The sequence below is a fragment of the Martes martes genome (assembly GCF_963455335.1).
Source record: "Martes martes genome assembly, chromosome: X".
Classification (NCBI taxonomy): Eukaryota; Metazoa; Chordata; class Mammalia; order Carnivora; family Mustelidae; genus Martes; species Martes martes.
Genome location: NC_137897.1, coordinates 82,122,384 through 82,266,562, shown reverse-complemented (window position 1 = coordinate 82,266,562; position 144,179 = coordinate 82,122,384). Strand labels below are relative to the sequence as shown.

The following is a 144,179-nucleotide window of genomic DNA, read 5'->3' as shown; positions in this document are numbered from 1 at the left end:
CTTGTGATTGAGTTCTAGCTTCAGAGCATTGTGGTCTGAAAATATGCAGGGAATGATCCCAATCTTTTGATACCAGTTGAGACCTGATTTATGACCCAGGATGTGATCTATTCCAGGGAACATTCCATGTGCACTAGAGAAGAATGTGTATTCTGTTGCTTTGGGATGAAATTTTCTGAATATATCTGTGATGCCCATCTGGTCCAGTGTGTCATCTAAGGCCTTTATTTCCTTGTTGATCTTTTGCTTGGATGATCTGTCCATTTCAGTGAGGGGAGTGTTAAAGTCCCCTACTATTATTGTATTATTGTCGATGTGTTTCTTTGATTTTGTTATTAATTGGTTTATAGAGTTGGCTGCTCCCATGTTAGAGGCATAGATATTTAAAATTGTTAGATCTTCTCGTTGGACAGACCCTTTGAGTATGATATAGTGTCCTTCCTCATCTCTTATTATAGTCTTTGGCTTAAAATCTAATTGATCTGATATAAGGATCGCCACCCCAGCTTTCTTCTGCTGTCCATTAGCATGGTAAATTGTTTTCCACCCCGTCACTTTAAATCTGGAGGTGTCTTCGGGTCTAAAATGAGTTTCTTGTAGGCAGCATATTGATGGGTTTTGTTTTTTTAATCCATTCTGATACCCTGTGTCTTTTGATTGGGGCATTTAGCCCATTAACATTCAGGGTAACTATTGAGAGATATGAGTTAGTGCCACTGTATTGCCTGTAAGGTGACTGTTACTGTATATTGTCTCCGTTCCTTTCTGATCTACTACTTTTAGGGTCTCTCTTTGCTTAGAGGACCCCTTTCAGTATTTCCTGTAGAGCTGGTTTGGTGTTTGCAAATTCTTTCAGTTTTTGTTTGTCCTGGAAGCTTTTTATCTCTCCTTCTATTTTCAATGATAGCCTAGCTGGATATAGTATTCTTGGCTGCATGTTTTTCTCGTTTAGTGCTCTGGATATATCATACCAGTTTTTTCTGGCCTGCCAGGTCTCTGTGGATAAGTTCGCTGCCAATCTAATGTTTTTACCCTTGTATGTTACAGACTTCTTGTCCCGGGCTGCTTTCAGGATTTTCTCTTTGTCGCTAAGACTTGTAAATTTTACTATCAGGTGACGGGGTGTGGACCTATTTTTATTGATTTTGAGGGGTATTCTTAGCATCTCCTGGATTTTGATGTTTGTTCCCTTTGCCATATTAGGGAAATTCTCTCCAATAATTCTCTCCAATATACCTTGGAGTATATTGCTCCCCTCTCTCTTTCTTCTTCTTCTGGAATCCCAATTATTCTAATGTTGTGTCGTCTTATGGTGTCACTTATCTCTCAAATTATCTCCTTGTGGTCCAGTATTTGTTTGTCTCTCTTTTGCTCAGCTTCTTTATTCTCTGTCATTTGGTCTTCTATGTCACTAATTCTTTCTTCTGCCTCATTTATCCTGGCAGTAAGAGCTTCCATTTTTGATTGCACCTCATTAATAGCTTTTTTGATTTCAACTTGGTTAGATTTTAGTTCTTTTATTTCTCCAGAAAGGGCTTTTATCTCTCCGGAGAGGGTTTCTCTAATATCTTCTATGCATTTTTCGAGCCTGGCTAGAACCTTGAGAATCATCATTCTGAACTCTAGATCTGTCATATTACCAATGTCTGTATTGATTAGGTCCCCAGCCTTTGGTACTGCCTCTTGTTCTTTTTTTTGTGGTGAGTTTTCCCGCCTTGTCATTTTGTCCAGATAAGTATATATGAAGGAGCAAATAAAATACTAAAAGAGTGGCAAAGACCCCAGGAAAATGCACTTTAACCAAATCAGAAGAGACCCCCAAATCATGGGGTCGGGGAGAAAGGGGATACAAAGAAGTTCAGAAAAAAAATTAAAAAAAGAAAACGAATAAAGAAAAAATATAAAAAAGAAAAAATATAGGGGCGCCTGGGTGGCTCAGTGGGTTAAAGCCTCTGCCTTCGGCTCAGGTCATGATCCCAGGGTTCTGGGATTGAGCCCCACATCGGGCTCTCTTGCTCAGCAGGGAGCCTGCTTCCTCCTCTCTCTCTCTGCCTGCCTCTCTGCCTACTTGTGATCTCTGTCTGTCAAATAAATAAAGAAAATATTTAGAAAAAAAGAAAAAGAAAAAAAATATATATATATATTAGACTGGTGACTAGAACAGGGTCACTCACTTAATTTTGGGAGTATTTTGGTCTCTTAGAAGAAACTACCTCCCAAAATTTTAAAGAATGAAAAACATATATAAGGATAAACACAATGAAGGGATGGAATATGCCTATAAAGATGAAAAAAAATTTTTTTTAAATTTCTAAAAAATGAGTTGATAACGTAAGTTGGTTGGGAGAATAAAGAAAAAGAAAGTGGAGAGTATTTGCTCAGGTTGGAGACTAGAACAAGCCCAGAGCTAGATTTAGGGTATATTTTGATCTATTAGAAGAAGTTGTACCCCAAATTTTTTAGAAGAAAAAACCCTATGTGTATACACAAAATAAAGTTAGATACAATGAAGGATAAAATATGACTTTAATAATGAAGTTTGAAAAAAGATTATTATTTTTTTATGAAAGGTATTGTTAAGATAAACTAGTTTAAAATGTTAAAAAAGGAAAGGGTAAAAGTTAAAAAAAAATTTAGCAGAAGAAAAAAAAATAAAATTAAAAAAAATTAAATTAACTGTGAGACTAAAGAATCATGGGGAGAAAGCCATGGGTTCCATGCTTTGCTTTCTCCTCCTCTGGAATTCCGCTGTTCTCCTTGGTAAGTGAACTTGGTCTTTGCTGGATTTCTTGTTGATCTTCTGGGGGAGGGGCCTATTGTAGTGATTCTCAAGTGTCTTTGCCCGAGGCGGAATTGCACTGCCCTTACCAGGGGCCGGGCTAAGTAATCCGCTCGGTTTCGCTTTTGGGAGCTTTTGTTCCCTGAACACTTTCCGTAGAGTTCCGGAGGACAGGAATGAAAATGGCGGCCTCCAAATCTCCGGCCTGGAGGAGCTGAGAGCTCGGGGCCCCACTCCTCAGTGCGCCCTCAGAGAAAAGCGCCCAACCGCCCCCGCCTCCCTGGCCTCTGGTTTCGCCTGGAGGAAAGCGCTCAATTGCTTGCACTTGGAGAAAAGTGCCCAGTCGCTTCCATCTCCGTGTCCTCCGGCCGCGCTCCAAGGCCACCCAGCCTGCGACTGGCTCAAGGTAACCCCGAGCTGAGAGCTCACTCCTCGGCTTTGTCATTGTAGCCGGCTTCCCCGCTCTAATACCTGTGAGCTCAGCGACACTCAGACACCCCCGGTCCTTCTGTCACCCGGCAGGACCTGGGGTTATGCTGACCCCGTGTGGGCTTCCCCCCGGTTTAGCCTCTGGAGCGATGTCCCTCCGTGGAGCAGACTTTTAAAAGTCCTGATTTTGTGCTCTGTTTTTTCACGGCTTGCTGGGAGCCGGCCCCTCCCCCCACGGTCTATTTTCTCGTCGCTTTGGATTCACTTCTCCGCCGGTCCTACCTTTCAGAAAGTGGTCGATTTTCTGTTTCTAGAATTGCTGTTCTTCTTCTCTTCGATCTCCTGTTGGATTAGTACGTGTTCACAATGGTTTGATAAGCTATCTAGCTGATCTCCTGCTACCTGATGTCGTCTCAGCCTGCTACTTCTCCACCATCTTGACTTCCTTATTTTCTCCTTTTTATATTTTCTATCATTTTATTAATGTTTTCATATTGTTCATACATTGTTTCCTGATTTGTTGTTGTTGTTGTTGTTTTCCACAGCTTCTCTTACCTCTTTGAGAATATTTGAGACAATTGATTTAAAATCTGTCCAGTAAGTCCAATGTCTAGGCTTTCTCAGGAACTGTTTCTATTTTTCCTTTGAATGAACCATAATATCCTATTTCTTTATAAGTTTTGTAACTTTTTTATTGCAAACTGGACATTTGAATATTATATGATAACTCTGGAGACTAAATTCTTCCCCTTTCTCAGGGTTTGTTGTTCTTCACTGTTGAAGATTTAGGAGAAATAGTTAGTATTCCCACCAGCCAGACTGGAAAACTCCACAATCCCAAGGTATCAGGTTCAGTACCCACAAAGGTATTACCTCAGTAATGAGGACAGACTAGCTCCAGACTAGAAGCTGCTCTCGTTCCACATAACAAAGTTTATTTCTTGTAAAGATTTTATTCATTTATTTCACAGAGAGAGAGAGATCACAGGTAGGCAGAGAGGCAGGCAGAGAGGGAAGGGGAAGCAGGCTCCCTACTGGGCAGAAAGCCTGATTCAGGGCTCAATCCCAGGACATTGAAACCATGACCTGAGCCAAAGGCAGAGGCTTAACCCACTGAGCCACCCAGGCACCCCCCACATAACAAAGTTTAAAAGCAATCTTCAAAAGAATCAAATGATTTTCAAGTAACTTAACATCAGCCTACAGAAAGCTCAAAGAAGAAAATTTTAAAACTCTAGAACCCATTGATGAAATATTCACAATGGAAAACATCCAATAAAAAATTACTGGTCATGCAAAGAAGCATAAAAATACAACCCATAATGAGAATAAAAGTGAGTCAATAGCTAAACACATAAGAGAAACATATGATAGAATTATTAGACACAGACATGAAAACAGCTATTATAACTATATGCCATCTGTTCAAAAAGGTAGAAGGAAGCCTGAATATGTTAAGAGACATGGAAGACCCAAAGTAAACTTCAGAAAAATTGTCTGTGGTGAAAAATAGCCTAAATGGATGGGCGGAAGACACAAAGAGACATTTCTCCAAAGGAGACCAACAGACACATGAAAAGATGTTTATCATCACTTACATAAGGGAAATGTAAATCAAAACTACAATGAGATATTACCTCACATTGTGAGAATGACTAAAATCACAACATAAGAAGCAACAGGGGTTGGTAAGGATGTGGTGAGAGTCCCCAGGTAGGAATGCAAACTGGTGCAGCCACTCCAGAAAACAGTATGGAGGTTCCTCAAAAAGTTAAAAATAGAGCTACCTATGACCCAGCAATCACATTACTAGGTGGCTCAGTCTTTAAGCATCTGCCTTAAGCTCCAGTCATGATCCCAGGGTCCTGGATTGAGCCCTGCATCGAGTCCCGCATCATGTTCCCTGCTCAGCAGGAAGCCTGCTTCTCCCTCTCCCACTCCCCCTGCTTGTGTTCCCTCTCTCGCTGTGTCTCTCCCTATCAAATAAATAAATAAAATCTTTTAAAAAAAAGATGCAGTACAAAACAAGCAGTGTATTTCCACCAGCAATGTTATCCTTATGTATGAATTTCCATCCATTTGATGAAGTCATGTTAGAACTTGACTCCAATGTATTTCTCTCGTTTTATCCAGATATTAGAACAAATGCTACAGTGTCTAGGTGGTATCCAATTTTTGAAAAGTAAAGGCTAGATCTTTTGACAATTTCCTCAAATATATCTTGGTTGTAGTAGAGTACCTCAGTAAGATCCATTTTATTAAAACTGGCAACCAGTTGTTTCATATTGGGCAGTTCCGACAGGCTGAAGTGTGTATGTGTGTGTGTGTGTGTGTGTGTGTGTGTGTGTTTAAAATAAAACATTTCTGTTCTGAAACATCAAAGGAGATCACATAGAATTTGATGAGCTCAAATTTCCACTGAAAGATATTAGCAGTGCCACCACTTTCATGCTTAACCTTCAATTATCCAGGACCTTGGCTTGTTTTTCCCATTTCAGCTACCTTTCAGCAACCTTTATCAATTACACCAAAATTGTAAGCCATATGGCCAGTAGTGGTAGACTTGGCAAAGCCTGTATGTCAACAGCTTTTGATGTGTGGGGGTTTACTTTTTCCAATTTTGGCTTGAGTATAGTGGTGGTTTTCATAACTTTTTTCTGGCATTGTCCCATTGCCCCACCCCATGTTTCCATCCTGGAAGTGAATACTTCTTGGTCTCCTAAATTAAATCCAGAATTCTATTTTATTTGTTTGATTGTTTATTTATTTATTATTTAGTTTTTAGTTTTACTTGAATTCCAGTTAGTTAACATAAAATGTAATATTTTTGGGTGTATGATTTAGTGATTCAACACGTCCATACAATACCAGATGCTCATCACAGCAAGTGCATTCCTTAATCCCCATCACCTATTCTACCCATCCCCCTATCTACCCTCCCTCTGCTAACCATCAGAGTTAAGATTCTGTTAAGAGTCTTAACCATAGTTAAGAGTCTGTTTCTTAGTTTGCGCCTTTCTTTCCCCCCCTATGATCATTTGTTTTAAATTCCAGATATGAGTGAAATCATATAAATGGCAAGATTTCAATCTTTTTTATGGCTGAGTAATATTCCATTGTGTTTGTATGTGTGTATATATGTGGTATATATACACACATTACCATGTTTTCTTTATCCATTCATCGGTTGATGGATATTTGGGTTCTTTCCACAATTTGAAATCCAAAATTATAATTAGGAGGACCTAGTAACACCTAAGGAGTGAATGAGGAGATTGAGGAGGAAGTTCTAAGTATAGAATTTTCTCCCTCTGTGAATTGGATGGGGGCTGTGCTCAAGATTATAAGCATAAGATGGAGTTACAGGAATCTTTTCTCGTGTGAGAAACTATTTAGAGAGATTTAAAAGTAGATATTTAGAGAGCAGACTCAGCAATGAGGAAGAACCTGGTGCACTAGAAGTGTCCTAAACTCACCTTGGCCCATAGATACAACTAAATAACATCAATATCAGTGTAAATAACCCAGAGAATGACCCCAAAACTGGCAGAACAGACTCTCCTCAGCTAAAGTTAGAGAAGAGGCCACTTTAAAGTGAGTAGGAAGGGCAAAGAAACAATTGGGAGCTAAGAGGACCCACTGTACCAGTCACAGAAGGGAAGGATGAGGTAGACACAAAGAGGGGAGAGAAACAGACAACCACAACAGGCACCCCAGGCATAGGGGACCTGCATGAGGAAGACAAATCTCCATAACATTCGGCTTTGAAAACCAGAGGGACCTGGCTTCATGAGTTCTTACAAATAGTGTGGCTTAACACCTGGAACTTTAAAAGATCAGCAGACTTGACTCTGGGAGAGTCTGGAGGGTGGTAGAAAACTGAGTCCCATTCTTAAGGAGATAGAAAAACTAACAGTAAAGACACAGCATAGAAACAGCACTTTGGTGAAAAATGCCTAGGTATACAAGAAGGAGATTTATTTACTTATCTCAGAGCATGTGCTGGAGGGACAGGGATCTTTGGGAGAGTTCTCCAAGAACAAAAGAGCTGGTGGGTACCATTTCTGTCCCCCGATCCTGGCCTAAATACAGGAACACGTGCAGGTGCCAGCCCAGACCCAACGCTATCCACCTAGCTTACGAACAGTACACCCTGCCCCTGCCTGCTTCTGTGGCTCTACCCCCTCCAAACCAGCCCACGTTGGCAGAAGTTTCCCAGGTGGTTGTGCATCCCCTCCCACAGTGTACCAACATGGACTTTGCTGGCACCACACACCTAACCACCAGCTTCTCCTGCAGACCTGCCCCCTCCAGTACACCTATGGCTGGAGCCCATCCAAAGTGGTGCTGCGAGCCTAGCAGTGTGCAAGCAGCCCTGACAGAGGTCAGAACCACTCGAAAGTGACTTCTGCCCCAGAGATACGGGGAAATAACCACACATACCAATACAACTTTGGCTCCAGCAGTGGCCTGGGGATATACATTGAGTCTGACTGCAGGCCCTGCCCATAAATAAAAGTTTCTCAGAGGACAACACAGGGAGATTGTCCTGTATTTCAGTGGTACTGTATATTTGGAAAATGCTTGGTTTGATTCAACTCAAGCCCAAGGTAGCCCCAGAACAATACCCTAACAACATACATAATGCCCACAAGGACAAAGAAGGTCATTGTAGATGACTGGACTGAAGACAAAAGTTGCTCAGCCCCAACAGTAGGGTGCTTGCAACACACATAGGAGACATTTCTTTTCTTTTTTTTTTTTAAAGATTTTATTTATTTATTTGACAGGCAGAGATCACAAGTAGGTGGAGAGGCAGGCAGAGAGAGAGGAGGAAGCAGGCTCCCTGCTGAGCAGAGAGTCTGATGCAGGGCTCGATCCCAGAACCCTGGGATCATGACCTGAGCCGAAGGCAGAGGCTTTAACCCACTGAGCCACCCAGGCGCCCCCATAGGAGACATTTCTGAAGCACTAGGTTCTGGTGAACAGGGATCATTGCACTGAAGGGCAATACAGGACTTCTTCTTCATAAGGCCACTACTTTAAAGAGCAGGAGATGAAGCTGACTTTCCTAACACATAGAAACAGAGAGTTAGACAAAATGAAGAGACAGTAAAATATGTCCCAAATGAAAGAATAGGACAAAATCACAGCAAGAGACCTAAGTGAAATGGAAATAAGTAATATGACTAATAGAGAATTTAAAGTAATGGCCATAAAGATACTTGCTGGACTTTAGAAAAGAGTGGAGGATCTCCGTGGGGCCCTCAAAAAAAAGATAGAAAACAGGGGTGCCTGGGTGGCTTAGTGGGTTAAAGCCTCTGCCTTCAGCTCAGGTCATGGTCCCAGGTCCTGGGATTGAGCCCCGCATCAGGCTTTCTGCTCAGCGGGGAGCCTGCTTCCCCCTCTCTCTCTACCTGCCTCTCTGCCTACTTGTGATCTCAGTCTGTCAAATAAATAAATAAAAATCTTAAAAAAAAGATAGAAAACATAAAATGAACCAGAGATGAAGAACTCAATCACTGAATTAAAAATACACCATATGGAGTAAATAGTAGACTAGGGGAAGCAAAAGAACATATCAGTCACCTGGAGGACAGAATAATGGGAAGCAATTAAGCTGAACAGGAGAAAGGAAAATATAATAACAAAAATGAAAATAGACCAAGCGACACCATAAAGCATAATAACATATGCATTATAGGGATCCCAAAAGGAGAAGAGAGAGAAAAAGGGGTAGAAAATTTATTTGAAGAAATAATAGCTAAAAACTTATTAAATTGGGGGAGGAAAACAGAAATCCAGATTCTGGAGGCAAGAGATCCCTGACATAGCAATTAAAATGGCAAAAATGATAGAGATAAATAGATAAATAGAGATAAATAGAGAGGCTTAAAATAGGTTTAAAAGCATCAAGAGAAAAGAAAACAGTTACACACAAGGGGAACCCCATAAGGCTATCAGATGATTTTTCAGCAGAAACTCAGCAGGTCAGAAGAAATTGGCATGATATATTCAAAGTGCTGAGAGAAAAAAAACCTGCAATCAAGAATACTCTATCCAGCAAGGCTATCATTCAGAATAGAAGGAGAGATAAAGAATTTCCCAGACAAAAGTTAAAGGAATTCATCACCACTAAACCAGACCTACAAGAAATGTTAAAGGGGACTCTGAGTGAAAAGGAAAGTCCGTAAGTAAGAGTAAGAAAAATAGGAAACACAAAAGAAGAAAAATTAAGTTTATCTATAAAAAACCAGTCAAGGGATTCACAAAATAAAAGGATATAAAGTATGACACCATATACTTAAAACTTGAGGGGAGGGAAAGGGGTAAAGAATGGGTTCAAACTTAAAAGTGCAGACTCTGGGTCTGCATTCAAATCTCAGCTCTACCATTAACTAGTGTGTGAACTTGAGCTAGTTCATCAACCTTTCAGTACCGCAGTTTCCTTATCTAACAACTACCATATAGGGCTATAATGAGTTAATGTGTATTGGTCTGGGGGTGCAAGTATTACCAAACACCTGTGGATGAAGTAAGCAACAAAGAGAAACTTTTCCTCTGTCCTGTAGGATTTCACCAATCTGAAAGGATGCCCTAAATTTTCCTGGGAGAGAGGCTGCTGTGTTTCAGCAGTTGATGGGGGGTGGGGGGGAAATGCCTGGTAATTTGAACTACCTGGAGATGTTAATTTATTTAGAAGGCCTAATCATATTAGCCAAGAACTTGGAGAAACATTAATGAAGACTGTTTCTGGTACGAGACCAATTGGAAGATGCAAGCTTAAAAGTACCCATTGACAAAGGGCAGTTCTACCAGTCCTGGATCATGTAGAGTATATTGTGCCTGGAGGTTATCACAAATTCTAATAAGAGTTTTACTCTTATTAACTAGCCCTGTTCACAAATTATAGAAAATTAAGGATCTTCTTGGGTTTCATTGGGCACTGTAGACTTGTGAAACCCCTTCACAAACCAACTTAGAGTCGTCAGATAAAAATGGGAAAATTCACCTAGTTACCCCATCTTCCCACCTCTGTCCCCTCCAGCAACCCTCACTTTGATTCCTATGCTTAAGAGTCTCTTATGCTTTGACTGTCTCTCTGATTTAGTCTTGTTTTCTTGGGGTAACTGGGTGATGGACATTAAGGAGTTCATGTGGTGTAATGAGCACTGGATATTATATAAGACTGATTAATGACTGACCTCTACCTCTGAAACTAATAGTACATTATATGTTAATTGAATTGAAATAAAAATAAATTTTTAAAAAGAGGGAAAGTTAAATGATCAAACAGATGGTAAGCTAGTCATTTTACCCCTTTAGACATTGGTTGGAAAAGCCTACATATAGGTATTTCAGTCATTGATGACTGGCTTAAGCTCCTAATGTTTGTTGGCCTCACCAAACCCTGTATTTAACATCCTTTTAAAATAAATATTGTGGTTTGTCAGGAAAATTATGAAGATATTATATATAGTTATTGCTATGTAAGTGTAAGTCTGTCTAAAGCTGAGACTCAATATCTTGTTTGCAAAATAAAATTCTTGACTTTAAAATGGGGTCTTACAGAGAATATGTTTATGGTTTGCCTTTTCATTTTTTTGTTTCAAATTTTTATTTAAATCTAGTTAGTTAACATATAATGTAATATTTGTTTTAGGAGTAGAATTTAGTGGTTCATCACTTACATATAACACGTAGTGCTCATCATAATAATTGCCCCCCTTAATTATCATGTGCCTTTTCAGATGTACTGCTTACCAATACAAAGCTCAGTGCTATCAGCAGTAGTATTAATAAAATTTAATTTTATTATTCAATACAATATTTTCTATAAACCTGGGATCAAGATTAAGATATTGATGCCACCTCTCATAACACATACCAACAAGCTATTGAAACTATCCCTAGTTAAGGGTTCAGGGCTGCAGTTGCCAAAGAATAGGAAACTTGACTGAGTGAAATATAGCCAAAAGCTTGATGCTGCCTCCAGAAACTGGGTCTATGGTGCGGATCAACTCTGTGGTCATAGAAACTTGTTAAATATTCCAACTAGAAGTCAGACCTGGAGGAAAGGACAATGGGCAATGGGAACAACTGGTTAAACCTCAAGAATGCTATTACCATGGTTGTGAGAGTTTTATGTGGTGGCATTAGCTGTTTGGGGAAGGAAAGAACTATATACATAGACTCTAGTTTGGGGCTGAAGATGACAAAGGACACCAGAGTCAAATATGAAATTTCTAAATTTCATTTAATGAAAAAGGTTGCCAACATACAGCTTTCCTGGAAGCTGCTCAAAGCCAAATACTATGAGAGTTAGAGTGCATAGCCTCCTTACTGTGTCCTGAATACCCAAATGGAGCACAATAAAATGCATTCCCAAAGGGACAAACCCTACTCTCAGCCAATCAGCCACATGCTCAGAATCCATAAGAATGTGCAAGAGAGTGTTACCTTTGTGGGAGAACTGGAAGTAGCTTTTCCACACTTTGCAGCTCATCCTGCCTGCTTCCACTACAGGTATGTTGAGTCTTCATCTTGATTACTGGAACCACCCATGTAGTCACCTTTCTCTTAGGGAAATGGTCCCTCTTTGGAGTCATTATCTCTTTCCTCATTCCTTCACAGGCTTCTCTTGTTGTTAAACCTCTGTTACCCTCTTCTGAGCGCCTATATTTTACTTGTTTCAGTCTTTGACCAAGGTGAGTTGTCATTTGTTCCATCTAACTCTTTCATTAAAGATGGAAAGTTTTTTAAATCCATGTGCATGGAGGATGGGATGAAGGATAGCCACACCTGTCAGTCTGGCATTTGAACATAATTGCTATGAGATATTATGCTAAAAATTCTCAGTCTCTTTGGTCTATTTACAGTTGCATTTCAAATAGCCCCCTTCTATTATTCCAGTTTCTGTGTATTTGTACCCACAACCTCACAATAAACACACACACACCATTCTAAGAAAGGAACAATTAAATCAAGAGACTGAAAAGATTTTGCTATTGTGAAATTATAATGGGAATTTTATGTTGTCTGCAGATAGTGTAATGAGGTCCCTGTCTACCTTCCACCCTCTACATACCAGTATCCATTTTCTTCTATTCATAAACTGGGAGAGGTTTTTGTTTTTATTCTTGAGAGAGGAACTTAAAAAGATGAAAATAGAGAATGAAGATGATGATACAGAATGTGTCCCCAGCCATGGGAACTAAGTGACCCTTTGCAGTTAGAGAAAGGTGCGAGATGGGGCATTCAAGAAAGGCTCTGAAACTGTGGCCACAAGCAAGTTGGCTCTAGAACCCAGAAATACAGTCTAATACAGAGTAGAGAAGCCCTTTCTTTTGCTCTTCCACCGGACCCAATACAGGTCTGATATCCTAAGTACGGGCATTTTAGAATCATCTAAAGATAATATACTTGGGACTGTACATGGTGTCAGTAGTGATGCTTTTCTGAGTAGCTTTATGATAACAGATACAGACAAATGGGATCCAGAAAAGGAAGAAAGAACAGAATAGATGTTGAGTGGAAATCACAGCTGATAGATTAGTTTGTAGTCATATGTGAGGCATTTCTTTGCTACACTCTCCCAACAGACATTTGTATTACATACATATAAACATACACACATATTCTTTAAAAATGTTTTGACTGGGGATGCCTGGGTGGCTCAGTTGGTTGGGCGGCTGCCTTCGGCTCAGGTCATGATCCCAGCATCCTGGGATTGAGTCCCACATTGGGCTCCTTGCTCAGTGGGGAGCCTGCTTCTCCCTCTGCTTGCCACTCTGTCTGCCTGTGCTCACACACTCTCTCTCTCTCTGACAAATAAATAAAATCTTTAAAAAAAAGTTAAAAAAATGTTTTGATTGAATGAAAATTTATGTAGAAACACAAAAGAATCTATAGATAATTGTTATAATTCATAAGTGAATTTTGAATATTCATTGGGTGAAAAATCAGTATGGAAATATCAATCTTATTTCCATATACTATCAACAAACAATTGTAAATGCAGTTTTAAAAGATACATTTACAACAACATGAAATACCTAGGAATTAATCTAACAAGACCTCTACACAGAAAACTACAAAATATTACTGAAAAATGTTGAAGCAAATGTAAACAAAGGGAGGAATTTGCTAAGTTCATGGACAGGAGCACTCAATATTGTAAAGATGTCAGTTCTCTGCAAACTGAATTATAGATGTAATTCAACCAATCCAAATCTCTGCACATTCTGTGTGTGTGTGTGTGTGTGTGTGTGTGTGTGTGTGTGTGTGTGTGTGAAACTTTACAGGCTGACTCTAAAATTTATAAAGCAGTGCAAAGAGCCAAGAACAGCCAAGACAATCCTAAAGAAGAATGAAGTTGAAGGATTGACAATATCAGATTGCAAATCTCATAAAACTACTTTAATAAAGATAGTTTGTCTTTTCAAAAGGGTAGACATATACAATAATAGAATGAAATAGAGTCCAGAAATGAACCTGTAAGCCTACGTATGCATGGGCATTTGATTTATGACAAAGGTGACACTGTGAGGCATTGGAGAAAAGAATTCTTTTAAATTAATCATCTGAGTCAATGGAATAGCCATAAAGGAAGAAATGAATCTACACCTCAACCATGCACTTATATGAAAATAATTTCAAGGCTGGCATAAAAACAGACACATAGACCAGTGGAACAGAGTAGAGAGCCCAGATATGGACCCTCAACTCTATGGTCAAATAATCTTCGACAAAACAGGAAAAAATATCCAGTGGAAAAAAGACAGTCTCTTCAATAAATAGTGCTGGGAAAACTGGACAGCTATATGTAGAAGAATGAAACTCGACCATTCTCTTACACCATACACAAAGATAAACTCGAAATGGATAAAAGACCTCAACGTGAGACAGGAATCCATCAAAATCCTAGAGGAGAACATAGGCAGTAACCTCTTCAATATCAGCCACAGCAACTTCTTTCAAAATATGTCTCCAAAGGCGAAGGAAACAAAAGCGAAAATGAACTTTTGGGACTTCATCAAGATCAAAAGCTTCTGCACAGCAAAAGAAACAGTCAACAAAACAAAGAGGCAACCCACGGAATGGGAGAAGATATTTGCAAATGACAGTACAGACAAAAGGTTGATATCCAGGATCTATAAAGAACTCCTCAAACTCAACACACACAAAACAGACAATCATATTAAAAAATGGGCAGAAGATATGAACAGACACTTCTCCAATGAAGACATACAAATGGCTATCAGACACATGAAAAAATGTTCATCATCACTAGCTATCAGGGAGATTCAAATTAAAACCACATTGAGATACCACCTTACACCAGTTAGAATGGCCAAAATTAGCAAGACAGGAAACAATGTGTGTTGGAGAGGATGTAGAGAAAGGGGAACCCTCAAGGTGGATCTAAATGTGAAAGATCTAAATGTGAAAGTTAAAACTATAAAGCTCTTGGAACATAGCATAGTAGAATATATTCCTGACTTCATAATATCAAAGATTTCTTAAATGGAACACAAAAATTACACTAACCATTAAGTTAAAAGCTTAGCAAATTGGAATACATTAAAATTTAGAATGTCTATCAAATTACACCATGAAGAGAGTGAAAAAGCAAGTCAAAGAATAAGAGATGTTTTGCACAATATAAAACTGACAAAGGACTCATATACAAAATGCATAAAGAACTACTATAAATCATTAAGAAAGAGAGAAAAACCTATAGAAAAATGGGCAAAAGACTTGAGTAGGCACTTAATAAAAGAAGATATACAAATGATGAAAAATCATATTAAAAGGTATGCAACATCATTAGTGATCACAGAAGTTTAAATAAAATCCACAAAGATATATCACTACACATCCACCAGAATGTCAGATATTAAAGAGTGACAAAAGCAAATAATAAGGATATGAAGAAACAGAAACTCTCATATATTTCTGGTAAAAATGTAAATCAGTACAACTTTGGAAAACCATTTCTCATTGTGTACTAAATCTGAACATATGGATATTACAAGTGTATATAAAAGGACTAGCACTACAGTAACACTTCAATAAAATGATATATAAGGTAAATAAATGGGAGTAGCCTTTCCTGGATAAAGTATTTTGAAAAGCCAGTTGGGTTAGAGAAAGATTCTCATGGGGCATGGCTTCAGAGTAGATTGTTGCTTTTTTACCAACTGCCAGGATGTTTTTGTTTTAACCTAAGTGGAGTGCCAATATGAAGATAAGAGTTGGGTATCTATAGAAAATTGGTGTAATTTTGAGAAATAATTTCTGTGAAGGAGAAGGAAGGATTGCTAACAGATGAATTCTTCTTCACTGAAAGAGTGTTCCATAACTATCTTTATGAAGTTTCATAAAGATGCATGATATGAACTATTTCCCTGGTTCCCCAATGTGTTTGATAAAGAATCTATAGCCCTTTTTTTTGAAATAGCATTTGGGAAGGTATAAAGAAGGTCATCACTATAAATCAGATTTTACTGCTAGCCAATCACTCATGAACAGAGGATGAAATGAACCTTGCTTTATTTTTCCCTATCAAATCATCAGTCAATCTAAAATTTTCTTCTGATGTGCTTTTGGGAATCCCACCTTTTCCCTCCACCTCCTCTACTTCCAAGAGATCTCATTAAGTCTTGCTCTTAACCCCTACCTTTCACTTGTGAGTTCTTCACCGGTAATGACTTTATGTAGGTGCTTTAGATCCTTAGAGGTCTGTGAAGTAAACAGACTTTCAGTTGATTCTTCTGACAGTTTCCTGATATGCTAACATGCTACCTGTCCCAAGCTCCCACGAAGAGGAAAGAGAAGAGAGAAAGAAAACACATTCTTACCGAAATACAATTTTATTAATGCTGTGTGCACTTGCATTTATTTAGGATTTGCGCTGGTAGACTGTGTGTAAGGGCTGCCTATGGGGAATCTGTCACACATTGGTGGTTCTGTTATTATTCCCACCGTGTTTAACAAGTATTAAAACCTTATTATTATTGAAATAAATGAACCTACAGCTTGGAAGTGGCCCTCTCCCCGTAAGGGCCCTAGTCTTGAAGTTGTCCTGGAAGATGCCGCAGTATCTCTCCTTCCAGCTCCCAGCTGGTGGACCTGAAAAACATTTTTGAGGATCAAAGAAATTCAGAAATGATGCAAAACTTATAGATCAGAAGAATCACTTTCAAAGGATCAGAAAGAATGTGTTGTTCAGGGAGGTTTAGAAGTTATAAGTTCAATGAAGGAGGATTTTAATTGCAAGATCAACGATACAAACCAACTGGCATTAGTCACACGGCAAAGAAGGTTGAAAAAAGAAACAGACCATTTGATGACAGTGGTTCACTGTGTGCTTGGAAAGTAGCCAAGAGGAACTCAACCGGGAAAATTCTGGGTCCAAGGTTGTTGTAAAGTGGTACTATTGCATAGTGCAATGTAGAAATAGTAGAGGAAGTTTACAGAATAATATAGTGAAGTAGAGAAAGGGAGAGTACAAAGTCAAAACAGTAATGGTCATTGGGAAAAGAAAAAGGTAGTTTATAAATAGTATTATTGAGCTCCATTCTCCTCTCTGTAGGAAAAAGCAAAAACAACTCTGAAAATTGCTGATAAAGTATATAGTAACAACTATGAAATTATACACGCTATGAAGAAATTTAAGTGCCAACTTATTCCCAAGGAGAGCAAGGCTCATTAAGGCAAACAACTTTCAAGACCCAAATATGATCTGTGTCACTTAACTATCTGTTTAATTGTGCTTCCCATTTTAAAATAATCATTGTGCATGGATAGCAAGGTAAACATTGAATTAATACTATAAGTTGCATTTCTTATAATTCAGAAAAAAGAATATTTGTTTCATTTTTACGTTCTAGAATCCTCTAGCATTTAGAAAAATTGACTTTAAACTATTGAAGTTCCAGTTATTAAGAGAAAAACATACACATACCTATTCCAGGCCAGATATCCTAGTTTCTCTGGCTACTTATAGGTATATCATGGAAGGAAAGCCCCCCAAATTTATGTACAGCTAACGTAAAAAAAAAAAAGAATGGGTCATTACCTTTTCTCAATGGTAAAACTGGGAAATTGTTGGTATCACTCTGCAGAGTGTTCAGACTTTTCCAACCAGGGTTTAGTTTGAAAGAGATGAATGTAGGCTAACATTTGTGCTCAAAGAGAATAGTTCCTGTAGCACTTAAGTATTATGTGTGTCTTCCTGAAGAATATTCTTCACAAAGACCTAGATCAAGTACGACTAACCCCTAACATTTTCATTATGTGAGTTACTCCTGATCACTTCCTCTTACAAATATCTGAGAGTAAGAGATAGATTCCTGGCTCATACAACATTCAATAACTTCAGTTCAATGATAAACGCACATATATGTATGAAACCAGATACCGCCTCATGTACTAGTCATGATTTATTTTGATATTTTCTGCACATGTCTCTAGATGACATATTTAGATGTTTAATGAATCATAGACCAAGAAGTACTTTGAGATATCACTACCTGATTAGAATAATTTGTTTATAGGGTATTCATTATTTAGCAATTTGATCTTATCCACATATTTACAATGAGTAGCACATATGTTACCCAAATAAAATATTTATATAAGTTAATTGTATCATATTAGTTAATTACATTAGTTAATTATATTATATTAGTTAGTTAATTATATTAATTAGTTGATTATATTATATAAGTATAAGTTAATTATGATAGGTTTTTTTGGTAGGTTTGTGATAAGGTTCACATTGTAGAAATCAGCCCATTTACAGTGGGAGCCTATTTGACTAGTGAAAGTAAAACCTCTTCAAGTGAGCAGTTTTATCAGAGACTTAAAAGCAATAATTTCATTTCATTGAGTTTTAAGTTTAGAAGCAATTGTGTTCATGAAGAAATAGTTTTTTTAAAAAATAAATTGAATTTTCCATTACTTTTAAATTAGTGTTTTTCCACACAAAAGAAAAATTGAAAATATGTCTAATTAATTTTTCTCAAGAGAGAATAAAACCAATCTTGTCCTATTTAATCCCTGAATTTCAAATAAGTAGGGTAGGTCCCCACTAGCCAGTTTGCAAATGAGACATTTCTTTAAGGTGGGTCTAAATGTTCACAAACTTATGTTTTCTGTTGAGCAATTCCATGATATTCCTCACTGCAGTTGACTAGACTCCAAGTATTACGGTTGATCTATGCTTCCTCCTCTACCACAAGCAGTCCTTGAATTATCTGTTATCTCTCTGGGGGAATCTTAGGTTTACATCAGGATCAGGAGAAAACTATATGAGAGTCAAAGCAATGCACAGACGAAAGCCCTTTTCCTACATTATTTTAGGGAGGGGGTGCCATTCTTTTTTACCTGAAGGAAAGGGAAAATAGACCTGGCTGGAGCTTTCATGGTGATAAGGGAGGGACAATTCAGAGTCCTGTTCTGTACTAAAATAAACAGTTCCTCTGTTGCTATGGCTTTATAATTTACCCAACAAACATGTAGAAAGACAGCAGCATGTTCCAAAAAAGTTTAGAGATTTTTTTAAAAAGTTTTAAATTTATTCCTAAGGGAGATTCTGTTGCATTACATGGACCAATGTTTCACATTATCTTTATGTCTTCAGAGACTATGCTTGGAGTTAAAAAGACTTCAGCTTAAGTTCTAATATAAGTGTTTTCCTCTTCTCTGTAATTATGACTGGGGCCAGTGAAGAATGATGGATGCATGCATGTATATGTACACACACAAAATAAGGAGTCAAGGGAACATCATTCTCCATCTTAATAATACCAAGGAGTTCTGCCAACTCTGAGATTTTCTCACGTGGCTGTTAAGGAAGTTTTCCGGTCACCAGGGAATTCCTTTAAAGGCTTAGACAGTAACGTACATATAAACAGAAGGGGTCTATTAAATAAGGTAGTTGGAAAACTCTTTCTAAGCATAATTTCAGAGGGCATGTCATTTATACATTGATTCATTCAAAGGAACCAACGTTTATAAAACCTGACTCAGAGCTGGAGACATAATGATCAATAAAACAAGGTCCCTGGCCTCAAAAGTCACTCAGACTAGTTGGAAGAACAAAGTAAATACCCAATTTTAATGTAGTATCATAATTACTAAAAATAGTGGTGAAATGAATGGCACCAGGAATCCTCTCAGGCTAGCCTGGTGATGAGTTATATGGGCTCCCTCTCCCCTCAGTGATAGAAGCTGCACCTGACGTCAACTTCTCCCAAGGCCTCCAGATACTAAGAAGTTGGCATTACCAGCAACTCCCAGGAAAACTAACACCTAAGCTCAGATCATTTGTTGTCAAAACTCGAGTTCTTTTTGATTTTCTGGCAAAGCTGCTCTCTCAGTTGCTCTATAAAAAGGGAGAGCCACAGGGTCCTGGTTCCATCTCCTGTAGCACAGACTCAATGTGTTCAGCTGCATCTAACCCTTGCACAGCTTTCTCCAGGATTTCAGTAGGGCAGGGAACTGTGCATTTACTCCTGGTGTCCACCTGAGCACTGTGCATGACATTTGAGGATTCTGTGGGAGCACGTAGGAGAGGTTCTCATCCTGTCTGGATCATAGGTGCTTCTCGGAGGCAGTTAGGTCTACAATAAAGCCATCAGCCTAAGTAGCTAATTATGTGAGGAGGACGAAAAAAGCAAGGTAAGAATGCCCCAGGCAGAAAGAACATCAGACTTGCAAACTTGAAGATGAGCAACACTTAACGTGCTAGGGAAAGACTAGTTCTGCATAGCTGAACTATCCTGGGAGGAAAAAAATAAAGATGAAGCTGAGGAAGTTAGCAAATGATAAACATGAATGAAGCCATAGTGAAGACTTGGGATTATACCTTGAAAGCAATTGGGAAGTGCTTGTAAGATTTTTTACAACATATCCGGGACGCCTGGGTGGCTCAGTTGGTTAAGCTGCTGCCTTAGGCTCAGGTCTTGATCCTAGGGTCCTGGGATCGAGTCCCCTATCAGGCTCCTTGCTCAAGGGAGCCTGCTTCTCTCTCCGCCTCTACCTGCTTGATCTCTCTCTCTCTCTCTCTCTCTGACAAATAAATAAATAAATAATATTTTTTAAAAAAGATTTTTTACAACATATCCATGTTACTTCTACATATTTATTCACAGTTAAGGAAATAGTCACCACTCTGTAACCCCAGCTGCACAACCCAGAGTTATTATTTCTCTTTTTTATTTTGTCTGGTGTCTATTTTATAACTCTTAATTCCATATCTATTCAATTTTTTTTACCAATTTTATGTATTATGATACAATGATGTTATAATTATGATATCATTATGAGCTTACAAAGATGATTTAATTCACTAATCCCATTCTTAATTTTGATGTTTTATTATTTTTGTTCTTTGTAAAGTAAGTAATATACTTGACCTTCCTTATCTCATTTTTAAAAAGATTTTATTTATCTATTTGACACGGAGAGAGAGAGAGATAGGGAGAGAGGAAATACAAGCAGGGCAAGTGGGAGAGGGAGAAGCAGGCTTCCTGATGAACAAGGAACCGAATGCAGGGCTTGATCCCAGGACCCTGGGACCACGACCAGAGCCTAAGGCAGATGCTTAATGACTGAGCCACCCAGGTGCCCTATCTCATTTTTTTTTAACAATACCTATTACTCCCACTCTGTGAAATGAAAATATTGGCATTCAGGCTCTTACCTTGTTCTCACCTCTCTGCTACTACTCCTTCCCTAACCACCCCGTCCAACTGTCTTGGCAAAACTGATAATATTATATTCTATCTTATAACCAGATTAAATCTTACCTGCTTTGTATATAGGTAGATTCTAAATTTTAAAAACCCAAACCAGCATTACATTATGATGACTATGTAAATACTGAGCAGTGATAGGTCAAGTGGTTTGCTGGGTTATATTCTTGTCTCTGCAGATCCAATGTGAACCCCATGTCCAGTGCATCAGTTGCCCAAAATCATGAAATACTCTTGGACAGCTTTCTGGTTTTTCTTATGTTTTTAGTTGTTTAATTCACTTTCAAGGGAACTGCAGAAGAGCCAAAGAACTTTAGGGCCCTAATCCTTAAATTTGGCTCAGCATATTCCACAGAAATCCCCTCTATATTTTTAGTTTTATAAATTCTCAGTCAAATTCTAATCCCAAATAAATTCTGTGGAGACTATTGATATGAGTGTGGGTCCAAAATGTATACCTCATCATCCCCACAGAGTTGCTGTATGGCTTTGCATATCTGACTTGATGACATGTCCTCAGTTATTTGCTCGAAATCCACTTATTAATGGAGCCAACTTTATGACTCAGCAGTTTCCTAAGAGGCTCAAAGTCAGCCAGGTTGCAGCAGTAGTCTGTGCCCTGAAGAAAGTTGCTGGCCCTCCTCCTCCCTGGTCAAAGTTGAGCTTTGGGGCTTCTCAAGCTGGTCATATTTGTTATCCCTTTCCTAGTGCTTTATGCCAGCTGGATAAAGGCTGTTCTCTGTAGACTTGTACCAGTTGGATTTCTAGCACGAGATGAAGCTGAACTTATTACCAACCTCAACAGTGAAAAGGACTATGATACCTGGGGCATTTGCACTTTGAGAACAAAAGAACTTGATTTCTTGGTCTTGTCCAGTTACCAAATCTCCAGGTAGAACTGAACTGTTTTTATTTAACATTTGATGTGGCATAACACCAAAAAATGAAACTGGAATTTTGTACCTCCATAAAAACAATTATAAAGCTGGCAAAAGTATAAGAATCAACTTTTTGGTTAATCTCAAAACTAACCAAAGGCTTTCAGCAACATGGGGAGCACTTATTCAAGAAAAACAGCTGATTTTCAGTAAGAACAGCAAGTTTTGTGGTGCTTAAACTTACTCTAGGCCTATCCTTCATCGTCTAGGTCAGGGTAGCCTTGAAAATATCAGCCCACATTCCCAATATCAGGGGGAGCAAAATGGACTGTATTCACAAAGAATTAAACATTAAACATTATTATTCATAGCTAAAAAAGTGGAAGCAACCCAAAAGTCCAAACTGATGAATGGATAAGCAAAATGTGTTGTATTTGTACAATGAAATATTATTCAGCCATCAAGAGGAATGAAGTATTGATGCATGCTGCCATGTGAATTAACCTTAAAAATACTATGCTAAGTATGCATAAACAATGAATTATGGATCGCTGAAAAAAATTAAATTAAATTAAATCTAAATAAATAAAAAGTAAAAGGGGATAAAAAAATACTGTGCTAAATGAAAGAACCTAGATGCAAAAAAGCCCACATATTATATGATTCCATTTATATAAATTGTCCAGAATAGGCAAACCCATAAGGACAGAAAGTAGATTAGTGGTTTCTAGGGAATAAGGGTAGGAGGAATTGAGAGTGACTGCAAATAGGTAAAAATATTCTTTTTAGAGTGATGAAAATGTTCTGGAATTAAATAGTGGTGATGATTGCACAATTTTGTAAACATACTAAGAATTCTGTACACATTAAAATGATAAATTTTGTGTTGTTTGAATCTCAATTCTAAAATTGTTAACACACACATACAAGCTTGAGGAAATCCACGGCTATGCTATGTCCCTACTAACCATAGCTTTATTATTTGATCAACTTCAGAATTTCCAGTAAAGTTGTAGTAATTGGGGGCATTGTCTATAAAAGTAAAATGTTGGCATGTAGAAGAGGGTGCACCATTGATAGGAAAGCTGGTTTGGGTCACATACAAGCTACCATCACAGGCTGTTTTCATTGGGCTCAGGGTCAATTTTAGGACTTTTAAAGACCTTGGACAGTCTTCCAAAATGTATGGGAAAACCAGTCAGCTTCACACTTTGTTGAGAAACAGCTGACAGCCTCAATTCCATAAACCACAAAACTAAGACAAACAGTATGATGAGAAATGACCTATAATTAGGTACATAAGCATGACTGAATTCTAAGTAGATTCTAGGTACTGTATATGAAGTGGGAAGGATGAAGAAAAAGCTGGCAATCTCGATCTGAATGATGTCCTTCTTATTTTGTGGCCACTGTTGTGCATGAGTGTAAGTGATACGTCATAGTTCTGGGCAATTTTTATATGCCAGACACAGAGAACTGAGCTTTGCCTATTAGTACATATAGAAAATATAACTATTATTCATATTATACTTCTAGGTTGAATCTAAAAGCAGCAAAGAAGATCCACAATTAGAACACAGAGCCCATGTTCTCAAATTCTCTAAAACGCTTCTTGTGGATGCCTGTCTGCTAACCAACTCCATTAGCTTCTCAGGGATGTCTTAGACCAAATTGCCAGGGTTTTTTTTTTTTTTTTGGCATTTGGACACTGAATAGAGATAGTTATTCTGGAAATCTGGCTGCGTTCCCTTCAGAGGTGTGGCGCAGCTGCTCTGGTCTTTGGAGCAGTGCCAATTCCTCCGTCAAGGTCAGTTTCTTTTGTGAATAGAGGTAAGCCAAGACAGAGGTTCAAAAAAGTGTGGTGGGGTCAGATGGAACATAGACTCTTAAGAAAGAGACATAGTTTCAGACACAGTGGATGCTGGACTAAGAAGTAGATTTGAGAATGTTATGGGGAACTTAAGAGCAGAATTTCTAGGCTTTATACTCCAGGCCTCAACTGAAAAGGATGGGATTTGAACCCTGACTCTACAAGTATTCTTATAGCCAGCCACTTTCTTCCCACAACCGGCTTGATTGGACCTTGGTTCCTTGGTTCCGATTAAACGATCCTTACAGACAGCATGCTCCACATTGCAAGCGTTGAGCGTTCTTCTGATAGTACACCTTAAAGAGTCCATTTACCTCTTAGAAATCCTTTCTCCAAAGGCACTCATACTCTGGCAAATAACAGGCTAGTAAACAGGATTTAAATTTTGCTCCACCTGCCATGGGCCTCATCATTTCCTGTGGGCTCTCTCTCCAACACATTTATTTAAAATCAAACCTACATAAAGCTACAAGTTTGGGATGCCTGGGTGGCTCAGTTAGTTAAGCATCTGCCTTTGGTTCAAGTCATGATCCTAGGGTTCTGGGATCGAGTCCACATAGGGCTCCTTGCTCAGCAGGGAGTCTGCTTCTCCCTCTCCCTCTGCCTGCTGCTCTCCCTGCTTGTGCGCTCTCTCTCTCTGACAAATAGATAAAATCTTTTAAAAAATCTACAAGTTTAATATGGAAAATAAATAAATAAAGTGCCATCCACGTGAATTACCAGTTTTATAAATGAGATCTTCAAACTTACTTCTCTTTATCCTGAATCCACAGCCATAGCTGCATCATTGCTCATTCATCCTTCTTGGCTTCCTACAACAAACACTGAGATATCTTCCCTGTAATTCCTATATCAGATGAGCTGGAGCCCTGCATAACTATGTATTTTTAACCAAATAAAAATTTGACTACAAATTGTAATAATGCAGCCCTACAGTTACTCAACTCAGTGACTTTGGGCATCACTGACATACAGAAAAGAAAAAAAAAACAACTAAAATTAATGAACACGTCCTGTCTATTGATTCATGTGCTTTTAAATGAAAAACTGAAAGAGAAATCGAATGAAAAACTCACAAAACAATAAGCAGTCCATTTTGGTTAGCTAGGAATGAGACAAGATCTAGAAATGTGTCATAGCTGGCATTTGGACACGACAGTTAGGTCATGTCACTTTGGTATAAAGGCTACTAGACCATTAGGTTTTGAGATGAGTTGGTGGGGATTTGTGTCTCCCAATTGATCAACAGGATTTCGTTACAGTAGATGGCTAGAGAGGAATCCCCTTTCTTTATCAGGAGCTCTTTGTGTGCCTCCTAAAGCTGTATATTTTGTTGGAAACCATACTTTCTCAAAATAAAAAGAGTCATTCTATTCTAGAGGATCCCATGTAGACTTCCAGAACTGAGACCAAATATATTTACTACAGGGCGCCTGGGTGGCTCAGTAGGTTAAAGCCTCTGCTTTCAGCTCAGGTCATGATCCCAGGGTCCTGGAATCGAGCCCCGCATCGGGCTCTCTGCTCAGCAGGGAGCCTGTTTCCTCCTCTCTCTCTGCCTGCCTCTCTGCCTACTTGTGATCTCTGTCTGTCAAATAAATAAATAAAATCTTAAAAAAATATATATATATATTTACTACAATACCTGGCATGTTTGTGATACTCCCTGAATACATAATCACCCAATTGAATGGGTCTCTGCCATGCAAAGCAGAGATTATTGCATCATTAGTTACTGTACTCCTCGGTATGGGAACCCTTTGAACACACCAAGAGAGCAGTGAATTTAGTCATAATAAGGTAGAATGAAAATACCTCATATTAACAGATTTCAATCAAGAAGAAACTGGCACATTCACACTTGGGTAATTTTAGAGAAAAATATAAGACTGTCACAGGCTTATTTTAAATAAACAAGGCCTTTAATGTATGGGAGATAATACCCATGCTGGTTAAACATGAAGGATACCTGGAATTAGAAAACTTGAGTGGAATTCCTTCCTCCAATTCTTCCCATCTATGTGAACTTGAACATAACTTAGTTAACCTAAATCTTAATGTTTTCATCTGTAAAATGGAAGTTTTTCCTCTTGGATACTCCAATGGCATCTTGTACTGCCTTTATTTTAGTATTGATTGTACTATGTAATAACTGCCTGGCAACTATTTTGTATTCCTCACTTTTCCATAGCGGCATTCCCTGTCTATAATCTAGAAATTGTATTCACACATCTACAAATGTAAATACTGAGACTTAAAGAGTGTTTATCCCACGAAGTGTAATTGCTGAGCTTTAGAAATGCATATCAGGTGTTTCTGAATGGCTCTCTCAAGTGGTTAAATCAATTTACACTCTCAGAGTGTGTGAGTTCTTACCTCCCAACACTGGCCACCACACTTAATGTTATCAGTCATTTTTTTTTCAAAGATGGCTATAAAATGAACAATCATTTTAATATGCATTTATCTAATTAGTAGCAAGGTTGAATTTTTTTTACATGCTTCTTGTCCCATTGTGCATCTTCTATGAAATACTAAATTTCAACTTTGGCCTAATTTCCTATTGGTATGTTTGTTCTCTTTATTTGTTGTCTCTATCTAGTCTGTATAAATGTAACCTATGGCTTTAGAATTCTTCAGTTTGTGTCTTGTCTGTTCACTTTTTATAGTGTCTTCAATTTTCTATGTCAATTAGTATTTATAAATTGATATTCTGTTTATTTGAATATTGCTTCACAAACATTTGAAACAAATCATAAAGGTTTAAGTGCAGGTTTCAATTAATTAGATGTAGGTTTCAATTAACTAAAAGTTAGTAGCACTTGAGAATTCTTAACATTTTCTTCTTGAGAGTTGGGAGACTGAGAATAATCTCAGAGCAAAAATGCAATCTTCTTGAAAAGTTCCCTTGGCCTCCAAAACCTAGCTAAAAAAAGCTTTAAAAAATTAAAAGATAACACAAAATGCTGACAAGGATGTAGAACAACAAGAACTCTCATTTATAGCTGGTGGAAATGCAAAATGGTACAACTAATTTGGAAGATAGTTTGGTGGTTTTTTATGAAACTAAACATATTCTTCCCATATGATCAAGCAGTCACACTCCTTGGGATTTACCTAAATTAGTTGAAAACTTTAACCCAACAAAAACCTGCACCCAGATGTTTATGGCAGCTGTATTGATAATTGCCACAAACTGAAAGCCACCAAGATGTCTTTCAGTAGGTGAATGGATTAATAAACTGCGGCACATTTAGATAATGGAATATTACTCAGCACTAAAAAGGATAAGATTTTTTGCCATGAGAAGACATGGAGGAAACTTGAATGCATATTGATAAGTGAAAGAAGTCAAGAAGAAAATTCTGCCTAATGAATGATTCCAACTGTATAACATTCTGGAAAAGGTAGAACTATGAAAATACTAAAAAAGATCAGTGGTTGCCAGGAGTTGTGAGGAGGAAGGGATGAATAGGTGAAGCACAAAGGATTTTTAGGGCAGTGACAATGCTCTGTATGATAATATAATAATGGAAATATGTCATTACAGATTTGTCCAAATTCATAGGATGTACAATACCAAGAATGAATCACAATGTAAACTATGGACTTTAGGTTACGATATACCAGTGTAGGTTCCAAATATAACAAATGTATTGCTCTGGTGGGATAATGACAAAGAGAGAGGCTATGCATGTGGGGATCCAGGGAGTATATGAGAATTCCTTGTGCCTTCTTCTTACTTTTGCTGTGAACCAAAACCTGCTCCAAAGAAATAAAGTTTTCTGGGGTATCTGCATGGATCAGTTGGATAACTATCCAACTCTTGATTCCAACTCAGGTCATGATCCCAGAGTTGTGAGATTGAGTTTTACATCAGGTTCTGTGCTCAGTGGGGAGTCTGCTTGAGATTCTCTCCCTCTCTCTAATATAAATAAGTAAATCATTTAAAAAGGTGATGAAGTTTTTAAAAAAAAATAATAAAAAGTAGCCTTCCAATTCTTTTTTTCTAATTTAAAGTAGGTTAACATTTAGTAGAATATTGGTTTCAGGAGTACACTTTAGTCATTCATCACTTATACATAACACCCAGTATTCATCCCAGCAAGTGCCCTCCTTAATGCCCATCACCAATTTAGCCAAACCATACCCACTTCCCTCCAGCAACCCTCAGTTTTATCTCTATAGTTAAGAGTCTCTTATGGTTTGCCTCTCTGTTTTTACCTTATTTTATTTTTTCTTCCCTTCTCCATGTTCATCTGTTTCCTAAATTTCACATGAGTGAAATCATATGGTATTTGTCTTTCTCTGACTGACTTATTTTGATTAGCAAAATACACACTAGCTCCATCCATGTCATTGTAAATGACAAGATTTCATTCCTTTTATTAGTTGAGTAATATTCCATTACACACACACACACACCACATCTTCTATGTCCACTCATCAGTGGATAGACATTTGGGCTCTTCATAGTTTGGGTATTGTTGATAATGCTACTATAAACATTGGGGTGTCAGCACTTTTGTATCCTTTGGATAAATTCCTAGTAGGGCAATTGCTGGGTTGTAGGGTAGTTCTATTTTTAACTTTTTGAGGCACCTCCATACTGTTTTCTAGAGTGGCTGCACCAGCTTGCATTCCTCCCAACAGTGCAAAAGGGTTCTCCTTTCTCTGTATCCTCACCAAGACCTGTTGTTTGTTGTTTCTTGTGTTGTTAATTTTAGCCATTCTGACAGGTGTGAGGCAGTATCTCATCATGGTTTAAATTTGTATTTCCCTGATGATGAGGGATGTTGAGCATCTTTTCATGTGTCTTGTTAGCCATCTGGATGTCGTCTTTGGAAAAACGTCTGGTCATATCTTCTGCCTATTCTTGACTGGATTATTTGGTTTCTTGGGTGTTGAGTTTGATTTCTTTATAAATTTTAAATTCTTTTTTTTTAAAGAGCTTATTTATTTGACAGACAGAGTTAACAAGTAGGTAGAGAGGCAGGCAGAGAGACAGAGAAGGAAGCAGGCGCCCTGCTGAGCAGAGAGCCTAATGCAGGGCTCAGACCCAGGACCCTGGGATCATGACCTGAGCCGAAGGCAGAGGCTTTAACCCACTGAGCCACACAGGCGCCCTTAATTTTAAATTCTAACCCATTATTAAATATGTCATTTGCAAATATTTTCTCCCATTCCAAAGGTTGCCTTTTCGTTTTGTTGATTGTTTCCTTAGCTGTGCAGAAGCTTTTTATCTTGATGAAGTCCCTGAAGTCCATTTTTGGTTTTGTCTCCTTTGCCTTCAGAGATGTGTCTAGAAAGAAGTTGCTCTAGCTGAGGTCAAAGAGGTTGCTGCCTGTGGTTTCCTCTAGTATTTTGATGGTTTTCTCTCTCACATTTAGGTCTTTTATCCATTTTGGATTTATTTTTGTGTATGGTATAAGAAAGTAGTCCAGTTTCATTCTTTTGCAGGTCACTGTCCAGGTTTCTCAACACCATATTTTTGAAGATTTTATTTATTTGAAAGAGAGAGAGAGAGAGTGAGGGAGAGAGAGAGAGAGAGAGAGAACAAGCAGGGGGAGCAGCAGAGGGAAAGGGAGAAGCAGGCTCTCTGCTGAGGAGGGATACTGGTGTGGGGCTCAGTCCCAGGACCCTGGGATCATGACCTGAGCCAAAGGCAGACCCTTAACCAACAGAGCCACCCAGGTGCCCCCAAAACACCATTTGTTGAAGAGACTGCCTTTTTTTTTTCTATTGGATTTTCTTTCCTGCTTTGTCAAAGATTGGTTGACCATATAGTTGTGGGTCCATTTCTGGGTTTTCTATTCTGTTCTATTGATCTATGTGTCTGTTTTTCTGCCAGTACCATACTGTCTTGATGATTATAGCTTTGTAATAGAGCTTTAAGTACAGAATTGTGATGCTTCCAGCTAGTGTTTCTTTTTCAGGGTTGATTTGGCTATTCGGGCATCCTGTGGTTCCATACAAATTTTATCATTGTTTTTTCTAGCTCTGTGGAAAATGCTGGTGTTATTTTAACCAGTATTGCTTTGAATGCATAGATTGCTTTGAGTAGTACAGACATTTTAACAATGTTTGTTCTTCCAATATATAAGCATTGAATGTTTTTCCATTTCTTTGTGTCCTCCTCAATGTCTTAAGTGTTCTATAGTTTTCAGGATACTGATCATTTACCTCTTTGGTTAGGTTTATTCCTAGGTATCTTATGGGTTTTGGTGCAATTGTAAAGGGGATCTATTCCTTGATTTCTCTTTCTACTGCTTCACTATTGGTGTATGGAAATGCTGCAGATTTCTGTATGTTGATTTTATATCCTGTGACTTTGCTGAATTCATGTATCTGTTCTAGCAATATTTTTGGTGGTCTTTTGGGTTTTCTTCATAGAGTGTCATGTCATCTGTGAAGAGTGAATGTCTGCCTTCTTCCTTGCTGATTTGGATACTTTTTATTTCTTTTTGTTGTCTGATTGCTGAAGCTAGGACTTCCAGTACTATGTTTAACAACAGTGGTGAGAGTGGACATCCCTGCTGTGTTCCTGACCTTAAGGGAAAAGTTCTCATTTTTTCCACATTGAGGATGATATTTGCTGTCGGTCTTTCATATTTGGCCTTTATGATGTTAAGGTATGTTCCATCTGTAGTTACTTTGTTGAGGGATTTTTATCAAGAAAGGATGCTGTATTTTGTCAAATGTTTTTCCTGCATCTATTGAGAGGATCATGTGGTCCTTATGCTTTCTTTTATTAATGTGGTGTATCACGTTGATTGATTTGGGAATATTGAACAACCCCTGCACCCCATGAATAAATCCAGCTTGATCATGGTGAATAATTCTTTTAATGTACTTAATTTTATTTGTTAGTATCTTGTTGAGAATTTTAGCATCCATGTTCATCAGGAATAATGACCTGTAATTCTCCTTTTTAGTGGGGTCTTTGGTTTTGGAATCAAAGTAATGCTGGCCTCATAGAAGGAGTTTGGACATTTTCCTTCCATTTCTATTTTTCAGAACAACTTCAGAAGAATAGGTGTTAATTCTTCTCTAAATGTTTGGTAGAATTCCCCTGGGAAGCCATCAAGTCCTGTGCTCTTGTTTGTTGGTAGATTTTTTGATTACTGATTGAATTTCTTTGCTGGTTATGGGTCTGTTCAAATTTTCTATTTCTTCCTGTTTCAGCTTTGGTAGTTTGTATGTTTCTAGGAATTTATCCATTTCTTCCAGACTGCCTAATTTGGGGGCATATAATTGCTCATAATATTCTCTTATAATTGTTTGTGTTTCTGTGATGTTGGTTGTGATCTCTCCTTTTTCATTTGTGATTTTATTTATTTGGTTCCTTTCTCTTTTCTTTTTAATAAGTCTAGCTAGGGGTTTATCAATTTTGTTAGTTCTTTCAAGGAACCAGCTCCTAGTTTTGTTGATCTGTTTTGCTGTTCTTTTTATTTCTATATCATTGATTTCTGCTCTAATCTTAATTATTTCCCTTCTTCTGATGGTTTTAAACTTTATTTGATGTTCTTTTCCCAACTCCTTAGGTGTAAGTTTAGATTGTGTATTTAAGACTTTCCTTGCTTCTTGAGGAAGTCTTGTGTTGCAATATTCTTCCCTCGTAGGACTGCCTTTTCTGTGTCCCAAAGGTTTTGGAATGCCATGTTTTCATTTTCATTTGTGTTCATGTATTTTTTAAATTTCTTCTTTAATTTCCTGTTTAACCCATTCATTCTTTAGTAGGATATTCTTTAACTTCCCTGTGTTTGTGGTCTTTCCAAATTTTTTCCTGTGTTTGACTTCTAGTTTCATAGCATTGTGGTCTGAAAATATGCATGGTATGATCTCAAACTTTTTGTACTGGTTGAGGCCTGATTTGTGACCCAGTATGTGATCTATCCTGGAGAATGTTCCAAGTGCACTCGGAAAGAATGTGCATTCTGCTGCTGTAGGGTGAAATGCTCTGAATATATCTCTTAAGTCCAGGGTATCATTCAAAGCCATTGTTTCCTGGTTGATTTTCTGCTTAGATGAACTGTCCATTTCAGTGAGTGGGGTGTTAAAGTCCCCTACTATTATTGTATTATTAATAACGAGTTTCTTTATGTTTGTTATTAATTGATTCACATATTTGGGTGCTCCCATGTTGGGGGCATAAATATTTACAATTGTTTGATCTTCGTAATGGATAGACTCCATTATTATGATATAGTGCCCTTCTTCATCTCTTATTACAGTCTTTGTTTTAAAATCTAGTTTGTCTGATTTTTTTTTTGGACTCAGTGCTCCAATCAAAAGACATAAGGCATCAAAATGGATAAAAAAATAAAACCTGTGTATATGCTGTCTATGAGGTACTCATTTTAGATCCAAAGACACCTGCAGATTGAAAGGGAGGGGTGGAGAACCATCTATCATATTAATGGACAACAAAAGAAAGCTGGAGTAGTCACACTTATATCAGAAAAACTAGAAGTTTTGGTCTTTTAGTCCTCTGTTAAAACTTTTTTTCATGTTTTTGGAATATTGCCCTTTCACTATGATATGAATTTTGTAAATTATTTCTCCCAGATTCTCTTTTTAAAATTGTATTATCTTTTATTATTATGGAAGCAGTACGTTTGCATTGTAGAAAAATTAGAAAACATAATAGGGCAAAAATAAGAAAATTAAATTACATATTCTTACCATCCAGAGATTACTATAGTTAACATAAGTAGATTCCTTTGCGTTGATTATCTCAAATTTATTGTGTAAATCTTTCTGAGTCATGATATAATAGTTTTGAATACATTGCTGAATTGTTTTCATTAATAATCTCATTGAAAAAATTGTTCTATTGCCATGGTTCTTTCTTCTCAGGTGCAAGACTGAATTTATTATTGAATTTGGTTTTACAGTATTGAAAACACACTAAACTCACACAGATAAATATCTATAAAATTGTGGTTGTTTAAAACAATGTGTACAAATTACTTCACATTTTCCCATTGATAGGAAGGGTCTATGCTCCCTCTCCTTAAATCTATGCTTAGTAACTCACTCATTTAAAACTACTTACCCTGGGGGTACTTGGATGGCTCAGTCAGTAGAACATGAAACTCTTGATCTTGGGGTTGTGGCTTTGAACACCATGTTGGGTGTAGAGATTACTTAAAAATAAAATATTTAAATACTTAAAAATAAAATCTTTAAATAAATAAAACAGCTTACCCCCCAAATAGCCTTATATTCTTCATTTACGATGCTAGGAGAAGAAGCTTCATTCAAAGACCTTTCTAAAAATGAGCTAACCTGACAGAAGAATTTAACAAAAATCTGTGGTCTCTAATGCTTTGGGCGTACAATGCTATATCTTCATGACTTTTACTAAGCTTTTAAAATAAACTCTTAAAAAGTTAAGTCAAATGAAAGGTTATGAACTGATGCACCTTCACTATAGCCATAACAGCTCAGGCTGCCATAACAAAATACCACAGACTGGGGGGGGGGGGCTTTAATAACAGAAATTTATTTTCTCACAGTTCTGGAAGCTAGAAGTCCAAGATCAAGGTGCTGTCAGGGTTGGTTTCTGGTGAGAACCCTCTTCCTAATTTGTGATAGATGGCCTTTTTTCTGTATGCACTGAGAGAGAGAGAGAGAGAGAGAAGAGAGATAATGATCTCTTCTGTCTTTTCCTCTTCTTATATGGACACCAGTCCTTGGAACAAAGGCCTCACCTTTATTACCTCATTCAAACTTTATTAGACCTGTATAGGCCCCATCTCAACATGCAGTCACATTGGGGGTTAGGACTTCAACATATGGATTTTGTTGCCATAATTTAGTTGTAATAATGCCCTAAAGTTTCCTGAAACATGTTGGAGAAAGAAAAAAACTAATTTAATTCACTCAGCCTGCTTCCTTTACCTATGAAGAAGTAAGCCCAGAAAAGTACTGGGTCATTCTTGAATTAATATGGCTGGACTGTAACTCAGATCTCCCAACTATCTAGGCTTCTTCCTGCTACAACAAAAGAGATACTTCACTTTCCTTTGTTCTTATCCATTTTTTTCTGATAGCTTCCTCTCATTTCCCATAGGGCTCCTAGCCTAGAGGCCATTTTTAACTGAACTGTTTGAAAACATCTATTTTTCCCAAGAAGCTGGCAGACAACCAAGATCCAAACCCTAGCTCAGCCTGGACTCAACTGAACCCTGGCAATCTCCACTCCATAGCGCACAGCTAACTCTGGCAAGTTATTGTCTCCTGGGCCTGAGCCCCACTGGTAAAGAGGCTGACTATGCTTTACCTGCCAAATGGCTGGGCTGGTCCAGCAAAGTCAAAAGACCCTACAGCTCTAGGATTAACAGAGAACTGACTCCAATTGTGTGACAGGGGCTACTTCTTCTCCTTCCTTAATGGGACTCTATACCTTACTCTTTCATTATAGTAAGTAACAGAAACACATTTCAAAAAGTATCAACCCTGTCCTCAGCCAGAATCTTTTTCCATTCTGGGGATGGTGAAGGAGGTAGTGGTGAAATTGGCATTATACTGGCACAGTCAGTTGCAGGAAGGCTCTGGTCTCTAAGGCCCAGACTTCACTTATGGCATTCCAGGAAAACCTGCTCTTATCAACAGTATTGCCTGTGTAACTCTTATTATATTTTTTGAGATATAATTAATATGCCATCACCACAATTTTAGAAAAATTTTCTTTACCCCCAAAAGAAACCCCATACCAGTTGGCATTCCCCTCCTCATTCCCTTCTCCACATCCCAGCACTAACCAATCACTCATCTGTTTTTCATCTCTATAGATTTACCTATTATGTACATTTCATATAGGTGGAATCATATAATATGTGGTCTTTTGTTTTTGGCTTCTTTCACTTAGCATGTTATTTTCAAGGTTTATTATTGCATATATCAGAACTTCATTCCTTTTTAATAGCTGAAAAATATTCCACTGTACAAATATAACATATATTTTTAAAGATTTTATTTATTTGAGAGAAAGAGTGAGTGAGAGAGAGCACAAGCTGGGGAAGGCACGGGGGAGAGGGAGAAGCAGACTTCCCACTGACCAGGGAGCCCGATGTGGGACTCAATCCCAGGACCCCGGGATTATGACCCAAGCTGAAGGCAGATGCTTAACTGACTGAGCCACCTAGGTGCCCTGAATATAATGTATTTTGATTATTCATTCATTAATAGGTGTACATTTGTGTAGTTTCCACTTTTGCATATTATGAATAATGCTGCTATGAACATTTATTTGAAAGTTTTGAGTATGTATATCTAGGATTGGAATTGCTGGGTCATATGGCAAATCTATATTTAACCTTCTGAGAAACTGCAAAATCATTTTTACACAGTGACTGCACCCTGTTACATTCTGACCAGTAGTATATGAGCATTCCAATTTCTCCATATCTTTATTAACACTTGTTATCATCTTTGTCATTATAGCCATCCTGGTGGGCATGAAGTGGCATCTCACTGTGATTTTGATTTGCATTTCCCCAGTAATAATTAGGGATGAAAAATAATCGTAAAAATACGAGCTTCTTTTCATGCATTTATTAACCATTTGTATATCTTCTTTGGAGAAATGTATATTCATATCCTTTGGTCATTTTAAACTTGGGTTATTTATCATGTTTTTGTTGAGTTGCATATTCATATATTCTGGATATATAGTTCGCAAAAATGTTTCCCATTTGGTGTGTTGTCTTTTCATTTTCTGCATAGTGTCCCTTGCCCTGGGAATTAAAATTAATATCTTAATTTATAACAATCTTGTTTGAACTAATATCAATTTAATTTTAATAGTTTAGAAAAACTTTGCCTTTAATGTAACACCATTCTCTCTCCCTCCCCTTTGTACTATTGATTGTCATATAAGTTATACCTTTTTACATTGTATTCTCATCAATGTAGATTTATAATTAGTGGTTAATGCATATATCTTTTAAATTAGATAGGAGAAAAGGTTACAAGCAAAATTTATACTATCTTTTATGTTTATCTATGAAGTTACCATTATGTATGCTTTTTATTTCCTCATGTTGAATCAAGTTACTATGTCCTTTCATTTCAGCCTGACATATTTATTCATTTCATTTCAGCCTCTAGTATTTTTGGTAGGACAGATCAGCTAGCAAAAAATTCTCTCCTTTTTTGTTTATCTTACAATGTCTTAACTTCTTCATTTTTGAAGGATAGGTTTGCTGCATATAGAATTCTTCACTGATAATCTTTCTTCACTATTGCTTTGAATATGTCATCCCACCACCTTTTGCCTCCATGGTTTTGGATGAGCAATCAGCTGTTACTCTTATTGAAGTTCCCCTTGTATGTGTGAGTCACCTTTGTCTTTCTTGCTTCAAGATTCTCCCTTTGACTTTAATTTTTGACAATTTAGTTATGATGTACCTCTTTGAGTTTATCCTGCTTGGGAGTTTGCTGAGGTTTTTGGACATGCAGATTAAGATGTTGTTGGGTTGTTTGTTTGTTTGTTTGTTTTTATCACATTCAGGGGTTTTATTTTCTAATATATATATTCTGCCCTTTTTTCCTTCTCTTGGAATTCCACTATTTATATATTGGTATGCTTCATGGTTTTCCACATTTCTCTGAGGCTCTGTTTACTTTAATTTATTCTTTTTCTTGCTGATCCTCACATAGGATAATTTTAATTAATCTATTTTAAGTTGACCGAGTCTTCCTTCTACATGCTCAAATCTACATTGAGCCTTCTGAATTTTTTATTTCACTTATTATAACTTTCAACTCAATTTCTATTTGACTCTTATAATTTTTATCTCTTTATTGACATTCTTTACTTGATGAAGCATCATTCTCATATATTAGTTTAGACATAGTTCAGTTACTTGAATACATTTAAAATAGTTTAAAGTTTTCATCTATTAAATCCAATGCCTGTGCTTCCTGAAGGACAGCTCCTAATTAATACTTTTTACTCTATGAATAATAAAACCTTTTTTTGTATTCCTCATATTTTTGTTGAACAGTGGACATTTAAAATAATATAGTGTGACAGCTTTGGAAATTGGATCCCTCCCTCCACAGTATTTGCTGTTCTGTTTGTTTGTTTAGTGACTTTTCTGTACAAATTCTGTGAGGTCTGTATTCTTTGTTATTCATGGCATTGAAGTCTCTGCTTAGCTATTAGTGGTCAGGTACTGATTACAGAATGATTTCCTTAAATGCTTGGGACAAATAAACTTCCCAGTCTTTGCTATGGGGCTCTTCGTGCATGTTGGGGCACACTTTTGACACTCAGTCAGGCAACTGACAACCATGCCTTAGGCTTCACTTCCTACTTATAGAGCCTCAAGGACAGCCAGAGGTGAGAACTTACAGCCTTCTCATGTCTTCCCTGGGCAGGCACATGCCCTAAACATGTGCATGGCCTTTTAGATTCCCAAGAGTGTGTTGACATTCTTCAAGGATCCCTTGCATATCTCATTCTCTAGCTCTTTCTTTCAAATTTTTGGACAGTTTGTTGTTTGCCCCAACTATTGTCACTGCCTTAGGTAACTGCTATGTTGAACAATTGCCACTGATTATTTTCGACAGGGGAAAAGGCTTTTCACATTGAGTGAGCTCAGAGTCAGCTCAAAAAAAAAAAAAAAAAAAGAGAAGCCTTGTGGGTGTGTATAGGTGAGAGGGAATTTTCCACCTGGCATCTGGGATAGGAAAGGAAAGTGAGAACAATAGTGGAAAGAGGTGAAGGTGAGGTTGCTATGACCCTTTCTTTCCCTCTATCCTGACACACCTTTCATCATAGCACAGTCTTGATACCCTAAGGACCAAGATTAGACACCTTAAGGAATGGGAAGTATGATATATGCTGGTTAAGAGTGTGAGATATCTGGAGTTAGAAAACTTAATATGATTCCCTCCTCCAACTTTTTTCAGCTGTGCGTGTGACCTTGAGCACACTTAGTTAACCTAAGTCTCTGATTTCTCATCAGTAAAATGAGAATAACATTAATTATTTAAGGTGAGTTATTGGGGTTAGATAAGTTGGGACCTGTAATATGCTCTGCATTACCACTGCTCCTGGCTAATGTGCTGTTTTTACCTCTAACTTGGATTAAACAGAATACAATAAACTCACCAGAAAGTATTTTTGAAATCTTTAACTTTTAAGAACTTGACTTTGATTACTTTTAAAAGAAGAGATTGAAAGAAAAATAATTCTGTTTAGCTGATATCAACACAAATAGGACTAATGATTCCCCTTTTGGTCAGGGCTCATCTGGCTAGCTGTGGTAAAGTGGAGGGACTTGCACATATAGGTCATATCTTGTAGGAATCAGACTAATGTTCAGTTGGTTGAATATGGGTTCTTTGTACTATTATTTCTGTTACCAATCACTGTATAACAAACAACCCTAAGATGTAGTGACAAAATAATCACTTATTTTCTCACTATGTTAAAGCTCAGAAACTCAGGCAAGGCTCAGGAGGCTGCCTACATTCCACATGGTGTCGGCTGAGTCAGCTCAACTGAGGCTGGAAGACCCAAGTTGGCCCCATGCATATGTCTGGGATCTTGATTCTGATTTGTTCTCCATATAGCTTCTCTTTCCAGTAGGGTAGCTCTCCAAAAGGCAAAAACAGAAGCTACTAAGGCCTCCTCAGGCATAGTCTTAGATATTAAACAACATCACTTCTGTGATACTCTATTTGTCAAAGCCAGTCAGTAGGCCAGCCTAGATTCTAGCACAAGGAAAATAGACTCTTTTTCTTGATGGGAGGAGCAGCAAAGTCACATTGCAAATGGGCCTTCAGGATTGAAGGGATTGTCATAGTCATCTTTGAAAACAATGTACCATAGATAGATTGTGAGCTTTTGGACCCAGAACCCAATTATCTTTGCTAGAGCTTGATGTGACTATATTTTGATTTGCTAGTCCCTGGGTGATGAGGAAGCAGAACATTATCAAGTTTGTTTTGGGCAAGGATGTGTGGGAAAGATGAAAGAAACAACAAAAGAAACTGAGAAGATGCATCCCAGGAGAGAGAAAGAGAACCACAGGGGCTTGGGAGCCTGGAAGCTAAGTGAATACATGTTTTAAGGGGAGGAAGTGAACAACTATAAGACAAATGGTGCTAATAAGTTGAGCAAAATATTTCTTTTATGGAAAGAACTGTAAGAAACTGATAAAAAGTATTTTCAGGGAGACGTTCTGGTGGAGGGGAAAGGGAAGACTGCCACTTATCATAACCTACCGTCTTCTGTTTGAACTTCCTAGCCTTGCATATAAAGTACTCTTTTGTCCAATATGAATTATCTGAGATCACAGACATTTTTCCAAAAACTTTTTTTTTTCTAAAAGGGCCTCTTACTAACAACTTTTCTGGCCTTCCAACTGAAGTTACACAATAAGAAAATGCAAATATAAGATTGCTCAACTAATTTATTGTTCCTTGAGTTCTTTGCCACTTTTTCTCATGGGTGTCATGTATAATCTAAAAGAAGACATGGAGAAATCTCTGACTTGAAGGTCAAATAAGGTTTTCAGCTTTTAAAAATAAGGTTTTCAGGTCTCTGAAATAAAATGAACACAGTGAAATTATCCATATATGAACTTAGGGGAAAGGCCAATTAGGCTGTTTGAACGTGTAGTTCTCAGAACTACAGTTTTCCTCAGGCTGAATTTATTTTCAGAGAAGGTGACTTTGCACCTCTGCACAACATCCCCCTGAAGCGGAATGTGGTCTGAGCCTTCAGAGTGTCAAATCCAGTTTCATTAACATTAGGCTCCTGTTCCCAGGGTACTATTCTATGAGGGAACTCTGTGGAAATTGGGAATTGCTACAGATGTGATTCTTGACCCCTCTGCACCCTTGGCGCTCTAATGTTTCTCCCCCCTTGTACCCATGTTCTTCAGTAGAAGACCCCAAGGCAAGACCTGTTCCTACACACGAGACACTTACCAGCCTGTAATTTTACCTTCTATCACAGCTCCTGTTCTTCAGGAGCTGTGATAGAATGTCCTGTTCTTCATCCTTTACCTCACACTCAGCACTGCCAGAGCTAGGCTCACCTGCCATGCTGAGAATCCTCACATAGCCTCCATATCAATACCTTGCCACCTACCTCACAGCCCTGCTGACAGGCCTATAGCCTAGTCCAGCCTGGGACCTGGCAGAGCCTGTAGCTTCTGCTCACCCTTACACTCAGGTCAGCCAAAGTGACCAGCCCTGATCAACATATATATACATACCCACAAATACACATTGACATATGCAAACAAACACCATACCCACGTCTACACAAACACTAACACACCTGCTTATGTGTACATACACATACATGCATGTACATACACACATAACAAATATGCAAAGATAGAGACACATGCCCTTTATTTGGGGCAGTCCTTAGGCCCAACACACATATATGCCCACAAACATACATGGGTATACACAGACACACAGATAAACATATACACACACTCACATATGTATATATGAAGGAGTTGCTCTCAGGCCCAGTGAGGACACCAGCCAGCCATAGAGACTGTATGTGGGTCTGTTGTTACTTAAGCAAGATGGAGGATTCTGAATTGCTCTCCATAGTGTCAGAAGGGTCAAGGGGTCATTTTAAAGGACATCTGGTCCATTTTGTCAGCTCCCATAGAATCCCACCACCCTCAGCTGCATGAACCTTTTCACACACAAGAGAATAATCTTCCCTGTTTCCATTTCTGGAAAAGTTATTTGTCCCAGGTACCTTGCCAAGTGTTTTACATATATCACCTCATTTTACTCTCACAGTAACCCAATGATAGGAGCTATAAACACCATGCTATATGGTCTCCCGCTTTAACACAACACAGGTGGCCCTCCCTCCTTTTGGTTTCCAAAATCCTTTCATATGCACTACTTTAAGTTGATCTAAGTCTTGCAATAACACTGTGAAGTAGGAAAACTTGGCATTGTCTTTCCCATTTTGCAGCCGAGACTCACATAGGTTAAGGAACTTTCTTAAGACTGTAAGAGCTCATAAAAATAAGCCAGATCTTACCATTTCTAACAACGTGGATGGAACTAGAGGGTATTATGCTATGCAAAATAAGTCAGTCAGGGAAGATAATTATCATATGATTTCATTCATATGTGGAATTTAAGAAACCGAGGATCATAGGGGAAGGGAGTGAAAAATAAAATGAGATGAAATCAGAGAGGGAGATAAACCATAAGAGACTTTAAACTATAGGAAACAAACTGAGGGTTGCTGGAAGGGAGGGGATGGGAGGATGGGGTAACTGGGTGACCGGTATTAAGGAGGGTACTTGATGTAATGAGCACTGGGTGTTAATGCAACTGATGAATCGCTAAACTTTACTTCTGAAACTGATAATACACTATATGTTAATTAATTGAATTTAAATAAACAAACAAACAAAAAGCCAGATCTTAACCCTCCGTCCATATATTCTGGTTCCAGTAACTTTGCATATTTATTCTTTTGTTCATTTATCATACATTAATGCTCCCTATCCATTTCAAGAGATTGTACCAAGCACCATGAAAACAAACACTGAACAAGATACAGTCTTGACTTTGAAATTCTGACATTCTAGGGGAGAAGAAAAAACAGTAGAGAGATATATCATAATATATGCCGGATGCTGGACTTGAGACTTGGACAATAACTTGGAATAACTGGTTCTGGTGAGGGAACCAGAATGAAAAGGAGGCCATGTGTGACAGCCAACTCAAAGGCCATGCTTTGTCCATGCTGCTGCTTTGTGTGTACAGTAAATGATAGACTATTGGCCTCCGAAAAATTGTAGTCAGTCATGTTCATCTAACTTTTCCTTCTGCGAGGTATGAAAGGCCTTAGTAAATAACCAGAGTACATTTTTCTAAGCCAATGCAGTATCAGGTCATCAATCATATAGGGACCAATCGGATAGCTGTCACAAATAGCTAAATTATTATAGGTGAGAAACTACATGATAAAAGGTGCCCCCTAAACTGTTTTATGTAGTTTCTTAGCTTTTTTAGAAAGTGAGTTACAGGTGAGAATATTCTAGCCTGAATAAGATCAAATATTACCTTTTGCATGGACATCTTATGGCGTTTTGTTTTACTTTTGATTATTGGATACCTTTTAGTGTTTCTCTCTCTCTCTCTCGCTCTCTCTCAGAAAATTTTAAACATACCCAAAAAGAGGGAGAATAATATAATCCATACCCATCATCTAGTTTCAACAATTATCAACACTTTATTAATCCTCTTTCATCTATTTTTTTCACACAGCCATTCTTTTCTTTTTTTTTTTTCCTGGAGCATTTTAAAGCAACTACAGTCTTAGTTTTGAGAAAGAATTGAGGGGGTGTGAAATTAGAATGAGAAAATATATGTCCTTCCAAACCTCCTGGGTCTTTAGCCCTAATTAAATTGCCAGCATGATTTTTTAAAAAAACTATTCCAGCTTTAGCGAAGTCTCTTTTATGGCATTAGCTCAGCTAACACACAGCTCAACTGGACAAGGTGTCTTTTGGCCCTTCTCCCTTTAAAAGTGTTCTGCCAGAACAAACAGAATGGAAAAATTTTTTGACTGAACACTTCAGATAAGAACAAAGCACGACTCAGACATAGATACATAGGAGTTTCGGCTGAATATAGAGGATACCACTGTTGTTGTTTGGGAATTTCACTAGCTTTGTGTTTTAAGGTAACACGTTTGTCCTTTCTGTCATTGGAACTATGATTTCATTTATTTCCTTGTCTCCTGTTTTCAAGAGAGCCACCTCTTGGCTGGTGGGCTTAAGGGATCCTGCAATTCACTGTGATGATTACAAGGTGAAAAGTTATAATACCTTAATGGGATATAATTGTTAGGCTATACCATCATCAGCATTACAAATGGACAATGATTTCAAATTCAAATCAATTTTATCCTTAAAGATACAAGCTTCAATGTTACTTAGAACAGCAGAATAGAAACAACTATTGAATAAAAGGGGACTAGTAGAGTAAATTAGAGTACACCATATGAATGGAATCTTATAGAAACACAGTTTGTGGGAAATTGCTTGTTTTATCGCATTACATGATAAAAGTAGTATATAAAATTATACACCTAGGATGAACTCCCCTATGTAAAAAAAGTACATGGAAACAAAATTGGAAGGAAATATGCCAAAAGGTTAGCTGTGGTTGCCTCTGAGTGGTAGAGCTGTGAGTGAAATTTTTTCCATTTCATTTTATACTTTTTTGTCTTTTTCATATTTTCTACAGTGAACATGTAATCACTTGCATAATCAGAAAAACATTTTTTCTAAATAAAAGGGACAAGCAAGTCTCAAAAGCTCAGTGCCTCGAAGCAGACCAGCGATCTGTTTTGAATGTTTCCAAGGCAGTGAACCAGGCAAAAGTAAGAAGGATGATTTCAGAGCCCCCAGGGGAGACTTGTGTAGTTAGTTCCTAGGAAACCAGAAGTTTTAGCCACTCAAAACACATGTAAGTGTTTTTGGTGTGAATCAAAACCTTCCATTAGACATAATTGCAACAGCAGCTGTTACACAACCTGTATAAACTATTTTTGGTGTGAACCAAAATTTTAACAACATAGAAACTATTAACTATTTCATGGTCACATAGGTGTAAACCTCATCCACCACTGGCCAGTCTCGGCTGCTCTAACAGAGGGGGGATTCCTGATACAATGGTGGAGTTTGCGGGGAGGCTTAGCCAAGAATTAAGACAACTCTTCTGAAAGGGTCTTTTTCCTCTTTATCTTATTCTCTTAAAAGGACAAAAGGCAAGTTGAAAATGGCTTTAAAAATTTACTGGATTTCTTAAAATGTCATGAGTAATTCATGCCCATTATAATAAGAATAACAAAAGTGTATAAGGAAATAATCTCATTTTTTCTGATTTCATCAACTTGGAAAAACCAGTATTAATCTGATGTGTATCCTTACACACTTTTCTCTATGCTTATATAGTAATGTGCACACACACACACACACACACACATACACACACACCAAAAGACAGTTCCTCCTCCCTTTATGTTCTTTACAAAACTGGAGTGTTACTTTACATGCAAAGGAATCTGGTCACAGAATTGCCTTGAGTGTTTGTTTTTTAAAAATACAGATTCCTGGGCCTCACCTTAGGCTAATTAGTTAGTGAGTTCTATAATCGGAAGAGCTTGATAAACGTTGCTCTCTGTATTATTCTACAGCTTGCTTTTATCTCTTAACAATACAACAATACAACACGGTCATCCTTTTGGGTTAATGCCTATACATCGAAGTCACGATCTTTCAGTAGATGTAAAGAAAGATGAACAGATTTGATTATAAAAAGAAGTCAAATTTTTTGTTTTGCAAAAGACAATGTAGGCAATGTTAAATGATAAAAGACAGATTATGAAAAAAGAGATGCAGCACATATAACTGAGCATTAATATTCCTGATATACAAAGAGGTCTTACAAATCAAGAATTTTTTCTAAAGGGCACTGTTGTGGTAAGAAGTGGACTCAAAGATGGAGTGAGTAAGCAGGATGTTAATTAAGAAGTAAGCTTTGAGGGCCCCTGGGTGGCTCAGTGGGTTAAAGCCTCTGCCTTTGGCTCAGGTCATGATCTCAGGGTCCTGGGATTGAGCCCCACATTGGGCTCTCTGCTCAGTGGGGAGCCTGCTTCCTCCTCTCTCTCTCTCTGCCTGCCTCTTCACCTACTTGTGATCTCTGTCTGTCAAATAAATAAATAAAATCTTTAAAAAGAAAAAAAGAAGTCAGCTTTGGATCAATGGCTATGGAAGGGAGAGGAATGAAGCAGGAGTGGGCAGAGGGAGAAGTAGGGTTGTGATGCCGGCCCAAAGACAGTCTCAGCCCTGCAGAGTTACCCCTCATCACTTCCATTCAAGGCTATCATGAGTTGAGCTGTAGTGTGGCTGTCACTCACTTTTAGCTTATACCCATGCACCATGGCAATCCACCCATGAACAAAGCTCGAGCTTTTCCCTCCATTGTCATCTGATCTTAAAGGATGGTCCCATATACCATAAGCGTGAGCAGAGGAAGAGATGCTAGTGAGATAGTGGTGGAGAACACGATCTAGGCTACCCACTCATGTAGCTATTTGTGTCCTCTGGCCTACTTGTGCTGGCTTTATCACTTCCTTCTGAGAGCTTACTGTTAGGCCCAGTTGACCTTCGGATTTGGTGGGTCTAACAGAACCCAGTTCATGAGGAGTGGTTGTGGCCACATGCTCACTTGGTGCCCCATGACCAGCTTATTCCAATTCTACCAGTACCCAGTAGCCTGCTGGGAGTTGTTTGTCAAAGGCATTTAATTCTCTAGAAATGTCACAGCTCTGTTCTGAACCTGGCATTGTGAGTACCCCATGGACTTTGCCATGAACTCCACCTGGCATCTTTTCCCACCACTGCTGCCTTTGATACTATAGGGTACTCTGGTCATATGGCCGAAACAGTAAAGCTGTTTGCACTATGGTGTAGACCTGTTACAGAGCTCTTCCTGCCTTGAGTTCCACTCAAAGGTGTCAGTCTTCACATCATCTAATATATGGGTCAGAGCAGAATTTCCAAGGGAGGAATATACGGTCTGCATGGCCAGATGTTGTGCTACCAAACGTTGTGCTGCCCTTCCTTGTGCTGGGAGGTTCAAAGTGCGATCATGTGTCCTTCACCTCGGATAGGATTACTCATTGTGCCCATAACCGATGGACACCTAAGAAATTTATTGTTATGCCAAGCCCCTGAAACTTCATAGGGTTTATCTCCCATGTTGTGAGTGATTCTCTACCACCAAGGCCACCAAGATGCAAGACACTTTTTGCTCATCCAGGCTAATTAGCATTGTTTCTTTCACATAATGAATCATTGTGGTGTTCTGGAGGGTGTCAGAATCTCTTCAGATGGAAGGCAAGAGAGTTAATATAGACCTATAACAAAATTACAAATGTATGTTGTTGTTTTTTCCACATGACTTTGATCTTTTTTTCTGAATGGTATAGAAAAGAAGACATTCACCAAATTAATGGTAGTATACGATTTGCATGGGGCTATATTTACATGTTCTAGCAAATATTTCACATCTAACCCAGTGGCAGAGTTAGGATGCTACTTGGTTGAGTTTAGAATAGTCTGTCATTTTCTAAGATCTGTCCATTTTTTTCCCAAGGGTTAGATTACTGAATTAAACATAGATATGACAGGACCTAACAGCCACGCATGTGTAGATGTTACAAATGATATTAATTTCCATTCCTCCCTGCTAAATGCAATATTATTTTTCCCAATTTTCCATTATGGAAGAATTTTAAACTTACACAAAGTTGAAAGTACTATACAGCTAACACCCATGTAGACACTAACTAGATTCTAAATTTTACATTTTATTACATTTGGTTTATCCCCTATTTATCTATTTTTTTATCTTTCAATCTCTCAAATTTTTTATATGCATTTCAAAGTAAGTCACAGACATCAGGACACTTTCCTTGAAAAAATTCAGCATGTATATCAATGTTTGTTTACACTCCTTATTTTAGGTAAAATTTTCATATAATGAGAGGCACAAATCTTATGTACACCATTTGATGGCTTTTGACAAGTGCATATAACCCATGTATCATACCATTTACACACCTACCACCCCCCAAACATACACACATTTGGGGCCAGCCCCACCTGGGTGAGCTAGTAAGCTACTCAGCTAGTGCTTTGTGCATAAATTAGACAAGTGCCTTCTTCCCTCTGAACCCCTCATACCCAGGGACTGCATCGCCTTGACTCACAGCTGGAGACTGGCCTTGTGGCCTGCTAGCAGCAAGAGCACCCCCTCCGAGAGTCAGCCTGGGCTGAGCTAACAGCACACTCCTGCCTCATCTGGAGGGCACCCCCACCCCCACCAGGGGTGCTCCCATCCCATCCTTCCAGAGAGCTGAAGTTTCCCTCTCATTCCCCCTGAGGTCTCTGGGATTCTTGCCAGGTGGGAGCCTGGAGGCAGCTGGCCCGCATTTGTCAGGAGGGGAACACGGAAATCACAGAGCACACGTGCTCTCTGCTGACCAAGGTGCCTGGGGAAGGTCTGCTCAGACTCCCGGTAAGACCCCAGGAAGAGAAAGAAGGAGAAAGTCAACGAAGTCCAGAAGGGAGAGCGGCTTTCTGTAGGAAGGCCTTATGCCTGTCATGAGCTGGGGGAAAGCAGTCTTGTCCACTAACTGGGGAAAGGGACTGAGCCACATGGAGGCCTGGGAGCACTGGGAGGGAGGCAGAGGGCTCATTCCACACTTTGTCCTTGTCCTCTCTCTCTCACTGACAGGTACGCCAGGCGAGTGCTGACTCCTCTCTCAGTGAGCCTTTTTTTTTTAAATTTTTAAATTTTTTAATAAACGTATAATGTATTTTTATCCCCAGGGGTACAGGTCTGTGAATCGCCAGGTTTACACATTTCACAGCACTCACCATAGCACATACCCTCCCCAATGTCCATATCCCTACCCCCCTCTCTCGTCCCCCCTCCCCTCAGCAACCCTCAGTCTGTTTTTCGAGATTGAGTCTTTTATGGTTTGTCTCCCTCCCGATCCCATCTTCTTTCATTATTTCTTTTCCTACCCGCCAAACCCCCCACATTGCATCTCCACTTCCTCATATGAGGGAGATCATATGATAGTTGTCTTTCTCTGATTGACTTATTTCGCTAAGCATAATACCCTCTAGGTCCATCCACGTCATCGCAAATGGCAAGATTTCATTTCTTTTGATGGCTGCATAGTATTCCATTGTATATATATATACCACCTCTTCTTTATCCATCCATCTATTGATGGACATCTAGGTTCTTTCCATAGTTTGGCTATTGTAGACATTGCTGCTATAAACATTAGGGTGCACGTGCCCCTTTGGAGCACTGCGTTTGTATCTTTAGGGTAAATACCCAGTAGTGCAATTGCTGGGTCATAGGGTAGCTCTATTTTCACCTTTTTCAGGAACCTCCATGCTGTTTTCCAGAGTGGTTGCACCAGCTTGCATTCCCACCAACAGTGGAGGAGGGTTCCCCTTTCTCCGCATCCTCGCCAGCATCTGTCATTGCCTGACTTATTAATTTTAGCCATTCTGACTGGTGTGAGGTGGTACCTCATTGTGGTTTTGATTTGTATTTCCCTGATGCCGAGTGATGTAGAGCATTTTTTCATGTGTCTGTTGGCCATCTGGATGCCTTCTTTGCAGAAATGTCTGTTCATGCCCTCTGCCCATTTCTTGATTGGATTATTTGCTCTTTGGGTGTTGGGTTTGATAAGTTCTTTATAGATTTTGGACACTAGCCCTTTATCTGATATGTCGTTTGCAAATATCTCCTCCCATTCTGTCAGTTGTCTTTTGGTTTTGTTAACTGTTTCCTTTGCTGTGCAAAAGCTTTTGATCTTGATGAAATCCCAATAGTTCATTTTTGCCCTTGCTTCCCTTGCCTTTGGCGATGTTCCCAGGAAGAAGTTGCTGCAGTGGAGGTCAAAGAGGTTGCTGCCTGTGTTCTCCTCAAGGATTTTGATGGATTCCTTTCTCACATTGAGGTCCTTCATCTGTTTTGAGTCTATTTTTGTGTGTGGTGTAAGGAAATGGTCGAATTTCATTTTTCTGCATGTGGCTTCCCAGCACCATTTGTTGAAGAGGCTGTCTCTTTTCCATTGGACAGTCCTTCATGCTTTGTCGAAGATTACTTGACCATAGAGTTGAGGGTCTATTTCTGGGCTCTCTATTCTGTTCCATTGATCTACGTGTCTGTTTTTGTGCCATTACCATACTGTCTTGATGATGACAGCTTTGTAATAGAGCTTGAAGTCTGGAATTGTGATGCCACCAACTTTGGCTTTCTTTTTCAATATTCCTTTGGCTATTCAAGGTCTTTTCTGGTTCCATATAAATTTTAGGATTATTTGTTCTATTTCTTTGAAAAAAAAATGGATGGGATTTTGATAGGGATTGCATTAAATGTGTGGATTGCTTTAGGTAGCATAGACATTTTCACAACATTTATTCTTCCAATCCAGGAGCATGGAACATTTTTCCATTTCTTTGTGTCTTCCTCCATATCTTTCATGAGTACTTTATAGTTTTCTGAGTATAGATTCTTTGCCTCTTTGGTTAGGTTTATTCCTAGGTATCTTATGGTTTTGAGTGCCATTGTAAATGGGATTGACTCCTTAGTTTCTCTTTCTTCTGTTTTGTTTTTAGTGTAAAGAAATGCAACTGATTTCTGTGCGTTGACTTTATATCCTGACACTTTACTGAATTCCTGTACAAGTTCTAGCAGTTTTGGAGTGGAGCCTTTTGGGTTTTCCACATATAGTATCATATCATCTGCAAAGAGTGATAGTTTGACTTCTTCTTTGCCAATTTGGATGCCTTTAATTTCTTTTTGTTGTCTGATTGCTGAGGCTAGGACTTCTAGTACTATGTTGAATAGCAGTGGTGATAACGGACATCCCTGCCCTGTTCCTGACCTTAGCGGAAAAGCTTTCAGTTTTTCTCCATTGAGAATGATATTTGCAGTGGGTTTTTCATAGATGGCTTTGATAATATTGAGGTATGTGCCCTCTGTCCCTACACTTTGAAGAGTTTTGATCAGGAAGGGATGCTGCACATGTCAAATGCTTTTTCAGCATCTATTGAGAGTATCATATGGTTCTTGTTCTTTCTTTTATTAATGTATTGTATCACACTGATGGATTTGCAGATGTTGAACCAACCTTGCAGCCCTGGAATAAATCCCACTTGGTCGTGATGAATAATCCTTTTAATGTACTGGTGGATCCTATTGGCTAGTATTTTGGTGAGAATTTTCGCATCTGTGTTCATCAAGGATATTGGTCTGTAATTCTCTTTTTTGATGGGATCCTTGTCTGGTTTTGGGATCCAGGTGATGCTGGCCTTATAAAATGAGTTTGGAAGTTTTCCTTCCATTTTTATTTTTTGGAACAGTTTCAGGAGAATAGGAATTAATTCTTCTTTAAATGTTTGGTAGAATTCCCCCGGGAGGCCGTCTGGCTTTGGGCTTTTATTTGTTTGGAGATTTTTGATGACTGTTTCAATCTCCTTACTGGTTATGGGTTTGTTCAGGTTTTCTATTTCTTCCTGGTTCAGTTGTGGTAGTTTATATGTCTCCAGGAATGCATCCCTTTCTTCCACATTGTCAAATTTGTTGGCGTAGAGTTGCTCATTGTATGTTCTTATAATTGTTTGTATTTCTTTGGTGTTGGTTGTGATCTCTCCTCTTTCATTCATGATTTTATTTATTTGGGTCCTTTCTCTTTTCCTTTTGATAAGTCTGGCCAGGGGTTTATCAATCTTATTAATTCTTTCAAAGAACCAGCTCCTAGTTTCGTTATTTGTTCTATTGTTTGTTTGTTTGTTTTTTGTCCCTATTTCATTGATTTCTTCTCTGATCTTTATGATTTCTCTTCTCCTGCCAGGTTTAGGCTTTCTTTGTTGTTCTTTCTCCAGCTCCTTTAGGTGTAGGGTTAGGTTGTATATTTGAGACCTTTCTTGTTTCTTGAGAAAGGCTTGTATGGCTATATATTTTCCTCTCAGGACTGCCTTTGCTGTGTCCCACAGATCTTGAACCATTGTGTTTTCATTTTCATTTCTTTCCATGAATTTTTAAATTCTTCTTTAATTTCCTGGTTGACCCATTCATTTTTTAGAAGGATGCTGTTTAGTCTCCATGTATTTGGGTTCTTTCCAAATTTCCTCTTGTGATTGAGTTCTAGCTTCAGAGCATTGTGGTCTGAAAATATGCAGGGAATGATCCCAATCTTTTGATACCAGTTGAGACCTGATTTATGACCCAGGATGTGATCTATTCCAGGGAACATTCCATGTGCACTAGAGAAGAATGTGTATTCTGTTGCTTTGGGATGAAATTTTCTGAATATATCTGTGATGCCCATCTGGTCCAGTGTGTCATCTAAGGCCTTTATTTCCTTGTTGATCTTTTGCTTGGATGATCTGTCCATTTCAGTGAGGGGAGTGTTAAAGTCCCCTACTATTATTGTATTATTGTCGATGTGTTTCTTTGATTTTGTTATTAATTGGTTTATAGAGTTGGCTGCTCCCATGTTAGGGGCATAGATATTTAAAATTGTTAGATCTTCTCGTTGGACAGACCCTTTGAGTATGATATAGTGTCCTTCCTCATCTCTTATTATAGTCTTTGGCTTAAAATCTAATTGATCTGATATAAGGATCGCCACCCCAGCTTTCTTCTGCTGTCCATTAGCATGGTAAATTGTTTTCCACCCCGTCACTTTAAATCTGGAGGTGTCTTCGGGTCTAAAATGAGTTTCTTGTAGGCAGCATATTGATGGGTTTTGTTTTTTTAATCCATTCTGATACCCTGTGTCTTTTGATTGGGGCATTTAGCCCATTAACATTCAGGGTAACTATTGAGAGATATGAGTTAGTGCCACTGTATTGCCTGTAAGGTGACTGTTACTGTATATTGTCTCCGTTCCTTTCTGATCTACTACTTTTAGGGTCTCTCTTTGCTTAGAGGACCCCTTTCAGTATTTCCTGTAGAGCTGGTTTGGTGTTTGCAAATTCTTTCAGTTTTTGTTTGTCCTGGAAGCTTTTTATCTCTCCTTCTATTTTCAATGATAGCCTAGCTGGATATAGTATTCTTGGCTGCATGTTTTTCTCGTTTAGTGCTCTGGATATATCATACCAGTTTTTTCTGGCCTGCCAGGTCTCTGTGGATAAGTTCGCTGCCAATCTAATGTTTTTACCCTTGTATGTTACAGACTTCTTGTCCCGGGCTGCTTTCAGGATTTTCTCTTTGTCGCTAAGACTTGTAAATTTTACTATCAGGTGACGGGGTGTGGACCTATTTTTATTGATTTTGAGGGGTATTCTTAGCATCTCCTGGATTTTGATGTTTGTTCCCTTTGCCATATTAGGGAAATTCTCTCCAATAATTCTCTCCAATATACCTTCTGCTCCCCTCTCTCTTTCTTCTTCTTCTGGAATCCCAATTATCCTAATGTTGTGTCGTCTTATGGTGTCACTTATCTCTCAAATTATCTCCTTGTGGTCCAGTATTTGTTTGTCTCTCTTTTGCTCAGCTTCTTTATTCTCTGTCATTTGGTCTTCTATGTCACTAATTCTTTCTTCTGCCTCATTTATCCTGGCAGTAAGAGCTTCCATTTTTGATTGCACCTCATTAATAGCTTTTTTGATTTCAACTTGGTTAGATTTTAGTTCTTTTATTTCTCCAGAAAGGGCTTTTATCTCTCCGGAGAGGGTTTCTCTAATATCTTCCATACCTTTTTCAAGCCTGGCTAGAACCTTGAGAATTGTCATTCTGAACTCTAGATCTGTCATTACCAATGTCTGTATTGATTAGGTCCCCAGCCTTCGGTACTGCCTCTTGTTCTTTTTTTTGTGGTGAGTTTTCCCGCCTTGTCATTTTGTCCAGGTAAGATTTGCTTTTTCCTCCTCTGGAATTCCGCTGTTCTCCTTGGTGAGTGAAGTTGGTCTTGGCTGGGTTTCTTGTTGATCTTCTGGGGGAGGGGCCTGTTGTAGTGATTCTCAAGTGTCTTTGCCGGAGGCAGAATTGCCCCGCCCTTATCAGCGGCCATGCTAAGTAATCCGCTCGGGTTCGCTTTCGGGAGCTTTTGTTCCCTGAGCGCTTTCCATAGAGTTCTGGAGGATGGGAATGATAATGGCGGCCTCCCAGTCTCTGGCCTGGAGGAGCCGAGAGCTCGGGGTCCTGCTCCTCAGTGCGCCCTCAGAGAAAAGCGCCCAATCGCTCCTGTCTCCCTGGCCTCTGGTCGAGCTTGGAGAAAAGTGCTCAATCGATCGCGCTTGGAGAAAAGTGCTCGGTCGCTTCTGTCTCCCTGGCCTCTGGCCGCGCTCCGAGCTCACCCAGCCTGCGACTGGTTCAAGGTAACCCCGAGCTGAGAGCTCACTCCTCGGCTCTGTCTCTGTAGCTGGCTTCCCCTGTCTAATACCTCCGAGCTCTGCGTCACTCAGACACCCCCAGTCCTTCTGTGACCCCGCGGGACCTGGGGTTACGCTGACCCCGGGTGGGGTTCCCCCCAGTTTAGCTTCTGGAGCGATGTCCCTCAGTGGAGCAGACTTTTAAAATTCCTGATTTTGTGCTCCGTTGCTCTGCCGCTTGCCGGGAGCTGGCCCCTCCCCCCACGGTCTATCCTCCCGTTGCTTTGGATTCACTTCTCCACAGGTCCTACCTTTCAGAAAGTGATTGATTTTCTGTATCTAGAATTGTTGCTCTTCTTCTCTTCGATTTCCCGTTGGATTTGTAGGTGTTCGCCATGGTTAGATAAGCTATCTAGCTGATCTCCTGCTACCTGATGTCATCTCAGCCTGCTACTTCTCCGCCATCTTGACTCAATACCTCTCAGTGAGCCTTTTGTGGAGTCCTCTGCCTGGCTGGAGAGGGAAGTCCTTTGGTAATCCACACCCCTGGCCCTTAGGCCTGAGCCCCCGGCCCTGATTTGCCCTCTGGAATTCTCCCACAGAGCTCCCTCTGGCCCCTGGTCTGTCCTGTCCAGGCCCTCAGCCAGCCCTGCCTTGCCCCCAGCCCCCTCCTTCCCTGGTGAGGGCTCCACAGCTTAACTATTTCCTCTTGCTATAAAACTGTCTGGCTAATTTAGCCCTCTGGCCTTGATCTGCCAGGTGGGGAGTATATCTCTCCCCCTCCCCCTGCCCTTCATTTTCTTTCTTTTCTGGAATCTGTTTGCCTTCCCTGAGTCTTCACAACGGGAACTGAAATCAGAGCTGTAGAACACACCAAGCCAGTGGTGTAATGAAACTAAATCTCTTTGCAAAATGCTTATTCATGTTGTATTCCAAATGCCGTTTTGTGCACCGAAGCTTTTACCAGTAGCCACTGGAGAAACAAGTACTAAATGTAAATCAAGTTAGACCAGCCACAGGTCCCATTCGAAATGACTGGTCAGAAAGGGAAATCCAAACCGTAAAGTGGAAAGGGAGTTCCTTTTAACGAAGAAACTGGGCTTCACATATTCCCTCCATCAAAGTGGTTTTATCTTTCTTTTTATCTTCTGTGTGGCAAGGAAGAAGTAACCAGAGAATGGGAAGGTTGTAAAAGCAAACTAAGTTAGGCTAGATTGCAACATCTAGGTCGGTGATACTCAAACTTCTACTTTAATGAAAATCACCTATAGTGGACTGGGCTGGGCCTGTTGAACTTGCATCCTTAATGGATTCCCTGTTGGTACAGCTGCTGTTAATCTGAGGACCGCACTTTGAGAACCACTGCTTTAGGAGCTGTGCTGAGTAGGCTTGGAGGTCAAGAGTCTCTGGTCCTGGGGGGACCTGTCCAGAAGCAGGGACTGCGCCATGTGATCGGGAGGAGTTTTCTAGGAGTTTTCTGGTCAATGCAGCCAGGCCTTGGGCAGAGCTCAGCAACCTACTCCTGGACACCCTTGGTGGCTGAAGAGTATGAGTTATAGCTGGGACATCCTGTCAAAGGCTCTGTCTCTGCAGAAGTCCCCTAACACCTGCTGTCCTGCCTTTCTCTTCCTCAGCGGTGGAGGGAACTGAGGCACCAATAAATCCCAGGATATGTGGCCCATTACGAGCTGTGCTGTAGAGCAGGGGTGGCTCCCAAACTGAGCATGCATCGGAGTCACTGGGAGAGGAGGGTACTTGGTAAACCTTCACTGCTGCGCGACAGTCCCAGCACTTCTTATCAGTAGGTTTGGGATAGTGATGGCTGAGAATATGCATTTCCAGCAAGTCCTCAGGTGACACTGACTGACACCTCTTGGCCAAAGGGATAAAAAGGCTTCTGTGTTCTTGTGCTGGAGGCAGAGAGGCCTTGGCCATGGAGAGAGATGCAGACCAAGGATCAGCCTGAACAGAGACTGGGGATTTATTTGGGCTTCAGATTGAAAGTTCTGAGTGACTTGATTTTTTTTGAGTTAAGGATGAGTGAGAAAAATACGAAATTATTTACACCATTTGTACATTCTACTTATTTTTGGAGCTAATTATTGGATGATGTTGTTTAGGTGCAGCTATTTCACCAAAGGGAAGAGGGAAGAGAACGAACATTTATGAGTTATGTGAAGCTTTGCACTAGTCCTTTTTCCAGTGTTTCCTTATTTGCTTCTCGTAACAACCATATGAAAAGACGTCGATAAAAAGAAGACATTCCTGTTTTTCCAGAGGAGGAAACTGAGGCTCGTCTGAAGAGTTTGGGTGACCTGTCTAAGGTCACACAGCTTAAAGAGTTGGGCTCAGGTCCCAGCTCTGGCTGCGTAGCCTTTTCAGTGGCTCTGCTCATGAATGGATAAAGGACACATCCTTACTCAAAGACCAGAGGCAAGGAGGAGACAGTGTTTTCTGAGAAAACATGATAGAAACAAAGTGTTCTCCATGCAGAGTAAATAATGAGGAAGGGGACTGAGGGGATAGGTCAGGGCTAGATCGTGGTGGGCCTTGAATGTCACCTAAGGAATTTGTACTTTGCCATAGTCAACGAGGAGTCCCTGCAAAATTGTAAGAGGGGGTGGGATGTTAAACTGGGTGTAGCTTAAGAGAATGGGAGGTAGTGGTGAGAGCTGAGGGGGTGGGTTGGTGGAATCAGAGAACCCCAGAGCTGGAAGGCACCCTAGAGCTCATCCTTAGCACCCATGTGACAGATGAGAAAACTGGGGCCCAAGGAGCATGGCCTGTGACACTTCCCCACGGTCACAGCCCAGTTCAGTGGAGTCAGGACAGGAACCTGTCCTTCTGCCTCTCGACCCTTCTACCCCATCTTGCTGGTCTCCCACACTGATGCTTCTTAGGCTCCCTCTCCAGCACATCCTTCCAGGAACTTGGGACAAGTGACCTTAGGGACTGAGTCAAAGAGGCTAGGAGAAGCCTCTCCTCCCCCAGGAGCAACCTGCATGGTAACAAGTACATGTGTGTGTCATACAAATCGAGCTACCTGTTCCAGGTAAATGAGCCAGGAGGAAATGCAAGGTGTCTTTCTAGTCCCCCCAGGGATCCTTCATTTGCCTGCAACAATGGCTAGGGGAACTCGGCCTGGACTAGGCAGAAATAAAAAAGATCAAGGAGGGACGCCTGGGTGGCTCAGTCAGTGAAGCATCTGCCTTTGGCTCAGGTCATGATCCCAGGGCCCTGGGATCGAGTTAGGCTCCTTGCTCAGCGGGGAGCCTGCTTCTCCCTCTGCCTGCTGCTCCCCCCTGCTTGTGCTCGCTCGCTCTCTCTCTGAGAAATAAATAAATAAAATCTTGAAAAAAAAAAAAAAAAGAAAAGATCAAGTAGATGGCTCAGGGCTTTAGACCCTAGGCCCTGGATTAGGGCAAGGCTGGCCCTGGATCGGGGCGAGACAGACAGGGGCAGGCTGGAGGTTGTCAGAGGGCCCCAGCACACCCTGCTTGAGCATTTCCCTGCTCCTCATTTTGAGGCAAGACCCAGGGTTTCACAGCCGCCACCCATGCTCGGCCCCCTGACAGGGTCTGTTTGCTGGAGTGCTCCCTTACAGTGTGCCAGCTGCTGCTGCAGGCCTGTTGGGTGGCCAAGTATGTGGAACCTCGTGTTATGGCCTTTTTATTGCCCTGTGGAGCCACAGTGATGCGGTTTGTATGGATTCATTTGCTGCTTTTGTTTCTTGCTGTGCAGCGGCAGCAAGGCCCTGAGGGGGCCCAATCCCGAACTTCCAGAAGCTCCCTTGGCCGCTGAGGACCGTCCCTCTGTCTTACAGAGCTGGGGAGGAGCTGAGAGGCAGCCTCTGACCCCAGCTGCCAGTCAGGAGGCTAGACTCTTGGGAGGACACAAAGGTTTTGTTTAAACACCAAATCCCCCAAGTAGTAAACATACCAGTTCTTAGTGCAGCATTCCCAATGGCCATAGCAAATGGGAGACATGGACTGCACAGCTTAGAAGAAAGCAGTAAGGGGCGCCTGGGTGGCTCAGTCAATTAAATGTCTGCCTTTGGCTCAGGTCATGATCCCAGGGTCCTGGGAATCCCAGCTCAGCAGGAAGTCTGGTTCTCCCTCTGCCCCTCCCCCCTGGCTTGTGCTCTGGCTGGCTTGCTCACTCTCTTTCTCTCAAATAAAAAAAAGTTTTTAAAGGAAGAAAGCAGTAAATGGGCATTTTTAGTAGTTCCAAGTCTTGAATCAAATAAAAGTGAGGGGCAAATGAGGTTTTAAGAAACGGTAGTGGGTCACTTGGCACAGAAAATTCTGAATGCTCCTTCCAGGTATAAAGGTTCTGGTCCGATCCTCACCAGAATGACCTTTATTGTCTCTGTCCATCTGTTCTGCCCCCCATGCTATATTCTATTTCATAACTGCACTTCTGGCTCCTCCTCCAAGCCTGCTACTAATTACACTAACTGCAGCCACCTTACTTCTTCTTTTTTCTTTTTAAGATTTTATTTATTTGAGAGAGAGCAATAGTGAGAGAGATCACAGAGGGATAGAGAGAAGCAGGCTCCCTGTGGAGCAGAGAGCTCCATGCTGGGCTCAATCCCAGGACCCTGGGATCATGACCTGAGCCATTAACCAGCTGAGCCATCCAGGCGCCCACCCACCTGGCTTCTGATGGTTGCTCTCAGCCAAGGCTCTCCATCATGTCAGAGCTGCTCTGGAGAACCTGGCTCCATAGCAGACACTCCTACTTGCAAGCCTGACCTGCGGAAGAGAACCAGGACCGAATTTCTTAGAGCTGCTGGCGCCCCTCTTGCCAGCTCATTCCTCATCTTTGCTACATGGTGTATCCTGCAGCCTTCGGTTGAGTTTTTCAGGCCTGATTAGTATATCCACTCAAGGACGCTCGCCTCTGAATCCTTTTATCCCTTCTTCCACGATTGCCCCAGCAATGCTGACCTGCCAGCCTCACTTAGCATAGATCCTCACTCTTCCTGTACTTCTAGGAGCTACCCCAGCAGTGAGTTTGTACCATTTCTTGTGGTCCTTGTCAGGGTGTTAAATCCTATACTCCAGGAGAGTGTTCCCACATTGAGAAACTCACTTGTATCCAACATTATAATCTAGCTCCGTCGATCAGGCGCTCACAGAATCCAATTCCACGGGAATTTTTCCAGCTCCTGCCAATCCATGCTGGCTAGATTTTGCGGCTTCCTGGGGGCATAGTCACTTTCCTCCCTCATCAGGCCTTGTTAGGCACGCGCAGGCACTTCATTATAGGCCCAGTGGCCAGGAGGAAAAGTGAGTGCACACTTTGCCTTGTGGAGGACAAATTCTGCATCATCTCCAAGCAAGAGGTGGGGAGGTTATCGGTAGGGAAGTCAGATGAGTTCTGTAGGCAAATCTGGGGATTCAAGATTTTGGTGGCATCCATCTAGATAGCCCCAAACCATGTGTCAGGGTCCTGTTCTTTCCCAGGAAACATTCTGAATTTGGCATTAGCAAACCTGTCTCCAGGGGGAGTTTAAGCTTCTTGGGAGCTCAATAACCACTGCATCCTACTGGTCTTACAGCTACTATTTCCCCCCACCGCTCAAACAGTCGATATATATCACACCAGATCGTATGTTCCCTTCTACCGATATACCATTCCAGCTCACCACCTTGTGAAGATCTTAACAATAATAGGACTGCCACCTTGTGGCAGGGGACTATCTGTGATGTGGTCCTAATTGCCAACTGGGCTGTGAGTGACCCAGCTCCCAAGTCGCATCTATGCGCCAATTTCTTGGCTAAGTCTCCGTTTCAAGCATCATCATTTGAGTTCCCCAGGAAATGGACTGCAAGATAGATCGTAGCATGCAGGATGCTTCCTTACTAAGAGGTGTCGTTTGAGGGAAAAACAGGAAAGGAAAAGAGGTGTCTTTTGGATTAGCAGCTGTGGAAGGAAGCTGGTAAGGGCAGAGGGGGAGTGGAGGGGTGCTGCAGGCCCACCAGCAGCCTCAGGCAACCACACAGAGAGATCTAGAGTTAGAATGACCCTTCGGAATTGTCCCAAGTCTGACTGACATGGTCAAGGCTTTCCTACTCCTTTTTTGGTCCAACACTGTGACCGCCTCAGAAAACTTGGTGAGCTTGAGTGAAGCAAGTCGCTGTACCTGGGCAATCCCTGAAGGGACTAACAGCTCTTGTCAGCTTGCCAACAGTATTCTCAGCAGCTCAGCCCCAAAGTCCTTTATCGAAATGGGAGATGGGCCGGCGTATCACATCATCCACCATAGGCACCAGCTTCTTCATCCTAAAAATTGTCAATGAAAAGGAAAGAATTGGGCATTGATCCTCCTTCGTACAGGAATTATATTTCAGAGCAACCAACCAAACAGCCTAAGCTCCCAAGAACTTAGGGGATTAGACGATCGTGGTTTTGCAACCCCAATAAAAAAAAATTTTTTTTCAGACAACGAACATTGATGAGACCATAAAGTGTAAGGCTGATGGGAAACTTAATAGCAGAATATTGAGGCTGCCTCCACCTGAACCCACTGTTCAATGTGAATATCATTAAGTGTTGGATCGTATGTACTTCCTGATGTGATTCAATAGGAAGTCTATAGCACCGTCTACGAGCATTCCTGCTTTCAGAAAACCTTCGTAATAGAATCTAATGAAGGCTTTAGAGCCAACTCATGATTTCTAATTAAGTTACACTTATTGCTCTAACAAGAGGAGCAAGCTGAATGGTAACTATGAAGAAGCAAACAGACAAATGAGAACATAGGGCATTCAACACTACAAGGGACTGGGTTTCTTCAGCGACTCAAAAGCATGAAGTAAAAAAGGGGAGACTGTTTTAAATTAAAGTAAGTTCAAGACAAATACCCTGTGCAGTGTGTTCATCTTGTTTGGATCTAGGTTTAAATAAACCAAATGTAAAAAGGCATACCTTCGAGACAATTGAGGAGATTAGAATATGGACTGTACTGGAGGACATCAAAAAGCTGTTATGAATTTTGTTTAGGGTGAAAATGGCATCGTGGTTATGTTTTTTAGAAAAATGTCCATATTTTTAGAGGACACGGATGTATATAGGGTAAAATAATATGAGTTTGAGATTTGCTCTAAAATGCTTACAAAAATGAAAAAAAGAAGAAAAGAATATATAAAGCAGATCTGGCAAGGTCAATAATTTTTGAATCTGAGTAATAAGTATATGGGGATTTGTTATATCATTTTCTGTACTTTTGTGTATTTAAAAAATTTTTTTAGGATACCAAAAAAAGGGACAAATGCAAAGAACCCAATGGAAGGAAAATGATGCTCAAAAGATATAAGCAGGCACTTACAGAAAAGGAGATTCAAATGTACAACAAACATTTCAGCTTCACTGGTAGTTGGGGAAATGCAAATTAAAACAATAAGGAGATCCTATCTTTTATTCAGAAGATCCGCAAGAAGTTAAAAGAGCAGGACCAGATATCTAGCACTATGAGCATGGCAAAATAGCTGACTTGCTGAGGGCAAATTGCTTCCATCTTACACAATTTATTAAGAGTAAACCACGCATATGCTATTAGACAGCAATATTCTGTAGAAATTATAGTACCAGAAATTAATGATCTATACATGAGGATGCCTGAGGCAGCACTTTCTGTGTTGTCAAAAAAAAATTGAGAACAACCTGAGTTGTCATAGAAGGATGGTCAAATAAATTGTTTCATCCATACCAGGGAATGTCGTATTTTTTAAAATTAAACAATTTTTTTCTATAATCAAAGAGTGTAGGTATAATAGCACAAAAATTGGAAAATACAAATAAGGAAAATAAGAAACAAATGTATAGTTCCAGACCTGGAGATATCCTGGAATACATCGTGTCAAGTGTTTCTCATTGTGTGTGTGTATATGCATGCATATGTATTATGTATGTGTGAATATATATGCATATATAGAGACTTGTTTTTCCAATAAAAGAGATATCACATTACACATGTTGTAACTTGTTTAATTGCTTCATGAATATTTTCCACATCAATAAATATTCATCTACAAACATGGCCTTTAAGATCCACATAGTATTCCATTTCATGGATACTCCATAACTTAACCAATCCCGCATTAGGGGGCATGTAAGTGCATTCCAATGTTTTCTTTCATAAACAGCCTCCTTGTACACCCGCAAAGCTTTGAAGATGATTTCCCAATTGCCTTCCAGAAAGTTCTGGGTACTTCTGGACGCACTGGAGCCGGCATAGTCAGAATGCTTTCCCATCACGCAAGACTGCTATCTTCCCAGATAGCAAAACTGTAGTCTTTCGAACTTGTAAGACTTGTCTTATCCTGCCCGTTAGTCATGCAGCCGTACTGGGACTCCGTTCCAGAAATCCCTACACCCTCTCCCTCCTCTAGCCTCATTCCCTCCCCTCCCCACACAACCGCCCCCCTCCCCCCCGCGCTTTCCCGCTCGGCGGCCTGGCCTATAGCAAACACCAAGAATTAATTAGGGGCGGGGATCAAGGAGCGGCTGTCAGGAGGTCGCCATATTTCTGTACGGCCCTGAGGCCGCCCCGGCAGGCAGTCGGTGGGTCGGGAGAGGTGCTGACAGGGCGGGGCCGCCGCTCTGCTCTGCCGGCCTCACCCCTCCCGCCCGGGACAGGTGGCTGGAGCGCGCCCCGCCCCCGCCAGCTGCGGGTGGGAGCGAGGGAGGGCCAGCCCCGGACGGCCGCCGCCAGCTGCGAGGGAGAGCGAGCGAGGGCCAGTCCGGGACGGCCGGGCGAGGAGTCTGGCGGCAGCAAGCGAGTATCGTGGCGGCCAAAAAAATGCTCCTGTATCGAGGGGCCCCCGCTGGCCCTGGCGCGCCGGGCAGCGGGCTGGCTCGGCCCGGCGGCGGCCCACAGGCCTTTGGGATCCGCCTGAGCACTGTAGGTCGGGGGCCCGAGGGGGCGGACGCGCGCGCGGGCCCCGGGGCTGTGGGGGGCGCGCGGGGAAGGCCTGGCGGCCCGAGGCCTCACGCGGGACGGGACCTTCTCTCGCCCCCAGATGAGCCCCCGCTACCTCCAGAGCAACTCCAGCAGCCACACGCGACCCTTCAGTGCCATCGCGGAGCTGCTAGGTGAGTGGCGAGGGCGGGCTTGGCCGCGATCGCCCGAGGCAGTGGTGCCAACGTGGTGCCGCGGACGCGAGAGGAATGCGCCGAGCCGCGCCGGGCGGGCCGGGGCTGGGGTGGGGGCGTCGGGACCGGCCCCGGCTCCGCAGGTGGAGGAGGGGGACCGCTCTCCGGCCAAGGGGGATGAGGTCCCGCGGACAAAGCTGAGGAAACAAGGTGTGTCCGAAGAGTTAGGACGCCTGTGTGGTTTTTCTCTCTGGATCGTGATGTTCTGGGCACTTTAGGATAACTGAGTTAATAAAAGGAGATGCATAAAAATATCGGGGCCCGAGGCAGCTGGGCTCCGCAGGGACTGGCGACCGATGGAGGGAGCCAAGTTAGCAGAGGGGCACTGTGGAGGACCCGGAAGGGTCCTCAGGAAAGGTTTGGAAAACGGAGTTCTTAACTTTTGGGACCAGAGAGTCTGGGAATGATGGGACATCTTTTAAGAGATGACACGAGTGCATTTGGCTCTCTGCGACCGCGGAGGGCTGGGTCCGTGGTCCACGAGCGCCCTCACACCGCTGGAATGAATACTGAGCACTTAACCTCTCGCTCCACCGATGTTTGCTTTTAAAGCATTTTCAGTTGATCCCTTGAAGCCAAGTACACCAGCTTTTGCAGTAGTGTGCTAAATACTGTGTGGAAAGCAAAGAAGAAAGGCATTCCTGGACAAAATGCAACACAGAGAACACATTGTAAATGTTTCAGACATGGAAAGAAGGGAGAGACGGTTACAGGACGAGGTAGCAGCAAACAAAATCTTGAAGAGTGGTTTCCAAGCTCGCCAGATGAGCCCCAGCCCCGACTGAAGCAATTCAGTGTGAGTTGCCTTGAGCACGAAGTCAGCGGGCAGCAGGAGGGTCAGAAGAGGTATTGGGAAGGGTGACAGAGAACTTTGATTATTAGATTGACCAATCACAAGAATGCTTACATCGTGTATGACTGTTCTTTTGAAGGTGCAAGAAAGAAAAAAAGTGACTTCGACACACTTTGAGTCCTAGAGAACAAGGACTGTATCTTTAAGGGTTTGCACCATCCTTTGAGCGAAACTCTGCAGGGTGGAACCAGACCTCTGTGTGGGTAACTCACCAAAAAGAAAAAAGAGGGAAAAATAACAATTTACTTAGGGGGAAATGGGAGAAGTTGTTGTGTTACTCCCTCACAGCTGCACTGTGCATACTAAACTTTAGAGGTGACTTGAAGAGTGTGTTCTGTTTGTAATTTTGACTGTATTATTTTTGTCCCAAGCATTAAAGCCTTAAGCTGGGCCCAAGATGACGCCTATGAGTGCAAGTGTGTATGTATTATTTATGTAGACACACATGCCTGCACACATGCATAGAGAAACACAGATTTTAAAAACAAATCACAGCTATTTGTGGTAATATTAACAGTAGGAAGAAAAAGAGAGCAAAGGGTTAATGGTAACCCACAGTTTTCATTTTAGGTTTTCCCTCGATTTTTTTTCTCTTCTATTTACGCATTAATTTTGTAGTGAATCATTCATTCAGTGAATATTTATGGAGTGTTCACTGTGGGCAAGGCCACCATGGTAGGAACAAAAATGAAAACAACATAGACTCACTTTTCTAGTGGGGGGGGAGGAAGCTCGTACAGAAGTTTTGTGCTTTGTATAACAGCAAAATGGAAAGTGGTATATCAGCAAAGATCTACATATCAAGTGCTGTGGGAGTTCAGAGGAAGGAGGGATGACTTCCAGCTTACCAGGAAGAGGAGGGTTAGGAAAGGCTTTGTAGAGGAGGTGACATTTGAGCTGAGATTTGAAGGATTGGGACATGTGGATACGGGTGTGGGGAGGGGAGGGCATTCCAGGCAAAAGAAACAACTGCATGAACAAAGGCATGAAGAGTAGAGTCGCTGAGTTTCATTAGAGTGTGAAGTTTACAAAATAGTTACAACTGTAGGTCCTTAGAGGGTTTATAAAGTGCGATCACAAGTACATTTTTAACTTTACCCTTTGAGGTATTATTATATGGCATTATTATAATTAATATTATTATTGTCATTATTATTCTCATCCTACAGATCAAAATATGGAGGCTCAAGGAATTTAACTGACTTTTCCAAGATTACATGTTTAGTAAGTGGCAGGTCTAGGACTCAAGCGTGGGTCTTTTTAATCCCAAGTACCAAGTAGGTCTTGAGGTTAGAAAGGCAGCCTGGGGCCAGGATGTGACTAGGAGGCCCAGCTATTTGGTCTTTTAGTCTGAAGTTTTCTGAGCAGGGAAAAGTCCTGATCAGAGCTGGGCTTCAAGAGAGTTAATCTTGTAGCAGTGTAAAAGATGGATTGGAAAAGACAGACAGCCATGATTTTGAAAGACTGGTTTGGAGGTTAATGTGATAATCCAGATGAGAGGGAATAAGTTCTGTAAACTAAGAAGGTGACGGGGGAGTAGAAAAAGCTAGATGTGAGAGAGCTTAGGGATGCATAGGGTAAGAGAGAGTGAGGGATAAAAAATGATTTTTGAATTTCAAACTTGTGGTCATTTGAATGCTGGCGCTGTGGGGGAGGGGGCAGACAGGAGGAAAGATTGGCTTGTGTTGGAAGGTGATGACCGTAATTTTAGACAAAAATGCTTTTAGTTACCTGCAGGATGTCTGCGGGGCAGCAGCTTGGCCCTGGCAGCCTTGCAGGAATCCACACAGGCTGTCTTCCTGGAACAGGAAAGGATGGGGGGCTTGTAAAGTGCTACCTCAAAGCTACCTCCCACTTGCTGTCCTGTCTGTCCAGGGAGGCTGTCATGGGACAGTTTCTCATTGCGGCTCAGGTTCTGATGAGCTCTGAGGCTTCATTCAGTTAGAATGCTTTCTTAGAAGATCAGGGGTTAGGCGGGCCAGGCCAAGGGATAAGATAGATTCCCTGGGATCTGGTTTCTCATGTTCTTGCCTAAGTCAGTGGAGGGGGGGGCAGGGAGTAAGGGGAGGCAGAGAGAGGGTCTTCCCATTCCAGGTAGCGTGGGCTGATTTAGGAGAGAGAAGACTCCTTGGTAGGGGGCCTGGGTGGCTCAGTCATCAAGTGTCTGCCTTCGGCTCAGGTCATGATCGCGGTCCTGGAATCAAGGCCCGCATTGGGCTCCCTGCTCAGTGCAAAGCCTGCTTCTGCCTCTCCCATTTCCCCTGCTTGTGTTCCCTCTCTCACTGTATCTCTCTCTGTCAAATAAATAAAATCCTTTAAAAAAAAAAGACTCCTTGGGATCTGGTAGCACGTGAGATTGTGTAGGCCAGGTTAGGAGGATAAAGACATCCCAGGATGTGGTAGTGCAGCTCTGGCCTAAAAGGTGGGCAGGGGGAGAGGAGCAGGGGTTCTCCAGGGTTCTCTGCCTGTCCTACCTGTTTGTAGGCTGGGTGGGCTGGGATAGCATATGTTACATGTTGATACAATTTTGGAAGGTTAAGCAGCAATAGAGAGGATCAAAACCAGCCACCAGATTGGGGCCTTATTATTATACGTTCATCTGTGGAGGCTGACCTTGATATTATTATAATTTCATTTGTTGAGTCCAAGGGAAAGGCCACTTCAAACTGAAAATAAGTGTAAAGCTGGGCTTGCTGCTGCTGGCTGCTGTCTCATTCCATGCTGCTCCAGCTGACCCTGGCCACTGGGGTGCTCCCCTCCCCCCACTCCAGCAGCCTCTAGCGGAGGAGATAAAATGCCTAGCTGCTTCTTTGCAGCTACCTTGTAACTCTGGGAGTGCCTGTGTTAAAACACTCTGGTATGTTTCCGTTAAAAAAAAAAAAGTGCATCTAATAACATTTGGGCAAAATTTGCAGTAAACAGGAAATAATGAAAAGTGATTTTGTGAGAGGCGCGCGCTGATTGATTGACTGCACTGTTACATACACTTAGAATTGGGATGGACATGTGTGATGTTCTTGAGTTGTGAATGTTCATAAAATGTTAGAAGGACTTCCTCTTGTGTTCAAGTTTTCAAAACAGAAATGATGCCCTGGCCATTGACAAGGTAAAGGTATCAGTCTCAATGGCCCTAGCTTTCTGCCAGCAAGAGTGACTGATAAGTCCTTAAACAATTCAGGGCCTGCTTGCCAAGTGGTTTCTTGAAACAATGTAGGCAGCTTCACAGTGCTGAATCCTTCTGTCAGTTCGAGGAGAAAAAAAAAAAAACTGCCTCTCACACAAAGTAAAAGACTGTATTTGTGATAAAGCCTCTATTGCATGTCAAACTTATAATTCCTGCCAAAAAAGTTGGCCCACTTGATTTACCACGTGACACAGGGCTTTGGCCCCACCTAGTCCTTAAAGATCGACCCTCTCAGACCTCTTAACTCCCTTTTGGGTCTCTTGGTAACGGTTTACTGCTGTTAAGACTTGTTTGGCTTACAGTCGGTGAGGATTTTAACAATGGACACGGGCAACACCACTATGGCCCTTGAAGTCAATCCATGTCTTATTTTCATTGCTGGACATTCCACACATCCAAGTAGTTGTAACTGAAACTGCGGAATGTATTTTGAATATGAGTAATATTTCTCTTACTTGTAAGGGGTGTTCCCAGTGGAGAAATGCCATGATTTGAACAGTGGCGGCGGGACAAGTACACAGCCAGGGCCCCACCTCGTGCTCTCTCAGCCCAGCCATGTGGTATCAGTAAGGTAGTCTAGGATGCCAGAGGAAGGGAAAGTGGGTGGAAGGGAAGGTCTCTGTCTTGATTAAAGAGCTAGTAGGGACAGGAGTGCTCAGGGAACCCATCTGACATGTGGTTCAAACTGCCCTCTCACTCGGGCCAGCAAGTCCTGATGAGGCTGTTGCAGTCTGTGTGTCCGTGACTGACACTTGTGTGACCTCGAGTCTGGAGCACAAAGATACGGCTACTAGACATTGGCACCCCCGGACGGTTGTGAGCTTTGCCCGGATGTTAGAATGTGGTTCTATCTGGTGACTTCAGAGTGATGAAGCCCGTTATGAAGACGGAACTCAGGAGGAATCATTTAACTTTACGTACAGGTTTTTTTCTTTTTCTGCTTTGATTGCACCTTCTCTATTTAATGGGGGGGGGCAGTGTCACCTTTAAGACTGTGACAGTGTACTTAGGTAGAATCCCGCCCTCTCTGTAAGCATGCTTATTAGCATTCACTGGGACCCCACCACCACCACCAATGAAATGTTTCGGTTTGAACTGCTAACTCAGTGCCTCTTAGGCCACCAACAGGGATGGTGATAATATCTGTGTTCTTTAACAGAGGAGGTGCTGTAAAAAAAAAAAAAAAAAAAGAAAAGAAAATGTTTACAGATGCACTGTGATGTGTTCAGTATGCACCAAAATTGCAGATTTAACTCTTCTCCATAGCCCCCCTCTCCTGTATGTGTTTATGAGCAGTGAAATGGCTGAAAGACCAGAAAGAAGTAATAAGATGAAAATGGAGCAAAATGCTTTGTGTAGAGGAGTTATTTTTCTCACAGACCCTGAAATGTGAAGGGAGAAAAGCAGGTTGCAGCTCAGTCATTATATAAAATCTGGAAATCAGCTTTATAACCCCATCTGCTATCATTACCTATTGTTCCTAATAACCCAGTAAGTGCACTACCATCAAAGCTCCCCACCCACCATTGGGGACATCCACCTGAAGGGAATAAAGGCCAGTTTCTTTGTCTTGGGGCACTGAACTAGAGATTTTACTGAAATATAAGAAAAGGGGATCTAATATCACAGATTTCTACCTTTTGCAGATAATGCTGTAGATCCAGATGTATCTGCCAGGACGGTCTTTATAGATGTTGAGGAGGTCAAGAATAAATCTTGTTTGACCTTTACTGATGATGGATGTGGAATGACACCTCATAAACTACACCGAATGCTCAGGTAAAAATGTCTTTGTTCTTGTTCTCTTGTCTTGAGTTCACGAACTCTACCTAGGGCTTCATAATTTTCTTTAATATTTCCCTTTCCCTTTATTCATTCAGCAAATATTTATTGAGCATATATTATGTGTCAGGGCACTGGTGATGCAGTAGACACTCTTCTTGCCCTCATAGAACTTACAGTTTAGTTGGCAGGTCTGACAGTGAGCAGTAATCATAATAAAAAATGGTAGGCACACTGGAAAAGCATAGGTTGCAATGGGATAGACCAGCAGGGGAACCAAATCTGATCCAGGAAGTCAGTCAAAGCTTCTTAGAGGAAGTGATACTTAAACAGATATCTGAGGGTGAGTAGTAGAATTTAACGAGGTAAAGGAGCAAGGGGCAAGGGGTTGAGAATTCAGGCAGAGAATAGCAAGTGTAAAGACCTGAAGGCCTTCACTGGCCTGAGACCACCTCCAAATTTTATTAGCCTGAACTCATTCTTAAATCAGAAGTATTGCAGTCGGGATGATTTGTGCTTTAGGACCATGAATATGCCGGTTATAATCAAGGCCCATGAAAGATAAATAGAAGGCATTCATACACATAATCTTTGAAAGGTTTTGCAGTAGGATGGCAAAATTCAGGAATTTTCTCTTCTAACTGCTGAAGCTGGTGATAGAGATTTCTTTTGCCACTCTCAGTTCATTTAATTACTTTAAAAACGTTTGTAGTTGAGAATGTAAGTTTGTACTTGATTATCTTCACATATCACTCAGTAAAAGATGAGTGATTCCTCAAGTCCTTCTCTCTTCTTTTTTTAGCAGATGAGGTTAATTACTCTCCATGTGGCTTCCTGAACTAGTGTGTGAAGCATGAGTAACAATGGAAGAGGGGTTCTGTGGAGGAGGGAGAGGGCTCCAAACTATAAAAATGGAAAACATTAATTTGGTTATAGTTCTCTTTCAAGGTATTCTAATTCTACAACCCTGTTTATAGGGAAATCCATTTGATCCATCAAAGAAAATAAATGAAATTTGGGCATTAACCAATGAAATTGTTATGTTTTACCATTCAGCAGTCTGTGTACCTTGTTCTCAGACCCTCATAATTAGAAGAATGTTTGAGGAAATCTTCTAGAGGTGAGATAGAGATGTGGCCAGTATGTTGGTGAAGGTACGGAATTGGCCCTATCTTTTATTTTTTTTTATTTTTTTTAAAGATTTTATTTATTTATTTGACAGACAGAGATCACAAGTAGGCAGAGAGGCAGGGCAGAGAGAGAGGGAGAAGCAGACTCCCCGCTGAGCAGAGAGCCCGATGTGGGGCTCGATCCCAGGACCCCGGGATCACGACCTGAGCCGAAAGCAGAGGCTTTAACCCACTGAGCCACCCAGGCGCCCCGGCCCTATCTTTTAATTTATAGCATTATTTTTAGCTCTTCGAGTTGGTGTTTTATATTAAAAAATAAAATTTTAGATGGAACCAAAATATTGGTATGTCTAATTAGGTATATATTTATTTTTCCCCTAAAATCATTTATTTCTTCAGTAAATCCTTCCCACCACACTTTATCCCAGTGACATGGGTGTCTGATAGTGGGCCCAGCCAATCTTAGTGCCTTCCATTTGTTCTGTGGAACTACGTCCTTGAAAGTTGCTGCTTATAGTTAATAACAAGGCGAGAGAAAGAAGGAGGATGGTTTCAAAATAATCCCAACAGTTTTTGTTCGAGATTCATTCAAGAAATTTTTACTGAGCACCTATGTGACAGTCACTGGAGATAAAGTGTTAAACCAGATAGAGATCCCTGCTCAAGGGGCTGACAGTTTAATGAGAAGGACAGAATAGAATTGACTAGTAATACAACTGAATATGTTATCTCACTTAGTGGTAAGTGCTATGAAGGAAGACAGTTTCTATGAGAGTATATAGTGGAGGGATCTAACCTAGTCTAGGGAGTCAAAAAAAGATCCCCTGAAGATGGGGCATTTGAATTGAAATACAAAGGGTGAGTATTATCTGTTTATAATTTTGTTCCCTCCCCAAAGAACAAAATAGCCAAACCAGGCAGAAACTTACTTAGCTGTAGCGTTTTTTGGCATTATCATACCAAGTATCCTTCCCACTAATTTGAGCTGGCCAATTGTTCTTCATACTGCAAAATTAATTTTAGAGAATTTTTAATGAGTCCTGGATTAATGTATAGTATATATACCAGACTTTATTTATGGTCATATCTTAAAACAAATTTGAATGAGCTAGAAGGTCCCATTTATTTGAAAGTTCATTTAGTCCAATCCTAACTCCTGACCATGGATTCCAGTTACCATAATTTCATTATAAATAATTGAACTTTAGTGGTAGCCTTGAAAATTAAGTGTGTTCATTTTTATGGATTTGGTTAGGGAAGTATTACTTTTATATAATTATAGAGGTAATTATGCAAAATGACTAAGCCCACTGAAATTCTACTTCACCAAAAACATTTGTAATAACCCTATCCACATTTTCCAACCTTTCATGCTACTCTTCCTATTTCCAGGCTAGTAAAATAGTTCTCTAACTGTAGCAAGTTTCTCCCATAAATACAGAATCCCAATGAAAATCAAATTAAGAAGGAAAAGCCTATCATTAAATTCCTTTAAAGTCCACAATGAATTCTCTTTAGCTTTTGGGGATAGTGTGAGGCTGCTAGTCTAAATGTCCAGCTACCTTTTTCCACAAGGTAGAAAACCTCTTTAAAGGTCTGGGATTAAAAAGAGCCACAGATCCTTGGATTAAAGGTATTTGCCAGCTCTGCTCAGAAGTGCATTTCCTAGTAGGTCTGTTCTTCTAAAACAACAGCCAGAGAATAACTGTGTTTAGCAGTGTTCCACTGTTTTATGTTCCATATTACATCACCAGTATATCTAGGAAACAGCACTGCCTGCCCTCCTGTGTCCACGGGTTCACTGAGGTGTGTTTCATTGGTCAGAGTCCCAATTTAAATTGATCTCCTTTGATTCTAGAATCTTGACATTTTAAGGACCTCGGGAGCAAGCTGCTGTCTCCCCACATTCCACTCAGAGAGTTGGTATTCAGCCCTCCTCCCCCTGGTGTGTAAAGACTGCCATCTCTTACATGAAAGGATAGAACAGGATTTAACTTAGGGAAGCCACCTGTCTAAGCCAAGAGATCTCTGGAAGATTAGTGAGCTACACAAAACTATATAAAACGCATCCATACAATTCTGTTCTTCATTGTGAGGGCTTTTATACTCAGTAGTTGTTTGACTGGGATCTGGCATCCATTCCACAGTTTTGAGTTAAATGGAATACCTAACATGGGAATGTAGATGGAATAAAAGAACACATGGATGTGATAGGTTAACTGGAACATAACAACAACAACAACAAAATCCAGAGCTTCCGGATCCTCCCTTCTTATTTTTCTTATCCTTTTTCATTTCTGGTTCTGACCCTGAGCTATTACTTGTCTTCTCAGCCTAATATAGTCATCACGTCTCTCCAAACTAAGTAACACCAGGAGGATTTATACTTCTTATAAAGGGAAAAAGAGAGGTTAGATGGCAGGAGAGTCAGGAATGGCTAGGAACTTAAGGGGATTGAATAGATTCTCCCTATTTTCACCACTTTCCCTTAAGCACCAAATTGAAGCTTGTGTGGCACTAGAGATGGTTTAAGTCCACATAACCATATAGATTTATTTCTTGTGGAGAAAGGCAGCTGGACATTTAGACTAGCTGCCTCACACTATCCCCAAAAGCTAAAGAAAATTCATTGTGGACTTTAAAGGAATTTAATGATAGGCTTTTCCTTCTTAATTTTGTTTTCATTGGATTTCTGTATTTATGGGATTACTGTTTATGAGGAGCCCTGAGTTTTAGATACAGCATTTGATCTGAAGTAGAGGGAAAGGAAATCCCAGGATAGTTCTCAGAATGACTTCTAGAGTTAGTTTAAAATTAAGGTTTAAATGCTACTTTATAATTTAAAATATACTGTTCAGATAGCATATAATTTAATCCTCCTAATGACTTCATCTTTTTTAGGCACTTCTTACACAAGAGGATTAGGAATGCCTGAATTTCACCAGCTTCCATAAGTTTATTTCCTGGGTTACTGAGGCCCGTAGATGGCAGAAACTCGATGATTTTTGGTATTTTCCAAGGAACTGCTGCCCTAGAAATTACCTTTTACTGTGGTTAGACTTATTTAGGATATACAAAGCTCCTAGGAAGTGTCTAGAAGGACATAATGGTTTTATTGTATAACACTTTCAATGGAAAATTTTTAAAGGTGGTCCCTTTTTCTTAGGGAGTAAGCATAAGCCACAGCCTTCAGGAAGTAGAAACCAGGCATCTCAGACCTTCTCCAAAGAGCCGAGGCCAAGCCACTCAGCTGTGCCAGATAGACTTTCTGTTTTATTGATATTGGAGAAGCATCTAATCTGTAATACATGAAATTCTCCCTTAGATTGTAAACCATGAAGGCAAGAATCACATCTTTTCTGTTGTTATTAACAGTTGTGTCTCCAGTGCTGAGTACAATGCGCAGCACATAGTAGAGACTCAGTAAATATTTATTGAACAAGTGATAGTGTATGACACTGTACACTTTGTCTGGAGAGAAGCAGTCCTTAAAATTAGTTTTATTTGTGTTGAGAGAAGACCGTGAGGAAGTCAATCATCATTTTCTGGATTTTGTATTGTTCATTTTTTTTTTTTTGGTTCTGTTATTCTGTTGTGTGTTTGAATGGAGTCTCTAAACAAGGGAAAGGATCTGGCTGCAGACATTGTTGAGGTGACGTAGTGTAAGTCCCTAATAAAACGAGAGAGACCTCATTCTGCAGCTGCCTGCTGATACTCAGTGGCGGACCTACCTATTTTTATCCCTTGGCCACATTCCAATGAACTGTCCCAGCAGATGGAGCAGAGGTTAAGAATTGGAAGGGTTATCCTTTGGGTGGAGGGTTGAAATTGTTAAGATATATAGCCTCTGGCTTTTCAGATTTCTAGAGGGTGATCTAGATCTCATACTTCTGACCAGTACTGCTATCGGTTCCTTTTGTGACCCGCACTTGGGCACACTCTGAGCTAACCACCCTTTTCACCCTACCCTAACTTTGCTATTAGCAGTCAGAACCATTGTATCTAGATAAGAAAGACAGCTGCCCACCGCCTCCTCCAGTTCTCCCTGTTAGACAGGGAGAAGAGGCCATCTTGACGTTTGTCAAGTATGACTGTGTGTACACACACCAGCTACACAGGAGAAACCGGGCCATTACATCATAGTAATTTCCTACAGTTTTCACTTAATAGTTTTGCCCAGAGGTACCAAAAGGAAAAAAGAAGGAGTGACTTTTTATAAGTGTGTTTTATTCATAAGCCATTGCTTTTTACCTTTCTGGTTTCTTTTTTTTTTTCTGATTTCTTTTTTCTTGTTTAATTACAGCTTTGGCTTTACAGATAAAGTAATAAAGAAGAGCCAGTGTCCCATCGGGGTCTTTGGTAATGGTTTCAAGTCAGGCTCCATGCGGCTAGGAAAGGATGCTCTCGTCTTCACCAAGAATGGGGGTACTCTCACTGTTGGACTCCTGTCACAGACCTATCTGGAATGTGTCCAGGCCCAGGCAGTTATTGTACCAATTGTTCCATTCAACCAGCAAAACAATATCCTTTCTGGAAATGGTGAATGTTGGTAAATGGGCCTGATATGACTATTATGATAGAAAGCTCTTGTCTTCAGCTCAAATCCAGCTATCAAAAGTTTTCATATTTAAAGAGTTATTCAAGGGTCTTAAATTTACCTGGAATTTCACCATATGAAATACTTTTAAAAAATAAATTTACCATTGACAGAAACTTAGATGTGTTTTTTTTTTTAATTTTTTTTTTTATTTATTTATTTGGTGCAGAGAGAGACAGAGACCACAAGTAGTCAGAGAGACAGGCAGAGAGAGGGGGGAAGCAGGCTCCCCGCCGAGCAGAGAGCCCGATGTGGGGCTCGATCCCAGGACCCCGAGATCATGACCTGAGCCGAAGGCAGAGGCTTTAACCCACTGAGCCACTCAGGCGCCCCAGATGTGTTTTTTATTGTATTGAAATGTCCATTGTTTTGAGATACATACTATTCACCAGCTTATCTGATGGAAGAATGGCTTGTTTCCCTACCCCTAAGACAAGCTGTTGTTTCTTTTAGACCACAGGTTGTCTTGACCAAAGCAGCACAGCAGCCAAGTTTGAATTCATTGCTTCCAAAGAGGCTAAAAATTCAGCCTTTGATCTGTTTCTTAAATAGACTTTGTTTACACTGTATCTTTGAAGCTGTAGTCTACAGGGGTAACTGATTTTGGTGTTTTGTCTCTGCAACCTTTCTCCATTTTCCCCCTTTCCTTCTGTAGCAATAATGCCGGTGCTTCTGACTGTGTGTCTATATTTTGTCTAAACATGCAACCCAAAAGACAGATCTTACTAACTGATAGCATCCTTTTAAGATATTAATTTTTCTTTGACTGCATTTGGTTTTACAAAAAATGATTATTACTGAGGATTCCTTGCCCAGCCTAGAAGCCATCTTGAACTATTCAATTTTCAACAGTGAAAATGACCTGCTTTCCCAGTTTGATGCCATCCCAGGCAAAAAAGGCACTCGTGTTCTCATTTGGAACATCCGCAGGTATAGTATCTCAAGGATGATAGATTCAAGTAAGCAAAAGTAGTGTGATGAAGGACATTTTCAGAAATCTCTTAAGAAAAGCAGAGTGGATAAATTTGATATGTATTTGTGTCTCATTTCATAGCTTTCTTTAACTTCCTTGGAACCACAGCTCCCATTTGAGAAAGTGGTTCTTACTGGTAAAATGTGGAGCTTGAAGAAATAGAGACATGCGTATCCTGAGGCTGTTGCCACAAATAATCAAGACAGTTTGACATTATTCTAAGATCTTCAGAATCCGTTATGAATATCTTATATTCATGGAGATAAGATAATGATAGTTATTTTATGTATTTGACAATGGAGATGAAGTATGAGAAAGACAAATTAGAATAACAAAGCACAACATGATCTTTAAAATAAGGACTTCTTAGTTGTGCTTTCAGAGTAGCTAGATTAGAAGTGTGAAAATCTTTGAAGCACATAAATTTGAACTATAATGAGGCTGGCTTCACATCATGCATTTAGAACTAATAAAACCATCTAGAAGTACTCTAGGATATGTCATCATTTGTTTAATCTTGTGTCAAGTGGAATACATTTAACAGTATCCACAAAAATCTAGAGACCTTTTATATAAAAGAGGAGATAACAGTATCTTTAGTAGAACAGGGTATCGGATATATTCATTCTTTTTCTCCTTAGGTGAAGTATTTTGCCTCATTTCTTAGCTGGGTAAAACTATATAAAAACTTTAACTTTGAGTTAAAAAGAAGAACATAAGGAGGTTTTTTTGTTTGTTTTTTGTTTTACACATTGGTAATTTAGATCCTTCTGTGTCCTACTGGGAAAAATCTCAAGTAATGTAATTTATATTATAGTATATGTGCTGCCGAAGCGAGCACTGTAATTTATTATTATAAAGGATCATTTTCCTGTGGTGTTTCCAGTGACTCAAACATATTAGGCAGAATTTTTTCTTTGTACATTATTTTTAAGTTATATGGTATTTGGTGTTATGTGAATAAAAGTTTTCATGGTCAAATAACAGAGGAAAGCTGGCTTAAACAAAATTTACCATGTTGCTTTATTGCAGGACTTCTCAGAGGCTTTCATATGCTAATGTTATTTCAATCTCCATTGAAAATGTTTAAGAGAGCAATATAGAATGTGGTATTTCCCAGTTTAAAAAAAAAATAGTTTCTCCAGACCCCTTTTCCTTGAATGGTGAATGGTGAGGAACAGGGAGGACAGGAAACCTCCTCAGAGTATGTGTGAGAGTGGAGTGAGGTAGCAAGAATCAGGAATATCCTGGAAATTTCAGAATATACTATTATAGTGAGGTGGGCTTCATATAGACCATAACGGCTCTGGTCCAGCCCTGAAGAAGGAGTTACATTTTCAACACCACAGCTCTGAGCCTTTGGAGCCTGGACTGTGGGCGGGGGGGTGGGGGAGGGGGTATCAGTAGAGCTTGAAGTGGCCCTGAGGGCCAGGAATTGTTTCTCAGTTTTATTCAGTCATACAAACCTTATTACTTATTTCTTATTTAAGAGTATATGGGGGAACTATGATTCCATGGAACAAACTTGGGGAACTGATATATATGTTTTCTCTATAGCCCATCATTTGTTTTGCGTTTTTCCCAGGAACAAAGATGGGTCTTGCCTTCTTACCCTGGCAGTTGTTAGTGATCTAATGCAGGGTCTTGGAGTGGATCAAAGCTAAGTGGCCCAAAAAGATTATGAGAAGAAGAAAGACCCTTCTGAAAGGAATATGAGTACTTTTATAGTTAAATGATAATACCATAAATGATATTCCAGAGGACTAGCAGATATATGCTATTTCTATAGCAACCTTTTTTCCCCTCAAAGAAATAGGATTAGATCTGGGGAATCTTGATATTTCATTAGTCCTTATACCACTGCTGGAATCAGAAGAAGTTTTGATTCATTCCTCTATTTATTCAGTTAGAGAAGATGCTGCTGAATGACCTACCCAGCAATACCCAGAAAGTTGGGACCTATTTTAAGATCCCACCATGAGGGTAGCTGACATCCATTTATCGGATCAGATATTTCCACCTTCCCCTTTTTTTCTCCTTTTCTTCTGTACCTGGCATCACTACTTCTATGAAACATAGTCAATTTGTTTAGACTGGGAATACCTCTAAATATTGTGTGATCTTCAAACCAAGTAGTTTATTGTTCCTTTGCACTGATAGTCAGGGAAAGAAATAGGTGTCTGAGTTTTGGCTCATATTGTTTCTTTTCTCTTGGGTTCCTAGTGCATTTTTGTCCTTTGGAGCCAGTATTTGTTAGATTGGTACTTGTCTCTTTTACCCAGAAATAAAGATGGAAAGTCTGAGTTGGACTTTGATACAGATCAATATGACATCCTGGTATCAGACTTTGGCACAGAAGAAAAAGAGACTGGTGGTGTTACCTGTGAGCTGTCAGAAACAGAGTATTCTTTACGGGTGAGTAAGAGTGATTTTTCTTCAACAATGAGAGGTAAGATGCCTTGTACCATGAAAATATTGTAGAACAAGGTCTCACTTTAGTTAGATAAAGATGACAAACTTTTAGCCCTGTGCTAGGATTCCTTTTCACTGTCTCCACTAGAGCTGATGTAGTCACTAGCACTTTCATGCAGTAGTTGACATAACAAGGTATAGTAACTAAGCCAGATCTTTGCCTGGAATAGATCTCAGTCACTAGTAGTGTTTTATGAGGATGTCAATAGAACTGACAATGTCATATAATAATTTTCCCTTCACTGTTCCATAGGCATTTTGTGGCATTCTGTATATGAAGCCACGGATGAAAATTTTTCTACGTCAAAAGAAGGTGACCACCCAGATGATTGCCAAGAGCCTGGCCAATGTAGGATATGATTTATATAAACCTACCTTCACAGTATCCTTACAACTACATGAAGCTGACCTCTTCATTCCAGGATTAGATTTCTAAGTTGGCATAGGGAAACAAAAAACTTTCTTTTTCCAATTGAAAAATGTGTGTTATAATACAAACCCTATTACAGTATGTTTTATTTTTTTTTAGAGAGAGAGAGAGAGCGATCAGGGAGGAGGGGCAGAGGGAGAGGGAAAGAGAGAACCTTAAGCAGGCTCCACATGGAACCCAACATGGGGCTCCATCTCACGATCCTGAGATCATGATCTGAAGCGAAATCAAGAGCTGAATGCTTAACTGACTAAGCCACCCAGGCATCCCTACAGTATATTCTTTGAGAAGGTATTTCTTTTTTGTTGTTGTTGAAAATATTTCTCAAAGCCAGTCGATGTATCAGTTTCATCAGAAATCACTTGGAAATTGTTAAAATCATACAGCATCCTGAAATTTTGGAGCTTCTGTTTCAGTAGATTCTGAAATCTCTTTTTTTAATAGGAAATATTTATTTTTAAATTATCATCTAATTCTAATGAGTAGCCAAGTTTGAGAACCTCTACAATAAGGAGTGATCCACGCTGTTTGGTTTGTACTGGAATTTTGTTACATATTACATTGATTGAAATAAGCAAATATGGACTAGAACTTGTTAATCTTTTGGGCATGGTATGATTGTTGTTGTAACAAGTCCAGACTTACATTGATGAAAGTTAGGAGAGTGGAAATCAAAGGTTGATTTTCTAAGGTGAGGTAAACCTTCAGCAGGTTTGACATGGATTTCCTGGTACTTGTCATAATGACAGCCACTCAAAGGAGTAATTACTGATTTTCACTTCTACCCCCATTGCAGTGAGAATGGATTTCAGATGCTTGAGAAAAATCTTAAGTTGTACTATGGAAGTGAGGTCCCTCTCTGTTGATGGCTTTTGGGGCAAAATAAAGTCTTTGAAAGGGTGGGATCTCCTAAGTGATTGTGAAGAGTTGCTTTTATACTTTATTTGCTAGTAATTAAGCACAGCTCCTGGCCCAAGAAACATGTTCACACTCGATTTGCTTTATCAAAGGCATTATCTAGTTTGCTTTGTCCTTCTTCCCCGACCAAAAATTAGAAATTGTTGTTCCCTTTTTAAAAAGCTGTGTAAGTCCTTACTCCTAGGTCAATTGATTTTCTCCTGTTTTGGGAACACATAAATTCTCTACTACAAAAGTCCATGTTAACAAATCCAGAGCTAGCTTTGTTACATGTGTAGGTAAATTAGTTGTAATATCACTGTATGTAGGCTAGGATCTGAGTGTCCTAGGTTTCACAGAGCCAGTTTTAAAGAAGTGCTTTCTAACTGCTGTTTCAGGGGATACCACATTTCTGCCTCCAGCTTCTTTCTTTTGTGGGTTTCTATCAGAGCAACTCCTATGTATTCAAAAACAAAATTCTCCTGAGTAAATTTGAAGATCTAATTGGCTTTATTAAGTGATTAGTGATTAGGGCAGTATCCCATCTAGCAATTAAGAGATGTTCCCAGAAGCTGTACAAAATGAAAGGTATTTATAGGGTGGGGCAAAAAGTTGGTAGCAAAAGAAAAGAAAGGATTCTTTTAGGCCAAGCTGGCTTCTTTTTGTGGGAGAAGGAACAGCAGGGTTTTTATCACGTACATAGTGCTGATCAGGAAATTTCAGGTTGACTATTGAAAGGTCATATTCCTGGGATTGGTTGGAACCATAACTAAGTCTTGGTTTGTCTTGGGCTGGGGGTGGGGGGCGCCAGATGATTCCAATTTGGGGTTGTTTTTGTTTTCTTCTTCTTCTTTATTTTTTAAAGATTTATTTATTTGAGAGAGAGAGACGCACACATGGAGGGTAGGGGAGAGAAGGAGAGAGAGAATCTCAAGCAGACTCCCTGCTGAGCAGGAATTCCCCAAGCACGCTCAGTCTCATAACCCATGAGATCATGGCCTGGACTGAAATCACAAGTCAGAAGCTTAACGGACTGAGCCCCCCAAGCACCCCATTTTTTTTAACAGCAGTGCATTTGATACGTACTTCAACCCTCCTTCCTATTAGACTAGTTACCTTCCCCTACTAGAATTTGGGTTAAACGAATTCACTATAGGCATGAGTGAAATGAAACTCCTGATAAAATTTCCCCCAAGGTCACTGAGGGATGAGATCACTGATGTTGACTTACTTATTCCTCAGTTATCAAAGTCCTCTTTTGTCTTCTTATCCTTTTTCCTTATACTAATTTGGGGTAGGGAACCTCCTACCCCAATGTACTCCCACCATGATTTAGGATTTTAAAAGCCTGCAACAGAAGAATTTGTCATATCTCTAAAAATATTGATTTTATGGTATAGAGTTTTGGTTTGTCTGTTTTGGGGAGTTTGTTCTGCTTTTTCATTGGAATAGGGTCTTATCTGAGGTTTGATTGGAACTTCTGGAGCCCAGAACATATTTTCTGAGCCAAACATTACTGTGTTATGTACCCACTTGTATGATGCCTTTGTATCATACCTGATGCATTTGTTACATGGATTTGATGCAAGTAGCTTATTATGTAGAGGGGACAATGGAGATCATTTTTTGAGTCAGTAACAAATAATTTGGATTTGGATGTGAAGATTTCTTTATATTTGTTTCAATGAAATTTTCAGTTTCTCTATCTCCCCCTTTGGATGTGAAGATTTCTTTATATTTGTTTCAATGAAATTTTCAGTTTCTCTATCTCCCCCTTTGTCTTTCTCCCTCTCTTACCTTGCTTTTTAAATCAAATAGGACTTGCTAAAAACACATCATATTCATTTTTTACATATAATTCACTCTATTTCATCTATCTAAGCTTGTTCACTTCTTCTGATGAGACATATTGCAACAGGATGATTCATTGTCCTTTTAACTCTAAAACTGATTTTTGTTCTTGGTGCTTTTGCTTTCATTGTGTTTTGTATGATTAGCAGGGCTTACCTTATTGCTTATACAGTTGATTCTTGAACAGTGCGGGGGCAGGAGTGGTTAGGGGCACCTACCTCCTACACAGTCGAAATATGGTATAACTTTTGACTCCCCAAAAGCTTAACTACTGATAGCCTACTGGTGGTTGGAGGCCTTAACTGATACCATAGACAGTTGACATACATTTTGTATGATATTAAATGCTGCATTCTTAGAATAATAACTTTTTCTTATTTTATTTGGTAATTCTGGGCTACACAGTTTGTTTGTGAGTCTTTAAAAGTTGTCACAAATCTCTAAAAACTTTTCTGATGTGTGTATTGAAAAACATCCATGCGCAGGTAGATCTGTGCAGTTCAAACCCATGCTGTTCTAGCGTCAACTGGAATTGTGTGGATTTGTGTTGTACTAGTTATGACTCTTGTCTTATGCAACAGCAAACTGAGCAACTTAGCAAGGGTTAAGGAATGTTTTGTGATTGTTAATGAATTTTAAACCACTGATGGTATTTTGATGTATTTTCCTACACTCTTTTCTATGCATGTATTTATATATACATATTTTTAGATAATGCTCATTGTTATGTTCTGAACATTTCCTAATGGTCCCAAATATTTTTCAAGGACACAATTTTAAGAGGTACATAATAGACCATCTGACTATATCAACATTTTTTTAGTCATTCCCTCATTGTCAGACATTTGAATTATTTGTTTTTCTGTCATAACTAATTGATAAATCTCTAACTCATTAACCTTTATGGGCTTTCCTGACTGTTTCTCTAGGATAAATTCCTGGAAAGAGAATTACTTGGTCACAAATTAAGAATATTTTTAAAACTACTGCTACATATTTTTTTAATGTTCCCTAGAAAGGTCATACTGATTTCTGTCCCATGGTATTGGATGTTTTTTGCTATAGCATAGTACAGAATGTTGTCTGCTAAATGCCCTGGCATTTGTCTCCTTAATGATTTTCTTCTCAGAATAAGCAGGTGAAAATAACTTTTGGGTTCTCTTGCAAGAATAATAACCAGTTTGGAATGATGATGTATCATAACAACCGACTCATAAAGTCTTTTGAGAAGGTGGGATGCCAGGTGAAGGTGAGTGGTTAATGTTTCTTTGCCATAAAAGGCTGAAAAGAGGAGGAAGAGGATTTAAAATTTGCAAAGGGAATAGACTCATGAATGGCTTTTACTCCCATCTTAATGATAGTTGTTAAATCTGATCCTGGAACTCTGTGTTACCAGTGAGCTGTGTTTTGTTGAAAAGGTCTTTCTACTTCTCATTCTTCACAGATGTTGATCAATCCAGGAGCTTAACTCAATGCATTTTCTACATACACACCAGCAACTTTGCAGTGTGTATCAGTTTATTAGTGTTTAAAGTAGCTCTTTCTAATGATTGGGAGACTGTAAAGCATAGGAGAAGAAGCATAAAATTTAGTTGTTAATGACCAGGATTTGAGTTCTGACTTTTCCATGTAGAAGCTGTGTAACTTTCACTTCATTGTTTAATTTCTCTGAGGATCCCTTTCCTTCCCTGTAAAATAGAAACAACAGTAATAATTGTTCCTGCTTTGCCTATACTACAGCTTACAGGGTTGAGAGACTTAAATGGGATAAAGTATGTGAAAATACTTTATAAACTGAACTGTATAAATATCATCATCTTTAATGTTTTAATGGCAATTTAAAGTAGTAATATCCACAAGTATCCTATTCATTCCTGTTTTACAGGTAAGATTTCTTAAGCACGAAGAATGATAAAACACTTTGTATTACACAGTAGGACAAACTTATAGAAGACTCAGGACAGCTAGTTTACAGCCTGTGCTGCTTTTCCTTGTTCTATCATCTTTATATGTGCAATTCATATTTGTATGCCAGTCTAATTACACCCTGACTTTGTAAATCCAAAAATCTCTTCTATTAGCTTCCCATTAAAAACCACTGCAAGTAGGACTCCCTTTAGTAACTGTTTGGCAGCCTATGTATATAAAAATTACTTCTTTTAATAGAGTGTCATGTTCCCACAGCATCCTTAAAATCGTTTATCACATGAAGTTTGGTTTCCATTCCCTAGAACAGTAGTACGTGGCCTTGATTTTGTTTTGTTTTGCTTTGTTCTGTTTTTTAGCATTGTCATTCTTTGTTCAAAGGAAATCTTATGGCCATCACATAATATAACACAGATGAAGGTAGAAGTAGTGTGTATTAAGTAGAGATGCCAATTAATCCTTGGAAAATCCTAGAGATTCTATGGATCATAGTTTGAAAATCTTTGCCTTAGAATTGGTTGGAGGTGCCAGTTCAGTTTAATACTTGCAGTCTGTTGAAGTACATTCTGAGTATTTCTCTAGATGTTGCTGTACTTTCCTTGCCTTTGAATGTTATGTAACCTTTCTATTACTGCCTAAAATCAAAAGGAAATGTCTCCAGACCATCAACAGTAATGTAAGTGTTGAAATTAATATTTTTTTTGAAGCCAACTCATGGAGAAGGTGTGGGAGTAATTGGAGTCATCGAGTGCAATTTCTTAAAACCCGCCTACAACAAACAAGACTTTGAGTACACCAAAGAGTACAGGTGAGTCACTCCCAGCCTGACATGTTTCTGATAGTTTCTCCAGATACAATTCTCTTCTATTCTCTGAAACCTCTAAAATCATCTCTAAAAGCCAGCAAGATGAGTTAACTGAGAACTCCTTCAAATCTCTCTTCTAAGATTAGAGATAAAATGATTTGACTTTTCAATTAAAACTTACTGATACCTGACAGAGAGAGCCCACTAGAGATAAACCTTACCTTTAAAAAGTATGGAGAGACTATGGGAGTCATTTCCTAAAATACTTGTGGTGAAACAGAGAGTTGGGATTGATCTTAATGAAAAGGGATGAAAGGATCTGCAGGTATCGAATATGTTGGGGGGAAAAAAGCCGCAGTTTGAAATTTGTTCCAAAAGAATTTCTTGAAGCCAGTGAACAGATTGAGAGGAAAGCAGCGGGAAAGACGTGTGTTTTCATAGACGCATCTAGATTTCATAGGTGAGACGAGAAAAGAATCAAAAAGGAACTTGATGTTGAGGCTGAAGCAGCGGGGATATTTTTAGAAGACAAAAAAAAAAAAAAAGGAATCAATAAAGCCAGGATAAAATGGTTTGTTGTAAAACTTTTCAGGAGGGATGGGTCATTCATTCCTTTTTCACCAAGTATGAGATATCTCCTATGTGCTAGGTACTAGGGACAGAAGAATGAAAGGTAAGAATCCTTGATGTCTGTGAACAAATGGGATGAGATATATGCAAATAAGAAACTCACATACCTATAAAATAATTGCTTCAATGGAGGATACATGCAAAATGGGAAGAGCCTTTAAATACACCTAAAGGAGTCACTCAAGGCTTCACAAAGCAGATCCTATTTGAGCTTAAACTTGAGGGAGAAATTGGAGTTGGCTAGGTGGACAAATAGGGCAAGGACATTCTAAGGACCAGGAAGAATAGGCACAAAGGGGCAAGTGGTGTTCCGGGAATAAGGAGAGAGAAGGTATGAGGACATTTGGTGTTGCTCTCCTTGAAGCCTCAGTAGCAAATTTTAGAGTTGGGGGGAAAGTATTTCCCCAAATCTCTTTTGACATATACACAAAAAAATGTAATAAAATTAGTTAACTCTTCTGCCTCAATTTATCAGAAACCATAGGAATTTTAGGTTTAGTGCTTGAAAAAGAGACAGCTGTTTGGATGGCAACCCTAAATTAATTTCAGGGCAATTGGTTCTTGATCACTAGGGCTACTCAGTGGGTATGGTGACTACCTGCCCTCCATTCAAGTAAAATGGCCTTTTGAATGTGAGTCTGGTCCAGAACAGAGATCTTTGAGTAGAACTTGACTCTTGAGAGTGAAAGTTTAGAAATGACATCAGTTTGACAAGTCTCAGAGCTAAGTCATTCTATTTCTCTTGAGTGAAAGGAACAGTGAATTTCTAGTGATTAACCAAATAGTTAAGATTTGTGACATCCAAATATTAGATACTAAACATCACTTAACATTCTCTTATATCCTCTCTGTCACACACCCCCATCTACTTTTAAAATTTTAGAGATATTAGACCTTGGCTTGTGATGTTTCATTTCAGCACGATGAGCTTGAGGTGGTTGCAGGGGATTCAAATAGAGATAGTCTATAGACAGTAGGTTTATTTGGCTGTAAACACCTAGGACTTTTGCCTCAAGTAGTTTAATATCTGCTACACATTTTATTAAAAACAGGAAACTAGTATACTATCCTATATACAGTCTTTTGAGGGTAATACATTTGCATTACTTTTATTCCAGTTCTGGCATCATGATTCTTTTTTACTGTATTTTATATAAAAGAAAAGGTGTTTAGTTAAAAAAAATTAGAGGACTTTGAGAAGGGGATTAGAGAAAGCTGTCTGGTATCAGAAATTCATCCTAAGAGTATTATAGATATCAAAACTGCAAATGCATGACATTTTAGGATATTTGAATAGAGACTAGCTCTGTGATAATATTAAAGAATAATTATAAATAAAAAACCTGCAAATGCTAAAAGAGATACCAGCCATCACAGTGCTGGAATGTCTACAAATAAATCATCTGTAATATCACTCTTAATAGTTGTGGATATCAGATTTCAGTTGCAACTACCAGGGCTCAAACTGACAACATTTTTAGAATGAATTTCAGCTTAAGAAATAAATTAACACCACTGAGCACCTCCCCGGTGCATGGCACAGTGGCTGGGCTTTGTGGAATTTTCCAGAGAAATTCAAGACATGGTTGCTGTCTTTGAGGAGCTTACAGTTGATTTATAATGATGAATTGTCAGGGGTGGGAGGTTGGGTGAGCCTGGTGGTGGGTATTGTGAAGGGCACAAATTGCATGAAGCACTGGGTGTGGTGCATAAACAATAAGTTCTGGAACACTGAAAAGAAATTAAAAAATAAAAATTAAAAAAAAATGAATTGTCACATACATGAAACAATTTGGAGAGCAATAAAATGGCCATGTCATCAGCCAAAACCTAATATGGTATGGGGAAAAAATGCCCTGATAGAGCAGATAGGGAAGGTTTTAGGTGGAAGGTGTGACTTGAGATTTGTCTGAAAGGATATAGGACTTAGAAACAGGAGGGAAGGGAATTCCAGGATGGGGCTATAGCATGATCTAAAGTAGTGACAGGAACTTAGAATGGTGAGAGTATAGGGAGTGGGGCTAAGAGGAGACAGCTAGAGCGAAGGAAAATAGAGTTGACTAGATAGAGTAGAGCCGTCTTCCTAGAGCAGGAGTTGACATCCTTTTCCTGTGAAGGGCCAGGAAATAAGTATTTTAGGGTTTGCGGGCCATATGGTCTCTGTCACAACTGCTCAGTTCTGCTGTCCTATAAAAGCAGCCCTAGACAAGAAGTAAAGGAATGAACTGTGTCCAGTACAGTTTTTTTGTTTTGTTTTGTTTTTGTTTTTGTTTTTGTTTTTTTTACAAAAGCAGGCAATGGCCTGAATTTGGCCCACAGGCTGTATGCTGAGCCCTGTCCTAGAGCCACAGTTCCCAAACGACGTGTCAAGCTGCACCTAACGAACTCACAGAGGATTCATAGGATATTTGAAATTTTTGAGGGAAATACAGTGATACTTGACTTCTGCCTATAAATCCTAGAAGTTGTTTTCTCTTCCTGCTAGAACAAATCACTACTCACTTCGCCGCTTAAGACAATGCTTATTTATTGTCTTTGAGTTCTGTAGTTTAGAAGTCCGATGCAAATCTCACTAGGCTAAACTTAAGGTGTTAGCAGGGCTCCATTCCTTTCTGGGGGCTCAAGGGGAGAATCCATTCCCTTGCCGTTTCCAGCTTCGAGAGGGCTGGCATCCCTTGGCCTGTACGTGGCCCTCTTCCTGCATCTTCAGAGCCATCAGTGGTGGGTGGAGTCCTTCTCACATCACATCACTCCAATGACCTTGCTTCTGTCTGTCATCACATCTGCTCCTCTGCTTCTGACTCTTCCGCCTTCACTCTTCTCCTTTAAGGCCCCTTGTGATTACATTGGATAATTCAGGATAATCTCCCTCTTTTAAGGTCAGCTGGTAAGTAAGTAACCTTAATTCCATCTGCAACCTTAATTCCCCTTTGCCAGGTAACCTGATACAGTCACAGGTTCCAGGGACTAGGACATAGGTGTCTTTGGAGGACCATCATTCCACCTACCACAGCCTGCTCCCTGGCCTCCAAAGATCCACTTATACCTCACCTGCAGAATATATTTGCCCCATCCCAACATCCCCAAACTCTCAACTGTTACAACGACTCAAGTCTAAACCCTCATCTTAATGTCAGCAGCTCACAATCCCCAAATCTCATCATCTAAATCAGGTGTGGGTCTGATGCATCCTGGGGCAAAATTCCTCTACCTCTGCAGCTGTGTCCTTTATTTATTTATTTTTGTATTTCACTCTAAAATACAATGGTGATACAGGCATAGGATACCAGTTACAGATATTCCAGTTCAAACAGGGAGGAAGATGGAAGGAAAACAGGTCTCAAGCTACTTCAAAGTCCAGCCAAACTAATTCCATTGAATTTCAAGTCCTGCGACAAATCTAGGGCTGGCAGCTTCATCCTGCAGACCTCATGCTCTACCCTCTGGGCTCATGGCTGCACCCTCAGAGTCCTCTTACCTTTTTCAGGAAAGGGAGCATGTCTGTGCAGCTCAGGAGCCTCATCAGCCTGTTTCCTGACTCTAGAGTTTTGGAGGTCCACCAATCTTCTTTCAGTGTTATACTCTTTCCATCCCTTCAGTCCAGTGAGGCAGTGCGTGTGCCAGTATGCCTTGTGGGTCTCCCATGTATGTCATGAATATTCGTTCAGTCAGACAAGAAGCTCTTGACGGGTCTTTCCTAGATAATCCTATTTCTATTCTTGGCTTCTGCTGAGATGGCTGTGAAGATCTGAGTCACATGTTTAAGCTTTTCAAAGAGCTTTTTGTGTGACTGAATACACTGACCTTTTGATCTGAGATATTAGCAAAAGGTTTTCTAGACACAGCCTTGGCTTTTTCTCTAGAGCAGGCTTTCCTGACAGTGAATGTCTCAATTTTAGCATCATCTTCAATCTGGTTAAGCTGAGGATTTCCAAAATCATGAAGTTCTGGTTCCTTTTTGTCCAATAGTTCTCTCTCAATTTATTTGTTTCCTCCCCACCTTTTTATGTAAGCAGCAAGAAGACACTAGGCCACACTTTCAACACTTTGCTTGGAAATCTCCTCAGCTAAATGTCCAGTGTCATCATTTACAAGTTCTGCTTTCCACAGAACTGTAGGACACAGTTCTGCTGAGCTCTCTGCCACGATGTAGCAAGGATCACATTCCCTCAAATTTCCCAGTAGCATGTTCCTCATTTCCTCCTGGGCCTTCAGCAGCAGCACCTAACTTATCATCCGTGATTCTGCTAACAGTCCGTTCCTAGTGATGAAGGTCTTCTGAGGAAATTTGCATTTTCTCCACCATGCCCCTCACTTCCTTCTGAGCCCTTGCCAGGGGGCTGTTGAACATCCATATTTCTACTAACCATCTGCTCAATCTAGAATCTAGGTTACAGTCTCGGCCATTTCGGTCAGGGTCCTCAAGTTCTTCCAGCCTCTGCCTCAGATCTAAAGCTCAGATCTAAAGCTGCTTCCACATTTGTGGGTATTTGTTACAGCAGCACCCCATTGCCAGATAACAAAATCTGTTGCATTCCTTTTGATTACATCATATCTTTGCAAGTCTGGGTGTTTAGTGGTTGCTTTAATAAAAAGTAATACAGGAAAGTCAACATTGAAGAAGTGAGGGAAGCCGTGTCCAGTTTCATTCCAAGGTTTGAGTAGTGGTACACTGCCCAACAGGTATGCACACATATCCATCCCAGCAGTAATTGTGGCTGTTTAAGAATGAAATAAAAATTTCCTTTTCAATTTATATGTATTATTTTCTCAAATAGATATTAAATTTTAGTACACAAATACTGATTAAATTATTTGGACCTAACCGTTTAGTAACTGGAACTGGTACATATTGCTTTTGATCTGAGGGTGCCGTGAAAAACTTGAGACACAACGGGTGCCACGAACTGAGAAGGTTTGAGAACTTCTGTCTTACAGGAATGTTGGGTAGAGTAGTTGATACCTTAGACAGTGAGACTCCATTGTGTATTCTTGAATGGCGGAGTGACTCGAAACCCTTCTATCTTAAGGATATACTCTGTTATAACTATATACTGCTTTATGGTTTTTAAGGTGCTTTACATGAATTAGGTCAGCTCATAAATCAGGAAACAGGGCCCAGGATGGATTGAAGGAAGGATTAAAGGCTCTTGGGGTAACGTAGGTCTGAGATGAATGTCTGAAATAACAGTAGCTGTGAAGAAAAGTATAGGACAGATGTGAAGAAAAGTTCAAGTGATTTTGGTGACGTACTATATAAGACATATAAAGGAGAGGGCAGAGTCCAAGATCATTGCAAAGACTCAAACTGAGTACACTGAGACATTGGCAGGATCATTGATAGAGTAATGACTCTACTTTGGGAAAAGGAACAGTCTTGTGGAGTGGCAATGGTGGAAACTAGACCGTAGGGGGTTAAGACAGGAGAATGAAGAGGGGGTAGTGGGTGTAGGCCACATATACCAGGATTGGGGGAGTAAAAGGATGGGGATGAATAGAACCGTAGAGTCAAGCCAGGGCTTTTTGAGAAGAAATGGGATTTTAGAATACATGGTAACAGTATCTTGGTTGAGATGGCGGTTACGTGACTGTATACGTTTGTCAAAACTGTTAGAACTACACACTTAACAAGATTAATTTTACTCTGTGTAAATTTTACCTGAATACATGAGAACAGACTTTTATTTTTCTTTTTGGTAAAGGTATAATTCACATACTATAAATGTCACCGTTATTAAGTGAACACTATAGTGGTTTTAGTATATTCACAATCTGTGCAATCATCACCACCATTGAACTCCAGAACATTTCTACCACCCCAAAAAGTGACCTCTTGTCCATTATCAGTCACCCCAGTCCCTGGCAACCACATAATCTTTTCCCTTTTTTCTTCCAGTTTTTTTTTTATTGTGGTAAAATACATGTACCATTAAATTTACCATCCTAACCATTTTTAAGCATATTGTTAAGTGGCATTAAGAACATTCACACTGTTTTACAACCATCACCACCATCCAGCCCCAGAACTCTTGTCATCTTGCAAAATGGAAACTCTATACCTATTAAGTCCCATTCCACTTCCCTCAGCTCCAGGCAGCCCCCATTCTCCTTTCTGTCTCTATGATTTTGACTACTCTGACTACCTCATTTAAGTGAAATCATATAGTAATTTGTCTTTTTGAGACTGGCTTCCTTTAGCATAGTGTCCTCAAGCTTCATGCCCGTTGTAGCATGTGTCAGAATTTCCTCTTTTTAAGGACGTATAATGGCCTAGTGTATGTGTGTGTGTGTGTGTGTGTGTGTATCTATACGTATACACACACACACAAATGCACAATACATTTTGGTAATCCATTCATCCATTGGCAGACACTTGGGTTGCTTCCACATTCTAGCTCTTGTGACTTATAGTCTGTTTCGTCAGACATTAGTATAGCCACCATTTTCTCTTTTGGCTAGTATTTACATGGAACATCCTTTCCCATCCTTTCACTTTCAATCTATTTGTGTCTTTTTTAATCTAAAGTTCATCTCCTTTGGGCAGCATATATTTACATCATGTCTTTTTTTGTGTTTTTTTTTAACCCATTCCACCACTCTGTTTTTGATTGGAGAGTTTAAACCATTTACATTTAAAGCACTTAGGGATAAGGAGGGACTTCTTTCATTTTGCTCTGCCTTCTGTATGGCTTAGAAGATTTTCTTTTTGTCCTTCATTTCCTGTATTACTGTCTTATTTTGTGTTCAGTTGATTTTTTGTAGTGAAAATTTATTTCTCATTTCTTTTTGTGTATATTTTATAGCTGTTTTATTTGTGGCAACCATGGGATTACATGATCTGTGATCAGGAGCAGCAAACAGCTATCAGAGTCCAGATCCCCAATATTTGGAGGGCAGTCTGTTTTTGCCCATCCTAGATCCTGCAGGTTGCTCCTAAAATGTGTGCACAGCTGCCTGCCATGGGTCTGTGGATGGGAGATGGTAGCTACTCCTGTTCTAAGAGCTGAAATTTGCCCATGTACCATTCAAGCCTTCTCCCGAAAATTGCAAGCCATCAGTAGACTCTAGAGTTCCAAATAGTTCAGACAGTTCTGCTAGTGCAGTGGCTGTCTAGGTGGGGAGATAGATTCCTGGTGCTTCCTAATCCATCATCTTTCCAGAATCCCATCTAATCTTCTTTTAAAAATAGTTTTAAGGGGCACCTGGGTGGCTCAGTCAGTTAAGCATCTGCCTTCAGCTCAGGTCATGATCCCTGGGTCCTGGGATCAAGACCAGTGTCGGGCTCACTGTTCAGTGGGGAGCCTGCTTCTCCCTCTCCCTCTACTGCTTCTTCCTCTGCCTCCTGCTCCTTCTGCTTATGCATGTGTGCATTCTCTTTCTCTCTCTGACAAATAAAATCTTTTAAAAATAGTTTTAAAGTAGAATTGTAAGAGAAAACAAGGAATAATTCTTCATCTGTGACTTGAAGGAAAGATACAAACATAGAAGTGTGAATGTTAGTAGCTTGGAGGGGAGTAAGTGTTTATAGGGGAGCTCACGAATGATTACTCTTCTCTGTGTAGTCAGAATCTAATTTAATATTAGTAAGGTGGAGGTAAGGAAGAATACCTCTTAAGGAGAGAAGAGGTCTACAATACCTTTGGGAATGATGCATGGAGTCCAGAGATTTTTTAAAAATACTAAATTTGTAGTATTTCAGGTGTGTACAGCTCTACAGTAAGGTGTAACACTAGGTTATAGAATTAAATATAGAGCAGTCATTTGAAATTGGCAGTTTTTAAAAGTAAAATTCAGGTTTTGACTTATACACATAACATCATTTGACCCTAGGTTTACTGTTGTTCATTGGGGAGGAGGGATAAAGGAGAAAGAGCCAGATCCAGAGCTGGGGTCCAGCCTCCACTAACAAATGCACAGTGGAGGGTTGAAGGGGGCTTTGTTGTCCATTGGTCCCTAACTTCTGTGATCAACATTTGAGTGAAGAGCTATATAGACATTGTTAAGTTAGGATTGGATTGATCTGTAATAAGTAGGGTGCAGTATTTGATATGTGATCCTCTCTCTGACTTTGAACTGGGTCCTAAATTGTTTACCTGGAGTTATCTGACAGTTGGAGCAGCTCCGCATTAACTTATCAGTATGGCTCTGTCCTTGCTCTGCAATTTAGTCTTCCATCATTGTCAATAATATCAGCTCTCCCACCTCGTGATTCTCAAAACCCTGAATATTTGGAGAACACAGTACTTTTTAGGACTTGTGGCCATTTTACCTTTACAACCAATGTGACCACTCGACGTGATGACTGTCATTTTATACATGTAATTTGCAAAGGTCGTGGATTCACATCCTAGTTTCTGGAAGTGTAGTTGTTCAAACATAGACTGAATAATCTACATTGTCAGTTTCTCTTAAATGGGAGCATCTCAAAGATCGTGAAATTGTTTGACAGATCCTCAGCATTGATGTGCTTCTTCTTGCTTTTTCTTTCAGGTTGACAATAAATGCCCTTGCCCAGAAGCTCAATGCTTATTGGAAGGAAAAGACATCCCAAGAGAATTTTGAGACCTCAGCCATTACCAGGCCAATACCGTGAGTAGTAAATAAGAATATAAAAAGTATTAGGGGTGATGTCCATCGAGCAAGTGGAAGGGACAAGGGTTAAGATGGTGCTTTTCACATACGCAACTTTAATGAACTAATAGTAGGAAATCACGGGTACTAATTCCATCATTCTCTAGACCTCTTCATTCTGGTTGAACACATGTGTGGTTTGGCTCATTAATGTGAAGAGTTTAGGACTGTGAGTTTATCCTACAGGCAGTATGATGTAGTGGAAGATGAAGCCATTTAAATGAGACACTTGTGGGTTGAAAATCTGGATCTGGTTCTTAATGGTTTGGTGAGTTTGGGTAAGTAAGTCACTTCGCCTCTGTAAGAATATGAAATTAGGTAGCATAACATTTTTAGCATAGTACCTGGCATATAGTACGTGTTCAGAAGTGTTAGCAAACTTCCTTTCTCTTTAATCTTAGGGAACATTGTTGGGCCTGTACCAAGGAATTTGAGGGTAGAAGTAAAGAACCCAGCATACCAAGAAAAAGGTAGAATTTATTGAATCAAAGATAGGGAGTTACAGAACTGTGGATCAGTGTGACATGCCTCAGTGAGCCAGGATAGGAGCATAAAACAGAGGATAGAATGTGTAACCACACGTACGTAATCAGTTACACCACCATCATGACAAAGATTAGAGTGTTAGAAGTTCATTTTGGGGATTGTCACCTGTGGGGGGTTTTTTAAATGGAAGTTATCAGGTAAATGTATGATACAGAATTTCCTTTCAAAGGCAACATGATCGGCTGTTGTGTGAATCACTGTCTTATTCTGAAGATCTCTGCTCATGTCCAACCTCTGTGGTTTTCAAAGAAATGCCAACCTAGGCGAGATGGCTTTTTTTTTTTTTTTGCCTTTCAAATAAGTGGTGATTAATGCAATGAAGCAGATGTTCATATATTGCTGGAGTGTGTGTGTGTTACACAACCTTTCTGGAGGCAGAATTGTAATAATTACTATTATTTATTGAGTACTTATATACCAGGCCCTGGTCTAAGTTCTTTACATGTAGTTACATTTATTTGGTCATTACAACAACCCTATGAGGGAGACAGAATCGTATTTTTACCTGTTTACTAATGCAGACACTGGTATACTGAGAGCTTAAATAACTTGCTTAAGATGAAACAAGTAGAAAGTGGTAGATGCAAGGTTCAAATATAGGCAGTCAGCCCCCCAAACCCAAGTTTTTAGCCATGACACTCTTCTGGAAGGATGCAGTGAGGAAAATACGGTCTAACCCCTTTAACTACCTGTTTATTGCAAGCATGAGCTAAATGCCTCTCCTGTCTGCCTGGGTGGAAGGATCTACCATGGTTTGATATAACCTGAGGCAAGGAGTTGCTATCTCTAATGCTTGTCTCCAAGGCAGTAATATTGGCATGCTTCTGCAAGCAGCTGTTCTGTGCACCTCCATGTAAAACCAAAGCTAATAGGACCTTTCCTCTGCCCACCACTCCTGCTAGAAGTGCTTTTTGCAAAACAGTGGCTGTATGGAAATATATGGATACCAGAGGTCGGGCCTGAGCTTGGAGCTCAGAGGTTACAAGGCTGGAGCAGCCTGGAACCAGGAGATAGGAAGCTGTATATCCAGAAATGTGTATGAGTTCTCTTTGTTAAAACAGAGTTTTAAACAAGAAGAGGACATTGTCTTTGAGTGGTAGAAATATGAGTGTCTTTTCTTTTTTATATCTTCTGTATTTTCCAGTTTTTCTATCATTTTGTATTTTTGTAGCTAGAAAAAAAGCATCATTTAAAAAGATAAGGAAGGGGCATGGGTGGCTCATTCGGTTAAGCATCTGACTCTCGATTTCAGCCCAGGTCATGAGCTCAGGGTTGTGAGATCGAGCCCCACATCGGGCTCTGCGCTGGGCATGTAGCCTGCTTAAGATTCTCTCCCTCTGCCTCTGTGCCTTCCCCTCCCTACCACCTCCTGCTTGCACGTGTGCGTGCATGCTCTCTCTCTTTAAAAAAAAAAAAAGAAGGAGAACATTGAACTAAGACATAAAAGAACCATATCACTCTGTTGAAATGGCTATTAGAAGAACAGTATAAATGTAATATACACACATCTTGCTCTAGGCTAACTTACATGTTTCTCAAATCAGCCCTTGGTGCCCCTCTGCCCTCTTTCTGCTTCTTTTCTCCAGCCATCTCCCTCTAGTCTGCTTTACATTCCTTGGATGCTGACTGCTTCTATACACAGACCACCTCCTTTCACAGAGAAACACTTTCACGCTGCGATATAGCTCACTGGGTTACGCTTCCTGGCAGGGATGGGAGTGGCTTTGTGTATAATTCTGGAAGGATTTTACCTTAATTTAACCAGTTGTTGGACTGGAGCTACCATATCTAGTTAGGGAATTTAATCACATTTATAGGATGTTTTTAAGATGAATGTTGGGAATACCAATGTAATAAAGATTTGACTGAGGTATAAACAAAGACTTTTGAACAGAAAAAAGAGAGGACTAGGGAGTCTGTAGGGAAATGGGGGATATTTTGTGATGATGATGCTTCTGTGACTCCTGCAAATGCACTTTAAGCCTGTTGCACAGTTGGATAGAAGCAAATAAAATGATTTCTGTGGGTTTCGGTTCTTGGTAATATTGTTAAATATATATATTTATATATTGATGTGTATATAGATTTTTTCCTAATAATTTTAGAGTTAAAATTATCATCTTGTTTGTTTAAAACAAGTGATTCTGGATAAATATTATTTACTTCCATAAATAATGGTAGCTTACCTTCTTAATACTTGTTATAATTTTTCATCTCCATATCTGGTGTAGTTCTATTATTGTTTTATTTGTGAAGTTCAAGATGCATATTTTTTTTAATTTTATTTACTTAACAGAGAGAGAGAGAGATCACAAGCAGGCAGAGAGAGGGTGGGGAGCAGGCTTCCTGCTGAGCAGAGAGCCCGATGCGGGGCTTGATCCCAGGACCCTGAGATCATGACCTGAGCTGAAGGCAGAGGCTTAACCCTCTGAGCCTCCCAGGCGCCCCCAAGATGCATATTTTAGACACCTTGACCATAACATAACAGTTCTAACACATTTCCTATATAAAATTTTGTTCTTTCACTTTTGGGGTGTGACTTTCTAACGTAAGGGCACAGAGCTAGGATATACGCAGTCATACTTCTGTTTTCCTTCTTTCAGGAAGATTCCTGACCAGACATGGGTACAGTGTGATGAGTGTCTTAAATGGAGGAAGCTTCCTGGCAAGGTTGATCCATCTACATTACCTGCAAGATGGTTTTGTTACTATAATTCCCATCCAAAGTACAGGTAAGGTTGGGACTCAGTACTGTGTTAGGGAACATTCCTGATTTGTCTCTATATTCTAAAACACTTTTTTAAAAAGTTTTTTTGAGTATAGTTGACCTATAACGTTACATTGGTTTCAGATGTCTGACACAAGCATAGTAATTCAACAAGTCTGTCCATTCTGCTGTCACAAGTGTGGCTCCCATTTGTCTCCATACAGCACTATGACAGTATCAGTGACCATATTCCCCTTGCTGTAGGTTTCATTCCCAGGACTTACTCCATAACCGGAACCCCACTGCCTTACGTTCATTTTGCCCACTTAAAGCACTTTATCTCAAGTCTACACTCTGCAGCCTGGCATCCGAGCCCCTTGCTATCTGACCCCACCTTACCTATCCAGCCTTAGTTTTCACTATAGCTTAACACAAATCGTAAGCTCTCGCCAGGCCTGTGGCACCAGTGTTCCCTGCACGCGCCATACTTGTTCCCTCCTCCATAACTTGAGAGTGTCATTCTCCTTGCTTACAGTGTGTTTCTGCATTCCATCTGCCTGTCCAAATCGTATCCATCTGGGAAGCTGAAGTATTCTTGTGTGGTACTTCTGTTGATAATAGTTTACACTGATTTTATGCTGGCTTCCTGTGGTGTTTAATTCTTGACATTTGTTCACATACTGTTTTGTATTTTTTAGATAGTTTTCATATGTATATACTTTGGCTCTCCAAATGATTGTAAACTACTTGAGAACAAGGGCTTTACATTTCAGGTGGAGTTGATGATTTTCTTCATATGCTTCCCTTCCTCTGCCTAAATCTATCATGGTACCTGTTGTGCATTTAATGCCATCTGTGCACATGTCCCTTGCAGCATCTAACATCTGGATACTGCCTGGCATATCCGTGAGCATTCATTTCGGTTTAACAGATATTTCTGATTTGACTCAGTAGTCACACAGGTTTAAAATAATAATACAGTTTGCTTCACTTCAGCTCTGACTTTCTTAATATTTTTTTTCCCCTGTGGGATAAATGCTGATAGAAAAAAAGGTACTAAAACAGGGTATGCATTTTAGGAAAAATGTTTAAAATGGAGGAAATTAAGTAAGTGAGGTCTAGGTCTGTGATGAGTAAGCATTCCCCCATCATCTCCAGATGTACCTAAGCCCCTCTCCCTGGACAGTAACCGGGACTGTGGGACTAGAATGTGGGACTAAGTGCTCAGGAGTCTCATTTTTGAAGCCTGGATCTTCTGTCAGTTTACACTTTAGCTCAGGAGACATAGCCTTCTAGGAAATGCCTCCTTATAAAATGGGTATAACCTAGGGTTTCTGGTCATTACAAATTTCTGTTTATTTGTTCTAGGATTGCTTTAGATCACTGAATACATTTTCTAGTACTCCTTTTAGTGTTTACTCCTAAGATTCTCTTCTTGTGCTCTACATATAACAGATGTATTTCCATTTATAGAATCCTCTTTTCTCTCCTCTTTGCTCTAGTCTCCACTATTTTGCTTTTACAATGTAAGCTCCTAATCCCTTATTGCTTCCCTCTGTCATCGCCTCTGATTTTCTTCTTCAGGCATCATCACTTAGTTTAGGGATTCTCATGCTTCTAGACTGCACCTTGGGAATTACTTTCTTCATAAACATGAGGCATATGACCCAGGTTCTGGTCTCAGCAATCATCTCTGTGTGTGGAACCTCAGGCAGGTCTCTCTCATCCTTGAAATCCAGTGTGTAAAAATAGAGATTATGCTTCTTGCCATGCACCATCATAGGAATTTTATAGCTGTCAAGTACTTTGTATGTCTTGGGGGAAAGGTATATATGCACCAAAAATTAGATGATGGTATGCCTTGAAGTAAGAATTGCTACATGTTGGGGGCGCCTGGGTGGCTCAGTGGGTTAAGGCCACTGCCTTCGGCTCGGGTCATGATCCCTGCGTCCTGGGATCGAGCCCCGCATCGGGCTCTCTGCTCAGCAGGGAGCCTGCTTCCTCCCTTCTCTCTCTGCCTGCCTCTCTGCCTACTTGTGATCTCTCTCTGTCAAATAAATAAATAAAATCTTTAAAAAAAAAAAGAATTGCTACATGTTGGACATCTAGGTGCCCTCAGTCGGTAAAGCATCTGCATCTGGCTCAGGTCATGATCCCAGGGTCTTGGGATTGAGTCCAGCATCTGGCTTTCTGCTCAGCAGGGAGTCTGCTTCTCCCTCTGCCTGTGCCCCCCCTCCCCCGCTTGTGCTCGCGTTTATATGCACTCTCTCTCCCTCTCCCTCTCACTTTTTCTCAAATAAATAAAATCTTTAAAAACAACAACAGAAAAGAATTGTTGCATGGTAACATGGCGCACAGGTTTTGTAATGTGGGTGGAATCTGAACTCTGTAGTGCCAAAGGGTTGTTAACCTCTATGACCTGCCTCATTATAGTTGTAAGGAAAGCAAAGGGTAAAACCAAAGGGCACATTTTGTTTCCCAAAGATGATTTCTTCTCTGTACTGCAGGAGATGCTCTGTTCCAGAGGAACAAGAACTCATCGATGAAGACCTGTACTTGAACAAAGCTAAAAAACAGTTGAGTATACCTAAGGTTTTAGATCATACAGTAGAGGGGCCTTGACCCTTCCCAACAGGACAGGGGGAGTTTTAAGAAGAGAGATGACTTTTCTTTCTTTTTTGGCTTTGAATGATTTCCCTCTCACTTCTGTTCTCCAATTCTTTCTTCCTTCTAATCATCTCCTGAGTGTCTAACACATGATTGTCTTCTGTCTCTCACCTTCCCTTCCCCTTCTCTCTCTTGTGATGGGGCATTTGACCTCTCTCTTCAGTGGCAGAGTTTAGGAAGGCACCCTCAGTTACTCAACTTGGAAGGAACCTTATAACCTAAATCTACAATTGGTAATCCATTTCAGATGAAGAAATTTCTTGAGTGAACTAAATAACACTTTTATCTTCTCCTAGGGATCAAGTGGTTGAGAAGAAGAAGCTGCCGGTGGACAGTGAGAACCACCAGGTGAGAGACAGTCCACCATCTTTGTTTTCTCACACAAAATTTTCCCCAACAGAGGACATAGGTTGAAGAAAGCAGCAGTCTTGAAAGCTGCGTAGAAATAACAAACCATTTCTTCTGGTGGTCTTTTTTTCCATTGGATCTTTTGATTTTGCCTTGATCTGCTGTTACTGATGTTCAGATCACCAAAAATAGAAGAGCCAAATCTTTTATTTCCCAGATTTGGATTTCATACTGATTCTGGACAGTGTGAATGTCACGTTCAGTGTCCCAGAATATTCAAGGCTGTGTTCCATCCTCATACAGGCTGCTCCTATTGAGTGTCTGGTTTTTCCTCAGTCTCCTTTCTTCCAGGATTCAGGGGTGATTCCTTCCTCCTTCCTCTTGGGAAGAAGGGGTGGTTCTCTGTGCCCCTCCCCTATCCCTGCTTTCAGGCTGGCTGGCTTTATAAAGACTCTGCTGTTTTGAATTTTCAGGAGCACTGTCTCTCGGACATGGTTGCCCAGCTCCGGACGCTGAAGGGTGCAATAAGGTTGGCCGTCCTCTCAGGGACACTCCTTTCCTGACAGCCACCATAGCACCCATGTCTCTTCCCCACCCAACCTTGCCTTTCTGCATGATCTTCCTCTTGACCCTCTTTCCCAGAGATATCTGCTAGTAGCATGTTAGATTCTCCTTCTCCCCTCCCAATCAGGGTAGGTCAGACTGGTGAGGATAGAGGCAATTCGATACTAATTCTTCTGACATCCTACTGAGACCCAGGCATATGAATAACCAGGTTTCATACCCTAATGTCTTGGCTTAATCGTCTGATCTAGAGATTGCGAGATGTCCTGGGACCGCCCTGTCCTCATTCAGTTTACCTCCCCTTTATATTCCTCTACCTTCATCGTTTCTACTCTCTTCCTCAGCTGGCTCTCCCACGAGATCTTAGATGCATGTCTCTGTGTGTGTGCACTGGGAATATGCGTTCGTCTCTTGCATGCATTTCTCCAAAACCAGCCCTGACATTTGCTGCGATGCTTACTCCCTCCACCCCTGCCCGCATCACAGATCTCAGAGGAGTGACCTCCCAGCCCTCATCTGGGTCACAGGAGAGAATTAGATGGTGATTCGGGGGCCTGGGTGTGTGCTGTGGGTGGGGTGACTCTAGGAGCCAATAAGTGAGTTGGGGAGGTCTGCTGGTGTCCAGCCAATAAGGTTATAACTGAACTAGGTTCAGTGGTCTAGTGTACGTTACTGCGCGCTGTTTGTTTCGTGTAGGAAACCAGTTTCTTTTTATTTGGCTAAGTGTTTTCTCCTAGCATCAGAAGGATTTGACTCATCCTTTTGGTATTTTATTGAAATTGGGATTTTTATGAATCGCTTTTTTCTTTGCTAGGTATTTACCAATCCGCTGAAGATCCCTGCTAGTCGAGATATGGATGAATTGAACAATAAGACAATTGGATATGAGGGAATGGATAGTCCTAGCCGGCCTCCGTCTGTTGGAGAAGAAAGCAGGACACCTTCTCTTCAACTTAAGCCTCTGGATTCCAGTGTTTTTCAGTTTTCCAGGTGGGTAGACAATATAGTCTGCCTTCAGTAGTAAACCTCGGGGTCCATTTTCCTGTGAAGTAAGTCGGGATGGTTATTGTATTTATGCTTCTCCTAAGGCCTAGCATGGACTTCAGTTGGAGAAATACGATTCGGGGGTAACAGAATTGTGTGTTGCGTGTACTTACAATTTTTCAGCATTACAACTGCTCTGTCAAGTCTGTCTGTCTCTCTTTTGAGGCAGTCAACTGACAAATACTTTTACGTATTTTGTATATCCATTATGTTGGGAACTGTGTTAAGTGAAATAATGGATGTGAAAACTCTTTGAAAAGCGTAATGTGCAATCCGAATGTAAGGTAACGTGACATAGGTAAGTGTTACTTCTTTCCTTAACCTTAGGAATATTGAGGTCCCGTGGGGCCCCATAGGTCTAGCACATGTTGGCCACATACAAAGAACGACTATTAGAAGTTTGTGCCATTAGGCAAGCCTTCTCATCCATTGTCTCCTAGAGTCAATTGTGAGTATGAGTGTAGTTTTGGGCTTTACTTGTCCATCTCCTAGCACCTTGTTGGTATGATTTTGTTAGTTTTTCTGATAGGAAGGAGCATACCTTTTCTTTTTCTGAAATAGCAGGAGTATTTGAAGTGCTGAAAGATATGACTGCCCCTCCACTACCATGAGACTGGAACTCAGGACTCCTAATTAGGACTTGCCTTCTCCTATCACTATACTTCTCCCTTCTGGCAAGGCCAAACCATAAGGCAGGTACAGGGTTGCCTTTAAAAGTAGAAACGTCTGCAGTCATCAGTAATGTGACTGTTTTATCGTGGGTTGTGAACTTTTCATTGACCCTCTTCATTTGGGGTATCTTCTTAATATATTCTAGGATAGAAGCAATGGTATATACATAACAGGGTAAAAAAACAAACAAAAACGACTCTTGGGTTTTCCCCCTGATGGTACTGAGTCTTTTCCTTGTGTCTTGCTTCGTAGGTGGGTCTTTTCAGCTTCTCATCTCCATATGTGTCCAAGTCCCCTCTTCTGTGATTCCTGCACAATTAAGCCCTGTAGATATTGGAAGAACCCCATGACCCCCCTGAACATGAACAGAAGGTCTCGAGAGGAAGTAAGCTATTTTAGGAGTGACACTATTAAAACTCTAAAGGAATTAAATGAGAATCAGTAGGAGATCACCTAGAACAGTGCCTTGGGAGCTAGGAGGCCCTGAGTAACTAATGTGAAATCAGAGCCCTGTGAAAGGAGCCATTTCTAAGATTGAACTGTGCAGCAAAATAGAGTCCAGTCCGTCTCATGGCGTTGAGTCTCATTGGACTCTGTTCCCACCCATAGTTTTCCAACTCCCACTGTAGGAGAGGAGGGACATAGAGTAAAGCGCTGCATAATTTTTAAGCACATTGTTGCCTCTCTGCTTTGATCTCCTTGAGGTGACCACACATGCAAATTGCCATTGGCATTTCAAGGTGTTGTAGCTCTTGAAGGCTATCCTTTCCCTGCTGCAACCACTGCCTTTTCCTTTTTCTGCAGTGTTTCTTTTGTTAGCCTAGAGTGATTTCCGGTCCCTGGAAGGAAGTTACAGACGCTGATACATGTGTGTGTATTTAATGAGTGCAGTATGGCAATATGGCCATTGGGTGGCGCACTTCATCAGGCTTTAATGAGGTTGTTGTATGAATTATTTATAGAACAGCCATATCCAGGTTTGGGTTTTGGCTATAGAGGACAGGCAAAGTGCGTCATTCATGTGTAATTTTAATTTGAGAATACTATTCTTTCAAGGGAAAACGATAACGTGATCAGTGATGTTGCTAATGTCCTGTTTTATATAGGGTCAGTAAGCTGAGGATGTCATTATAAGCGACGTGGATAAGGGGATTCAGATTGAGTGCGAAGAGTCTGCCTTTTTATAGGGAGAAGTGAAGGTATGCAGGGTTTTGGTAAAATATACATGGCTTTCTTGGTAAAACAATGTTAATGAGATAATAGGTTTAGTCAGCAGTTACAAAGTTCTCCTTTGTTATTTATCAAAACCTGAAGCTAATAAGGGTCCTTGGGTCATGTAGTACAGCTTTCCAACACTAGATAAAATAAAGCCCATACTATCCAAGAGAATTTTTTTTAAAGTTTTAGCAGAATAAGTTATGTGACCTAGCAGGGGCCCCTGAGGGGTCATTGGAAATAGCTTTGTGAGTTTCACAAACTAGCCAAGGGGGTGGGAGGACACGCAGTAAGGAATAGGTTCAGCCAGGATGCAAGTGGGCATAATCACTTAGCTTATTTCTGTTAAAGGAAATAGTCCTTTTTCTTCATTTATTCTGAATATTATTTGAGTGCTTGCTGTATGAAAGGCAGTGTTCTAAGGCAGTGATGGACTCAAAATGAAGAATTTTATGGCGGTCAGAGTTCTCTATGTAAGTATCCCCAATACTTGCTAGGTTTCATATGTGCAGTTACAAACTTAAGGTCCAAAGTATCCATTAGCATATGGACCCAGGAGAGTAGTAGCTATAATTTATTTAGATGTTTAGAGAGCCCTTGAATAAACTGTATGTCAAAGGCTAATTATAAATAGTTCATGTTTTAAAAGGATAACAAAAAGAGACCATCCAAATTCCACTGTAATAGTTGAAGGAGAGGAAGACAGACATTCTGATATGTTTAAAGGAATATTTGAAACAACAAATACAAGGTAGAAAGAGAAGAACAATTTTATAAGTTAATAAGAAGGATTCAGCAGCCAGTATTAACATTTTAATGAGAGAGACTTCCAGAATGGAGAAATGAGGAGTGTGATAGACTCTTTCACCAACAAATAAGCTAATTAACTGGAAAATATTATTAAACAAAACAAAACAAGCATCTGAGGTTCCTGGAAATTGTCTTAGAGGCATACAGCAAATAAACATTCATTGAAGAAAATCTATGAAATCTCAGAGATGACTGCAAGAGTCTTCAGCCTTCAGCTTTGCTCCCATCCCCCTTCAAGCTGTATTTTACAAAAACTTCTCAGGGAGTTCTAATCCAAGTGGGTGTGGTCAAGAAGCTGGGGGCTCCTTCTTTCCCTAGCTCCCAGTGTAGAGCTGTGGTCTCACCTGGGTTGGACAGGCCTCCGACATTTCTCAAGTGCCCTAGTTCTGTCTTGCAAAAACTCTATTCCAGGCCAACCTGGAATACTAGGTCTCTCTTCTCCTACCCAGCCCCCACTCAGGGTGGAAGCCCTCTCCTCAGGACAGCGTGCTGACAGTACTGGACTCCTGCTGCTCCAGCCCCAGCTTACAGGGCAGAGGTTCATGCCTAAAGTAGCAAGCCCTCCAAAACATCCTGGCGTCCACATTCATAAAGAAAATTTTCTTTTATGCCACTTTTGGACAGTGGCACCGAGGTTCTGCTTAGGTCAAGGGGCCTGAAAGCTGAAGAACTCCTTCACTCTACCGGAAGGACCTGACTTTTATGCGGAACAGATCATGGAGAATTCCATTTGTAAAAGCACTGTCAAAAATACTGGAAATCTTGGTAAGCAGTAATTAAGAGGGCTCTCATAGCTCTGTGATACAGGTTACAACAAGCGAAATGGCTGAGCAGTCAGAAGTTTGGTAACAGAGAGAACCAAGGATAAAGATAGTCAAGAAAGACCTCTCCTGGCATCACAGTCAGCCCTGGGATTAGGAAGGCTGCACCTAGGCATGAGGCTCCATTTCCCCGGAAGCAGTCAGGCTAGGACAATAGGTGAATTTTAAGGCAGTCCTTGAGCCTCATGCAGACTAAGCAACAAAAGGACAGGGCCCTCAGTGGCACTAGGGACTTAAGCACAGCCTCTGACTAACCACTGGCCAATTAATAAGCTTTTCTGACCCAGGGGCAATTCCTAGGAAACCAGGCTTAGAAAGAAATCACACGTATCCTGGTAGACTGGAAGACTGTGCATGCCCAAAGTCGTGCCCTTCTCAGAGGTGATTCAAGAGGGAAAATCCAAGCTGCTACTACCAGGCCGGATGGGGGGCCAAAACAGATTCTTTGAACTGTGATAGCAGCCTCCACGCCACACATACACCCAGTGGGGGAGGGTAAAAAGCTAACTGGCTGAGGGGGCTTAAGCATAATATGTGACCAGTAACTGGCCTATGCTGACCCAGGGGTGACTCCTACATGGCCAGGTAAGAGAGAAAAACCAAGAAGAAATCAATTTGCTCTACAGTGAACAGCCTCTGATTCTTCTGCTCAGATTTCTTCTGCTCAGATTTCTTCAGCCAAGTCACTAAACAACCAAGCAGACAACATCATCAACCACTCAGGCATATGGGAGCAGTGTCCAGAGTTGCTATTCTGTGTTATTAAAAATACCCAATTCTCAGGGTGCCTGGCTGGCTCGATTGGTGGAGCGTGTGACTCTTGATCTCACGGTTGTCAGTTTAAGCCTTCCGTTGGCTGTAGAGATTACTTTAAAATTTAAAAAAAAATCTTTAAAAATGAAAATAGCCAGTTGTCAGGAAAAAATCATGAGGCATGCAAAGAAATAGGAAAGTGTGACCTGTACATAGGGGGAAAAAAAGAAGCAGATAATAGAAAGTGCTCTTGAAGAGACCCAGATGTTGGATTTAGTAGACACAGACCTCAAGGTAGCCATTTTAAGGAAGGCATACCTGGGTGATGGGCATGAAGGAGGGCACGTGATGGAATGAGCGCTGGGTGTGATACGCAATTGATGAATCACTAAACTCTACCTCGGAAACTACAACCAACCAACAAAAATAATGGAGACCACAGGGCAGTCAGATCACATATTCATGGTAGTAAAAGAAAAAAGAGTGTCAAGCAAGAATCTTAAATCCAGTCTTTAGAAAATGAAGGTGAAATAATACATTTCCCAGATAAACAAAAGCAGATAGAATTTGTTTCTAGTAAAAATCCCTTTCAAGAAATACTGAAGGAGGGGATGCCTGGGTGGCTCAGTCATTAATTGTCTGCCTTCGGCTCTGGTCATTATCCCAGGGTCCTGGGATCAAGCCCCGCATTGTTCTCCCTGCTCAGCGGGGAGCCTGTTTCTCCCTCTCCCACTCCCCCTGTTTGTGTTCCTTGTCTTGCTATCTCTCTCTCTGTCAAATAAATAAATAAAATCATGGGGCGCCTGGGTGGCTCAGTGGGTTAAAGCCGCTGCCTTCGGCTCAGGTCATGATCCCAGAGTCCTGGGATTGAGCCCCGCATTGGGCTCTCTGCTCAGCGGGGAGCCTGCTTCCTCCCTTCTCTATCTGCCTGCCTCTATGCCTACTTGTGATCTGTCTGTCAAATAAATAAATAAAATCTTTTAAAAAAAAAAGATTCCTTTAAAAAATAAATAAATAAATAAATAAAATCTTAAAAAAAAAGAAAGGCATACTGAAGGGAGTTCTTTGGGATGAAAGCAAGTGATACCAGATAGTAATTCAAATTCACATGAAAAATAAGAGAACTGGCAATGATAACTAATTCATTTTAAAAGACAATATAATGGCTTTTTTTTTCCTGTTTCTATGTGTTTATTCATTCATTCATTCATTCATTTAGTCATTCATGTATTCATTTATGTATTTGAGAGAGAAAGAGCCTGAGCAGGGGGAGGGGCAGAGGGAGAAACAGACTCCCCGCTGAGAAGGGAGCCCAACGTGGGGTCGATCCTAGGACCTCGGGATGATGACCTGAGCCAAAGGCAGGTGCTTAACTGACTGAGCCACCCAGGCACCCTTACTGTTTTATTCTTAACTAAGTTAATTTAAAGAATAATTTCATAAAATAAAGTGTACGTATGTATATAATTTTATATATGTGTATAACTTCATTGTTGGGCTCATCCACAGATGTGAAATGTTTGACAATAACAGCATAAAGGAGGTGAGTGGAAGCAAAGCAGTACTGGAGTAAAGAGATAACACCATAGTAAGAAATGAAGAAAATTTCAAATGGAAAAATAAGGTTGATTAGCAGACTCTATAAACATTATAAATATGCAGTTGCTCTGCTTTCTTCTCTCAGCTTCCTCAAAAGGCATAACATTACATAAAGTAATAATTATAGCAATGTGTTGTTAGATTTATAAGTGTTAAACTGGAAAATATCCATATAATGTGAAAAAGGAACAGTAGAAGAAGAAAGGAACAAAGAAGGCGTGGCACATATAGGACACAGCAAGCTAAATAACAGATATAAGTTCTGTCATTTCCATAATAATATTAAATATGACTAGTTCAAACTGTCCAATCAGAAAATATCAGATTGTATTTTTTAAAAAATATCCAAATATACAGGAGAAACACTTTAGATTCAGAGAGATAAATAGGTTGAAAATAAAAGAGTGGAAGCAGATATACCATGCAAAAGCAACCATAAGAGAGCTGGAGTGCTTATGCTAATATCAGACAAAGTAGACCTTAAACAAAAAGATGTTACTAGATATTAGGAGGGATATTTCATGACAGAGTTCATCAGGAAGATGTAGTAATTATACCTATATGTGGACGTAATAACAGAGCCCCCCCCAAATATATAAAGCAAAAGCAGACAGAATCGAAGGAAGAAATGGATATCAAATATACTTGAAAACGTCAATGGCCCACCCTCCATGATGGGTAGAAGATCAGCAAGGAAACAGAAGAGTTGAAGAATGCCATAAACCAACTGGACCTGACAGAAATGTGTAGAACACTTTATATTCTTCTGAAGTGTACATGGAGTATTATCCTGGATAGACCCTATGTTAGACCAGAAAACAAGCCTCAGTAAATTGAAAGGATTGATAACATGCAAAAAATGTAGTCCAATTCCAATGGAATTCAGGTAGAAATCAACAACAGAAGAAAATTTGGAAAATTCACAAATATGTGGAAATTAAATAACAGACTAAAAAGCTTTTGCATAGTGAAGGAGACCATTGACAAAAAAACAAAGTAACCCACTGAATGGGAGAAGATATTTGCCAATTTTATATCCAATAAGGGTTTAATATCCAAAATATATAAAGAACTTAACACAACATTAAAAAAACCCACAAAAAATTTGGCTAAAAAATGGGCAAAGGGCCTGAACAGACATTTCTCAAGAAGACATGCAAATGGCCAGCAGACACATGAAAAGATGTTCAAAATCACTCATATCAGGAAAAAAACAAATCAAAACCATAATGAGCTATCACCTCACACCTACCAGAACGGCTAAAGTCAACAACACAAGAAACAACAGGTGTTGGGGAGGATGTGGAGGAAGGGGAAACTCTTGTATTGTTGGTGGGAATGCAAACTGGTGCAGCCACTCTGGAAAACAGTATGGAGGTTCCTCAAAATGTTAGAAATAGAATGACCATTTGATCCAGTAATTCCACTGCTGGTATTTATCCAAAGGAAATGAAAACACTAATTTGAATAGGTCATAAGCAGCCCTGTGTTCATTGCAATGTTATTTACAATAGCCAAGACATGGAAGCAGCCCAAGTGTTTGTTGGTAGATGACTAGATAAAGAAGATGGGGTACACACACACACACACACACACACACACAGTGGAATATTACTCACATAAAAAATGAGATCTTGCCATTTGCAATAGGATAGGGTATAATGCTGAGTGAAATAAGTCAGATAAAAAAAGACAAATACTGTGTGATTTCACTCCTATGTGCAATTTAAGAAACAAAACAAACAAAAAACAAGCAGAGGGAAAAAAGAGTCAAGTGATAAAATGGACTCTTAAATACAAAGAACAAACTGGTGGTTGCCAGATGGGTGATGGGGGGGAATGGGTGAAATAGATAAAGGGGATTAAGAGCACACTTATCTGGAGGAGCACTGAGTACTGTATGGAATTGCTGCATCGCTATATTGTACACCTGAAACTAACAAAACACTGTATGTTAACTGTACTTCAAATGCATAAGTAGCCACTAAAATTTTTAAGAGAACAGTAAAGTGATTTCATTTACAGTAGCTTCAGAAATAGTCTCTAGGAATAAATTTAACAGAAGTGCAAATAAGCCTTGTAAACTGAGAACTACAAAATATTTTTGGATGAGGTTAAAGAAGACCTGAGTAAATGGAAAGACATGTCGTGTTTATGGATTAGAAGATTTACTGTTGTTAAGATGGCCATATTCCCCAAATTGAGCTACAGATTTGATGCAGTCCCTTATCAAAATATCAGCTGGCTCCTCTGCAGACAGACAGTTGAGGAGTACGACAAAAAAAGAGGAAGAAAATGAGAAGATGGGGCGCCTGGCTGGCTCATTTGGTTAAGCATCTGCCTTCAGCTCAGGTTGTGATCCTGGAGTTCTGGGATCAAGCCCTGCATCGGCATGGGGCTCCCTGCTCTGCAGGGAGCCTGCTTCTGTCTTTCCCACTGCAACTTCCCCTGCTGTGCTCTCTCTCTCGCTGTCTCTCTCTCAAATAAATAAATAAAATCTTAAGAAAAAGAAAAGAAAATGAGAAGAAACTAGCTATGTAGTTTGAAAAGAATTCCTGGTGTATAAACCCTCAATTAGTCCTTACTAAATGAGTGAATACAGGTCTGGAATAAGTATCAGTCTCTAAGGGGAAGATCAGACCTTAACTTACAGAACTGCTAAGTAGTTCTAGAACCACTAAGTAAAATCCACTTCTTTTTCTCTCACATAATAGTTTCATTTTTGTTTCCTCTTATGTGCCAAGTTTTGTCCCTTCCTTCCCATCTAGCACAGCTAGTTAAGCTCTCTTCTGTCAAGGAGCTTATACGTTAGTACTTTAGTAGGGAATTTACAAGACACGCACACACACACACACACACACACACACACATACACACGGTAAAAAAGAGAAAATATGTTATAATTGAGTGCTAAGGTGCTATAGGAATTCAGACGTAGTATTTGAGCCAGGCTTAGACGTGCAGTATTGGGTAGGAGAAGGGCATTCCAATCAAAAGAAGCAGCATGAGAAATCATGGGCATTTCTTTTGGCTGGTGTTTTTGAAGGGAAGTAATGAGAGAGAAAGCTGGAGCCAAGTGATGTCCCAGCCCTGCCCCTAACTAGCTACATGACCCTGACAAAGTTAACTTCTCTACATCTGAGCATCCTCTTTAACCAATGCAGATAAACATACCACTTACCTCAGGGTTGTTGGGAAAACTGAATGAGACCATGCACATTAAGCACTTATCATACTGTCTGGCACGGAGAAAGTGCTCAATAAAGGTTTCTTAGGTTTTGGAATGGAATACCAAACTAAGGCATTTGAGCTTTTATGTTGTGGGTAGCAATAAACAAAAGATTTCAAATAAGGGTGTAACATAAGCAGGGCAGCACCTTAGGAAGATTAGTAGCTTGGCAGCAGGTGGTCTGTCAGTGAGAGAAGGGGAGACTGGAGGAAGCCATTGCAGTAGCTCAGGACAGGGAATGTGAGCTAGAACCTGAGTATTGATAGTAGTAGAACTATATAAAATTACTGAGAGTTTGCTGGTGTCATAACACAAATCAGACAGAGGAGAGGGAACGGGTTTGACCTTGACAACAGAAGGCCAGTTTTCTACATCCTGAGACACCGGTGAGACAGGCAGGAAGGGGTGTGCTGGGTGATTGGAAATTCCATACTAGAGATCAGGGCTGGGGGAATGACCAGAGGTTATAGCCCAGAGGTGGTATGAGATTACCAAAGAAAAGAAATACAGGGAGAGAAAGATAAAGATAGAACCCTTGGAGGCAGCAAAAGGAAGAGAAGGCATATCATTTGACTAATTCCCTTTTGTAGAAGTTCGGTCTTGCTATCTGGGATCGTGGACCCTTCCTACCTCCGAACTGACTGACTGACTCTTCCTCCCTACCACAGCTAAATGGGACCTCTGCAGTGGCCCTTTTTGCAGGTTCTAGAGAAATGCGTTTGGTCTCACATTGCCCCTAAATATTTTTGCTTTCCCCCTAAGGTTGACACAGCAAGACCTATTAAGAGGCAGACCAGTTTTCTTTCTGGGTGAACACTAGTTTCAAAGAATGTTCAGGGTGCTGTAAGAAGCTAAGGTTTGAGATGTCTTACAAACGTTCTCAGAACTTGCAAAGAAAAGTGGGCAGCCTTGAAACACTATAAGGTGGCTGATGACATGCCAGACTCTCATTGAAAATTTGAAATTTGATATTTACTTTGAAATTTCTGCATTTTCTGCAGGGAGGACAAAATAGTTATGGGGTAAAAATGAGCTGGCGTGCCGGGGGTGGGGGAGGTGTCCTGTCCTACTGCAGGATTTTATTTATTTTTTTTTAAAGATTTTATTTATTTATTTGTCAGAGAGAGAGAGAGAGAGAGAGAGAGAGCGCACAGGCAGACAGAGTGGCAGGCAGAGGCAGAGGGAGATGCAGGCTCCCTGCCGAGCAAGGAGCCCGATGCGGGACTCGATCCCAGGACGCTGGGATCGTGACCTGAGCCGAACGAAGGCAGAAGCTTAACCCACTGAGCCACCCAGGCGCCCCCTACTGCAGGATTTTAAATTGCCTGTGGATTTCACGGGTGCCAGTCATTTCCTTAGTTCCTTCACCACTTAGTGCGAATAGAAGCCAGAAATGGAAGGCGATGTGCGATTACTGTCCTGCACTTTCCTGAAGAAATGAGGGAGTGCCTGTTTGCCCTGACAGAGGGCAGTTCTTTTACGTGAAGAGGGAAATGATTTGAAGTAGCCGATTCCACTTGTTTGTTTCTGACCAGGGCCCTGTGTTTTAATTAACTTTTATAAGTGAATAATGGGCTATAGCCACAATCCAGTTGGCTGGCAAATGAACTGCATGGTATTCTGTTGCAATATAAAAAATGTGCCTAAGTCTTTGATACTGGGAGGTTTTTGTGACACTTTAAAATTAACGAGCTGGATCAGCTTTCCTCTGCATACTCGACTAGGCTTTTTATGACCTTTTTTTCCATTCTCGTGTTAGGGGATTTTGCGTGTGTATTTGTGTGTGTGTGTGTGTGTGTGTGTGTGTGTGTGTGTGTGTGTGTGTGTGTTTGTGTTTGTGTTTCTCCCTTTCCTTGCATTTTGGAAATTTCCGAGTCAGGCTGGTTTCAATCCTATTTTCAGAATTCTTACCAAGATCAACTTGGTCTTGTTATATCCAGATACTGACTCTCATACTTTTTGATTTCATCTCTCCATTCAGACTGGTTGCTAGCTCAACAAGGTGCATGAGTGAAGGGTTTGGAGTTCATGGGTAGAATTGTGTTTTCCTAACCTGAAGTGATCTGTGGATAACAGCTAGAGTCAGTTCTAATGCAGGAAGTTTGGAGAGAGGCTCCATGGGATAAGAATACACCTAGCTTGTATTTTGACAGCTTAACATTTAATTCCCTCTTCTTCTTGTAGTAAGTACAAATGGATCCTGGGAGAAGAGCCGGTGGAGAAACGAAGAAGGCTCCAGAATGAGATGACAACACCTCCTCTAGATTATTCCATGCCTGGCCCTTATAGGAGGGTGGAGGCAGCTGTCTCCTACCCAGAAGGGGAGAACAGCCATGATAAGTCCAGTTCGGAGAGAAGCACACCACCGTACCTTTCTCCAGAATACCCAGATGCAAACAAGAATACCAGTCAGAGTAGGGAGGTGTCAGTCCTGTATTCAGGGGCCCAAGACCAACACCAGGGCTCCCTGCTCCCTGAAGAATTAGAAGATCAGATGCCAAGATTGGTAGCAGAAGAATCTAACAGAGGCAGCACAAATGTAAACAAAGAAGAAGTAAACAAGGGACCTTTTGTAGCTGTTGTCGGTGTTGCAAAAGGTGTTAGAGATTCAGGAGCTCCCATTCAACTGATCCCTTTCAACAGAGAGGAGCTGGCTGAGAGGAGAAAAGCAGTGGAATCCTGGAGCCCCGTGCCTTACCCCTCCGTGGCCTCTGGTCCTACCCCCGCCGCAGCCGCTGGGGAGAAGGGCCGAGGTTCTGAGGAGGGCAGAGGTCGCAGTTCGCCAAAGATGAAGAACCAAAGAGAGCTGGAAGAACTGAAAAGAACCACAGAAAAACTGGAACGTGTTTTGGCTGAGCGGAACTTGTTCCAGCAAAAGGTTAGGGCATCACCTTCCCACTAGGAATAAGAGATCCTTGTAACCAAGAGACCAGAGAGTCGCGGCTCTTGACGATTTCCCGTTCTGAGGCCTTTCCACAACAGAAGCCATCGACTCATTCTGTGCCGTGTCTCAGATTGAATGAACCCGAGTGGGCTTCCCGCCCTTATCTGGGGATTGAGAACAGTGGAACGTGTATGGAGGAATGTATTAGGGACACATTTTGGTGCACTCCTAGCATGTGGGGGTCATTGAATTTCTGTTTCTTGGACTGCAGGTGGAGGAGCTGGAACAGGAGAGGAATCACTGGCATTCTGAATTCAAGAAAGTCCAGAGTGAATTGGTTACCTACACCACCCAGGAGACAGAAGGCTTGTATTGGAGCAAGAAACACATGGGCTATCGCCAAGCCGAATTCCAAATTCTGAAAGCTGAGCTGGAGAGAACCAAGGAAGAAAAGCAGGAACTCAAAGAGAAACTGAAGGAGACAGAGATGCACCTGGAAGTGCTGCAGAAGGCTCAGGTCTCCTACCGGACCCCAGAGGGAGATGACCTAGAAAGGTTAATTACTAGGGTTTAGTTATCAGCTTGTGAGTGCTAATGGGAAGCATCCCTTAGGACCCCTAGTTATTGGCCATAGCTAAGGGAGGAAGCCCTAATTAATTTATAGGCCACCAAGGAGCGAGGAATTACTTAGAGAGCTGCAGTCAGTCTCCCTGTGTTTGGTGGCACCGTGCTTTCTTCTTTCTGTCTAGCTAATGGACACATCATTGTTGAGAGATGTAGGCCCATTTTTAAGGAGCTTCATTTTGTTCTGTTGGCTAATGACTTCATGTCATCTCTTCTGCCCCCTCACTCCATCATACAGGGCTTTGGCAAAGCTTACGCGGCTGCGTATCCACGTCAGCTATCTCCTTACTTCTGTCCTCCCTCACTTGGAGCTTCGTGAGATCGGGTTTGACTCAGAGCAAGTGGATGGGATCCTGTATACGGTGCTGGAGGCAAATCACATACTGGATTGAGCACCGGACTATACACTCTATATACCCTTCTGTACCCTACCCTACCCTACCCTACTCTACTCTACCCTACTCTACTCTACCCTACCCTACTCTACTCTTCTCTTGTCTTCTCTTCTCCATTCCCTTCTTCCTCCTCCTTCCCTTTCCCCCTCTCTCTCCCTCTCTCCTCCCCACCCCCCACCTTTTTATGCCTTATATAGAGAATCTTTGAGTAAATCCTGGCTGTCACTCATTCTGCTTCTTATTCAGTTTTGGTGTGGAGAAAGAGGCTAGTTAATAGGCTTTCAGGAGTTCCAGGAACAGAAAAGCAGTAATCACCAAGCCAGGTGACCTGAAAGCTTTAATTTTCATGATGTAGATACTTGGCCTGTTTTATATCCTTTCTGAAATGGTTTGTATTCATTTAGGTTAAATCAGCCAGCAAATACTGGGTCCAATGTGGTAGGTGTTTGGGGATAAATTAAGAAGTAGAATTCATGGCTGCAGCCTTCGAGCATCCAACAACCTAGTTGGAAGCGCAGGACACACGCCAGGTTCACTAACTGGTACAAGTGAGGGGTACAAACGTGATAGAGAAGTTCTGGGGGAGGAAGATGAAGGAAGGCATCACATCAGAAATGGGACCTAAACTAAGGTTTGTTTAAAGAACGAGCACGACCACACTGTCAACAATGGCAACAATGGTTGTTCTCTAGGAGTAGGACTATGGTTGATTTTTTTTTCTTCTTGCTATCTTCCTGCTTTTTTCAAATTTTCTATATAAACCCATTATTCTTCTTACATTGGAAAAAAATAAATTGTTTTAAAAAAGAATGAGTAGGTTTGGATTTAGATATCAGATGAGAGACTCTGTTGAATGTATAAGGTAATTTTATATTTACAGTTCATGTCATATTTAGCATTACCTCTGGAAGAATAGCATGAACAAAAGCTGGAATGTGAAAAGGACATGTGGTAGAAGTGATGGGTTAATGTGAGCAGAACTAAGGTTAAATCGTGACCCACCTACTCACCCTCACATGGTATTTACACGTCAATACGTGCTCAGATTCAAAAAATATGTGCCACCGAACTGGGATTTCAGGAAGTGGGGAAGCCCTTTTAGAGCAGGGAGGTCTGTCTGCTACCCCTCAGAATTCACCACCCACCTGCTCCTCAGCCTAGTGCTGAGTAAGGGGCTGGTCTCATATTATCAGAAAGAGTAAAACTTACACTCTTGTAAAAGTAGCCATTTTGTTTATCCATTGCTTTATTGTATTTATATAGTGCCTACTCTCCAAAGAGTTCAAGGTACTCCTCACAAGACATTGAACAATGAACACTTAAACTATGCCAGCAGTGAAAGACAAGTAAAGGAGAAGGAACCGAAGGGGATTGTGGGGTGGGCTCAAGCCATCGCAGGAAGGATTAGGAGGTGCAGAGGAATGTTTGGGGTATTTGTTCTGGTTTCCCTGCAGAGTGACTTTGGAAGTCTCTCCCAAGCTTATTTTGCCTCCTTGGCGAGGAGGCCTGTCACAGGTACTCCAGGGAGACCGGAAGGCCCGGGGGGAGGCCCAAGCCAGGCTTCAGCATCAGGAGTGCTGACAGTCTCACACATGCGTGCGTGCACACACACACACACACACACACACTCACACACACACCTGGCCCCAGGCCCTCACCACACCACACCTCTAGCCTGCAGCCCGGTTGGTTTTCATGGAGACATTAGGACTAGGCTATTGAAGGCCCCCAATGTCTAAATAAATATAAATATTATTGAGAAGTGGGGCTGGGGGTGCATTTTTAGCTATCCTCTCAGTGATACTTATTCTTCGGGGGGGCTGTGAAAAGCTGGGACTTGGCGCAGATATGGACAATATGGATGGAAGGTGGTGTCGGAAAAAAATTCAGAGCATCGAAGGTTCAGCCTGTTGGGAGGAGAGTGAGCATGTGTGAGTGGGGTGTGTGTGTGTGTGTGTGTGTGGAGGGCAAAGTAGGAAAGAATATGGGCAATTGGGCTTTAAAAAGAAAAAAGTTGGGGGAAAAAAGTTGGAAAATGTAACTCCTCTTTACTAGTGCTTCCTCCGCACCCATTTCCTAGACCCAACCCCATACCGCTTCTTCCAGCAACAGTTAGGTGTGTGAGTCCATCTACTATGATGCCAGAGCTGCCTCTTTATTACCTGTTTGCAGTGAGACCACACCAGCATGAGGCCCTTTGAGCCAATGTTAAAAGCCACAGTGGAGAGATTCGAAAGTGTTCCCCAGCCTTACCAGAGCGTATATAGTGTGGAGGTAAAATACATTGGAAGAAAAAAGTGAGTGCCCTCTCCTGGTTGTCCTGTTGGGCTAACAAGATCGTAACTCTCCTTTCAAATGTCCCTCCTGTTTACCCCTTAACTTTTCATTTCCACAATCAACATTTAGGCCCTTATTATCTCATGCCTGGAAAATTGAAATCAGCTCTTAACTGGCTTCCTTTTCCTCCTGTTCTCACTCCTTCCATCCATGCTACTCACTGTCACGAAATTGCATTGAATGACCTCCTCAGGTTATGCCTCTGCTCAAAGACCCACTAGTGCTCCCAGTTGCCGAGCAAGTACAGTACAGAACCCCCCTGTGGCCATTCCTGTGCTCTCCAGACTCCTCTAACATTCCAAACACAAACCTCATTCCATCCAAGCTGAGCTGTTTTGCAGTTTCCGAACCTGCCTGGAGGTTTTCTCCTGCACCTTTACTGTTCTGTTCCCTTTACCTGGAACATCCTCCCTCATCATCTTTCCTTTGGCTCAAATGTCAGCCTCCCCCCCAACCCCCGCCCCACCCCAAATTCCCTCAGTTAACTCAGGCAAGGCATAATGTTTTCTTTGAACACGTAAGTTTTGTGTCACAAGGCTTTTTATCACAAACTTCCTTGTCCTGTCTTCCTATTAGCCCTAGATTCAAATATATAGCTGCCTACTTGGCATTTACATTTACATGTCTCACAGGCATTTCAAATAAAATGTGTTAAAAATAAACAGTGACACACACACCCTGGGACTGTTCCTTCCCCCAGTTTTCTCATTTTAGAAAATGGCACCTCCACCCACCCAGTCCCATAAGCTAGAAACCTGGAAGTCATCCTTAATTTTCCTCTTTTGTAGTCCCCCACATCCAGTCTGTCAGAAAGTCTGTCAGTTCTATCACCAAAGTATATCTTGACTTCACTGACTTTTACCACGCTTCCTTAGTCTAAACAACCATCAACTCCCATAGACATTTTTGCAACTCCTAACTGGTGTCCTTGCTTCCACTCTCGTTCCCACAACTGTTTTATCATGTCAGCCAGATTTAAAAAGAAAAAATACAAGTCAGATTACGTAACTCCCTGCTTAAAGCCCTTCCATGACTTCTCATTGCACTTAGAATAAAACCCATCCTCCCTACTTCATCTGCTTTGTGTCTTGCAATTTTTCATCATATTTCACTTTTCCCCTCGCTCACTGTGGTCTTCCCACAGAAACATGTCAGGCTCTTCCTTCCCTCCGAGCCTTTACCTATACTGTTCCCCTCTTCTAGAATGGTCACACCTCCAGTTTGGGCATGGCTGCCTAGTCCTCATCCTTCAGGTGTCTGTGTAAGTCTCAACTTTCTCAGAAAGGCCTTCTGTGCAGCCTTTCTTCTCCCTCTACCCTATTCTGCCATCATTTCCCGTTTTCAATTCCTGGCACTTCTCACAATTTTCTGTTATGTATTTGGGTGTTGACTTGCACTCGTTCAGCAAATACTTACCGGCTACCTACTGTGTGCTATGATAGACAGCACTGAGCAAAACCTGCTTGATGTCTGTCTGCCTCTTTCCCTAACAAGTTTCCATGAGGGGAAGGGCCATGCCCGTGATGGCCAATCCCTTTATCTCGCAGCTTATTGTAGTACCTGGTATATAGTAGGCAATCAATAATTCTTACTGAATGAGTCAATTATGGGAAATTGTCAGTATTTCCATCTCCCTCAAGAGCCTATAGTAGTGCCTCATTCGTGGAAGGGGCTGGCTAGATCAGTCTGAGTGAGGGAAACAACAGTGCTGGACATTAAAGTCTAAGAATGCCAAGCAGACCATAAGTCCTTCAGGTTGCAGGGGAGGAGGGGCAGGCAGTGTGAGCTGGGGTGACCCAGCATTTCTCTGTACCTGAATTTTCACTTGACTAATTGGAGAGACTACCAAGAGGGGGAAAAAAAAAGAATATGGGTGTTCTTCCCCACAGACTCCAAATGTTATCAAAAGGAAGTTCCCTAGCATGCAATTTTCAAATACTGAGAATTACAGAATACAATCAGAAGCCTAGAGAACAGATGTTGAGTGTGAAAACTAAAAGGAGGGAAAAAAAAGCATTTCTGAGGGGCCTCCTGTTCCCTTTTGCCAAGAGCAGTGATTGAATCTTTCAGAAGAAGAAACAGGGACGCCTGTGTGGCCCAGTCGGTTGAGCGTCCGACTCTCAGTTTCTGCTCAGGCCATGATCTCAGGGTCTCAGGATCAAGCCCCGCATCGGGCTCCACGCTTGGCGTGGAGTGTGCTTGAGATTCTCCCTCCTTCTCTGCCCCTCCTGCTCATGCTCTCTCTCTCTAAAAATAAATAAATCTTTAAATAAATAATTTTTAAAATTAAAAAAACAAAAGAGAAGGGAGCTATCCATAAACAGAGCAGACAGAGCAAGCCTCAAGAAAATAAGTTCCTGGCACATGTGAGAAAGTACTGTGGGATGAACAAGTGGGCTCCTAGCAGAGGACCAAATTGGAGACTTGGTGGTCCCAGGGGGGAGCAGAAAGATATAGTTGTCCACATCCAGTGATTGCAGATGATCTGGGGCAATAATTTAAAAGCAAAGGCTTAATTGGCAGGTTCTCTGTTCCCAAAGAGCAATCCCCAGATAGAACATGTTTCGGAGTTCTATACTATGAATTAAAACCTCTTTCTGTAGTATGGGGTTAGGAGTGAAGCATGAGGGTATGTTCAGGAAAGCCGGGGGTGAGCTCAGGCCCAGTCAAGGGTAATTTCCACAAAAGAATCCTTGTTCTTGATGACAAGAACATCCCTAACTTACGACTTCTCTTACAGAGGAAATTCATAAACCATACTTGTGAATTCAGTCAGGGCACATGGTTGGGTAATAAACCAGACAGTTGGAAAGAACTAACCTAGATCATCTTGGGTAGATTGAAGCCTTAGTAATGGAGACATATGCAGCATTCATTTTTCACAAAAGGAATGTGTTTTGTTACTTGCCTCCATCCCCAAGTCCAAAGTCTTGATGTGAGTCATCAGAAAACCCAACCCCCTTTTAGAGGAGATTAGTCCACATGTTTTGGGGGCCTTCTACTCACCAAACACATGTGTGTGACCATTGAGTCCTCAGGGACAGAGGCAAGATGACTTTAGGCAGAGGCTCAGGAAGGTGTACCCCAAAGTCCTGATTTTCCAGAAGGCTTTGGAAATTGGTAATGATCGGAAAGGTGGAGGTGTGTGGAGAGGGTTTTCCAGGTTGTAGGGAAGAGTATAAGTAAAGTCACAAGACTATGTGGGAGGAGGGGTTGTGAATAAAGGAACACCCAAGTGTGTTTGAGGAATATTGAATTATTTAACTTGAAGCATAAGGAACAGAAGGGACCAAGGGCTGGGGAATACCAGCAAGACAGGGGCTATGCTAAATCTGCCTACCAATGGCGCCCTTGTAGGTTACAAACTAGGAAAGTGGTTGTTGTATCTCCCCAATTGTCCCAGAGTTGGGGGAATTAACCTCAGTTTGCAGTTCCCCTGGACTAAGATTTTCTCTAGAAGTAGGACCTTATTGATCATGGTTCTGTTCCATCTCAGATTTTCACAGATCTGGATAAAGGGCAAAGAGCCAACACCCCTCCTTTCTTCTCCAACTTCTCAAGTCTGCTTTTCCTCTGGCCTCTATTAATGGAATCTGAATGATTCCTGTGAATCCTATGAATCTAGATTTTGGGGAAGAATCTGGAGAAGTTTTGACTTGGGCAAGAATATCCCTTGATGTAGATTCAGATCTGTAGTGGGAAATAGACTTTGCCATCTGCCCCCGCTCCCCACAGACACACATTTTGGTATGACTTTGACACTACCCTTTGGGTCACCAATATGCTTAGAACACAGTTAACCCCTTGTTGAGGACCTACCATATGCCATGACCACACTAAGAGACAGGCATCATTTCCATCTGACATATGTAGGAACTAAAGCATAGAGAATTGAGGTGCCCCTCCCAGGCCACACAGCTAGAGAGCGTGCAGAGGCCAAACCAAACCCAAGTTTGTCTGACTCCAAAGCCCAGGCTCTTTGCCCACAACACCGTATGGCCTGTCTTAAAAACGATTAGTCTTGTCTTCTTCCTTTTGATAAGAAAAAGCTAAAGCCAGCCCACGCTAATAGGAATTTCCAAGGAAGAAAGTTCCATAGTCCCACACAATGTTTAACTGCCCTCATGATCAGGAAATCGTTCACTTATGTAACGAATATCCCTCCAAACAATGTGGAAATTCATTTCCTCTTGACTGGGTTTTTCACGCAGGGCTGTCACTTGGCAGCTTTCCTGATATCAAAACAGCCATCAAGATCTTATTCTTACACTCCAGGAGGTCTTGGACTTGTTGGCCTCTGCCTGTGAGGGTTCTCACTGGCTCCTTGGTACCCCACCCCCACCCCAGACAGTGCTGAGGTGGGCAAGTTTCTCAGGGAGTGAGAAAGTGACTCTTGAGAACATGCTGGTTTATTATTACACACAGAAGAGTAAAATTAACCACAGGAGGTGCTTCTGGAATTGCTGAGAAAAAGATGGCACCACCTTTCTCATCTTGTCTGCCTCTTTCTTGATTTCTACTTCATCTCCATCAAAGCCTATTGAATCATTTAGTTGAAGAGAGCATGTGTTACTTAGAGAAGGCCCCTGCTGCCCGTGATTCCAGCGTCCACTGCCTCTGAATTGATGTTCTATTTTTTCTTAGGCCCACTGGACTTGTCTTCTCATTCTGGCTCTTTTAAAAAAAAAAAAAAGCGCTAAACTGAGAAACTAGTGCAAATTCTGACGTCAGTGGCTAATCTATGACTGAATGGGTTTCTCTTGCTAGAAAAATATACGTGCTTTTTTTTTCTCCCATCAAGGCACTTAGTGCCTTTAAACCAAGGGAGCAGAGTCTTCACAATGTCAGCAGATAGCCTTTGTGGGGGATGCTGATCCACCTTCTTGCCTCCCGTTGGGTGATTCTACAAAAAAGCAAACAAAGAGGCTGCTTGTGATTTCGCTGGGAGTGGCCTTTCTCCTGAGCAAACCCACACGAACTTTGTCAAATGTCACAGGCTCACGAAGTGCTGTTGGCGGAAAGGGGCCCCCGCTGAAACTCGGGGTTGCCTGCCATGCTATGAGACTCATTGAGCACCTTGCTTCCCATTGCATTGTACGTATCTGTCTGAAAGCATGCGAACTTTCTCAGTGTTCTCTCCACAAGGCCATGTTTGCAAATAGAAAGTTCTTCGAAGCCCTCCTCAGACGTGACTTGTGAAGCAGCAAGGGTGCCATTCTGGAGGACTGGGACTTCAGGGATAATGGGGAAGTGCAACCTGATGGTCTGCACTTATGGAGTGACCTCCGGCTTTGTAAAGCCCAACACCACCGCCACCTGTTTTGTGGAGAAATGAGGCCCAGAGCAGGGAACTGTAGGCAAGAGTTAGCTAGGAATTCCTGAGCAGCCGGTCTCAGGAAAGTGGTAGCTTGTGGGAGGCAGAGGGGTGGTCCCATTACAGCTTCCGCAGTGCCAGGCCTGATAACAACCTGTTAATATTTTATCAGCGATCACATCGCAGTGTGGAGGAGCCACCACTTAGGGCAAAAGAGAGAGATAACCTACTGGACTTCCTGTTTGAGGTTTTCTCTCTCAGGGAGATAACAGGAGTTCTCATCAAAGTCAGCAGCCGCTGGGGCAGGGAGACCAGGCTGGGCAAAGGCCAGGCTTCAGCCAGCAGAGCAGCACATGCGCTTCCCCGCCTGGGGCCTCTGTGTCCCAGAGTGGGCAGCGACAGGCACAGAAGAATCTCCTGTCCATGGACCCAGGGCTGAGTGGGAGGGAACAGTTGACTCTGCCCAGGCCCCATCTGCCCCCCTTTAGCGCCGTGCCCTTCTCCGTCCTCTCTCCCTTCTCTCACAGCTGTTTCTCCTCTGGTCCGGGGCCAAAAGCCCTCAGGTTACCCGGATGGGCACTGCCTCCACTGCCCCCACCAATTTCCAGAAAGCTGCCCAAGAGAAGCAGATGAGGGAGAAGGGGCCGGGCCCTAGGGGCACTCTTTCCACTGGAGCCACTCAGGAGGCCTGTGAGGCAAACTCAGAGGGGTTCTGGATGAGCTGTGCGGTATAACCCTGTTTCCTCCAAAGCGCTGCTGTCCACCCTTTTGCTCTGTCTCCCATGGTCCTTTAGCCACAGGAGGCAGTTTCTTTGGATCATCCTCCCCACCCCCCACCGAAGCTCAAGGGGTGCCAGACCCTCCCTTCATATGGATTGGGATTTGAGGGGACGTACAAGCCTTTCTGAAGTAGCCCCTGACACCCCTACCTTCTGGAACTTCCCTCCTATCTCTCATAGGACACACCGTATCACGCGTTGCACCACGCTTCGGTGTGCATATCTTATCTGGCCCTGCATCAGCTGTCAACTCCTGCAAGGCACAGACTTTACCTCGCTGTTCACCCTCATTGCACTTGTTGCCCTCAAAGTCTTCCGCTCATCATCCGACATGGAGTGAGGGTGCAGGCCGCGTGGGCTGCCTGGCTGTGGAGCCCATTGAATGGCTGTTGGATGGGCTGGATGAAGGTCTCTCAAGAAGCTGGAGCTTGCCTTTCCCGCAAGAAGCCAGTTTCAGCCTCCCCCTCCCCTATTAATGATCACATAGCAGTAGGTCACTAGGGCCCTGAGGGGGAGAAAACATGAGTCACACTATTATCAGAGGAATGAGGGAGGGCAGAAACATCTCTCCTTGTGCAAGGGTCAGAGCCATCAGTTTGGGGCATAAACACAATGGCCTTCACTATCCCCTTGGTTGTGGCTAATCTAAATTACTTTATGATGGAAGGCAATGGGGTGAGCTGAAAGCTGTTCAACTTGGACTCAGACACCGGGATATTTCGAGGAAATTATTTAGAGCAAAGCTTTCCTTGCACACCCAGCCAAAGGGAACAGTTGCTCCTTATCGGCTCTGCCCCGGTTTTTCTAGTTAAATGAAATTCTAACTTCCTCTGTAGACTCTTCCCAGATTACAGGGAAGGAGGACGTCCCCGGGCAGCCTCATCCTAAGATGAATAGAAGCCCTGGGCCCTATTTCCCTTGAAGGCCCTTCTAGCCCAGCTGCAGACAGGGAGAGGAGGGCTGCGGGAGTCTGAAGAGCAGAAGACACTCTTACACCTTCCCAGGCAGAATCGCAGACCCACATTGCTGGGGGAAGAATTTGTAAGCTTAGAGTCAGACTCTGACACTGTGAATTTAGGGAGGCCTCCATTTTGTCTCCTGTAAAAAGACCTGCTTCGTTTTGGGTATTTGGAGAACGCAAGGCAATTGTGGATCTGAAAGTGCTTTGGTGGCCCTGTGGTGGGTCCTCAGAGCCCAGACCAGAGGGCTGCCCCCTCAGCACAACACAGTCAGCAAAGCAACCCCTTCTTCTGGCCTCTACTGCCCTCCACCCAAGTCAAGCACTCTGGAGTTCCTGGTGCCAGGCCAGAGACGAGATCCCTTGTACAAATTCTGTTCAGAGAGCCTCTTCTCTCCACACCTTACTCCTGCCCGCCTCCATTTCCTCTAAATGGGCTCGGGTGGCGGGGTCCTCGCCTCTGCACCAGAGAAGGCCTACGTGGGGAGTGCAAGGCAGGGCCTGTTGTAACAGGTTCCTGTGCTCTGCGACCCACTCTCTCCAGGGGCTGTGTAAGTTGAATCTTGCTGGGGTGGGGGGAGGGAGGCAGGGGGTAGCTGTTATCGTCAGTGTTGCCACAGCTAACATCTTTGTGAATTGGGCTTTGTTCATTCCCCCAGGAGGTTCGAACAACAGCTGGCCAGAATCATTGGCCTCCCAAACTCTCATACCTTCAGAGTCTGGGAAATTAGTACGGAGGTGTTACGTCTCTTTCAAATGTGAATTGGTCCCGCTCCCCCAGATCATCTCCACAGGAGATCTCCAGGAGAACTGTGTGTGTCCCCAACGTGTCTTTGTTGGCCATAAATTGCTCTCCTCCGGCAGCTTAGGGGGACCCCTGGCAGGCTCTCCCAATGAGTGGATCAGCAGAGTCCTATTTGGGGAGTCTAGAGTCTGGGGCACCAACACCAGCAATGTAGCTCTGGGAAAAACAATCTCTTTATTCACATGGGCCCTGGTTTCCCCATCTGCTGAATGGAGATTGTCAGAATGACTTTTCCTTCCTCACAGTGCTGGTTCAGAGAGCGAAAGGAATAAACACACAGCCATTCAGTAAATAACTTCGATGAAAGAATTGTGAAGAGGGAAGAGCCCTGGGCACAATGAAAAGGTAAAGTTTCCCTGGGAATGTGGTGGGGGATGTCTTGTTTTCATAATGTCTCCCATAAAGTCTAGAATTGTTTTTATCCCCCTGTGGGAAGAAGAGCCAGTTTCCATTCTACCCTCCCCCTGGTCCAATTCTCTCTCACACCTGCCATGCCTGCCAAGGCCCCTTTTGAATGAATAAAACAGTAACAAAATTACTCAATCAACAAGTGTTTATTGATCACCTACTGTGTGCCCAACACTCTTACAGATAGTCTGGGGGGATACAGAGAGGTCTCGGGCATGGCCCCTACCCTCCAAGAGTTTATAACGTATTTGTGAAATCAGATACGTGCACACGAAAAGATAGCTATCCATCAAAAATTGTGAATTACAAGCATTAAAGAAGCAATAATTATATGCTGAGTGGAGTGGAGGAGGGAGGGCAGGAGAGGGATGGAGTGGTCAGAGGAGACTCTGTAGGAGTTGGTGCTAAGCAAGTTCTCCAGACAACAGGAGAACTCGGCTAAGGGGACAGGGCCTTCCAGCTTGGGAGAAGAGCTTAATCATAAGCAAGAAGGTGGAGAGGCGAGAGGCATGTTAGAGACGAGTGAGCCCCTTCTGCTGGTACTGAGGTTTGGGAAGGTGGACTGGAGTTTGTCTGAAGCCGGGGTACTTGTAGGGTGGTGTGTGAGGGAAAATGCCTTTGGTCTATCTGTGACTCCCACCCTCACCCCAGGGGAAATGGAATATTTCCACACCTTGGAGGTGGAAGTATCTGCCTGGGAGACGTTCTCCTCAGTCCCTCTCCAAATGAAATCCCAGGCAGCGGCTCAGCTTTCGCTCAAATCGGGGCCACAGCTCCTTGGGCATTGTCGTTCCATGCCAAAGTCCTCAGATGCCTTCTGGCAACTCTGAGATGTCTGGCAAAGGATGGCGGGTGCTTCTGAGGGGTGACGGAGGTGGGGGAGCAGGGGGGCTGTTGTCTTTCAGAGGCTCTCTGGTGCTCTGTGGGGAGACCCTTGGGAATGGATCGCAGACTTCGGGCTGATTTTCTATTAGGCTTGCAGACTCCCTGGGGAAGCTGCCTCTCTCTGGCTTGATAGAAACTCCCACTGGAGCCACCTCGTATGCCCTCCCCCCAGCTTTTTAGAGACCAAAGTTCTTATTCTTTCTGGGGCACCATCAAGGAGCGGTCTCTTCTTTGGAACCCCAAGCCTCCCACGCTGTCATCCCCCAGCCAAGAGCCATCTTGAGAAAGGGCACGTTCCCCCTCCTAAGGAAACCACCGTGCAGGACTCAGGAGACGCGTAGCCTTGTTTCTTAGCAGGAAGCCAGGTCAGAGGGAGGCAGGAGCTTCGGTGAAAGTTGGGGCTGCAGCTTGGAGGCAGTTCCTCAGCGGAATCAGCGTCTGCTGCTGCCTCGAGCTTTCCACCATATCTTCTTTCTTTGTGATTTCCCCTAGTGGGAGGGGGGCTAGATCCCCAGCCCACACTGAGAGGGAATTCCGGGAAATGCCCTGGGCAGTGAGTCAGGTCTTTTTTGGGTCCTCGACTGCCTTCCCTCCCTCTCATCCTGTACCCAGTTGCTCTCTGCTCCCTCGGTACCGTAGGGTGGTTTTATTTCAGTCCACGCACAAACCAGTCTGAACACTGTGGAGTCATAACAACAATGGAATGGAGGCGCTGGGCTCCATTACTGGCCAAACAGTTTCTTCGGAGAGAAGTTTGGGAAGTTGGTGAGAGCCGTGCCCATAAAAACCACCAGTCCTCCTCCCCGCCACCCCCCAGCAATGAGCTCAGAGCCAACCTGAGCCAGAGGGAGGGTCTTTGATCACAGAAAGGGTTAGTCAGTGGGATGTAATTAGTGAGTGGGTTTGGGGGTGGATTCGCAGGTCACCCGAAAGGCAGAGGGGAGACTCTGTGGTATGACCTAGGCTAGGGGGTGGAGTTCGGAGTTGAGGGTTGGGGACTCGGGCCGGGGTGGGGGTGGGGGGAGGTGGCAGGGCCGTGGGCAAGGTGAAGGGAACAGAAAGGCTGGCTTGGCAAGCATCTTGACAATCCAGCCTGCAAGCTGTCACACCAGTTCCCGTTTCTGCCTTCGCTTGATCCAGCGGCCAAAGTCAGTCTATCCTCAGCACCTTCTGACATGACCCAGTGCCAGTGTCCCTCACCTGTGGCCCTGGGTGCGGGGGCACTGTCCGCTGGTTTTCACAGACCCAGCCACCCGTCCCCAGCTCTGGCCCCTGGTTCTTCACACATACCCTGTCAGGCTGTAGGAGTTAAACTCACTCTTGACTTTGGGCGGTTGGCTGGCCCTTGGGGAGCTCCTAGTTGCGAGGGGCTGGGCCTGGTAGGAATCATAGTAGTTGGAGCGATTTCCCTGGAATGGGCAGGAAAAGCAGAGGATGATTCCAGCTACCAGGGAGAACAGGGAGGAAATAATGCCCAGGTAAAGAGCCTCTCCGATCTCAAATTTCATGCTGTCAGGTACCAGTGGGGAGTAGAAGTCCCGCAGGATCCCATGAAGATTCCAAGCAACAGGAATGAAGCCCAGGAGGCCTCCGAGGATGAAGAAGACTCCGCCCACCACAGCCAACCTGTCCTTGGCTCGGGAGTCCTGGCAGAAGACTGTGCATCTCATGCCCACCACAGAGACTATGCAGGCCAAAGAAGAGAGCGCACTGGATGTCACCATCATGGCCTGGGCAGCCTGGATGTCAGCGGGCAGGCCTAGGAGAGTGCTGTAGATGTCGCACTGCGTGATGCCTGTGCTGTGCGTGGCACACTCCATCCAGAGGCCCTTGGAGAAGCCGACGGCTGTCACGATGCTTGTACCGACGTAGGAGCTTGTTCGCCAGCTGGGAAGTAGCATGGCCACCAAGGTGCCCAACAGCCCCAGGAGGCCCAGGATGTAGCCTACGAGTTGGAGGCCGAGGGAGGCCATTGCGGACCTCTTGGCAATGGGGGCGTCGTCGGGGCCTGCTCCCTTGCCTTCAGGCTGCAGTGCTTGCTCCTTGGATCCTGGCCTCTAATCCCTCATTTCAGAGTGCCTCTCCCAAGCCGATTTCTCTCCTCCTTACAAGTGTCTGTGGGTGGCCACAAGCAGGCTCAAGAAGGCATCTAGAAGACCTAAAAAAAATCCATAAACCAGATTAAATATTGACCAGAAGCTTATGAGAAACCAGAAAATGCTGGATGCCTTTTGACCTTTGTTATCTTTAGAAATAACACATGAGAAAGAAAAAAAGAACTTTGAAAGTGGAGCCAAAATGTCATCGCCTCCTGCGTAGGCACATGCCTTGGGTTGGGTTGGCAGCCAGACAAAGCCAGGGGCCAGACGGGTGGCTCCTTTCCGAGAAGGTAGTGGTGACAGTGGCGGTTGTGCTGGCCGCAGTAGCTCCGGGTCAGGCTCTCACCTGGCACGCTTCTGTCTCCGGAGCCTGATGTTGAATGCACTTCCCGGCAACACTGCCACAGGGCCCTCAGCTGCACACCGAGGCCAAACTCCAGGAGCCTGAAACAGGAGGAACAGGTCCTAGGATACAGCTTTGGACTCCGGCTTGCTAGAGGCCTTGTGAATCTCCAGGGGCCTAGAGAGCAGGGGTCTGGCCCTAGGTCATCATCCCCGCATGTGGGAATCTACACCAGGGCCGGCTGGGGTCGGCGAAGAAGACTCCTGCCACACGCTGAGAATTCAGATCCGCCCAGCCCTGCCCCAATTCCCTCCACCAGGCACGACTGAGGACACTTCCTGTCTGTTTTCTTAATGGATTCCCTACCAGCCCTAGCCTCGGAGATAATGGGGAAGGATTTTTGGAGCGAAAGTTGTGCCAAGGTCTGGGGGCGGGGGGAGCCCTAAAATTCCCTAGGCTATCCCCCAGCAGATGACCTAGGTTGGACAGAGGAAAGGGAAGCTCTTCTACTGTAGAAGGCTTTGTAAGAGGAAGGTATCTGAGCCTATCCTTGAGAGCTGTCTAGGATGTTGCAGTGTTCAAGCCTGGTTGGCTCAGTCGGTTAAGCATCCGACTCTGGGTTTTGGCTCAAGTCATGATCTCAGGGTCGTAAGACTGAGCGGGGCGTCGGGCTCTGCACTCAGCGGGGAGTCTGCTTGAGATTCTCTCTCCCCCTCTCCTTCTGCCCCTCCCCCTACTCTCTCTCTCTCTCTCTCAAATAAATAAATAAATAAATCTTTAAAACTGACTAACTACCTAAATAAATAAATAAATGAATAAAATGTCCACCTGGAAATGCCACAGGTACCTCAAATTTGACATGTTCAAAAGAGACTCATCATCTCTCTTATCACACCTTTACCTAAACAGTTCTTCCCTGGGCCCCCTGAGATCGCTGAACTCTACCTCTATCCATCCCTTCGTGCCAGACCGAAATCCTGAGAGTGATTCTTGGCATTATTTTCATGCTGACTCCTCACTTTTCATGGTCAATGTCTCACCAACTCTATCTCTTGCATATACCTCAAATTCACGGTACTCTTCTCCCCATCCTTACTGCTACTTGCCAGGGTCAGTCCTCCTTCCCCCAGACTATAGCAATGACTTCCTCACTGGTCTTATTTCCGGTCTTGTCTCCCACGGTTCATTCTCCATGTCGTTGTCAAGGTGATCTTTCAACACATTAATCTGATCAAGTATCTACATAAAACATTCCAGTGGCTCCCCATTGGCTAAAGGATAAAGTCCAAACTTGTTTGTGCTCTATGACCTCTCAAGCTTCATCTCTTGCCATTGTCCTCCTCACATTCTTGCTGAGCTAAATTACTCTCGGTTCCTCAATCATGCCATATTGGCTTTTGCTTCCAAACCCGAGGGCAAGCTGTTCCTTCTATGCAAGATGCCTGGCATTCTTTTCTCTCTATTTAGTGCTTGCTCACCACTTAGTGTTCCACTCATGTCTCTTCCTCTAGCTTGGATCAAGTTCACCTTCTCGGTGTTCTTGCAGCATTTTCTGTGTTTCCTTACCCCCATCATGGTAGTATAGTAATAATAACAACAGTAATAGTAATAGTAATAATAATAATAATAATAGCAACACTTACATAGTGTTTCCGATGTGACCGATGTATAAATTATAAGCCTTCTATATGTGTTAACTCACTTAATCATCACAGCAATGTTTTGTGGTAGGTGCTAATCATCCCTATGGTACAGATGAGGAAATTGAGCTACGAAGAGGAGTTACTGCCCTGTACTGCAATTTCCTGTTTAAACCCTTATTCCTCCCCCGCTTGTCTGCGAGCTACATAAGGGCAAGAACTGTATTGTATTCATCTCTGGATCTCAAGTGCCTTGCAGAGTATGACACCCAGAGCAGGTGTTCACCCTGGGGCACCTGGGTGGCTCAGTTGGTTGAGCGTCTGCCTTTGGCTCAGGTCATGACCCCAGGCTCCTGGGATCGAGTCCCGCATTGGTCTCTCTGCTCAGCAGGGACCCCGCTTCTCCCTCTCTCTCTCTGTGTTTGCTGACGCGCTCTCTCTCTTTCCCTCTCTCAAACAAACAAATAAATAAATAAATCTTTAAGAAAATGTCTTCTTAATGAGTGAATAAAAGTGTTAAAGGGGTTTGAGGGACTATAAGATGTGGGCTTTCTAAAGGAACCAATGACTTCAGTGTAAGGGATGAGAGCTGCTTGCTGTTGGGAAAGAAAGTTGGGAGAGGGAATCAGAGGATGGAGGGATATGGAGAGAGACAGAAAGGGAGAGAGAAACAGAGAAAAAACAGAGACAGAGAGACAGTCAGAGAGACAAACACAGAGAAAGAGAGCCAGAGAGGGAGAGAGAGTGAAAGAAACAGGATTTCCTATTTTCTGTGTATATGCCTTTGCTGAATAGCTTGTCTCTTCCAATTTTAAACCACTTGGGGGAAGAAATACATTAAGCTTGTTAATTATTCAATATTGTAAACCTCGATTACACTTCCATTGGATCTCGGCAGCATCAGGCAGAGTTGCCAGTCAACACTATTCCTCAGTGATGAGGTTGATAAGGCCAATGTGGATGCCAAGCAGCGTGGAACAGGGGCCAATACACAACAGGGGCCAATACACACCTGATGGGAGGGGGAGGGAAATCTAGTTTGAATCCCGGCTCTGGCGCTCACCAGGTGTGACACTGCACCGCTCCTTTCCACGCACAGGTTTTCTCACCATTAAGCTGGCAGGATTCTACCCTGTCCTGATCATGACCTTGCATCTCAGTGGCACCTTCTGCTTCTCCCTGGCGAGCATCTCCTGGTGACTGCTTCAAACGCCACTTTTTTTTTTTTTGAGCCCCTTTCCCGACCTTCTCCCTAGGCAACTACTACTCTCTCCTCATCATTTCCTTACAATTAAGATTCCTATACAAACTGTTTCATGTTGATGTCTCTACTTCACCCACCCACTGCTCAATCCTCTTCAGTCTGGCTCCAGCCGTTAGCCCTCCTCCGAAACTAAGGTTGTCCACAGGTTTTTTGTCCCCCAGATCCAATGGCCATATTGCTGTCATCTCACTTTGTCCCTCTCTTTCCTAAAACTGTCTTCTCCCTTGTTTTCTGTGATTCTAAGTCTTTTTTTTTTTAAATATTTTATTTACTTGACACATGCAGAGGGAGAGAATGAAAGAGTGCAAGCAGGGGGAGCAGCAGAGGGAGAGGGAGAAGCAGTCTCTCCACAGAGCAGGGAGTCCAGTACGGGAAGTTGACCCCAGGACCCTGGGATCCTGACCTGAGCTGCAGGCAGACACTTAACTGAGTCCCCTGGGAGTCCCCTTCTAAGTCTTCTTTATAAGTTTTTCTTCTTGTGCCCTCTGTATAATACTGACTGTTCCCTGTAGGGTTTCATTTGGAATTTTGGACTTCTCATTCTTCACATTCTCTAAGGGTGGTTTCATCAATCTGTCTCTATGCCAATGCCCCAGTGAATCCATACTTTCGGCACAGATCTCTCTCATGAACTCAAGATTTGCATAATCAACTGCATTTGGAATGACCCCATCTGAATTTTTTCATGGCACCTCAAACTTAACATTTGAAAAGCTGAAATCATCTGCTCTCTTTCTCTACCTTCAAGTGATTTGCCACATAGTGTTCCCTATCTCACTAGGACCATCCCTCATCCAGCAACTCAAGCCGGGCATCCTTGATTCCTCCCCTCTTCTTGACATGTGATCAATTATAAAGTCTTATCAAATATACCTTCAAAATATGTTCTGAATGCATCCACTTCTCTCATGGGCATCTCAAATTGGTCTCTCTAGTTCCACATCTGCAATCAATTACCCATGTGGTAGGCAACAATCTTTCTAAATTAGAAATCTAATCTTAAGTGCCACCCCACCCCCTTGCCATGCTTTAAAAACTTCAGGGCCTCTTAATTGCTTTCAAGACGAAGTTCAAATTCTCTAGGACAGGAAATCAGGAATGCCCCCCATTGTCTGGCTTCTGATTTTCTTTTTAGCCTCGTTTCCCACCAATAATCTCCAATCTCATGCTTTATACTCACACACACACACACACACACACACACACACACACACAATCCAGCCATGGCTGTACAGGTATATTTCCCTGAATTTGCCTTTCTCTCTATCTCTAAGGCCTTGAGTATGATATTCTACTACCCAACATTTGCTTGGCTAATTGCTGGTCATCCTTCAGGACTCATCCTCCCCTTGAAAACTTCTTTGGACTCCCTCTCTCAGCTCAGGCTGGGTCACATACTTTTCCTTTGTATTTATGATCTATTTATGGGTCCCCCGTGAGTGTTGGTAACCTACCTTAAGGTTTTTAGGGAGCGGACCTGCTGCCTCCAAGAAGAAGAGCAGCTCCCGCTTCAGCCTTGTTGGGAAGCCGGCAGAAGAGCCCAGCTTGAGTTTCCCATAACAGTCAGCAGTGTCCCCAAGATGAGGGCCTCTCCCCAGGGTCAGTCCTGACTCAGTAGGCCTAAGTAGGAAGAGTAGTTTGGGGAAGGCAGAATTTTAAAAAGGCCATCAGTGAGGCTGGGCGTCTCTGGAGTCTGTATTGGGGAGACTGGGCAGGAGGGAGAACCCGTTGATCGAGCTTATTCAATTGGGAGAGATGGCCTGAAGGAGGTCAGCTTTCAGCAGGGTCAGGAAAGCAGGGGTGGACAAAACAGCAGGTTACTGGAGAGTGTGCCAGGCTGGATTCTGTTTTTGTTTGTGTGATGAGGCAGTAGATGGTTTAGAGAAAGAGTCCCGACCTGAGTGAGAATCAGAAGACTGACTTCGAGTCTCAGACCTCCCTGGAACCTGGTGAGAAGGTCCCCTAACTTCTCCAAGTGCTAGTCTGCTCATCTCTAATGCTTTAGGTCTCAATTAAGGTAATGGGGACAGGAAACCATGTTGACAAATATAGGAGGACTGAACAGCTGTTACTAGAAGCAGGCAGCTTTAAAGGAAGCTCCTCTCTTTCAGGGAGCCTCCTAAAAGTCCAGCCCTGGCAGCTTGGGAGGAACAGAAAACTCTAGGCCTTGACAGTTGAATTTGTCTTCTGGGCATGAGGCCAACACACTCCATGGCCCAAGGGCTGGGCAAGAAGGCTTCATTTAGGATCCTTACCTAATCTTCCTTAGCAGAGGGATTGGACTGCCAGAGAGGATTAGGAGGGTCAGGACTGACAGGGCTCCTGAATTAACTCCTTCTTGCCTGGGTACTTGCTCTGCCCTTCCTGAGTTCTTGCCCCAAGGGTCTTGTGCCTCGTGCCCCTTCTTTGGGACCTTGTAAGACCAAGCAGGATAAGACAGGTGGGGTTCTCAGGCTCAAGGAAGGAGCTGACATGGGGTCCTGACGGAGGGGAGATGGAGGTCCCCACAGCCCTCTTCTGCCAGTCAACCTCATTTCTCCATCACCTGATCTGACAGCCCCTCCCAGGACTCTGAGACACTTGCTCTCCTCTCTGCACCTCGCCTCCAGCTGCTGAGGGCTCTAGTTAAGTGGCAAAGCCATCCCCCTGAAGCCCTACTTTCTGGAAGGTGTGTCCTCGGAGCAGTTCACCTTTCCTTCTGCAGCGGCTGACGGTTGACGGATGACAGCTCAGGGAACTACAACGGGATTGAGGGATTTTCTAATTGCTTTAAAAAGAAGTTCATTTTTTCTTTTTTGTCCTGACCATCAAAGTAAAGCGCTCCCACTTTACCATGCTAGAAAACACAGGCCAAATTTCGAAAACACAGCATCTCCAATCTCTCTAGCTATAAACGCAGTTAATGTTTTGTTTCCAGCTCCATTTTCCAAGAGGATGCTTGAGGAGAATAACGTCTCAGTCTAAAGAAATTTCTTTTTGTATTGAGATGTAATTAGCATATGACCTTATATTAATTTCAGGGATACCAATAGAATGACTTATTATATGTCTGCATGGCAAAGTGATCCCGACAATAAGTTTAGGTCACATCCCTCACCGCACATAGCTACACATTCTTTTTCTTTTTTGACAAGAACTTTCTACCACTCTCTCAGCGACCTTCAAATACACAATATGGCACTGTTAGCATCAGTCTTCACACTGTGTGTTACAGTTCCAGGATTTCTTTATCTTCCTACTGGAAGTTGGTACTTTTTGGCTCCCTCACCCATTTCACCCACCCTCCACCCGCCACCCCCACCTCTGACAACCACCAGTCAGTTCTCTGTATCTAAGATACAGATACAGAGTATCAGGGTTTGTTTTGTGTTGTGTTGTTTTTTCAGATTGCCCCATAGAGGCAAGAGAGAGCTCATGCAGTATTTGGTTTCCCTGCCAGACTTATCTTGTTTAGCACAGTGCCCTCAAGGCCCATCCATTTTGTCACAAATGGCAGGATTTCCTTCAAAGAAGGAATTTCTGACAGACTTACAGACCGGTGGGGGAAGGGTTATTTAAGAGGTTAAGGAGGAGACAAGGACTTCACTCAGAAATCCACCTTCTGAGAATCCCCTGAGGCTTCAGGCACTGAAGCTGGCTTGGGGGGGCGGTGGGAAGCGCCCCTTCGAGTCCTCCTCAGCCTCCCTCCAGTTGGGCACAGGAGTAAACTGTAGCTCCTTTCCTCCCATCCTGGTAGCTCAGTCCTTCTGTCCTCAACAGCTCCATTCAGAATGTATTATCTGATTTGGAGAGTGCTTCCTCTGGCCCCATAGTTTCAAACACTGGAAAGTTTGTGGTAGCCTTAAGGAAACAAATGCTACCCACCCAGGTGCCACCTGAACTTTCCCTCCCGTGCCCTTCCCTCAGAAACCCAAGATGGCCGAGGCTGGCGACACCACGGGCCAAACTGATAGCAACTAGGAAACAAGAGCCTGCAGGTGAATTTAAGAGGGAGCCAATAAATTAGAATTGAGACACTTACGAGGCAGTTCTTTTGCAGAGTCTTGGAGGAGATGTATGGCCCTGGAGAATGAGGAAAGGATCCCGAAGGAGGGGAGCAAGGTGCAAGGGGCCCCAGGCTGAGGTGATAAAGGATTTCTAATTGTTAGCCACAGCTTTGCAAAATCCATCTGCAAATCTCAGCCTTGGGTCAGAGACTTATTACAGATCAGAATTAAACCCTTGGAGTCTGGAAGATTGAGGTACTTAAAAAAAAAGTTTGGTGAGTTTTGTGTTTTTCCTGTCAAAAACTCCAGCTGGGCTTTTGTGTGGTGACCTCTGTGAGCCCAGGAGAGGCCTTAGGGGGAGAGGGTTTTGGCCGAAGGAGGAATTCGGAACATTCCAGCTTTGGGGGTGGGGAGAGGAGGGGGCTCTGTGAGGCCCATTAGGTGTCCCTGGCTATGGGCCCTGAGGCCCAGCAGGAAGTAAGTCTCATAAACACAGCCCTGGTGAGCCAGTGCCCAAGCAGCCCCACGCTTCGAACGGCCCCATGGACTCGTCCACCCAGCTCAGTTCTCCAGCAAGCTCCCAGCCCTACTCCACCCCTGCGGTTGAGCCCCAGAGTGCAAAGGCGAACATGTGGACTCTGGGTTCAGACTCTGGTGGTTCGAAAGAGCTGTTCCCTACAAGTTGAGACTGAAGCAGCCATGATTACTATGGGCCTCCCTCCCCTTTGTCCCATACACAGCAGTACCATACCCGACCCATGCCATTTAGGGACTTCGAAATTTCTGTGGAGCTGAGAGCCTTGATTGGGTTGCCTCTCCGACTGGAGCAAGAGAAAACTTCTCTGTTTGCCGTCATTTTTTTTTTATTAGAAACATACTAGATGTTACTGCAAATAACTCAGAAAATAAAATATAAAGAGGAAAATAGAGGTTCTCATAATACCACCGGCCAGGGATATACTGCTAATCATGTTTACATTTTGATGTACTGTAGAAGACACAAATAGAAATATTTTTCCACAATTGAATCGCATTATACCCTATAGTTCTGTAACCTTCTGTCATTTCTAAGTAATGCAATGATATCACATGGCCTTATTTCCATGTCCATCAAACAACGGATCGTCCTCATTCATTATGGCTGCATTGTCTTCTGTCATCTGCAAATGTAATTTATTTAACCATTCACTAGTAGGCATTTTTGTTATTTCCATGTTTCCACCATAACCTAACCTCTTTGTGCATACAGAATGAGCTTTAAAGGTTAATACAATGTATTGTGCAGATGAGAAAGTCTAGGCCCGATGAGATGAAATGAATGAATCACCCAGCATCGCGAGCTGAGCAGTAATGATTAGACCTGGAATCTGGGTCCCTAGGTATCCGGTTCAGTAAATTTTCCAGTGCGCGACACTGACTGCCTCCCAAGGATTCCTATGGAAAAATGGTAAGGCTAGTGGCAGCTCTTCATTGAATACTTGCTTTGGGTCAGGAACTCTCTGGAGGGTTTTCGTATACATTGTCTCACTGGGCTACCACAGAGCTGAGCCAGGCCTGGACACCAAATCCAGCCACCCCTGGCCCTTGACTCTTAATCATTACTCTGTACTCCATTTTTGAAGTCATTTCAAAGCAAATAGTCAAATTTGTTGCCTACTGTGAATTCAGTGAAGCAAACCAGCAATTATCCTCTTTCCCAAGGTGGCCTAGAACTGTAGTGCAAAGTGTGACTGGGGTCCTGCTCCCTGGCAGTGCTCCCAAGCAGGGGTCTCTCCAAGGGGTACCCCTTGGCAGGCTGCAACAGGCTAAAAGGGCAGCCATGCCTGAGCTCAGGACCAGAGGAGGGGATGTTTGGGGAACATGAAAGCAAGCAAAACCGAAGGCAGTGGGAGGGGTAGCAGGCTAATCCTCTAACCAGCTGGGTGACCCAGGGCAAGTCTTCACATCTTCTTTCTCCAGACTTCACCCTGCTGACTTCCCAAGGCCAGACTAATGAATATGAAAGCATTCTCGAAGTGAAAAACCTCGGTGGGGTGTGAGAAATAATTTGGAGGAGAGGGGCACCTTAACACCTCGCAGTGACTGTTCAATTGGGAGTAGGAAAAGGCAGAATCTCAGTGGCAGGTGCCAGGGCGGATGAGGGCATTGTGTTGGCAGGATGTGGTTAGCAGATTGGCAATCATTCAAGGACTTGGTTTTAACACCGTGTTTCCTACAGGTCAGCACTGTCAGATCCTGGTGGAATCCTGCCAGAGAATATAACTCCTCGGTGTTGAGTCCGTGAGGCTCCTTGGTCACCAAACTAAGACCCCTGCTGAGAGCTGGTGAACCTAGATGGGTGGGGGGATAGAAAGGGGCCTGAAAAAAGAGCAGTCCAGGTAAGGCAGCCTCTGCTTAAGGAGAGGAATGAGCTAGGACATCATAAAGGGAGGAAAATGAGGGTAGGGATGGGTTAGGAAAGAGAGTGGAAGGAGAGGCAGGAGACAGGTCTTTGTGGAACCAAATCTAAGAGAGGTCTGTATAAAGCAAGGTCTTTAGGGAAAGGGAGGAGAAGGTGCTACGAAGAGAAGTCTAGAAGGAGAAATAAGAGATTCTCCGGGCAAGAGGGGCAGGGATGAGAAGACTACGTATGGGAGGAGTTAGGTCCTCGGGCAGAGAGAAGATTTGAGACATTACATCCCTGTCATTTCACCAAACCAAGAAATTTTCATAAAAGTCACAAATGACTCCACTGCCCACCCATGTCACCAAATCCAATGGGCATTTTTCATTTTTTGTTAATTAAAAAAAAATTCTTTCTAAAGACTTTATTTACTTATTTGAGAGAGAGAGAACCCAAAGGGAAGAGGGATTCAGACTCCCTGCTGAGCAGAGAGCCCAATGCAGGGCTCCATCCCAGAACCCTGAGATCAGGGGCCAAGCTGAAGGCAGATGCTTCACGGGCTGAGCCACCCAGGCGCCCCTGATGGGCACTATTCAGTCCCTAACTTCCTTGACCTCTAGGTGGAACTCAGTGTCCAGGATCACTTTGTTCTTGCTTCTCTTGGCCTCTGTGATACAACAGAGTTCTGGCTTACTTCTTCATTGACTCCTCCTCTTTTGCTAGATTCCAAGAAAGCCGTGTTCCTCAGGAGCCTGACCTAGTTCTCCCTCTCTTCTTGCTGTGCATTCCCACTCCTGGAGGTCCCATTTATCTCTCTTGTACTCAGATGACTTCCAAATTGCCATTTTTCCTCTGAAATCCAGACCCCTATATACTGACATCTCCAGTTGGATAACTGGAAATCATCTCAAACGCAACATCTCCAAAACTGTATCCTTGATTCCCTTTGAACTAAAGCCTCAGTCTTCTCCATTTGAGAAAGCCAGTTTAAGTCAGGAACCTCAGAGTTAGACTTAATTTTGTTCTTCTTTCTTTGACCCTCCATACTCCCATCTCATCTGCAAAGCCTTTCAATTCTACATCCAATATATGGCTCTTTCATCCATCTACTGGTTTCCCATGTAAAAATGATACCTCCGGGACACCTGGGTGGTTCAGTGGATTGAAGCCTCTGCCTTCAGCTCGGGTCATGATCCTGGGATCCTGGAATCGAGTCCCACATCGGGCTTTCTGCTTGTTGGGGAGCCTGCTTCCTCCTCTCTCTCTCTCTCTGTCTCTGCCTGCCTCTCTGCCTAATTGTGATCTCTGTCTGTCAAATAAATAAATAAAATCTTTTTTAAAAATGTTATCTCCGTTACCTTTTCTTACCATCACCTCTGAAGATTTGTGGTCTCAAGGGGCGCCTGGGTGGCTCAGTGGGTTAAAGCTCTGTCTTTGGCTCAGGTCATGATCCCAGGGTCCTGGGATGAAGCCCCGAGTTGGGCTTTCTGCTCAGTGGGGAACCTGCTTCCCCCCCTCTCTCTGCCTGCCTCTCTGCCTACTTGTGGTCTCTGTCTGTCAAATAAATAAATAAAATCTTAAAAAATTTTTTTGGTCTCAGAATGATTTTACACCCTGAAAAAATTACTTAAGAAACAACCCAATGTCCTTCAACTGTAAATGGATAAACTGTGGCACATCTGTACAACAGAATACTACTCAGCACTGAAAAGGAATGTACTACGGATATAGGCAGCTACAAGGATGAAGTCCAAATGTATTGCGCTGAGTGAAAAGAGCCAGATTCAAAAGGCTGTTTCTAGCACGATTCCATTTACATGATATTCTTAAAATGACAAGACTAGATTAGTGCTTGCTGGAGGTTTGTGGTGGAGGAAGGGGTTGACCAAAATGCTGAGGCACAGGGAATTCTTTGAGTGTTGGAAGCATTACAGAATGGTTGTGTAACTTCACGCTTGTGTCAAAATTCATGGAACTTCACACCCAAAAGCATGAATTTTATGCATCCTTACACATTCTGTCACACAGAGTATTAAAAGGACACGCGTGTATATTTAAAAGTAAATAAATAAGAGGCATTAGTTAAAACTCTACTCGGGCTTTCTTTTTTATGGGTTATATCTATTGATATTTAACATGCTATAAATTAAAACTGATAAATTTTAAAGCTATTTATTAATTTACTGTAATATAGTTGACCCACAATGTTACATTAGTTTCAGGTGTACAGCATAGGGGTTCAACTTCTTTATATACTATGCTGTGCTCACCACAATCAGAGCTCCCATCTGTCACAACACTATTTCACTATCCTTGACTATCTTCTCTATGCTGTACCTTTTATTCTCGTGACTTATTCATTCCATAACTGGAAGTATGTATCTCCCACTCCCCTTTGCCCATTTTTGTCCATCCCCCCCACCCCCTTCCCTCTGGAAACTATCAGTTTGTTCTCTGCATTTATAGATCTGTTTCTGCTTTTTTTGTTTGTCTTGTGTTTTTAAGAAGATTCTATTTTTAAGTAGTCTTCACACCCAATGTGAGGCTTGAACTTACAACCCTGAGATCAAAAGTCGTGTGGTCTATCGACTGAGCAAGCCAGGCGCCCCAAAACCATTTCTTTTTACATTTGAAACAATAAACTCATTGCACATTAAAATAGGTAACATATATTTATGAAAAAATAACTATTCCCCAAACCCCCCCAAAAAAATTAACAAGAAAAGTAGGATCGTATTACATTTCTACAAAATCTGCTGCATATCTGACTCAACAAAAAGGCAGCTGGATTCTCATATCTGTTCTTGCTTTCAGTCTGTAGCAATATGTTTTTCGGTTAAAATAGATGAAGAAAACCCAACTTCATGATGATATGTCATAGAGATGGGTGTTGTTTAAATAGCTTTTTAGGCAGAATTCTAAGAATGACTCCCAAATGACACTCACCTGTGTATAAATTCTGTCCCCTTTGAGAGTAGTTGTTTACGGATATTATTAATTCCATGATCATGTTAGTTAGCTGGCAAACAGAAATTACCCAGGTGGGCCTAATGTAATGTGCACCCTTTCCAAGTAGAGTGCCAGCAAGAAATGGGGACCTCAGACTTAGAACCTGAAGAAACTGGATTTTTCTAACATTCTGTGTGAACCTAGAAGCAGACTTTACCCCCAGGCCTTCCAGATAAGGGCCCGGCTTAGCTGACAAGATAACTTGACCTCAGTCTTGTGAGACCCCAAGCAGAGACGTCAGGTGAACCCACCTGGACTTCAGAGCTACAGAACTGTGAGGTAAGCGGTAGGTGCTGTATTAAGTTGTTAAGTTTCTGGAAACTTGTTATTGCAGCAGTAGAAAACTAATACCTTGTGGATATTCTTCTTTCATACTACACCTAAGCTTCACAAATGGTAGTTTCCTGATGCTTATTTGTGATGTTGACTCTGAAACCATATCAATGAACTTTTTGTACTCTGTTACATTAAAATCCATTGGTCTGTCTTGCACTTTGAATGGATCTATTATCTATGGATGATTTGGTAACATGCATTAGTCATTTGGAAAATACTGGCCTACCCGGTTATACAGATCTTCCAATTGTTGACTCATTGTATGATTATACAATATGAAAGGCTGCATTCGTGAATATCTTATCAGAAATGTCTTTAGGGTACTGAGAAACTCTCAAGTTCACAGTGACAGATCAAGTTTTCCAAAAGTCTGGTTTTCACTTGAAAGCTTAAATGTTATCGTGGACAACAAATACAATCAGTTGATTTCCTTGAGATGACAATCACTTCACTCGTTTTCAACAAAACACTGGCCCGCGTATGAATAACCATCGTTTGTCTGTCAGTCGTTCTTTCAAGTTTAAAAAAAAAAAAAAAAAGGATGGGGGCGCCTGGGTGGCTCAGATGGTTAAGCATCTGCCTTTGGCTCAGGTCATGATCTCCAGGTCCTGGAATCGAGTCCCACGTGGGGCTTCTGGCTCGGCCAGGAGTCTGTGTCTTCCTTTCCCTCTACCTCTCTCCCCGTTTGTGCTCTCTCTGTCTCTCTGTCTCTCTCTCAAATGTAAATAAATCTTAAAAAAAAAAAAAGCAGGAGGGTTCTATGAAAAACTGGCTAGTTTAGCTTGCAATCAATCATGCAAGTGCTTTTCCTCATGACACTCATTGCACTTGAGCACGCAGTCGAAGTGCTTTACACACCCTTCCTATTTTGACACACAGACTATTTGAAAAGACATGTACTCAAGGGGTTAATTTTAATAAAAAATAATCTTAACTGTTTCATCAAGACATTTTAAAGCGGAACTGACATTTCTTCTATAGGGAATACATCGAAGATGAACAGCATGAATGTTAGTTTGGTGCCACTGCCTTGATCCGAGCTAAGGCGCCAGCGTTTATGCCAAAAAATACTGCTTTTGCTCCATCAGGGCAATGTTAACACAGTGAAATGGCAAATAACATCTTAGTATTATCATGCGAGTAGTTTTGTCTGAGTCCCTTGAATGACTCTTAGTGGCGCCCAGTGGTCTTTGGGTCACACTTTTAGGGCTGGTGGTTTAGGCCAAAACTGGAAGGGGACATAAGAGGGAGGGTGGAGATGAAACATTTTAAAAAGATTTTATTTATTTGAGAGAGAGAGCGAGCATGATGGGACGGGGGTGGGCCAGAGGCAGAGGGAGAAGCAGGCTCCCCACCCAGGCAGGGAGCACTATGCCAGGCTCAATCACAGGACCCTGGGTTCGTGACCTGAGCTGAAGACAGACACCCAACAACTGAGCCATCAGTTGCCCCTGAAGATGAAACTCCTGTCCTGTCCATAGAGGAGGCAGCTGGGAATAAAAAGGAAGAAAGAATTTCTAGATTTCTTCCCCCAAGGACCTCTGCTGTGCCCCTTTTTCTCTTGACCTGCCTTGCTCCTGAGCTGTCCCAGCCAAGTCAGAAGTTACCCTCTAAAACTCCCCTTTCCTGGGATTTTGGATGTTCTGCCTTGCAAGGCCAAAATACTAACAGAGAATCTCATCGTGGCCCATCTATCTGTCATGACCTTTTGCCACCCAACGCTAGAGCCCCAAGCTCTGCTAGACTGAATCTATTAGCTTCAGACTGTCTTCTCTGCCATTGAATGACAGTCCTTTCACATGGAATGAGTACCTGCTGTGGACCTAGTCCTCTGCCAGGTGCCAACAGGAGAGCGGAGGGATGACAAAGCCCCTTCCCTGATCACCTCAATAGGGAGGCTCCCATCACATCTGAAAAGGGAACGCAGATGAAAAGGTGGTGGATATTGGCATGTTTTGGGGGCTTCCTGGAGAGAGTGTTGGTTCAAAGAGGACCTGGAAAGGGAGAGGTAGAATTTTAGTCACGGGGAAGAGGAGAAGCCTTCTAGACCTAGGCAGGGAGGTGCGGATGATCACGTGCAGGGCCTGCGGGAAGTAAGAGGGAATTCTGGGTGGAGTTGGAGGTGAGGCTGAAAACACGGGGAAAATCGTGCCTGCCATTTGCCGCCAGCCACGGGGTTGCTGTTGGGTGCAGGTGTGTGAACGGGGTGGAAGCTGAGCTGGAAGAAGGCAAATCTGGCCATGTGTGCAGAAAACACCTGACAATATGTGGGACAAAAAGAATCAACACCAATTTACCTACAGAATCTCATTTCATCCTCAACGCCAGCCCTGTGATATGGCACGACTCTTTCCACCCCCCCAGGAAACTGAGGCTCAGAGAGCTTGGTTAACTGACCCAAGGCCACCTGGATGGTAGATTGAAAGGAGGGGATCCAACTCATGTCTGCTTCCTAAGCTCTGGGAACCTAACCACGGTGATGGGGGCTGGGGAGAGGAATAATTATAATAATGATAACAGGCAACAGAGGCTGAGGGGCAAGGACATGTCTGACTGAACAACCTCTACACTGTCTCGTGAAACTTTCACTACAGCCCTGCGGGGTAGGGACCCTTATGTCATTTCACCTATGCGGACACTGGGAAATGGGAGGGTAAGTCATTTGCCACGGACCACGCAGCTAGGTGCTGGAGCTGGGATGCCCCTGAGTGTATCTGAGTCTCGAGGCCAAGCTTTTCCCCGTGAAGGTCCAGCGCAGATACGCAGACGCTAGATGACGGGGACCTGAGCTAGAGTGGCAGCCCGAGCCGTCTAGAGCAGGGGCTGGTGAGGGCTGAGTGAAGAGCTGCACCCTGTTTTGTAGTTGGGAGGTGGAGCCATTGACGGATCCACCCAGCCCCAGAGCACCGGTGACGGGACAGGAGAGCCTTGCTCAGGTTGTGATGCCGGTCACCCTCTTCCCCTGGCCCCTTCTGCCATCTGCCTCCCACCACAGCGGCCCACGGGGGCGACCACTGAAGGGATCACACCCTCCACGCAGCTGTATTCTACAGTCTCCTGGTGGGGGGGGGGGCGGTTGAAACCAAACCAACCAGCGTTCCCGTCTCAGATATGTCTGTCACTCGCTAGCTATTTGGGAAGTCACTTCATCTCTCTGTGCCTCAGTTTCCTGCTCCTCTTGAAATGGGAGCGATAACAATATCTACCTCATAGGACGTCCGTAAGGAGTAAACGAAGTAATAAAAAAAGGAAGTGCTTAGCACAGTGCCCGACACATCGTAAGCACTCAATAAATGCTCCCTTATTTTTGTGGTGCTGGTGGCTATTCTCAGGACCCCATCAGTACCCACCTCCCGGGAAGACACCTGCCACTAGTCAGCAAGATCCGGCCTTACTTAGGCATGATCAGCAGGACTCCAAGACCAAAAGGGAAAGAAGAGAACGCACTCCCCAGAGTTCCGTGTCTTTCAGAGGCTTCCGAGGCCAGGCTGGGAAAGAGGAGAAGAGGGGCTGGCAAGGCTGGCCAGAGGAGCCAGGGAGGGGGCAGGATGGACTGAATAGTGGAGGGAAGGAGCCTGGCTGGGAGTTACCGTCCCTGGGCACCCTCCTCCCGCCCCTCCTGCTTCCTCCAAACTGTTTTTCTAGGCCCCTGCCATCCAAACGAGGAGCAAATGGGGAGCTGCGAGGGGGCTCTCCCTGCACCACATGGGCCACAGCCTGGCTCCAGTGGCAGGCCAAGAGGCAGAGGGTACGGGAAGAGGGCTGACCTGGCAACAAACTGTTCTCCAGAGGGGACCCTCTGCCCCAGGAACCCAAGGGGCTGGGTCCAGGACTTGGCACATTTGGGACATTTGGACTTGAGGGCAGAGGTCCTAGGCACCATTTGCTATTTTTGCTTTGGGGACAGACTGGGTGGGGGAGATGACCTTTCCCTTTTTTCCTCTCTCAGAGCAGACCCTGCCTTGCTTCGGGCCCCCATACTGGCCTTTTAGGGCTTCCTGCCTCCCAACCCCAGGGGCCCCGGCTCAAGAGGCAAAGGCTGGAGGGAAAGAGTAAGATCTCCATTGGTGAGTGTAGAACCAGTTCTGGACCTTTTCGCCTGCCATTGTCGGTCCTATCCCTGAGGGCTAGGGCTCTCACTGTTCCCTGGATGGCCCCCCTCTCCTCACCAGCCCCCAGCGGGGGTGCACTGCAGTGGTTAAAAGCACAGAGTCGACCTGAGTTCAAATCCCAGTCTTGTCACGTTTAGCTCTCTGACCTTGGGCAAGTATTTTAATCTCATCTATAAAATGAGGCTTGTATCTTCCTCATAGGGTTGTTTGTGAGACAAATTAATCCATGCAAAATGCTTAGGACAGTGCCTGGTACATAAATGTTTAACAAATGTTCTCTCCTCTTACTCCGTTTCTGTGCCAGCTCTGCCTGCCAGGATGACACGTCCCCTTTTCTCTGCCGACTTAGGCCCAGCCCAGCTCAACCACCCCCTCCTCCAAGAGGTCTCCCCGGGATTACCCCTTCTCCTGACCTCTGTTACGCTCCCCAGTGAGACTAGACCCATTTGGAGAGCAAGGACTGTGACGTGAGCAGCACTGAGTGAATCACCGAACAACGTGTAGGCCCGAGGGCAAATCTGGTGACCGTGACTGTGACCGCCAGTGGGAAATCTATTGTGCCGCATGGAGTACATAGTACATGCGTTTGTGTATGCTTCGACCTCTATCTCAAACTCCATATGACAAAAGCAAAAGTTGCATAGAATGACCTACATCCTCAC

The 144,179-nt window shown here is 42.1% G+C and overlaps 2 protein-coding genes across 3 annotated transcripts; one reads left to right on the top strand and one right to left on the bottom strand.

Annotated features, from left to right (window-relative positions):
• Nucleotides 1–61,182: 61,182 nt before the first annotated feature.
• On the top strand, nucleotides 61,183–113,660 carry MORC4 (MORC family CW-type zinc finger 4). 2 transcript variants are annotated; one of them, XM_080795874.1, is made up of 17 exons: nucleotides 61,183–61,569; nucleotides 61,688–61,760; nucleotides 67,504–67,636; nucleotides 73,073–73,308; nucleotides 74,149–74,296; nucleotides 76,622–76,754; nucleotides 77,065–77,193; nucleotides 81,119–81,238; nucleotides 82,623–82,723; nucleotides 91,841–91,939; nucleotides 95,131–95,259; nucleotides 97,742–97,810; nucleotides 98,198–98,249; nucleotides 99,628–99,803; nucleotides 111,141–111,834; nucleotides 112,112–112,357; nucleotides 112,703–113,660. In XM_080795874.1, the coding sequence occupies exons 1-17, from the start codon at nucleotides 61,468–61,470 to the stop codon at nucleotides 112,781–112,783; spliced, it is 2,721 nt and encodes a 906-aa protein (XP_080652000.1). In that variant the 5' UTR covers nucleotides 61,183–61,467; the 3' UTR covers nucleotides 112,784–113,660. The 2 variants fall into 2 exon arrangements, with proteins under 2 accessions (XP_080652000.1, XP_080651999.1); XM_080795873.1 differs by having other exon boundaries at nucleotides 112,112–112,395.
• Nucleotides 113,661–123,587: 9,927 nt separating this feature from the next.
• Nucleotides 123,588–126,462, bottom strand: CLDN2 (claudin 2). Its single transcript, XM_080795624.1, has one exon. It carries the CDS (start codon nucleotides 126,316–126,318, stop codon nucleotides 125,626–125,628), a length of 693 nt encoding a protein of 230 aa, XP_080651750.1. The 5' UTR covers nucleotides 126,319–126,462; the 3' UTR covers nucleotides 123,588–125,625.
• Between the last annotated feature and the right edge of the window lie 17,717 nt (nucleotides 126,463–144,179).

Bases quoted from the DNA above. Each gene is read 5' to 3' on its own strand.
- MORC4 (XM_080795873.1), top strand. From the start codon at position 61,468: ATGCTCCTGTATCGAGGGGCCCCCGCTGGCCCTGGCGCGCCGGGCAGC. The intron at 61,761-67,503 runs GTGAGTGGCGAG...TACCTTTTGCAG, and splicing joins TGCCATCGCGGAGCTGCTAG to ATAATGCTGTAGATCCAGAT. The intron at 82,724-91,840 runs GTGAGTCACTCC...TTTTTCTTTCAG, and splicing joins GAGTACACCAAAGAGTACAG to GTTGACAATAAATGCCCTTG.
- CLDN2 (XM_080795624.1), bottom strand. From the start codon at position 126,318: ATGGCCTCCCTCGGCCTCCAACTCGTAGGCTACATCCTGGGCCTCCTG.